General features: G+C 41.7%; 3 protein-coding genes across 18 annotated transcripts; 1 reads left to right on the forward strand and 2 right to left on the reverse strand.

Annotated features, from left to right (window-relative positions):
• Positions 1–27,199: 27,199 nt before the first annotated feature.
• Positions 27,200–35,174, reverse strand: LOC139408005 (zinc finger protein 180-like). Its single transcript, XM_071151849.1, has 3 exons — positions 35,114–35,174; positions 34,745–34,822; positions 27,200–28,915 (listed from the first exon to the last, which is right to left on the reverse strand). Exons 1-3 carry the CDS (start codon positions 35,172–35,174, stop codon positions 27,870–27,872), a joined length of 1,185 nt encoding a protein of 394 aa, XP_071007950.1. The 3' UTR covers positions 27,200–27,869.
• Positions 35,175–58,413: 23,239 nt separating this feature from the next.
• On the reverse strand, positions 58,414–59,303 carry LOC139406964 (rho-related GTP-binding protein RhoB). The gene has a single exon (XM_071150181.1). The coding sequence runs from the start codon at positions 59,122–59,124 to the stop codon at positions 58,534–58,536; it is 591 nt and encodes a 196-aa protein (XP_071006282.1). The 5' UTR covers positions 59,125–59,303; the 3' UTR covers positions 58,414–58,533.
• Positions 59,304–60,285: 982 nt separating this feature from the next.
• On the forward strand, positions 60,286–111,709 carry LOC139406957 (pumilio homolog 2-like). 16 transcript variants are annotated; one of them, XM_071150158.1, is made up of 23 exons: positions 60,286–60,428; positions 62,183–62,549; positions 72,511–72,579; positions 72,701–72,806; positions 73,957–74,144; positions 74,756–74,919; positions 75,175–75,484; positions 75,591–75,684; positions 75,921–76,028; positions 76,585–76,733; positions 76,903–77,020; positions 77,819–77,986; positions 78,302–78,577; positions 78,804–79,031; positions 79,807–80,074; positions 80,294–80,423; positions 82,358–82,492; positions 82,981–83,118; positions 83,653–83,778; positions 89,082–89,153; positions 94,854–94,975; positions 96,738–96,930; positions 109,136–111,709. In XM_071150158.1, exons 2-23 carry the CDS (start codon positions 62,196–62,198, stop codon positions 109,265–109,267), a joined length of 3,648 nt encoding a protein of 1,215 aa, XP_071006259.1. In that variant the 5' UTR covers positions 60,286–60,428; positions 62,183–62,195; the 3' UTR covers positions 109,268–111,709. The 16 variants fall into 16 exon arrangements, with proteins under 16 accessions (XP_071006259.1, XP_071006262.1, XP_071006265.1 ...); XM_071150161.1 differs by having other exon boundaries at positions 82,358–82,486; XM_071150164.1 differs by having other exon boundaries at positions 77,843–77,986.
• The last annotated feature ends 18,842 nt before the right edge of the window (positions 111,710–130,551 follow it).

Genomic DNA, 130,551 nt, shown 5'->3' on the forward strand with positions numbered 1-130,551 from the left:
TATCTGGCTGCAGAAACTCCTCCGTGCTAATGAGGAAACCGCTAGTTATGGATGTGGTGTATGTGGTTGCAGAAACTCTTCCCTGCTAACGAGTAAACCGCTAGCGACGGATGGTGTATATCTGGTTTTAGAAACTCCTCCCTGCTAACGAGGAAACCGCTAGCTCTGGATGTAGTGTATTTGGTTGCAGAAACTTCTCCATGCTCACAAGGAAACCGCTAGTTATGGATGAGGTATATCTGGTTGCAGAAACTCCTCCCTGCTAACGAGGAAACCATCAGCTATGGATGTGGAAAATCTGGTTGCAGAAACTCCTCTATGCTAACGATGAAACCGCAGGCTTTGGACGCGTTATATCTGGTTGGAGAAACTCCTCCCTGCTAATGAGGAAACCGCTAGTTATGGATGTGGTGTATATGTTTGCAGAAACTCCTCCCTTCTGACAAGGAAAGCACTAGTTATGGATTTAGTTTATCTGGTTGTAGAAACTCCTCCTTGCTAATGAGGAAACCTCTTGCATTGGATGTAGTATATATGGTTGTATAAACTCATCCTTGCTAATTAGGAAACAGCTAGCAATGGATGTATTATATCTGGTAGCAGAAACTCCTCGCTTTTAACCAGGAAACCGCTAGTGATGGATGTAGTATATCTGGTTTTAGAAACTCCTCACTGATAACGAGGAAACCGCTATTTATCTATGTTGTGTATCTGGCTGCAGAAACTCCTCTGTGCTAATGAGGAAACCGCTAGTTATGGATGTGGTGTATCTGGTTGCAGAAACTCCTCCCTGCTAACGAGTAAACCGCTAGCGACGGATGGTGTAAATCTGGTTTTAGAAACTCCTCCCTGCTAACGAGGAAACCGCTAGATCTGGATGTAGTGTATTTGGTTGCAGAAACTTCTCCATGCTAACAAGGAAACCGCTAGTTATGGATGAGGTATATCTGGTTGCAGAAACTCCTCGCTGCTAACGACGAAACCGCTATTTATGGATGTAGTGTATCTGGTTGCAGAAACTCCTCCTTGCTAATTAGGAAACAGCTAGCAATGGATGTATTATATCTGGTAGCAGAAACTCCTCGCTTTTAACCAGGAAACCGCTAGTGATGGATGTAGTATATCTGGTTTTAGAAACTCCTCACTGATAACGAGGAAACCGCTATTTATCTATGTTGTGTATCTGGCTGCAGAAACTCCTCTGTGCTAATGAGTAAACCGCTAGTTATGGATGTAGTACAGTCCTGGCCAAAAGAAGTGAGAATGACACAAATATTAATTTCCACAAAGTTTGATGCTTCGGTGTCTTTAGATATCTTTGTCAGATGTTACTATGGAATACTGAAGTATAATTACAAGCATTTCATAAGTGTCAAAGGCTTTTATTGACAGTTACATGAAATTGATGGAAAGAGTCAATATTTGCAGTGTTGACCTTCCTTTTTCAAGACCTCTGCAATCCGCCCTGGCATGCTGTCAATTAACTTCTGGGCCACATCCTTACTGGCGGCAGCCAATTCTTGCATAATCAATGCTTGGAGTTTGTCAGATTTTGTGTGTTTTTGTTTACCCGCCTCTTGAGGATTGACCACAAGTTCTCAATGGGATTAAGGTCTGGGGAGTTTCCTGGACAAAATATCGATGTTTTTTTCCCCCTGAGCTACTTAGTTATTACTTTTGACTCATGGCAAGGTGCTCCATCATGCTGGAAAAGGCATTATTCGTTACCAAACTGTTCCTGGATGGTTGGGAGAAGTTGAGGGTGTGTTGGTACCATTCTTTATTCATGGCTGTGTTCCGTTAAGTAATTTTGTAATCAATGTTCATAAATTCCAATTATCTTTATCTGTCTGATACCCAGAGGCTGTAAAGTTGTGGTCTTAAATAAAACAGACAGAATTCCCAGCTCACAATTGATCAGATCCCGATTTATTTGCGAGAGCTCTCCAGTTTACACAAATGCATTCCTTTTATACAATCCTAACCTACACACATACATACACACCAACATAGGGATTTTCTCATGAGTCTCACCACAGTTTATAACCACCAGTTTTCTACCCCTACATACATTCCTTTCTTCCTAGGTACATGCCATATAACCCCTTCCTAATGAACAAACATTATTTAACACTACAAGAAATACAGGGTAGAATTCTTGCCAGTTATAGTGCCGTATACCTCATTTAGTCATTATTCATAAAAAATCCCATAACAGTTCTTAGGCAAAATTGTGAGTGAGCCCACTCCCTTGGCTGAGAAGCAGCCCCACACATGAATGATCTCAGGATGCTTTACTGTTGGCATGACACAGGACTGATGGTTGCGCTCACCTAGTCTTCTCTGGACAAGCTTTTTTACGGATGCCTCAAACAATCGGAAAGGGGATTCATCAGAAAAAATGACTTTACCCCGGTCCTCAGCAGTCCAATCCCTGTACCGTTTGCAGAATATCAGTCTGTCCCTGATGTTTTTCCTGGTGAGAAGTGGTTTCTTTGCTGCCCTTCTTGAAACCAGGCCATCCTCCAAAAGTCTTCACCTCACTGTGCGTGCAGATGCACTCACACCTGCCTGCTGCCATTCCTGAGCAAGCTCTGTACTGGTGGTGCCCCGATCCCGCAGCTGAACAAACTTTACGAGATGGTCCTGGCGCTTGCTGGACTTTCTTGGATGCCCTGAAGCCTTCTTCACAACAATTGTACAGCTCTCCTTGAAGTTCTTGATTGTCCGATAAATGGTAGATTGAGGAGCAATCTTACTGGCAACAATATCCTTGCCTGTGAAGCCCTTTTTGGGGGCACGCGTTTCCTTGCAGGTATCCAATGGATGACAGCGGAAGAACAATGATTCCAAGCACCACCCTCCTTTTGAAGCTTCCAGTCTGTTATTCAAACTCAATCAGCATGACAGAGTGATCTCCAGCCTTGTCCTCGTCAACACTCACACCTGTGTAACGAGAGAATCACTGACATGATGTCAGCTGGTCCTTTTGTGGCAGGGCTGAAATGCAGTGGAAATGTTTTGGGGTATTCAGTTCATTTGCATGGCAAATAGGGACTTTGCAATTAATTGCAATTCATCTGATCACTCTTCATAACATTCTGGAGTATATGCAAATTGCCATCATACAAACCGGGGCAGCAGACATTGTGAAAATTAATGTTTGTGTCATTCTCAAAACTTTTGACCACGACTGTACATCTGGTTGCAGAAACTCCTCCCTGCTAATGAGGAAACCGCTAGATATGGATGAAGCATATCTGGTTGCGGAAACTCCTCCCTGCTAACGAGGAAACCGCTAGTTATGGATGAGTAATATCTGCCTGGAGCAAAAATGGTGAGTGAAGATTTTAGTTTTTCACAATGTTTTCTGAATATTACAGCGTAAGATCAGGAGTGCTACTCAAGGAAACTCACATTAAACCTCTTACAGCTAACCCCCTATTTTTTTCAATTTCCGCCTGAAGACATACCCAAATCTAACTGCCTGCAGTTCAGGCCCAGGACCAAGGATATGCATATTCTTGGTTTCATTTGAAAGAAAACACTCTGAAGTTTGTGTAAATGTGAATTGAATGTAGGAGAATATAACACAATAGATCTGGTTTAGATAATACAAGGAAAAAAACATACGTTTTTTCATTTTTATATCATCATCTTTAAAATGAACAAGACAAAACAAGCATTCAGATAGGATGATGGGGACAATTTCAGTGAAAAACATAAGAGGGCAACAGTACTTATGCAAAGTTTAAGAATGATAACTTCCAAAATGAGTGTCACCCAGGTGTCCCACACAAGTAGCCCAAATGTACCCAAGTGGCCAAATTGGTGATTTTGAATGGAATAACTATTTACAAAATACAAAAATGGTTTTCTAACACACATCCCAAAACATGGAGAAAAAACATGAAAAAAAATATATACATTTACAAAATAATACTTTCAATATTTGGAAGAACCTCAGTCCTCTACACAATATTGTGCTGCTGATGCCAGGTACCATAGCAGTCTCTTTCTGCTGTAAAGCAGAGGGTCACCAAGCATGTGGTGCAGGTGATGGGGGACTTCATTTTGCAAAGAACACAGCGACGCCTCCATGCTGTGCCCTTTTGGCCCTGAGGCACATCCATGCCTGCAGAAATACATTTGGGCAGATGAACACCACTTGTGGCAGGAGGGGGATGGACACCTTGGCACTGGGGGCTCCCATTCGAGGTCAGTGTCACTGTGAAAGAAAATGTTCAGTTAGAATAGTTTCACATATGAGCCCTGTATCAACAGGTATAATAAAGAGATTTACAGTGCCTTGCGAAAGTATTCGGCCCCCTTGAACTTTGCGACCTTTTGCCACATTTCAGGCTTCAAACATAAAGATATAAAACTGTATTTTTTTGTGAAGAATCAACAACAAGTGGGACACAATCATGAAGTGGAACGACATTTATTGGATATTTCAAACTTTTTTAACAAATCAAAAACTGAAAAATTGGGCGTGCAAAATTATTCAGCCCCCTTAAGTTAATACTTTGTAGCGCCACCTTTTGCTGCGATTACAGCTGTAAGTCGCTTGGGGTATGTCTCTATCAGTTCTGCACATCGAGAGACTGAAATTTTTTCCCATTCCTCCTTGCAAAACAGCTCGAGCTCTGAGGTTGGATGGAGAGCATTTGTGAACAGCAGTTTTCAGTTCTTTCCACAGATTCTCGATTGGATTCAGGTCTCGACTTTGACTTGGCCATTCTAACACCTGGATATGTTTATTTTTTAACCATTCCATTGTAGATTTTGCTTTATGTTTTGGATCATTGTCTTGTTGGAAGACAAATCTCCGTCCCAGTCTCAGGTCTTTTGCAGACTCCATCAGGTTTTCTTCCAGAATGGTCCTGTATTTGGCTCCATCCATCTTCCCATCAATTTTAACCATCTTCCCTGTCCCTGCTAAAGAAAATCAGGCTCAAACCATGATGCTGCCAGCACCATGTTTGACAGTGGGGATGGCGTGTTGCTTTTACGCCAAACATAACGTTTTGCATTGTTGCCAAAAAGTTCCATTTTGGTTTCATCTGACCAGAGCACCTTCTTCCACATGTTTGGTGTGTCTCCCAGGTGGCTTGTGGCAAACTTTAAACAACACTTTTTATGGATATCTTTAAGAAATGGCTTTCTTCTTGCCACTCTTCCATAAAGGCCAGATTTGTGCAATATACGACTGATTGTTGTCCTATGGACAGAGTCTCCCACCTCAGCTGTAGATCTCTGCAGTTCATCCAGAGTGATCATGGGCCTCTTGGCTGCATCTCTGATCAGTCTTCTCCTTGTATGAGCTGAAAGTTTAGAGGGACGGCCAGGTCTTGGTAGATTTGCAGTGGTCTGATACTCCTTCCATTTCAATATTATCGCTTGCACAGTGCTCCTTGGGATGTTTAAAGCTTGGGAAATCTTTTTGTATCCAAATCCGGCTTTAAACTTCTTCACAACAGTATCTCGGACCTGCCTGGTGTGTTCCTTGTTCTTCATGATGCTCTCTGCGCTTTTAACGGACCTCTGAGACTATCACAGTGCAGGTGCATTTATACAGAGACTTGATTACACACAGGTGGATTGTATTTATCATCATTAGTCATTTAGGTCAACATTGGATCATTCAGAGATCCTCACTGAACTTCTGGAGAGAGTTTGCTGCACTGAAAGTAAAGGGGCTGAATAATTTTGCACGCCCAATTTTTCAGTTTTTGATTTGTTAAAAAAGTTTGAAATATCCAATAAATGTCGTTCCACTTCATGATTGTGTCCCACTTGTTGTTGATTCTTCACAAAAAAATGCAGTTTTATATCTTTATGTTTGAAGCCTGAAATGTGGCAAAAGGTCGCAAAGTTCAAGGGGGCCGAATACTTTCGCAAGGCACTGTATATAGAGTACAGGGAACATAAGGTTGAATATATTATTATAGACCTGCTAGATCTACTGTCTATTTTATATTATGACATTTCAGCTAGATCTACTGTCTCTATTATATTATGACAGACCAGCTAGATCTACTGTCTTTATTATATTACAACAGACCAGCTGTATCTACTGTCTCCATTTCACTTTGGCCATTGTTGTGGGCCTGCCCTCCCCTCAACAGCCTCAAATAGGCTATTTCATGTGGGGGTGGGGTGGGGCGACAGACACACGCATCTCACATTTCGTTAGATTACATTTTTATATATTGCTACTAAAATGAAAATAAATCACAAATAACATTTTATATTATTAATTTCAAACAACGGCATTAGAATGAGAAGAACTTACCAGTCCAAAACGATGTCCTCTCCGTTCAAAAAATATTCCTCCATTTGGGAATCGCTAAATGAATCGTCCTCCAACAATCTCTGTCTCACTTTCCAGATCAATTTATTCTAAAATGTGTGTACATCTGTATATCTAGACTTAGATTTAGCTTTCCCTGACTTAGTCGCCATACTGATTGATATATAAACAGCTGAAGATGCGCTTTACCAAAACAATGCTGTGCGTAACATGCGTGGATCCTTCCAGTATGAATCTTCAATGGCGAATGACCCTCTTTACACCGGAGTTTACTACATGGGTCGGTCTTCCAACACATAAACATTACAAATTGCTGTTTACCTCAGCTCATTGGCTATCTACCCAGCTAGATTTCAAGACGATCAGTGGTCATTGGGTTAAAATGCAGTCAATTTTGCAATCCCAAGGGTCCCAGCTACACAATAAATGGTTGTTTTGTTCGATAAAGTCCCTCTTTTTCATCCCAAAAACTATTTTAAAAAAAATAATCCAAAAAGTGCCGATAAACTTCGGAAAAACAAGTCAAACAACATTTCTAATCAATCCTCAGGTACCCTAAAATGTAAATAAACTATCAAATTTAAGACGGAAAGTAGTATGTTCAATACCGGAGATAAATAAATAAGAGCGCTCCCTCAGTCAAGTGCGCCACAAGACTACAGTCTCTATGAGAGACACCTTGGAAAAACTACGACTACTTCTTCATTTTTCAAAAAACAAGCCTGAAACCTTTTAAAAAGACTGCTGACATACAGTGGAAGCCATAGATACTGCAATCTGGGAGCTCTTTGGCTGAAATTTCAATAGCAAAGCATAAGAATGGCCTCCCAAAAAATCAGAGTGGATTATCCTCGGGTATTCGCCTGCCATATCAGTTATGTTATGTCACAGACATTATTTTAACTGTTAACAGTTTTAGAAACTAGTCAAAGTGTTTTCTATCAAATAAAACCAATTATATGCATATCCTAGCTTCTGGGACTGAGTAAAAGGCAGTTTACTTTGGGCACGCCAGACTCTCCGAACTTCCGAACACTGCCCCCTAGCCTGAAGAAGGTAACAAATTGGCCCATAACTTCCCCAAACAATAACATAGACCTACTGTAGGACCCATAACTTCACGTAACAATAACATAGACCTATTGTAGGACCCATAAATTCACCCAACAATATTATAGACATAGGACTATAAATCATTTCATATTTCAGGTGAAAAATGGAAACTAAAACGTCTTTCATGACATTTCATAACCTGATCACCAGATAATTTTGTGAATAATCTCACTAGGCTACTCTGTAAAGTGTTGTCATTCTAAATGTCCTGAATAAAGGAAAATAGCTCTGTGTGTTGTATAATAGCCTATCCATCAAGGAACAGTTCTCTACACATTATGAGCTAAGTATCTCCGTGTGCAAACAGACTAACGAGACCCTACTGTAAATCAAGCAGATAATAATATTAATTTGTTAGGGATGTTCGATCCAACATGGAGCACGGCATAACTGTCTTTACCAACGTAATGCATGAAGAAGCACTTTGGTTGTTGTTGCATGTCGTGATGTTTGTCATTTTACCGTCATTCAGAAAATGATGATTTCCTGGATCAGCTGATGGTAGTTGGAACATGTGACTGTAACTAAACAGCTACAGTGTTAAGAATTATGTGTAATTATTGATCAACCGTTTTAATGACAGTATCGATTTGGGTGTTGTCAATAAAGTTAAGGTGACTCAGATCCATTGGATTTAGCAAACTCTGAAATTATCTAGGATGTCTGTGCCCATGAATACTGTTTTCCCAGCGTAACATAAGGAGACACTTAATGTTATGTAGTTAGAGTGCATTTCAGAGATCAACTTCAGTACAACATACTATGGGGAAATAAAATCATTCCTCAACCGAACCAAACGGATACTAAATTAAACGGCCCCTGGCAGACCACCCAGCCCTCACCCTACAAGATTGTGTCAATGTATTCATTGTCTTTTGTTTGAAACATTCCTGTCAATGTTAAGTAAGGACGCACAACTGATTACCCATATAGAAGTAATCTACCTGGCCTGCACACAAATGTAGGCCTATAAATGTGCCCATTTGGGGATGTCTGATAGTATTTCTCATTGTCTTAACGCTGCACCACTAATGAGTTGTGGAGCTTTTCAAAGTATATTTTTCTTCACCTCCAAACAGCAAGTAAACAAAGTCTAATCAAAATCAATTGCGAATGACAATAGTTCCTCAAAGTATTTTCGTAAAATATTTCCATCTCTCACCCTTTCGATAACCACTCGGCATAAAAGGGGAAAAATGTAATGCTCTGATCCAGTGGAAATGTCATAAAATAGCTGATTACTTCTTATCCTTTGCACAAATAGCCTACAGCTGTGTCTGTCCAGAACTCACTGGAGCAGGAAACAGAGGGCCTAGAATATTTTATACAATGTTGCAAGCTTGCTATCAGAGTTTCGCTGACCCAGTTGATAGTTGATACAATGTTTCAAGTTTGTTGTAGACAGGCCATGTGCAGCCAATGTGATTTCTAGGATATTTATTTTTATCAGGATATTTTCTACCTGCAGAATGCAATGTTTTTATTTGTTGGTTTTATGTAGGCTATTTTTTTTTACATAGTTGGCAATGGCAATAAAAGTTACTTTTAGATTTGTATAATTTTCATTTAGATTTAGATAGAATGTAGATTAATCACAGTCAATCATTTTGAGATACTATTATACATTAAATTAAACTGTTCGACAAAAATGTGCATATGAAAATCATAACTGACACACAGATTGGTAGAAATTAGAGCTTGACCGATTATGATTTTTCAACGCCGATACCGATACCGATTATTGGAGGACCAAAAAGGCAGATACCGATTTTTAAAATGTATTTGGAACAATGACAATTACAACAATACTGAATGAACACTTATTTTAACTTACTATAATACATCAATAAAATAAATTTAGCCTCAAATAATGAAACATGTTCAATTTGGTTTAAATAATGCAAAAACAAAGTGTTGGAGAAGAAAGTAAAAGTGCAATATGTGCTATGTAAAAAAGTTAAGTTCCTTGCTCAGAACAAGAGAACATATGAAAGCTGGTGGTTCCTTTTAACATGAGTCTTCAATATTCCCGGGTAAAAAGTTTTAGGTTGTAGTTATTATAGGAATTATAGGACTATTTCTCTCTATACATTTGTATTTCATATACAGTGGGGAGAACAAGTATTTGACACACTGCCGATTTTGCAGGTTTTCCTACTTACAAAGCATGTAGAGGTCTGTCATTTTTATCATAGGTACACTTCAACTGTGAGAGACGGAATCCTGAAAATCACATTGTATGAGTTTTAAGTAATTACTTTACATTTTATTGCATGACATAAGTATTTGATCACCTACCAACCAGTAAGAATTCCGGCTCTCACAGACATGTTAGTTTTTCTTTAAGAAGCCCTCCTGTTCTCCACTCATTACCTGTATTAACTGCTCCTGTTTGAACTCGTTACCTGTATAAAAGACACCTGTCCACACACTCAATCAAACAGACTCCAACCTCTCCATAATGGCCAAGACCAAGAGCTGTGTAAGGACATCAGGGATAAAATTGTAGACCTGCACAAGGCTGGGATGGGCTACAGGACAATAGGCAAGCAGTTTGGTGAGAAGGCAGCAACTGTTGGTGCAATTATTAGAAAATGGAAGATGTTCAAGATGACGGTCAATCACCCTCGGTCTGGGGCTCCATGCAAGATCTCACCTCGTGGGGCATCAATGATCATGAGGAAGGTGAGGGAACAGCCCAGAACTACACGGCAGGACCTGCTCAGTGACCTGAAGAGAGCTGGAACCACAGTCTCAAAGAAAACCATTAGTAACACACTACGCCGTCATGGATTAAAATCCTGCAGCGCACGCAAGGTCCCCCTGCTCAAGCCAGCGCATGTCCAGGCCTGTCTGAAGTTGCCAATGACCATCTGGATGATCCAGAGGAGGAATGGGAGAAGGTCATGTGGTCTGATGAGACAAAAATATAGATTTTTGGTCTAAACCCCACTCGCTGTGTTTGGAGGAAGAAGAAGGATGTGTACAACCCCAAGAACAACATCCTAACCGTGAAGCATGGAGGTGGAAACCTCATTCTTTGAGGATCCTTTTCTGCAAAGGGGACAGGACGACTGCACCGTATTGAGGGGAGGATGGATGGGGCCATGTATCGCAAGATCTTGGCCAACAACCTCCTTCCCCAGTAAGAGCATTGAAGATGGGTCGTGGCTGGGTCTTCCAGCATGACAACGACCCGAAACACACAGCCAGGGCAACTAAGGAGTGGCTCCGTAAGAAGCATCTCAAGGTCCTGGAGTGGTCTAGCCAGTCTCCAGACCTGAACCCAATAGAAAATCTTTGGAGGGAGCTGAAAGTCCGTATTGCCCATCGACAGCCCCGAAACCTGAAATATCTGGAGAAGGTCTGTATGGAGGAGTGGGCCAAAATCCCTTCTTCAGTGTGTGCAAACCTGGTCAAGAACTACAGGAAACGTAGGATCTGTGTAATTGCAAGGAAAGGTTTCTGTACCAAATATTAAGTTCTGCTTTTCTGATGTATCAAATATTTATGTCATGCAATAAAATGCAAATTAATTACTTAAAAATCATACAATGTGATTTTCTGGATTTTTGTTTTAGATTCCGTCTTTCACGGTTGAAGTGTACCTATGATAAAAATTACAGACCTCTACATGCTTTGTAAGTAGGAAAACCTGCAAAATCGGCAGTGTATCAAATACTTGTTCTCCCCACTGTACCTTTGACTATTGGATGTTCTTAATGGCACTTTAGTATTGCCAGTGTAACAGTATAGCTTCCGTCCCTCTCCTCACCCCTACCTGGGCTCGAACCAAGAACACATCGACAACAGACACCCTCGGAGCATCGTTACCCATCGCTCCACAAAAGCCGCGGCCCTTGCAGAGCAAAGGGAACAACTACTCAAAGAGCGAGTGAAGTCACCGATTGAAAAGCTATTAGCGCGCACCCCGCTAACTAGCTAGCCATTTCTCATTGGTTACACCAGCCTAATCTCGGGAGTTGATAGGCTTGAAGTCATAAACAGCTCAATGCTTGAAGCATAGCGAAGAGCTGCTGGCAAAATGCACCAAAGTGCTGTTTGAATGCATGCGTACGAGCCTGCTGCTGCCTAGCATCGCTCAGTCAGACTGCTCTATCAAATCATAGACTTAATTATAACATAATAATACACAGAAATATGAGCCTTTGGTCATTAATATGGTCGAATCCGGAAACTATTATTTCGAAAACAAAACGTTTATTCTTTCAGTGAAATACAGAACCGTTCTGTATTTTATCTAACGGGTAAGTCTAAATATTCCTGTTACATTGCACAACCTTCAATGTTATGTCATAATTACGTAAAATTCTGGCAAATTAGTTTGCAACGAGCCAGGCGGCCCAAACTGTTGCATATACCCTGACTCTGCGTGCAATGAACGCAAGAGAAGTGACACAATTTCACCTGGTTAATATTGCCTGCTAACCTGGATTTCTTTTAGCTAAATATGCAGGTTTAAAAATATATACTTCTGTGTATTGATTTAAAAAAAGGCATTGATGTTTATGGTTAGGTACACGTTGGAGCAACGACAGTTATTTTTCGTGAATGCGCACAGCTTCGATTATATGCAACGCAGGACACGCTAGATAAACTAGTAATATCATCAACCATGTGTAGTTAACTAGTGATTATGATAGATTGATTGTTTTTACCGGCTCCCTCTGGTCAGGTTACGTTGACGACTGGCTCCCTCTGGTCAGGTTATGTTGACGACCGGCTCCCTCTGGTCAGGTTATGTTGACGACCGGCTCCCTCTGGCCAGGTTACGTTGACGACCGGCTCCCTCTGGCCAGGTTACGTTGATGACCGGCTCCCTCTGGTTAGGTTATAGTGATGCCTGGCTCCCTCTAGTTATGACTTCAAGTCATTTGTGTGTCTTAATTATTTAATCAAACAAAATGTTTAAAGCATCAGACAAGTTCAGTACGTATAGTTGATTTTATAAAAAACACATGGGGCGATTGGTAGAAAGAACAGATGACAGACACTTGGTTGAACAATATGTATTTTAGTTGGGGACAGCACTAGAACATGATTTTGTGGCTCCCGAGTGGTGCAGCAGACACTGCATATAGAATATATTATACAGCCTCAAAATCTGTTTAAAACGATAATTTTGACCTCATGGATGGCAAGTCTTTGTATTCCTAGTGTAGTGAATTCAAAGGGTAGCCCTGAGCTGAACTCAAACCTGGGTCCAGCGACTCTCAAGCGAACACCTTATAACTGTTACGCCAAGATGTCTGAACTTCTTGACGAGGTCACTAGGTGTTGGGTTACGGTTGCTACAATAGTTTTCTCTATGAATTTGAGAGTGGTTACACTTCTCATTCCCCTATCCCTCAGCTGTTTACCAAACCAAGCCTCTGGGCAGCAATTTTGTTGCTGTTTATAAAACCCACACAACCCAGCAATCTGCAGTTCAAACAATAACAAATCTGTCATTCCACCACTATTTTGGTAATAAGATGATGATGGGGTTGGAGAAATGTAACTACTTTCAAAATTCAGAGACAGACCTATGGATGCAAGGACTGACCATCCATGATATCAATATTATAGTTTTAACCATGTTGAGGCTATACAGTGCTGATTTACATTGTTTCTAAACATTGGAGTAAAAAAAGCTTATTTGGAGTTCCGATGGGGTACAACAGTTGAACTAAGCTCATGGGGCATGTTATATTCTTCAAGAATCAATGGCTATAAATAAACATGTTTAAAATGTTTAAATATGGATGTAGCTATTGCATATTTCCCCTTTAACACCACACATCAGTTCAACAACTGCAGAGTTTGTGCCTCTGTTTTTAAGACAGTACTTACTAGTGTTAATCAGGGAACGGTTTCTCAAAACCATCTTATGGCTAAGTTCACCGTTAGAACCATCGGACACCTTAAGATGCGTTTGGGAAATCGAGCACAGATATTCAGTTTCCTCCTCTTCTTCCTCCTCCTTTTTCGATGTAACAGTCATCTCCCCCTCCTCTTTCACTCCATAAACTGCATCCTCCTCTCCTTTTACTGTAACATCCTCCTCCTCTTTCACTCTGAACGCGTCTTTTTCTTCTTTCACAGTAACGGCCTCACCCTCTACTTCTTGTTTTACTGTGATATCCTCCTCTTCTTTAGCAGGAGGAGAGTAGCTTAGTGACCGCATGGTCGGGAATGCTAGCTATCTAGGATAATGCTAATTTAACCAGTCCGCTAACTGACTAAAAACAACAACACCGTAAATATGAAATTAAATCTGAATAAATAGACGACAGAAGATGGTTGAAAATTCAGTGGCTAATATACATAAAAGTGTCTAAAGAGCTTTATTGGTTCGGCTATTTAGGGTAGCAAACTACCGAGGTGGCTAACTAACTGTTGCTGCTGTTGAAAGAAGCGTTCCGTCCACTAGATTATACGTCACACTAGCAGCATTGCCTTAAAGTCCCACATCTCCATCTGTTGACTGGAGTGGGTAACGCAGTTGAGTAAAATGTCTATTTTATCTTCAGACAACAAGTTAAAGTGTAGGAAGCATGAGTTTTTACTCACCAGTGTAACAATACAGAGTGGTTAAAGCCTTAGTAACCTAGTTGTATTCACCATCCTTGCAGTTGAGGGCGGGGCAGTTGCCTTACCAGGTGGTGATACAGCGCAACAGGATGCTCTCGACTGTGCATCTGTAAAAGTTTGTCAGGGTTTTACTTGACAAGCCAAATTTCTTCAGCCTCCTGAGGTTGAAGAAGGAATTTAAAACGTTCCACCTCAGTGATAAAGGTATGGGATTCTGGGTCATCCACAGCAGGTCTTGGAACTCTGGGGGCGGTATTTCATTTTTGGATAAAAAACGTTCCCATTTTAAACGGGATATTTTGTCATGACAAGATGCTCAACTATGCATATAATTGACAGCTATGGATAGAAAACACTCTAACGTTTCCAAAACTGCAAAGATATTGTCTGTGAGTATAACAGAACTGATGTTACAGGCGAAACCCAGATAAAAATCCAATCAGGAAGTGCCCCATATTTTGAAAGCCCTGCATGCCAATGACTCCTTATATGGCTGTGAATGGGCTACGAATGAGCTTACGCTTTCTACGTATTCCCCAAGGTGTCTACAGCATTGTGACGTTTTTTACGCATTTATGTTGAAGAATAGCCGTAAGGGACCACATTGAGCACGTGGTCACATGATGGCTCCCGCAGAAAATCTTGCGTAAAGTACAGAGGTAGCCATTATTGCAATCGCTTCTAATGAGAAACCAATTGTCCCGGTGGATATATTATCGAATAGATATGTGAGAAACACCTTGAGGATTGATTCTAAACAACGTTTGCCATGTTTCTGTCGATATTATGGAGCTAATTTTGAAAAAAGTTAGGAGTTGTAGTGACCGCATTTTCCGGTAGATTTCTCAGCCAAACGTGAAGAACAAACGGAGCTATTTTGCCTACAAAAAATAATATTTTGGGAAAAAAGGAACATTTGCTATCTAACTCGGAGTCTCCAGAGTGAAAACATCCGAAGTTCTTCAAAGGTAAATGATTTAATTTGATTGCTTTTCTTATTTTCATGAAAATGTTGCCTGCTGCTAGCAGGGCATAATGCTATGCTAGGCTATGATAAACTGACACAAATGCTTGTCTAGCGTTGGCTGTAAAGCATATTTTGAAAATCTGAGATGACAGTGTGATTAACAAAAGGCTAGGCTATGTCTCAATATATTTCATTTGTGATTTTCATGAATAGGAAGATTTTCTAGGAAGATGTATGTCTGTTGCGTTATGCTAATTAGTGTCAGGCGATGATTACGCTCCCGGATCCGGGTTTGAGAGTCACAAGAAGTTTTAATGGAGAATTGCTGTGGGTAAAATGAATGGTCCCGGGATAGAAATGTATAAAGTTGACATTAAATCATAAAATCCACCTTTTACATTGTACATTAGCAATTTATGTTTTAGTAACTACTGTTGTTGGTTTGGTGCCAAATAAGCCTCTCTTTATATGTTATTTGCAGAATCTCAGTTTTCCATATGGATGTTATATGCTAGCTAAAGTTTTCCATTCAAGTTGGAAACTAACTGGAAAATGCATCTTCTTTAGGAGTGCTATTTATATCCTGTTGACTACTGATCATTCATCCACACTGTGTGTCCTGTCATTGCATGTAATTTATGACAAATGTATAAAGTATATGTTTCTAAACTCATGAACGCCAGCCAGCGTATTATCCCAGTTTTGATAGCCATTGGTTTAGTAGATTACAGAAAGGCTACACTGCGCACACGCTACTGCGTATGGGACGTCATCTATACAAACGTGGCTGTTCTAAATTAGGTGTTTCTCAAAGCCTTGAGTAATGAACCTATTTTTGACACAATAGGCTGGAAAGCGACAATACTTTAAAAAGCTTTGTTTCCCCATCACTACTTTTCCGCATGTTCTCTGTGAAGTAGACTATGGGAGTTTTGTAACTTTTTCCACCTTGGCTTACTGCTAGCGTGCTAGCTGACTGACATCTGGAATGTATCCATTTTGGATGTTGGGGATTTTCCCTGCCACCATTCTGTTTGTCTCTGCTCTTCTGATCTGCAGTTTTGTTTAAGTTGGGTTTTGTTAGTTGGGTTCTAACTGGTCTCCATCACTTGGGCTCCAGCTCGATGACCATAGCTAGTTGGCTAAATAGCTAATGTTAGCTGGCTGGCTAAGATAACTGCATATAGCTAACATTCTTTGATATTTGGTTAGATGGCATTATGTATTTCCAAAACTTTGGTTTACTTTAATCACTCCACATGATGGCAAGAACAGCTCAAATAAGCAAAAATAAATGACAGTCCATCATTACTTTAAGACATGAAGGTCAGTCAATATGGAAACTTTCAAGAACTTTGAAAGATTCTTGAAGTGCATTTGCAAAGACCATCAATCGCTATGATGAAACTGGCTCTCGTGAGGATTGCCACAGGAAAGGAAGACCCAGAGTTACCTCTGCTGCAGAGGATTAGTTCATTAGAGTTCATTAACTGCAGCTCAGATTGCAGCACATATAAATGCTTCAGAGTTCAAGTTACAGACACATCTCAACATCAGACTGCTTGAATCAGGCCTTCATGGTCAAATTGCTGCAAAGAAACCACTACTAAAAGGACACCAAGTGGTGCAGTGGTCTAAGTCACTAGAGATCCTGGTTCGAGTCCAGGCCCTGTCGCAGCCGGCCGCCACTGGGAGACCAATGGGGTGGTGCACAATTGGCCCAGCGTCATCCGGGTCAGCGGAGTGTTTGGCTCGCAGGGATATTCTTGTCCCATCGCGCACTAGCGACTCCTGTGGCGGGGCAGGCGCAATGCACGCTGACATGGTTGCCAGGTGTACGGTGTTTCCTCCGACACATTGCTGCGGCTGGCTTCCGGGTTAAGCGGGCAGTGTGTCAAGAAGCACTGCGGCTTGGCTGGGTTGTGTTTCAGAGGACGCACGGCTCTCGACCTTCGCCTCTCCCGAGTCCGTACAGGAGTTGCAGCGATGGGACAGGACTCTAACTACCAATTGGATACCACGAAATTGGGGAGAAAAAGGGCTAAAAAATATATATATAAAAAATGGAATAAAAAATTCAATAAAGAAAGGACACAAATAACAAGAAAATACTTGCTTGGGCCTAGAAACAAGAGCAATGGACATTAGATCGGTGGAAATCTGACCTTTGGTCTGGTTCCAACCGCTGTGTCTTTGTGAACGGATGATCTCCTCATGCGCGGTTCCCACCGTGAAGCATGGAGTAGAAGGTTTGATGATGTGGGGGGTGCTTTGCTGGTGACACTGTCTGTAATTTATTTAGAATTCAAGGCATACTTAACCAGCATGGCTACCACATTATTCTGCAGCGATACGCCATCCCATCTGGTTTGTGCATAGTGGGACTATCATTTGTTTTTCAACAGGACAATGACCCAACACACCTCCAGGCTGTGTAAGGGCTATTTGAGCAAAAAGGAGAGTGATGGAGTGCTGCATCCAATGACCTGGCCTCCACAATCACCCGACCTCAATCCAATTGAGATGGTTTGGGATGAGTTGGACTGCAGAGTGACAGAAAAGCAGCCAACAAGTGCTCAGCATATGTGGGAAGTCTTTCAATACTGTTGGAAAATATATGTTTTACACTTTTTGGTTACTACATGTTTCCATGTGTGTTATTTCATAGTTTTGATGTCTTCACTATTATTCTACAATGTAGAAAATAGTAAAAATAAAGATGTTGCATGTTATTTTGGCTTTAATACGTGTCACATATCAGTTGGCAAACAATGTTAAAATATATGTATATTTGAATGGTAGTGTATATATTTGACTTAATAAAGCCGCATACAAACATGGACTCTTTTTGCTTTCTTGAGTAAGGGAGCTCCAAAATGCAGGTGTTTCAGCCTAGCTCAGTGCTTTCTGTGGTGGTGGGGCAGCCAGCGGAATATACGGAGCGTAGGTGTTGGTAATGCTCTCTAGTTGCGCCATGATTGGCTAAGTTTTCGTTCACTCATGAGGACACTACGTCACCGCCAAGCACCTTCGATGCTGCCATAGAGTTACATTTGAAGGGACCATCCAAGAAGGCTCAAGGTCATGGTTATTGCTATATTGTAATTATTTCGCCACCATGGCCTATTTATTGCCTTAACTCCCTTATCTTACCTCATTTGCACTCACTGTATATAGACTTTTCCCCCCTTTTTTTCTACTGTATTACTGACTGTATGTTTTGTTTATTCCATGTGTAACTGTGTTGTTGTATATGTCGAACTGCTATGCTTTATCTTGGCCTGGCCGCAGTTGCAAATGAGAACTTGTTCTCAACTAGCCTACCTGGTTAAATAAAGGTGAAATAAATCAAATAAAAGGTAATTGACCACAAATAAAATTATGTCAAATCACATATCTACAGTAGCTTTGATTGGACTGATCATGTCAACATCATACTTTCAAAATCTTAGCTAGCAGTTCTCATTATGAATGAAGTCCACAATCTACTTGTCATATGAAGAGAAATAATGAAGAGAAATTATACATAAAACGTATCGGTGCTCATCGGCCATTGCTATTCAGTGGAGTGGCTGTGTTGTCCCAAATCTGGGATTAAGGGTCTCTTTTCCAAGTTGATAATGATAAACATTCAACATTGTCCATTCTGTCAATGGAGCATGATTTGCAAAACTTGACTCCAGTGAGTTCAAGGCAACTGGAAACTCTGGAAAAAACAAGCTCCAACTGGGAAAAATACATTTTGAACAGTCATCCAACTGGGAATTGTAAAACCGGAACTCGGGCCTCTTTCTAGAGCTACGACCTGAAGATCACTGACATCATCAGGATTCAACCTTGTTTTTTCTGAGTTACCAGTTGTCTTGAAATCACCATAAATCCAGAGAACGACAGACTTTGATGGCAGAATTTGCCCAGGAAGGACAACTTCCTGTTCAAGAGAGCACAGAAAAAAAAGTGAGTCAAAAATATATTGTATGCTGCTACATAAATGCTGTAATATGCTAGGGAGATATGTATACTGTAGCTAAGAAAGTAATACTAATACTAAGCGTACTTTATTTTGGCAAGTCAGATAAAAACAAATTCTTATTTTCAATGACGGCCTAGGAACTGCCTTGTTCAGGGGCAGAAGGACAGATTTTTACCTTGTCAGCTCAGGGATTCGACCTTGCAACCGTTTGGTTACTAGTCCAACGCTCTAACCACTAGGCTACCTGCCACTCTGTATGTGGTGTCGTAAGATGTTAGTAGACCATGTTTCTCACCCTAATAATGTGGTCTATTTTCCCCTCTTAATTTCGCCTACTGTTCTGACTTGGTGGTGCACAGGTAACCAAAAACCTGTTTTAGATACATGTAATCATTGAATATTGTAAGAGCTTTCATTGCCTTTATTTATCCTACGGTTCTGACTTGGTATACAGTGAGGACACTGTAAGAACGGCCCATGTTCTGAATTCTGTCACTGTACATTTCTAAATATTGACTACGTCCGTCTTAGCTCGCTCATTAATGTCTTCATCTAAATGACTGATTGCCTCTTATCCTCGTCGTCCCCCTATGCCATAGTTTGTACATCTCAATTGTCATTAGAACCACATATGTTTAAGCATGTCAGCCAAATCAGCTATCAGCTTACCCCCAGCCAACCTAACTCTGTACATTTGTTAGTAAATTTACACTGGGAGCATCGGCCACATCTATAATTACCGTCCAGCACATTGTCTAGGAAGGTACTACATGGGACTGGTGGAAGATCAGACCTCACCACCATTTGACTGATGTTGGGGGCGTGTCTGAAGACAACCCTCTGGGGTTCTTTAAACGTCTTCTCCAGTTGTGGATCAGTGATCAAGATGTTCCAGTGTTTTTAATGATGTGGTCAAACTGTTTACCAAGTGGGGAGTACTGAAGGAAGCATTGAACGTGTTGGTCTGGAGGGAGGGGAGTTTTGGGGAGTACTGAAGGAAGCATTGAACGTGTTGGTCTGGAGGGAGGGGAGTACTGAAGGAAGCATTGAACATGTTGGTCTGGAGGGAGGGGAGGTTTGGGGAGTACTGAAGGAAGCATTGAACGTGTTCGTCTGGAGGACAGGGAGGTTTGGGCGTGAGGCTGTCATCCTGGGTCATATTTTTACAGTGGTGTAAAGTACTTAAGTAAAAATACTTTAAAGTACCACTTAAGTCGTTTTTGGGGGGTATCTGTACTTAACTATTTATATTTTTGACAACTTTTACTTCAATACATTCCTAGAGAAAATATTGTACTTTTTACTCTATATATTTTCCCTGTCAACCAAAAGTACTCGTTACATTTTGCATGCTTAGCAGGACAGGAAAATGGTCCAACACACGCATTATCAAGAGAACATCCCTGGTCATCCCTACTGCCTCTGATCTGGCTGACTCACTAAACATAAATGCATCGTTTGTAAAATATGTCTGAGTGTTGGGAGTGTGCGCCTGGCTATCCGTAAATAGTAAAAACAAGAAAATGGTGCCGTCTGGTTTGCTTAATATAAGGAATGTGAAATGATTCAAAGTATATTTTAGAAATTACATTTACTTTTGATACTTATTTTTAAAACCAAATACTTTTACTCAAGCAGTATATTACTGGGTGACTTTCACTTTTACTTGAGTAACATTCTATTCAGGTATCTATACTTTTACTCAAGCATGACAATTGGGTACTTTTTCCACCACTTTTATAACGATCCCTTGTGTCATGCAGCAATTCCTCTAGGTAACCACGCTGTCTGAAACGCTCATCCAGACAATCGGCTTGTTTGTCATAGTCACTATGTGTACTACAAATTCTACGTTTGCGACTGTATTGGCTGATGGGGAGGCTCTTTTTTAAGGGTGTAGGGTGGACGCTATCTCCGCGTAACAGCGAATTCCTGTCTATTATTCTAAAACAAACCCACAAATAGATTAGCATAATGAGATACTATTGCTTTTTATACTAAATGTACATACCATGCACTATTTTGACAGTGTAAGATTAATATATCTGCATTTATACTGTTTTTCATACTAAGATAAGTTGGTTTTGCAAGAGTCTGTTGATTGGTCAGTCATTGGATTAATTTGTTTTGCAATATGTTAAAATCAAATCAAGCTTTATTTATACAGCAAAATTCAGACATGGATGCAACAACGGCTTCACAGGAAAAAAATAATCAAAACCAATGAAAAAACAGAACTATTTAGTACACAAACATAAGAGGATAAAAAACAGAAGACTAACAACTGAAAGACTAATGAACATTGCCATTGATTAAAATATTAATTGGATGCAATATCCAACTCAAAATATTAGCTTGTTTTTTAGAAGAAAGACACTGGGTGTCCACTGAAAGTTGACTAGTAACAACAACTGGGACCTAAAAGACACCCACCATGAGACCCACTAAATTGCCCAAGAAGAGGAAAACAAAAGAAAAACCCACACCAAACTTAAAGACAGGAAGCAAACCAAAAAGGTGGTGGTTAAAATAATTTATTACAATCAATACCATTCATACTATTACAAAATCATAATTCTCATTCATTCTTAATTAATTATATTTACAAAAACATCAAACAAAAACAAACCTCAAGGGAGCATCGTCCCTCCCCGTCATACCTAACCAATACCTAACCCTTTCCCTATCTCCCCTTCCCTAATCTATCCCCTTACCAAACTCACTCTAACACTCCCAGCCCTAAACCCCCTTTCCACCTCTCCCGTGCCGCATGCTTCCCCCACTTCCTCTCCTCCCTCTTCATCTTCCCCCTCAAATCACCTTCCACCCTTCTCACTATCCCTTCCACCCCCCAATCTCTCCCTGTCTTGACTAAATTGTGCCTGGCTTCCCACAGTCCCTTTTTAAAGAGACTCATGAGAAGCCACAGCAGAAACCTGTCCCTATTCGTTCCCTTTGCTCTCCCTACGCCTCTCTCTAGCCTAGCCCATGTCAAAACAAAATCACTCCTAACCACACCTAGCATTACCCGTGCCCTAGCCCAGACTAGTCCGGCAAAGGCACAGTCCCAGAAGGCATGGCGCACAGTCTCCTCCCTGCCACAAGAGGATCTTGGACAGGTGGGGGATTGCACCAAACTATACCGGTACAAGATGGCACGTACCGGCAAGCACTTATGGAGGCCCAACCAATTCAGGTCCTTGAGCCTGTTGTCCAGGCCCCGCGCCTGCACTCCCTCCCAGACCACTGACGAGATGCCCGCTACAGGCGCAGGACTCCCTGCCTGCCTGACCTCCTCGTACAGGTGCCTGTGGTCTAAACCTACTCGGGCAACTTCAACCTCGGGGTGCGCACGCAGCCACTTGGCCGCATGGCCAAAATGCTACGGCAGCTGTTCCGCCCGAGGACCCGCGTTAGACCACACCATTACGCTTCTCGCCTTATACGAGAAGAACACCCGCAGGAGGTAACCGGACGGGTGTATAACCGGACGAGCAAGCTCCGTCAACAAGAAAGAAACAAAAATGGCATCCAGCTTGAGGGGGAAATGTGGTACCCCCCTACCTCCCTCCCCGATGGGACAGATCATGCGTGCCCTGGCGACCCACTCGCACCTGCCACTCCACATAAACTGAAACACAAGCCTCACTAGAGGCCTCCTCAGACAAGCCGGCAATGGATAGATGTATGCCACATACAAAAGAGACGGCAACACATCCACCTTTAGGACCAGGACTTTGCCCATAAAAGACAAATACCTAGCCTTCCACATTGCTAGCTTCCTCTGTACCACTGCGATACGCACGTTCCAGTTTAGCGTCGCTGAGCCGGAGGTCTCAAAATGAACCCTGAGAATCCTCAGGGCCCCTTCACAGAGAGATAACCCCCCAGGCACATCCGTTCTACCGCGCCATCTTCCGAAAAACTTGACGGAAGACTTTGCATGGTTCAGAACTGCTCCCGACGCTCGGGTGAAATCCCCAAAGATGGCAAGGGACCTTGTCAGGCACGAGTCCTTGCACAACAGCAAGGAAGTGTCGTCGGCGTACTGCGTCATCTTAACACGCAGCCCACCGCTTCCAGGGATCAACAAGCCTTCCACCCCTGTGTCTGCCCTAATGGCAGCCCCCAGAGGCTCCATGTACAGAACGAAGAGGAGAGCCGAGAGTGGGCATCCCTGCCTGACCCCAGACGAGAGGTCAAAAACGTCACCTAAGTGACTATTTACACTAACTCGACACCCCGCTCCGACATATAAAGTACGGATCCATCCTATAAACTTCTCCCCAAATCCTAATCTACCTAACACCCTGAATAGAAAATATCTATTCACGCGATCAAAAGCTTTCGCCTGATCTAGCGCTGCTACCATTAAAGGCAGCCCTCTATCTTCAACCCAAGCGATGGAATCCCTGATCAACTGTAGGTTCCATCTTATGGAGCGGCCCTCTACCCCGCACGTCTGATCCTCGTGGACGACGTAGGGAAGGGCTGTGCGCAACCGGTCTGCTAAAACCTTTGCAAGAATCTTGTAATCTACGCACAGCATGGTCAATGGCCGCCAGTTGCCAAGGTCAGTTGCTTCCCCCTTCTTATAAAGAAGTGACAGCACACCAACAGCCATTGATCCCCCCGGGACCCCCGTCTCAAGGATGGCCTTCAAGACTTCGAGAACCACTGGTCCAAGTATACCCCAAAACTTGAGGTAAAACTCAGCCGGCAGCCCATCCATCCCAGGCACCTTCCCTTTTCCCATCCTCCTAAGAGCGCTCTCAACCTCTTCTAGTGAGATCTGGGCCTCCATCACGTCTCTAATGTCCTCTGGCAACCGCCGGGACAAGTGTTCTAAAAACACGTTTCCCTGCTCTACATCTATTTCCCTTTCCTTAAATAAACCTTGGAAATGATCAGTTGTCACCCTGACCATTTCCTCTGGTTTACTTACCATACTACAATTTTCTTCCCTAACTCCCTTCATTACCTTCCTACTCTGTCTGGCCCTAACCGACTTAAAGAACATAGCGGAACAAGTCTCATTATGTTCTAGAAAGCCACTATGCGCACGCTCCAGGAAAGCTCGAGCCTTCTGCTCCTGCAGCTCCCTGAGCTGCGCCTTTAGGGCTGCGAATCTCTCCCAGTCAATCGACCCGCCGAGGTTGCCTGCCTCGTACTCGAGTTCAATTAACCTTTGGATACGATCCACCTCCCTCCTTTCCTCCCTTTTTTTCCCTTCTACAATATCCTATTATAAAAGCCCTTATCCTCCCCTTGACTAAATCCCACCACTCTAACACCCCCTCGCACATGGACCGGAGGCCGTCAAGCCTCCGAAAGAAACAAAAAAATGCGTCAACGAAAGCCTGCTCCTCCAGTATATCCCGATCTAACTTCCAGTACCCCCTACCGAAGAGGCAGACTGGCGACCCCACCTGCAGGAACACCCCGTCGTGATCCGTGAAGAAAACAGGCAACAGCCGCCCAGACAACTGACCCAAAGACCTGGATACAAAAATGTAGCCGAGCCTCCGCGCAACCCCCCTGGAGTTGCGCCATGTAGGACCGACCATTGCCGGAGTAGTGTGCAGGCCACCATAAACCAGACCATGGCAAGCCATTAGCCCAGAGATGGCACCTGCACTACTATCACCGCCTAACCCTAAATCTATATTAAAGTCTCCTCCTATCACCAAGTGCCTGTTTGTAACACACAGGGGCGCCAGACAGTCCACCATCTCCCTCCTGTCTGCCGCCACCTGTGGCCCATACACCCCAATTAACCTATATCTAGCTTCTCTAAACTTAACATCTATCCCCAAAACTCTACCCTGCATTATTACAAAAGTGTTCTCTATTTTAACCTCTCTATGCCCACACAAAATCCCAACTCCTGTTGAGTGCACCCCTCCTATGCCCCAAAAAGATTCCCCCTTATCCCACTCCCTCTTAAATCTACACACATCCCCACCATCCCTCAGGTGAGCCTCCTGTAAAAAACAGAAATCAAACCCCACACCCTCTAAATAACAAAAAACCGCCCTCCTTTTAACATTATCCCTTAACCCCCTAACATTTAGACTAAAAAAAGAAACAGAACTATTCATTTAATTATTTACAACAAATAAAAACCCCAAAACCCAAAGAAAAACCAGGAGACTCACCCGATGCTCCCCTGGTCCATCTCCACCGGCGGGGACGTCCTCTCCTCTCCTGACGCTCCCCCGTCCTCCATCCCAACCCATTATCCAGGCAGTGTGTTGGGTTCTCCCTCCCCACCCACCATCCCCCCCTCCCTGTTTGCCTCGGGGCTGCATATAGGGGACCCCATCTCCCCAAACAGGAGTTGGGATCCCTCTAGCAAACAACCCACCGACCCCTCACTGGAGTCATCCACTAAAATGCAAGGGGCTGAGGCAAACCGGGAGGACAAATTACCCTCCCCTCCTGCCACTCTCTTAACCCCCCCCTCCCCACCCCCCTCCCTCTCACTTCCTGCCAAGCTCCCCCTCTTTATCCCTTTCTTCTTTGGTGAAGGAGGTAGCGGGGAGACACAACGTCCCATCCCCGCTAACCCCTCCACCAAATCCCTCATTTCGACCTTGAGGAAGCCTGGCAGGCTGTCCCCCCACTCCTTCCCCCCATCCCCCCCTCCCCTCCCACATCCACTCCTCCCTCCCTCCTCCGTCACTGTCCCCCTTCCCTCTTCCACTCCTTCTCGTACCACTGTCCCCTTCTCCCTCTTCTCTGCTCCTCCACGTTCTTCCACCTTTTTAATCTCTCCTTCTTTTTCCTTCTTTCCATCTTCTCTCCTCTTTCTTTTCGCCTCTTCCTTCTTCCCTTCTTCGTCCTTCTCCGTCCTTTCCTCTGTGCCATCCGTACAATCCGCATGCGTCCTCTCTTTCCTCCCCCCATCCCCCGCTCCCCCCCAGCTGCATGAGCGTATGACCTGTGACAAGCGGGCAATCACGCCACAGGTGTGCTCTTGAGCCACACCCGTGGCAAGCCTTGGGCTCGTCACACTCCTTGGCCTCGTGCTCTTCCGACCCACAAAAACAACATTTCTTGGCGCTGCACGAGGCCAGGATATGGCTGTAGGCCATACAACGCCTGCAGAACGGGGGCTGACGTGCATAGTAGAGTGTTCCCCTGTCAGCCCCCAGGGAGAACATCGCCGGAGGATGGAGGTAGCCATCCACACTCTTCGGGGACTCCCTGAGTAACGCCTGGAACCCTCTCCTCCCGTTCCAGAAACCCAGGGAGTCCCTGAGGTACCTCGCTGAGGAGACATTGTCCATGTATCTCCCCAGAAAGGCCCTCACTTCTTCATCATTCACGTGCGGATTGTACATGTTTACGGTGACCACCCTGAAGTTGTTCTTTGCCAGGCTGGTCACCGCATAATGGCACAGGGGTCCTTTTCTTTCCGCTTCCTTTGCCATCTTCAATACATCATCATGTTTCTCTTGCTTGTGAAACGTCACATCAAAACCCTTTTCATTTGGGTTGCCTTGAAGGCAGAGTACTTCCTTCACCTCTATCCTGAGGCATCCCATCAATATGGTCCTTCCAAAAGTTTCCCTGCCCCAAGGTTCCATCTCCTTTTCAGTCCATGAAAATCATACGGTATTTGCTATACCAATCCCCGGAACCGACCAGGTTTGCTTGTTTGTATTCATTTTTCTTCTTCAAAAAAAAACTCTCTTCAGAAAGAAGCTTCAACCTGAAATAAAAACATCTTTAATCAAAAAGGTGGAGCAACTAAAGGTGTTGACTCTCCACATCTATCAAGACAACTGGAGCACTGGGCCAGACACTCTTAAATAGAACCTGGACCAACTCAGGTGAAACACCTTCCCACTAACGAGATGGACAAGCCAGCACAGGTGTAACACATACTGACTAAAGAGGTGACGCCAATCAGTGCGTCCCACGTGCTAACGAGCTATTTGTGCCTCAAAACGTAAATGGAAAAACCAAAGCCTGGAACACCTTCCCCCTTAAGACAACAAATAAATCCTATATTTTTGTTGGACAAGTTTGCTCACCACATACAGAAAAAACAACTTCCATTTCACATTATAATCAACTACAATGCTTCACCAATATAAACATGGTGTCTACTGGCTGTCAACAATTAAAAACTAGAAAAAACACTTCTAAATAACATAATAAAAGAATATATTTTCTCCTTTTTCTTTCTATAGAATCCTACAACTCACTAGCTTCTAGAACTAGCTCCTTAATATCTGTAGTAACTTTACCCCTCACTGCGGATCTTCTTTCTCTTTTCAGGGTTCACTCGATAGGCATGTTATAGGATCGGGGGCCCAGTCCCCAATGTCATGCTCTAGTACATTTGGGTTGGCACATCTGAGAATTATCCCTGATATTCTAAAAGCAGTGCAACAATGTCAATATAATTGTACCCAAAATAGTCAGTTGGTTGCATAATTAACTATGATTACTAACTGTTACAAGAAATGTAAATATATCAAAACCAAATGTACTACCCCTTTGTTAATATGTATTGGCAATAATTCACTTAATGGTGAGGCATGGAATAATAAAATATGTATCTTTTGTCAGGCTGAATGTTTGAAATATGAGGTGATTTGAGACATGCTTCTTCAGTAGTGGAATAAAGACAATTAGCATTTGAATGTTGTAAAGAAATACTGGAGTGATGTCAGATTGTTAATAAAATTGATTACAGACTAATTTATCATGCTGCAAGTACGTTGAAATTAAGTCGTTTTCAAGTCATTCAAAAAAAACACAGAAAATACATATTTTTAACTTTCAACTAAAACCGAACGCATTTTGGACTTCGGCCATAGTCTTCTTTTCAATGTCTTTTCAATTGCATTTTGCTAGGTGGGATATTTCATTGATTTCATGAAACAATTGCTTCATGTATGTATTTTCTGATGTTTGATCAGAAGTCTTTTATCTGAGAATTTCTTGTCACATTTATGACAGCTACAAAGTTTCCCCCCTGTGTGTGTTCTCTGGTGTATAGTCAGATACCCAGATGTACTAAAACTCTTCCCACATTGACCACAGCTATAAGGTTTCTCTCCTGTGTGTGTTCTCTGGTGCACTGTCAGATGGCCAGATTGAACAAAACTCTTCCCACATTGACCACAGCTGTAAGGTTTCTCTCCTGTGTGTGTTCTCTGGTGCACTGTCAGATCACTAGATTGACTAAAACTCTTCCCACATTGACTACAGCTAAAAGGTCTCTCTCCTGTGTGTGTTCGGTGGTGTACAATTAGATGGCTAGATGTACCAAACCTCTTCCCACATTGATGACAGCTAAAAGGTTTCTCTCCTGTGTGTGTTCTCTGGTGTACAATTAGATGGCTAGATGTCGTACAACTCTTCCCACATTGATAACATATATAAGGTTTCTCTCCTGTGTGTATTCTCTGGTGCACAATCAGGCTTTCTGGTTGAGTAAAACTCTTCCCACATTGACTACAGCTATAAGGTTTCTTTCCTGTGTGTATTCTCTGGTGCACCATCAAGGAGTTTGACACAGTAAATTTCTTCCCACATTGATCACAGCTAAAAGGTTTCTCTCCTGTGTGTGTTCTCTGGTGTACAATTAGATGGCTAGATGTAGTACAACTTTTCCCACATTGATAACAGCTATAGGATTTATCTCCTGTGTGTGTTTTCTGGTGTGATTTCAGGCTGCTTGAATCAGTAAATCTCTTCCCACATTGATCACAGCCAAAAGATTTCTCTCCAGTGTGAATTCTTTGATGTATTTTAAGGTCTCCTGAAGAGTTGAATCTCTTCCCACAGTCAGAGCAGCAATGACATTTCTTCCCGGTGGGTCTCTGTTGGTGTTTCTTGAGGTGTTCTGATTTGGAGAGACTCTGATCTGCCTTGTCAGCTTCATGATGTTGTTGAGACTCCCCAGAGGACCCGAGATAATCAAGTCTCTCTCCTGTGTGAACAACAAAGTCAAACAGATGGTTAGAAGCCCACAACAACAAAAAATCCACTGTTTATTTGAGGTAAAAGGTGATGCCCAGAGTATACCCATGAAGTTTTACAACAATTGACGTCTGTTAAATTATTTGACAATTAAGACAGTCAAGTCAGCAACAAGTCATTTTGTCTTGTTTTCACATTAGTGGTAACTAGAATTAAGTTAGTAAAGTTGTTGACATCCTAAGCAGTGCGCCAGATGACTTTTGGTCTCCAATATTGGCCACTTTCTGTTTGCTAAAATTGCGGCACGAGGGTGATGCGCACACAATTTGATTGCAGAAACGCCTCCCTGTTATTGAGCAAAATTGGTGAGCGGAGATTTTAGTTTTCACAATGTCTCAGGAGTGCTACTCAAGGAAACTCACATTAAGATCTGTGCCTATTCACTAATTCACCACTGTGTGGGAAAACTCAGGGGAGTTCTCATAGGCTGACAGCAAAAAATAGCCTCCATTTGCAGGTTGCTAATGAGTGCATTTCACATTACTGTTGGATTATAATTGTGAGGCTCGTTTGAATGTCCTGCTGAATATAATGTTTATGTTATTGTTGCAAATCAACTGGGGTAGGGGGCAGTATTGGGTAGCTTGGATGAAAAACGTGCCCAAATTAAGCTGCCTGCTACTCAGCCGTAAAAGCTAGAATATGCATATAATTAGTACATTTGGATAGAAAACTCTCTGAAGTTTCTAAAACTGTTTGAATGATGTCTGTGAGTATAACAGAACTCATATGGCAGGCAAAAACCTGAGAAAAAAATCCAACCAGGAAGTGGGAAATCTGAGGTTTGAAGTTTTTCAACTCAGCCCCTATTGAAGATACCATGGGATATTAGTTATGTTTCACTTCCCAAGGCTTCCACTAGATATCAACAGGATTTAGAAACAGTTTTGAGGATTCTACGGTAAAGGAGGGGCTCATAAGGGCTCTTTGAGTGAGTGGTCTGGCAGAGTGCCACAGCCTCGGTTTGGCGCGCTCACGTGAAAGGTAGCTACGTTCCACTTCATTTGTACAGACTGTAAACTCAGATTTTTTTATATAAATATTAACTTTATCAAACAAAACATACATGTATTGTGTAACATGAAGTCCTATGAGTGTCATCTGATGAAGATCATCAGAGGTTAGTGATTAATTTTATCTCTATTTCTGCTTTTTGTGATTCCTCTCTTTGGCTGGAAAAATGGCTGTGTTTTTCTGTGGCTTGGTGGAGACCTAACAATCGTTTGTGGTGCTTTCGCTGGTAAATCCTTTTTGAAATCAGACACTGTGGCTGGATTAATAAGAAATGTATCTTTAAAATGGTGTAAAATACTAGTATGCTTGAGGAATTGTAATTATGAGATTTTTGTTGTTTTGAATTTGGTGCCCTGCACTTTCACTGGCTGTTGCGGGGGTGGGGGGGGGGGGGGAGGGGGTTCGCTAGGGGAACGGGGTTCCCAGTCCTTGACAGGTTTTAATACTTAAAAAAAACACATAAAATGCTATTTGGCTAGCTTTGCCATCAGCCTGACAATGAGTGTTTGTCTACTAAGTGTTAGCCAAATTGGACCCATAACTTCACCTAACAACAACACAGACCTACTGTAGGAGCCATAACTTCACCTAATATTAACATAGACCTACTGTAGGACCCATAACTTCAACTAACAACAACATAGACCTACTGTAGGACCCATGACTTCACCTCACATTAACAAAGACCTACTGTAGGACCCACAATATACGACTGATTGTTGTCCCATGGACAGAGTCTCCCATCTCAGCTGTAGATCTCTGCAGTTCATCCAGAGTGATCATGGGCCTCTTGGCTGCATCTCTGATCAGTCTTCTCCTTGTATGAGCTGAAAGTTTAGAGGGACGGCCAGGTCTTGGTAGATTTGCAGTGGTCTGATACTCCTTCCATTTCAATATTATCGCTTGCACAGTGCTCCTTGGGATGTTTAAAGCTTGGGAAATCTTTTTGTATCCAAATCCGGCTTTAAACTTCTTCACAACAGTATCTCGGACCTGCCTGGTGTGTTCCTTGTTCTTCATGATGCTCTATGCGCTTTTAACGAACCTCTGAGACTATCACAGTGCAGGTGCATTTATACGGAGACTTGATTACACACAGGTGGCTTGTATTTATCATCATTAGTCATTTAGGTCAACATTGGATCATTCAGAGATCCTCACTGAACTTCTGGAGAGAGTTTGCTGCACTGAAAGTAAAGGGGCTGAATAATTTTGCACGCCCAATTTTTCAGTTTTTGATTTGTTAAAGTTTGAAATATCCAATAAATGTTGTTCCACTTCATGATTGTGTCCCACTTGTTGATTCTTCACAAAACAATAGTTTTATATCTATGTTTGAAGCCTGAAATGTGGCAAAAGGTCGCAAAGTTCAAGGGGGCCGAATACTTTCGCAAGGCACTGTACCTCATTAATTAAGCCTAAAGTAGAATTTGGTTATTACCATGCATGAGATTCCCATATTGTAGCCTGTACATTGATTTATATTCACCGATCATGTGGTCTTCCTTGGCAAATAAAGGTTGAGTCATACCTGAACTGGTCATATCAAATGCCATTATTTGCATGTATTACAATTTATATACTTCAAAAGCGTTTACTGCTCCTGGGATATCAATGATTATACATTAACTATACATACAGGAAAAGTACAGGATAGTATTTCAACCAGAGAATGTGGAACGCTTTATTGAAAGGTGTATTTTAATTGTAATATTATAAGAGTTCAATCTTGGATGGGCAGGTGGTTAGAGAGTTGGACTATTAACTGGACGGTTGCAAGATCGATCCTGAGCCGACAAGGTAAACATCTGTCCTGCCCCTGAACAAGGCAGTTCCCTAGGCAGTCATACTAATCTGACATGCCTAGTTTAAAAAAAAAAAAAAGTAGGCAAATCTGTACTTCAATGCACATATGGTGTGCGTTAGACTAGTTGGGGGGGGGGGGGGGGGGCATATGGGGGCGGGCATATGATTCATGAATGACAGTGCTACCCTAATAGCGCTGTCGTGACCGGATTCCTCAAAACACCTGCAGACGAGAGCACATGATTAAGCCTTTTTATTTTAACACTGTCAGTCATAAATCACGAGGTGACCTTGGATCATTAACTCCGGGATGTCAATGTAAAGCATCTATTTAATAATAGTTCCTGTTGACTCAACCAAGTGACATCTCACCTGTGATCAGGCCGTGCCCTCTGTCAGCAAGTTCAGATGTGGGAGGGGTTCAACCAAACAGCTGATATAACCTAGAGGGATGATGTGGACACCACACACACAAGTGGCTACAGAGTACTTTAAGCTGAAAAACAGACCCATGAGGACAAACGATAGATGGTGTCTGCGTCATATACAGTATCTTTCAAAGTGTACCTGAAACATTTAAATATAGAGGGCTGTGTTTCTCACCACTTGGTTATTGCAAGGCTAACCCATGACTTGGCAGCAACAGATAGTCCAGTTGAAATATTTGCTGTGTGCAGCTGACATCTTGTTTTTTTTAATTCATGAACGCGAGACAGATTCCACGGAGAAAAAGAACACAACAGTTTAATTACCTCTGGTTATGGACACTTTGTGCCAGCAATAAAGCTTCCACGGCCTGGTCCTCACACTGAACATCTGGCAATATCTAAATTTGACCCCCTTGGTCAGCTCGCTCTCTGAATGTAAAGAAAACAATAACTGAGATATGACCGTTCAATCTAAAGCAGCACGTGTCATTTTTTAGGATAAGTCAATACAGCCCAGTGCTGCTTACCTGAGATGCCATCTTCGTAGGTGTCTGCTTTGACTTTTGTTTGGGGAAAATAATTGCTTTCAGAACAATTTTTGATTTCGTCAAAAAGACGCATATAACAATTCGCCTGTGAATAACCACACCTTCATACAAACGTGCTACTGTATACAGAATTCTTGATGCGCACGCCCACAAGCGAGCCACTCGGGAGCAGAATGAAGACGCATGGAAGAGAGAAAGGAATGAGAGGGGAACAGCAGTTTGTTGCAAGTTGGGCTAATAGCTGAACAATAGACTATTCTTTAGTAAAGGTTGAATAGTCTAATAGCTGAGCTAGGTGTGACCCCCCCCCCCTCCCCTCTATCACAGACCAGATTTTCCTTAACGACCAATCATTACAAACAGTAATGACAAACAGTCATTACGACTGTTCAAATAAGTTACCTTCCAAGTTACGTTGCCTGACAATTTGTTAGCTACGCTGTCCTTACGAACCACATAACATATCATTACACAGCACTATGTACCAGTATGTTAGCTAGCTACCTAACGTTAGTAGTTGTACACCAAACTTTCCAGTATATTAACTATAGGCTAACTACCCAACTTTTATTGACTTGATTGTTCTTGTCATTCTTAGCTTAGCTAAATGGTATAGTTGTTATGCTTTCTCAATGGACTTTCGGGTGCTTTCATAAATTCGCTCTGGCTATCCACACCGATTTCAGAGTACTCTCATCTGAGTGTACCAGAGCACTTAACACCCGTTGAATATGGCCGGTGTCAGTAAATATCGATAATAAAGTGTAATTAAATTGTTTCCAGCAGCACAGTCACAGTCACCAATACCCTGGTTAACATAACTGCCTTACCAGCTCTGCTAGGGTGAATAAAATGGAATGGTCTCTTTTGTGTCTGGAAGTAGCTAGCAAGCTAGCCAATGTTAGCTTACATGCTTGACTGCCTTTTTAAGGCCAGAATGCTTAGATCAACCCTACTCCTCAGCCCGAACTGACAATCTGACAACGCTCTGAATTTATGAGCATCACGTTGTACAGCTCCATATTTTCTGTTCCATCCTAATGGAAACCCAGAGGGTTTTTAGTTTTTCATGGATTAGAAACACCTTAATATTAATCAAATGAACTAAACAAGTACCAGTCGAATGTTTGGACACACCTATTCATTCCAGGATTTTTCTAGATTTTACTATTTTCTACATTATAGAATAATAGTGAAGACATCACAACTGTAGCAGGTGTAGCCCATCATGCAAATGTTTACTATTAGCAGGACAATATACTTTTTATAACCCGGCTACTGTTGTGAAAATCCCTCAACTTGAAATGTATTTGATGCTTAAGTACAAAAAGTGTTACATTTCTAACTCAAAACAAAGGTACAGTATTTCTTCAACATCTTTATACTTTTGTTAATAAAATAAAGAGAAAAAATACATTCAAATGCGGATGTTAATATAAATTACATTTTAGTCGCACTTCCACCCAGCTCCATGACCACAGGTAAAATCATGCTGAGATGATCAATATATTTGTTGCATTGTTGTATCGTCAATTTCTATAGCCAAAACATCTTGATGGCCTTGACCAGTTAATCTTTGCTTGTAGGCTGGGCAGAGTAAAGGATGAATGTTTTCAGTTGATGCCAAACAAGTTTGATCGGATTTAAATCAGGAGACCTACATGTAGAGATTCATCAAATATTTGTAGAAATACTGTAGGCCTACCAAAGGTGTTGTAGGTCTTTTATTTATTTTTATTTAGCTTTATTTTACTACATAAAGTTCTACTTACTCTGCTGGCGTCTTGACCCAGTTTATCAACCTCATTTGCAATGCAAACCCGGGCGGCAGCGTGTTTTGGGTCATTGTCTGCAATTGGAGAAGAAAAAAATACATTTAACCTAACAATCAAAATTAGGTACAATAATAGAAATATACATGTAAATAGGCCTAAACATTACAAAATATTGCTATAATCCTATCTTGAAAGAAACGATGTGTACCCAGAAACACCTCTCTGACAGAGGGTCCAGCATATCTCGTGATGATTTCTTCCTCAAAGAAATCTCGAGCCATGATACCTGAAAAAGGAGGCAAGAGTGAATTATTGTGGAACACAATACAGTCCGTGAGGTGTTGGCTACAATATTTGATGTACCTTTTGCTTTGTAAATAACTAAACTTACCATCAAAAATCAAATATGGGCCTGGTATCTGGCGAGAAATTGCCTCCCCCCACAAATGGAGTTTGAGGGGATGCTTGGGACTCGGCTTGCTTGATCTTCTTCCTTTTTTTCTGTAGCAATTTTGAGCAAATTGCTCAAGGGCCATGGTTGATTCATCTGTGAAGATGACATTATTGAATGTCTCGCCAGCTTTGATCCATGCTTGGGCCTGCAGGACACGAAGTTCTTTGTTTGTCAGACGAATCATTGCGTCAACTAGAGAACAGCATAAAACAAGCGAACACACATGGTTAATGTTCTGATAATTAAAAAAATATATACATAAAACATTTCTTACCGAGCATTTACATAATTCCAAACAAGTTTCTACAGCTGTAATTAGAGCGATGTTGATGTCGTGCAGTGATGCCAGAAGATTACAGATTGCCTTTGCCGATCGCTCATCATCTTCATGAATAGAAGCAAGTGATGTCTGCTAAATAATCAAGTTCGTATTCTCCAGAAATATATATTTATAAATAACAAACTGCCTTTATTTACAAAGTAGTGAGAGTTTTATATTTTTTAACTATTCAAGTCAGTTAAGAACAAATTCTTATTTTCAATTATGGCCTAGGAACAGTGAGTTAACTGCCTGTTCAGGGACAGAACGACATCTTGTCAGCTCAGGGGTAACTAGTCCAACGCTCCAATGCTCTAACCACTAGGCTACCCTGCCGCCCCGATGTCTCACCCCATGTTCAAGAATGGCCTTTTTCTTGCTCACTCAAGGTTAAATGAAAACGAAATCTCCAAAATATCATTACTTTTTAAACAAAGTAATCATTATTATTATTAATTCATTTAGAATGATATAATAGCCCCTTAGAATCTGTGAGAATCTGTGAGAATATCTAACGGAAAATGCCCCTTAGAGGATTAGATGATTCTAAATGAATATCTAACTGTAATTATTGGCGGAGAGTCACATCATTGAAAAAAATATTTTTACATATACTGTAGGCCTACCATAGGCAAAATGAGTCTTACAAGTTTTGAGTAATGTGCTGTTAAAAATGGTGTAGGTCCTATTTATTTAAAGAGCATATTGAAGTTAGAAGCAAAAGCCTACAACCATTTTAGCACCGTTTCACGCAAATTCTTATTGAGGGTTTCGTTTTTAATATTTCTCTGAATAGAAACACCATAATATTAATCAAATTAACTAAGCCAAATTTCTTAAAATCAATCCCATATACCATGTTATTACAACAATGGTTTTAAATTCTCTGTTAATGCCAATACGGAGGACTATCAAATGCTTCTCAAAGATGTCCTCTGGTGGTCAAACTAGCACTAACTTGCATTAACAGAAAAAATGGCTGACAATTAGATAACGTGCCACAGAATACGCAACTTAAAGGAGGAACCACTGGCTCTGGTCAAAAGTAGTATGTAGAGAATAGGGTGGCATTTATGAGGCAACCTAAGAACCCTAAGCATAGAATGTTTGTAAGTGTCAGGTATACTCCCTCTCCGGCCTGATTTTCCTGCACACCTGTCACCATCATCTCGCGCACCTGCGCCTCTTGACACCCACCTTGATTATCTTCCATAAATCTGTCACTCCCCTTGGTTCTTTCTTCAGGTGTTATTGTTGGTGCGTTGTTTGTGTTTCGTGTTTATTGTTTTGTTTATTCATTAAAACACTCCCTGTACTTGCTTCCCGACTAAGTGTATTTTTATGCATTGGTTTATCTTCAGCTCCTCTTCTATACATACTCTTTTCCGCAATAACTTGTTGTAGACATACACAGAATTATGTCTGGCAGTCTCTTGTTGAAGAAAGGCACTGAGACAAGCATAGCCACCAGGTCAAATACAATGGTTGCAGGAACAAAAAACGACAATGTTCTTCTGTTTCTAAGTAGTCCATATCATCTGTCCCCATGCTCATTCAGATAATTAATTACTAATTACATTTATTTTCTGGCTGTAAGATTTATTTTGGGAAGTAAACGTGTTCAACAGTGTCTGCGATTGGTCTTATGGTTCGTGCCAATGGCGCCGTCCCCAGAACACATAATATACAAGTGTTGATGTGTGGTGGGGCACTTCTGACACACTCCTCTCCAACCTTTCCTGTCTCTCTCCAACTGTCTATGTATCCCATAAAATACATCAAATGGTCAAACAGAAGAAGTAATTGCCGTATGTTTTTAGCCAAATTATTTCAAGTTACACACCTTGATTAGGATGATAGAACTCCTAATAATTTTAAAAACTTATTTCTATATAGCCTACACTTTTCCGGCTGAACTTCTAACACAAGAGGGGCGGTGGCTTCATGATATTATCACAATGTTCAACAATTTGACAGATCCAACACAGTTCCACCTCAGACATCAAGAAAGGTCTATCTGCAGACCGTGTTTACTACATGCCACACCCACTACTTGCTGCATCCACTTCTCGTCGCTTACTACAGCTAGCTAGCTAGGACACTGGCACACAGTGTCCTTCACCCCCGCCAGCCAAACACTGCTTTCCTGCAGTTATTTTAACATTACAGCAAGGGTAATCACTACCCAGTAGTGCGCTAGTGCCACGCAAGTGTTTGTTTTTTTATTTACCTAGGCAAGTCCGTTAAGAACAAATTCTTATTTTCAACGACAGCCTAGGAACGGTGGGTTAACTGCCTTGTTCAGAGGCAGAATGACAGATATTTACCTTGTCAGCTTGGGGATTCAATCTTGCAACCTTTCGGTTACAAGTCCATCGCTCTAACCACTAGGCTACCTGCCGCCCCGTTGGCTACACTAGCTAGCTACTTCCCTCACTGTAACGTGAAAGGGGGGGCTGATCCATTAAACAAAGTTGAAGTCTTTTTCCCTACATGGCTCTGGTACTTTCAACCCATGCAAGTGTTTGTGTGCAGGTGGTTGACATGATTCAGTGTTTGAATTTCCGGTCGCTACCAAATGTATCTTTTATCCTTCATCTGAAAAGAGGCGAGAGCTGTTTTTCCACCACAATGCAGTTGTCATTTTGGCCCCAGGCTTACAAATCACTGTGGCACTGGAAAAGATACTCCATTAGGTTCCAACTCTGAGTAAAATCAATGCATGGGGCCAATGCATGGGGGGGCATCAATGCATGGGGGGGCCTATGATTTCTTAATCCGGCCCTGCGCTAGAGACATGATGTTGTCGTCATCATCTCACAAGTGTCAGATGCAGTGGCCTTGTGGTTAGAGTGTCCGCCCAGATATTGGAAGGTTGAGGTCTCTATCCCCAGCCGAGTTTGCCTGGCTACCCAGTCCCCTTGCTCTGGCCAAAGTCTTCGCCACACCTACGGACGTTAGTTTCTTCTCTGCAATGAGTCTGGATCTGAGTACAACCCAGACCTCCTTCACTGAATGCGAACACATTCAGGGCCGTCTGATTGGTCCAGAAACTGATGGGTCTAATATTAAATCTAACGTCACATCTAACCAAACCAACTGTGCTGAAAGATGTGAGCATTAGATCCAATACTACCCTCAACCGGTGGACCGGGACACTTACAATTGTCGACCACTCTTTTAAGACTATTGCTCCCTCTGCTGCTTAAATTGTGATATCACTTGATTTTACAAAAATGGCCTCATCTTTACTTAAATAAACAACATGATGAAATGATAACTACACAATTTTGACTATGTACTTATTTGTTTATTTGGGAATTATTCCAACAGGCATCACTTGGCACCATTGGAACCACGAAGTTACCAATTGTGTAAGGTCTTTGAGGTACAGTGCCTCCAGGAAGTATTCACTCTTGACTTGTTGCACATTTTGTCATGTTTTCAGCCTGAATTTAACATGGATTAAATTGAGATTTTGTGTCACTAACCTACACACAATACCCCATAATGTCAAAGTGGAATTATGTTTTTAGACATTTTTACAAATGAATAAATAATGAAAAAATGAAATGTCTTGAGTAAATAAGTATTCAACCCTTTGTTAAGGTATGCCTGAATAAGTTCAGGGGTAACATTTAAGTTGTATGGACTCACTCTGTGTGCAATAATAGTGTTTAACATGGTTTTTGAATGACTACTGATTTCTGTACCCCACACATACAATTATCTGAAAGGTCCCTCAGTCGAGCAGGGAATTTCAAACACAGATTCAACCACAAAGACCAGGGAGGTTTTTCCAATGCCTCACAAAGAAGGGCACCTATTGATAGATAGGACCATCTGTTTTTCCATGTATGAGTCTGTAATTCATTGTGTTTCCATGGGCTAATAGCAGTAAGGCCAACTTCAATGTTTCACCAAATAATTTTGTATATATATATATATATTTGTAATACCTAAACGGGTCCTAAATTAAATAGTTAAATGATCCTTGGTATGACCATCTTAAAACAATTCCAGGATGAGATTTTAGTATAAAAATACATGGAATTGTATTATATTTATTTTTTATTTAACCTTTATTTAATTAGGCAAGTCAGTTAATAAGAACAAATTCTTATTTACAATGATTGCCTACCACAGCCAAAGCCAAAACCAAACCCGGACGATGCTGGGCCAATGGTGTGCCGCCTAAAGGGTCTCCCGGTCACAGCCGGCTGTGACACAGCCTGGGATAGAACCCGGGTCTGTAGTGACGCCTCAAGCACTGCGATGCAGATTCACCTTTCAGCAGCACAATAACCTAAAACACAAGGCCAAATATGCACTGGAGTTGCTTACCAAGACAACATTGAATGTTACTGAGTGATTTAGTTCCAGTTTCGACTTAAATCGGCTTGAAAATCTATGGACATGAACATGTCTGTCTAGCAATAATCAACAACCAACTTAACGTTTTCAGAATTGTAAAAATAAAAATGTTTTATAAAATGGTATAATCCAGGTGTGCAAAGCTCTTAGACTTACCCAGAAAGACTAATAACTGTAATCCCTGACAAAGTTGACTAACATGTATTGACTGAGGGGTGTGAATACTTATGTACAGTGGATTCGGAAATTATTCAGACCCCTTGACTTTTTCCCCCCAAAAAATTACGTTACAGCCTTATTCTAAAATGTATTAAATATTTTTTTACTCAACAATTTACACACATGACAAAGCAAAAAAAGTATTTCTACATTTTTGAAAATGTATAAAAAACAGAAATACCTTATTTACATAAGTATTCAGACCCTTTGCTATGTGACTTGAAATTTAGCTCAGGTGCATCCTGTTTCCATTGATCATACTTGAAATGTTTCGACAGCGTGATTGGAGTCCACCTGTGTTAAATTCAATTGATTGGACATGATTTGGAAAGCCACACACATGTCTATATAAGGACCCACAGTTGACAGTGTATGTCAGAGCAAAAAACAAACCATGTGGTCAAAGAAATTGTCCGTAGAGCTCCGAGACAGGATTGTGTCGAGGCACAGATCTGGGGAAGGGTACCAAAACATTTCTGCAGCATTGAAGGTCCTCAAGAACACAGTGGCCTCAATCATTCTTAAATGGAAGAAGTTTGGACTCTTCCAAGAGCTGGCAGCACAGCCAAACTGAGCAATCGGGGCGGTAGGTAGCCTAGTGGTTAGAGCGTTGGGCTAGTTAACCAAAAGGTTGCTAGCTCAAATTCCTGAGCTGACAAGGTAAAAATCTGTCTTTCTGACCCTAAACAAGGCAGTTAACCCACTGTTCCTAGGCTGTCATTGTAAATAATCATTTGTTCTTAGAGGCAGTCTGACAAACGTCAAGTTGATTTCCAAACTGTATCAAAGGTTGATAGAGGCTTTTCCCGATGACACAAAACATGCAAACAAAAATGTGAGGAAGACCTGGGAGACACTATTGATGATGATGAATGGATACAGATATGTTTGAATGCCCAGTTATGTTCCCAAAGGGGGCTCCCGAGTGGCACAGCAGTCTAAGGCACCACATCTCAGTGCAAGAGGCATCACTACTGTCCCTGGTGCAATTCCAGGCTGCATCACATACTGCCGTGATTGGGAGTCCCATAGGGCGGCACGCAATTGGCCCAGCGTTGTTCGGGTTTGGCCGGGGTAGACTGTCATTGTAAATAACAACTTGTTCTTCACTGACTTGCCCATAGTTAAATAAAGGTTAAATAAAATGAAATAATAAAAAATATATATATAATCTCAGACATATTCAGTTTCACTGGCATATAGTATGTTCTAGGGATTATATTACTGCAGTTTAAGACCATCCATAGAATACTATATGCGAGTGAAACTGAATATCATGCAGTCTGAAATGTAGTTCCTCTGCTCAAGGTGTAAAACACAAAAGGGGACATATTTGCATGTTAGGATCTTGTGAAGGCTGGCTGAAATCAGGCATCGAGTATGTTCTTTTATCTCAGCATGTCTACAGATTCTCCCTGTTTTGTTTGCTTGGAAATGTTGATATTGGAGACTTATCAAAAGAAACTGTTTAACCTCTCTCATGCCATTTTGTGGGTATTCATTTTCATAAATTAATTGTGTGCATTGTTTGCTGTGTATCAATTCCCCATTGCATATCACAAGTAGTAGCCTACATTTGCTGTTAATTCACATAATGTCTAATCTGCAATGTTTGTTTCGTAACGGTAATTTCTGTTAATGCATTCAATATATTATCAGGGCCTAAAATTAACTTTTGGGTCCACCAGCCGCTGTGTCAGGTAGATAAAAAAAAATCGACCTGCTTTGTAATGTTTCTAAAACTACAAATGTATTACTAGTAAGAAGTAATGTGGTATATTGTTTTATTTTTTAATTTTTTTGTGGTCTTTTAACCAAAATATCACAGAATATCAGTCAAAAATGTTCACCTGCCCCTTTAAGGGTGGGGGTTACCGTGGTAACGCAACTCAAGAGTCATGTGCCTGTAAGATTGAGTCTGACTAATAGCTGAGTTGTCTAATCTTCCCTAGCAGTTTAAAAAAAGAACCTAGTTTGTGAACAAAACAATGTAAACAGGCAAGAAACACAAGGACAAAGTCTCTCTTCAGTAGACTTTCGTTTCAAGTAAATTGTGCACAGTGCTTCTAATAATGAATATTTCACGTGAACACGCACATCCACAAGCCAGGCAGAGCTGCAGCTCGAGGTGGGATAGGAAAAAAGATTTATAGTTATTCGACTTTGTGCGATTAATTTAACAGTTATGAAACAAAACGGTAGAGATACTTTGAAAACAGCTACTGCAGCTTTTACTTTGCTATGTAGTCATACTTTACTATTTGTATTCATAAATACAAGTGAAAGGCTCGCACTGTGGACCCCTGGCCAACAGCCAACGTAGCTGGTGAAATGGACATCTCTACCCGCCAATGCCAAAATCTACCAGCATTTGGCAGGTGTTAATTTTAGGACCTGTATTATTATTACAGTAATTTACAGTTCTCATTGTCAGAGTGGACATGTGTTTCGCTGGACTCACAACCTATGCTACACTTGTGAGAAACACATTTTTGTTTATTTCATTCCATTTATGAGTTTTGTCAATTTATCTGGTTTGAAACGTTCCTGTTAATATTGTGTAAGGACCCAGCACCTGATTATGCATATAGAAGTAGGACTAGTCTACATGGCTGTTACGGATACAGGTATCCTGTGTCTGTGTGTATCCTGTGTGTGTTTCTTTTCTCTCCTTCTCCCCTCACAGGTGAAAATCATTACTCCCCAATCAGTCAACAATCAACCCATCAATCAGAAGACACACCTCCTCCTGTTTCCTACCCTATCACAGTTCCTTCCCCATGGTTTAAAAACCCCATCATTTGTTTGTTCAAGAGCTCAATCTTTGTAATGCCATGTTGGTAGATAGCTGTTCTTGGTAGATTTCAGGAGAGCTCAATCTTTTTGTAATGCCATGTTGGTAGATCTCTGCTCTTGATAGATTTCAGTAGCACAATCTCTTTGTAAATGCCATGTATGTAGATCTCTCTCTTTGTGTATTAATTAACCTCTCTTTTGTTTGAGCACCTCCATAGCACTTTGTCATCACCTGTGAGTATTGTTTTGGTTATGGTGTTTGTTTGTTGCTGGTGGGAAAAGGGGGAAACCAAGACAAGTCGCCCATGGGCATACACTACCCGTAGGTAAACTTTGTTAACACACACTAGTTAGAACTGGGCGGACCACCCACTGTATTTTGGTTAGTTAGTTAGCTGTTGTTGAAATAGGCTAGTCTAGCTTAGGGGTGTTTTTGCATATTTGTTTCTTTCCTTGGGTCCAGCTCAGCCCCTTTTCCTGCTCCCCCCCATTACCGTGTGTTTTACAATAAACCCTGAGTTTGACGGTATAATTTCAATTGTCCTGGTTATTACGTTCACACTTTTACTTTGTCACAATTATAATTTACATGAGTTATGTTACGGGTCTCACTACCATCCCCCCTAGACTGTCGGGCCAAAAGGGATTCGTAACAATGGCCTGCGAATGTGCCCAACCATTTGATGATGTCTGATAATTAACACCACTAATGAGCTGTGGAGCTTCTCAAAAGTATTTTTTCTTTTACTCAAACAGCAAGTAAACAAAGTCTGTTTTTAGAATCAATTGAGAATGACAACATATCCTCAGTATTTGAACAATATTTCCAGCTTTCCAACAATATTTACATGTTTCCCTTTCATGCCGAGTGGCTATCGAAAGGGAGATAACCACTCGGCATGAAAGGGAAAAATGTAATGCTCTGATCCACTGCAAAATATCTGATTACTTCTTATCCCTTGCACAAATAACCTACGGGAAGTTCTGAGGGCCCAGAATATATTATACAATGTTTTAAGTTTGCTATTACGAAAGGCGTCCCAGTTGATAGTTGATACAATATTTAAAGTTTGTTGCAGACATGCCATGCCTAGTCAATGTGTCACGTTCGTTATAAAGATGAGACCAAGGCGCAGCGTGAGTTCCACATGTTTTTAATAAAACCGAAACTCAGCAAAACAAACAAGCACAAATGAAACGTGAAGATATACGAATAGTGCAGACAGGCAACTAAACATAGAACACAAAACATAGGATCACACCCTGACCAAACCAAAATAGAGACATAAAAAGGCTCTCTAAGGTCAGGGCGTGACACAATGTGATTTATAGGATATTTATTTTTTACCAAGATATTCTCTACATGCATGATGCAATGTTTTGTGTGTTGGCTTTATGTTGGCTATTTTTACATAGATGGCAATAAGTTAAGACGGTCGTGAAGAGGGCACGACAACACCTTTTCCCCCTGAAAAGATTTGACATGGGTCCCCAGATCCTCAAAAAGTTCTACAGCTGCACCTTCGAGAGCATCCTGACCGGTTGCATCACCGCCTGGTATGGCAACTGCTCGGCATCTGACCATAAGGCGCTACAGAAGGTAGTGCGTACAGCTCAGTACATCACGGGGGCCAAGCTTCCAGCCATCTAGGACCTATATAATAAGCGGTGTCAGAGGAAAGCCCAAAGAATTGTCAGGATCCAGTCACCCAAATCAAAGACTCTTTGTTTTCTCTGCTACCGCACGGGAAGCGGTACCGGAGCGCCAAATCTAGGACCAAAAGGTTCCTTAACAGCTTCTACCCCCAAGCCATAAGACTGCTGAACAATTAATACAATGGCCACCGGACTATTTACATTGACACCATTTGTTTTGTACGCTGATGCTTCTTGTTGTTGATTATCTATGCATAGTCACTTCACCCCTACCTACATGTACAAATTACCTTGACTAACCAGTACCCCTGCACATTGACTCTGTACCAGTACCCCCTGTATATAGCCTCGTTATTGTTTTTATTTTGATTTAACCTTTATTTAACCAGGAAGGGCTCAGTGAGATTTAAAATCTCTTTTTCAAGAGCGTCCTGGCCAAGATAGGCAGCACCAAGTCATTACAAAAATTACAGACACACAACATGAAAAACTTTTTAAAAATCTAGTAAAAACCATAGAATTCACAAGAGTATAACAAAAACATTGACAGGTCAGGGAATCCGTCTCAAGATCATTCATCAGTGATTTAAAAATACCAATCGGGACAAGTTCTTCCAGTTTAAAAGTATTTTTTAAGGTGTTCCAAGATGATGGAGCGGAGTACATAAAAGCCCTTTTACCAAATTCAGTTCGGTCATTTGAAACAGTTAGCAGGATAAAGTCCAGCGAACGAAGAGAGTACCCACCACATTTCTGAACAATAAAAATGCCCAAATAAAAAGGTAGTAAACCCAAAATGGCTTTGTAAATAAAAGTATACCAGTGCCTGAGCCTACGAGTGACTAGAGAAGGCCAGCCAACCTTGGTATAGAAAGTACAGTAGTGCGTAAGGGTTTTGCAGTTTATAATAAATCTCAAATTGCCATGGTAAAGGGGGTCAATTGATTTCAAACACTGAGCGGAAGCTTTCATATATAAAATACCCCCATAGTCTAGTAAAGGCATAAATGTAGCTGATACTAGCCTCCTTCTGGCTTCAAAAGAAAAACAGGCCTTATTCCTAAAATAAAATCCACATTTCAGCTTCAATATTTTTGTAAGTTGTTCAACATGCAATTGAAAAGAGAGGCCGTCATCAATTAAAATTCCAAGATATTTACATGAGGTTACAACCTCAACCTCCTTGCCTTGACGGGTAGTAATAGGTGAAAGGTTCAGAGGTCTATTTCTTGCTTTAGAAAACACCATTAGTTTAGTTTTGTCAGTATTGTGGATAAGCTTCAATTGATTCAAGGTATGTTGAATAGTATAAAAAGCCGTTTGCAAGTTCTGGAAAGCTTTTGTAAGAGTAAATAACAGTATCATCAGCATAAAAATGAAGTTGAGCATTTTGGACATTTTCGTCTAAATAATTTTTATATATATATATATGAATAAGAGAGGACCAAGTACAGAGCCTTGGGGCACACCATTAAAGACAGACAATTTAACAGACATAAGCCCATCAAATTGAGTGCACTGAGTTCTATCAGACAGACAGTTAGCAAACCAGGCAACTGCATGCTCTGAAAGACCTGCACTCAACAATCTCTGCCTTAGTATAGCTTGATCAACTGTATCAAAAGCCTTAGAGAGATCAATAAAAAGTGAGACACAGTGCTGCTTTTTGTCCTTTAAAACCTTCATGGCTGCTGTAATTGTGCTATGCTTCTTCCTGAAGCCTGATTGGTTCATTGATAAAATAGAGTTAGTAAATAAAAACTCTTTTAGCAGTTCACTCACAAGGGTTTCAAGTATATTCACCAGGGGTGACAGCTTTGAGATTGTCCTATAATTATTTAAACAAGTTGAATCTCCCCCTTTTAAAAGTGGTAGGACAAATGCTGATTTCCAGATTTTCTGAATTTCATTACATTCCAGGGTTAGATTGAACAGATATGTAAGTGGTTAAGCTATGAAATCAGCTGCCAGATTTAAAAAGCAGGGATCCAAAAGATCAGGACCTGCAGGCTTTCTCTGATCCAAGGATTTCAGGGCTTTCTGTATCTCCTGCACTGAGAATGGCAAAAAGCTAAACGTTTGACCAGCACTCACTGGTTCATCCACACAGGGTTGTACAGAGACAGAGGACACTGAATCAAACAGCCTACCAGATGATACAAAGTGCTTATTGAAACAATTCAGCATTTCAGTTTTGTCATATACTGCAACAGAGTCCTTCAAAACACATGACGGTAATTCATTAACATTACTGTTACCAGACATAGACTTAATGGCCTTCCAAAACTTTCTAGGGTCATTCAGGTTATCAGTGGTAACAGACGTAAAATATTCAGACTTGGCCTTCCCGAGAAGAAAAGAACACTTGTTTCGTAACTGCCTAAAAATAAGCCAATCAGCATCAGAACATGATTTCCTTGCTTTAGCTCAGGCTAGATTACGGTCATGAATAATAAAAGACAGCTCAGAAGAAAACCATGGATTATCCCGCCCTTTAACCCTGAACCTGCGGAATGGGACATGTTTGTTTACTATTTGGAAAAAAACATCATGAAAGAATTTCCAGGCAGTTTCCGCATCAGGGATAAGCTCAATCTTGCTCCAGTCAAAATAAAACTATGAAAGATAGCCTGCTCATTAAAACACTTTAATCTTTAATTTCTCTTACGAATAAAACGGGGGTTTGTATTAGGAACCTTAGTATTTCTAACAGCAACAACAGCACAATGGTCACTTAAATCATTACAAAAAACACCAACCGCAGAATATTTATGTGGAACATTTGTCAATATCAAATCAATCAGGGTGGATTTATCTGGGCATTTAAGATTTGCGTGAGTGGGTGAGTTAATCAACTGTGTAAGATTCATCAGACACCTGCTTTAACCAACACCAGTTGAGATCACCAATCAAGATCATTTCACTGTAAAGAAGTTTAGACATGAGGTGCGTCAAAGAAGAAAATGTATCACCGAGAGCAGAGGGGGGTCTATAACAGTCAATCACAGTTATAGAGAGACACTTTGAAACCTCAATATTCAAAGCAAGAAATTCCAACTGTTTACAAATAGTTTCAGACTTTGCCACACTTACAGGGAATTTAGTTTTTACATATATAGCCACACCCCCACCTTTCTTAACTCGATCAGTGCAATAAACATTGTAACCACTTATACAAATATCCTTATCAAAAACAGACTTGCTGAGCCAGGTTTCAGAAAACACAATTACATCAGCATAAGTTGATTTAGCCCAAATCCTAACCCCATCAATTTTTTGACAACAGGCTGCGTACATTTAAATTAAAAATACCAAAACCACATCTTGATTTAAAATCAGAGGGGGTTTGGAGACATTGCATATCAGGGCCAGGGTTAGGTTGCACGTTACCTGATATCAACAAAAGAAGAATAACTAGGCACCTCTGTTTAATAACCTTGCACGGCTTCTCTTTTTTAAAGATCTACTGCACCCAATGTCACAGGAAGGCCATAAAGATCATCAAGGACAACAACCACCCGAGCCACTGCCTGTTCACCCCACTATCATCCAGAAGGCAAGGTCAGTACAGGTGCATCAAAGCAGGGACCGAGAGACTGAAAAACAGTGTCTATCTCAAGGCCATCAGACTGTTAAACAGCCACCACTAACATTGAGTGGCTGCTGCCAACATACTGACTCAACTCCAGCCACTTTAATAGTGGAAAGATTGATGAAAAATGTATTGGTAAGTTAGTAAGCTGGTAAGTTAGATCTTTATGGCCTTCCTGTGACATCGGGTGGTGTAGGTGTCCTGGAGGGCAGGTAGTTTGCCCCCGGTGATGCGTTGTGCAGACCTCACTACCCTCTGGAGAGCCTTACGGTTGTGGGCAGTGCAATTGCCGTACCAGGCAGTGATACAGCCCGACAGGATGCTCTCAATTGTGCATCTGTAAAAGTTTGTGAGTGCTTTCGGTGACAAGCTGAATTTCTTCAGCCTCCTGAGGTTGAAGAGGCGTTGCTGCACATTCTTCACCATGCAGTCTGTGTGGGGGGACCAATTCAGTTTGTCCGTGTGTACGCTGAGGAACTTAGAACTTACTACCCTCTCCAGTACTGTCCCGTCGATGTGAATAGGGGGTGCTCCCTCTGCTGTTTCCTGAAGTCCACGATCATCTCCTTTGTTTTGTTGACGTTGAGTGTAAGGTTATTTTCCTGACACCACAATCCGAGGGCCCTCACCTCCTCCCTGTAGGCCATCTCGTCGTTGTTGGTAATCAAGCCTACCACTGTAGTGATTGAGTTGGAGGAGTGCATGGCCACGCAGTCGTGGATGAACAGGGAGTACAGGAGAAGGCTCAGAACGCACCCTTGTGGGGCCCCAGTGTTGAGGATCAGCGAGGTGGAGATGTTGTTACCTACCCTCACCACCTGGGGGCGGCCCGTCAGGAAGTACAGTACCCAGTTGCACAGGGCGGGGTCAAGACCCAGGGTCTCGAGCTTAAGGACGAGTTTGGAGGGTACTATGGTGTTAAATGCTGAGCTGTAGTCGATGAACAGCATTCTCACATAGGTATTCCTCTTGCCCAGATGGGTTAGGGCAGTGTGGTTGCGATTGCGTCGTGTGTGGACCTATTGGGGTGTTAAGCAAATTGGAGTGGGTCTAGGGTGTCAGGTAGGGTGGAGGTGATATGGTCCTTGACTAGTCTCTCAAAGCACTTCATGTTGGTAGTCGTTTAGCTCAGATACCTTAGCTTTCTTGGAAACAGAAACAATGTTGGCCCTCTTGATGCATGTGGGAACAGCAGACTGGGATAAGGATTGATTGAATATGCCTGTAAACACACCAGCCAGCTGGTCTGCGCATGCTCTGAGAACGCAGCTGGGGATGCCGTCTGGTCCTACAGCCTTGCGAGGGTTAACACGTTTAAATGTTTTACTCACGTCGGCTGCAGTGAAGAAGAGTCCGCAGGTTTTGGTAGCAGCTTTTCCAAAAGGGGGGCGGGGGAGGGCCTTATATGCGTCGCGGAAGTTAGAATAATAATGATCCATGGTTTTACCAGCCCTGGTAGCACAATCGATATGCTGATAGTATTTAGGGAGTCTTGTTTTCAGATTAGCCTTGTTAAAATCCCCAGCTACAATGAATGCAGCCTCAGGATATCTGGTTTCCAGTTTACATAGAGTCAAATGAAGTTTGTTCAGGGCCATCGATGTGTCTGCTTGGGGGGAATATATGCGGCTGTGATTATAATCGAAGAGAATTCTCTTGGTAGATAATGCGGTCGGCATTTGAATGTGAGGAATTCTAAGTCAGGTGAACAGGAGGACTTGAGTTCCTGTATGTTGTTAAGACCACACCACATATCGTTAATCATAAGGCATAACCCCCCCCCACCCCTCTTCTTACCAGAAAGATACTTGTTTCCTTCTGTGTGATGCGTGAAGGTCCCCAGTTCACTTCGAGAGTCTGGAGGGCGTTCATGGAACGTCTGGGGGTCTCGATCAGTCTCACCTCAGGTTTTCACCGCGAGAGTAATGGGCAGGTGGAAATAGTGAACCAGGATGTGGGCAGGTTTCTGCGGTCCTATTGCCAGGACCGGCCAGGGGATTGAGCGCCGTTCGTGCCCTGGGCAGAGATGGCGTAGAACTTGCTCCGCCACTCCTCCACTAACCTCTCCCCCTTTCAGTGTGTATTGGGGTACCATCCGGTTCTGGCACCGTGGCATCAGAGTCAGACCGAGGCTCCTGCAGTGGACGAATGGTTCAGGCACGCGGAGGAGACATGGGAAGCAGCCCATGGTCACCTCCAGCAGGCCGCGCTGCGCCAAAAGACCAGCGCGGACCATCACCTCAGTGAGGCCCCGGTGTTCGCACCTGGGGACCGGGTCTGGCTCTCGACCCGAAACCTGCCCTGCTGGAAGCTGGGTCCACAGTTTGTGGGGCCATTCAAAGTCCAGAGGAGAGTGAACAAAGTATGTTACAGGTTACAGCTGTAACATATTAACCCCTCATTCCATGTGTCTCTCCTCAGGCCGGTGGTGGTTGGTCCGCTCCAGGAGTCTGAGGTGCGGGAGGTTCCTCCACCCCCTCTGGTCATCGAGGGGGCCCCGGCATACTCCGTCCGCTCCATCCTGTATTCGAGGCGTCGGACGAGGGGCCTTCAGTACCTCGTGAAGTGGGAGGGGTACGGTCTGGAGGAGAGGTGCTGGGTTCCGGTGGCGGATATGTTGGACCCTAAACTGCTGCGGGCGTTCCACCGTCGCCGGCCGGATCGCCTTGCGCCTCACCCTCTGGGTCGTTCCCGAGGCTGGTGTCGGCACGCAGCTGGAGCCGCGCGTCAAGGGGGGGGTACTGTCACGACTTCCGTCACGCCGTCGGCCCCTTTCCTTGTTCGGACGGCGTTCGGCGGTCACCAGCTTTCTAGCCATCACCGCTCCATTTTTAATTTATCCATTTGTTTTGTATTTTTCCCTGCACACCTGGATTTCATTCCCCAATCACACTACATGTATTTATTCCTCTGTTCCCCCTCATGTCTTTGTGTGAAATTGTCAATTTTGTCAATTTTGACATGCTAGACTGGTGTTCGTTTATTCCGTGTTTTGTCACGAGGTATGGTTATTTGTTTGAACTTCATTATTGTGACTGTTTGCGCGTTTTGCACTTTTGCCTCTTGGCTGGAGGTTTCGACGCAGTGGCATCCGTCTGTTGGTTTCTCCTGCCTCAATAAAGTGTGCGCCTGTTCACAACTCCCTGCTCTCCTGCACCTGACTCTGCTCCCAGTACGCACACCATTGACACCACGCCGCTAGGTGACTAACTTACCAATCTAAAAAATGTTGGCTGACATGGGCTAATTGAGTGACTGCTGATGCACAACCAAATTTCTAAATTGCACCTTGTGTAGTCTATTATTCTAACTCTCAACGGTAAATTGAGAGTTCCCTTAAAAATATATATATATTTTGGGAGGGAAATTGGTCCGCTGGCACTTCAAAAGGGGATGCCAGTTGCCCATCCCTGTCCTATGCATATTTAACCCAATATACTTGAACATTATAAATATGGTATTGACACTGACCCTGGAACTATACAGTAGCTTACTTACGTTCTCGTGTTCATCTTTCTATTTATTGTGTGTTTTTGTTCTACTTGACTTTTTTATAAATGTTGTATAGTTCTACTGATATTGATTATTGCATTGTTGGGAAAGAGCAAGCAAGAAAGACATTTCACTGTACTTGTGTAGGTGACAATAAAAACTGGAAACTAGGTCTTCTGGGTGGCGCAGTGGTTAAGAGCGCTGTACTGCAGCGCCAGCTGTGACTCCTGTGGCGGGCCGGAAGCAGTGCGTGCTAACCAAGGTTGCCAGGTGCACAGTGTTTCCTCCGACACATTGGTGGCGCTGTGTTAAGAAGCAGTGCGGCTTGGTTGGGTTGTGTATCGGAAGACGCATGACTTTCAACCTTCGTCTCTCCCGAGCCCTATTTTATGTGGATACACTACTTGACCCCCAAGCATCATTTCACACATTACACATGTTGATATTAAGATTTTTTTTTTATTTCATATAGTTTCTTCCACATGTTTGGTGTGTCTCCCAGGTGGCTTGTGGCAAACTTTAAACAACACTTTTTATGGATATCTTTAAGAAATGGCTTTCTTCTTGCCACTCTTCCATAAAGGCCAGATTTGTGCAATATACGACTGATTGTTGTCCTATGGACAGAGTCTCCCACCTCAGCTGTAGATCTCTGCAGTTCATCCAGAGTGATCATGGGCCTCTTGGCTGCATCTCTGATCAGTCTTCTCCTTGTATGAGCTGAAAGTTTAGAGGGACGGCCAGGTCTTGGTAGATTTGCAGTGGTCTGATACTCCTTCCATTTCAATATTATCGCTTGCACAGTGCTCCTTGGGATGTTTAAAGCTTGGGAAATCTTTTTGTATCCAAATCCGGCTTTAAACTTCTTCACAACAGTATCTCGGACCTGCCTGGTGTGTTCCTTGTTCTTCATGATGCTCTCTGCGCTTTTAACGGACCTCTGAGACTATCACAGTGCAGGTGCATTTATACGGAGACTTTATTACACACAGGTGGATTGTATTTATCATCATTAGTCATTTAGGTCAACATTGGATCATTCAGAGATCCTCACTGAACTTCTGGAGAGAGTTTGCTGCACTGAAAGTAAAGGGGCTGAATAATTTTGCACGCCCAATTTTTCAGTTTTTGATTTGTTAAAAAAGTTTGAAATATCCAATAAATGTCGTTCCACTTCATGATTGTGTCCCACTTGTTGTTGATTCTTCACAAAAAAATACAGTTTTATATCTTTATGTTTGAAGCCTGAAATGTGGCAAAAGGTCGCAAAGTTCAAGGGGGCCGAATACTTTCGCAAGGCACTGTATGTACCGCTTGCCATGCGGTAATAGAGAGAACAGTCTATGTCTGGGGTGGCTGCGGTCGTTGACAATTTTTAGGACCTTCCTCTGACACAGCCTGGTGTAGAGGTCCTGGATGGCAGGCAGCTTAGCCCCAGTGATATACTGGGCCTTACGCACTACCCTCTGTAGTGCCTAGTGGTCAGAGGCCGAGCAATTGCTGTACCATGCAGTGATGCAACCAGTGTTGCTCTCGATGTTGCAGCTGTAGAACCTTTTGAGGATCTCAGGACCCATGCCAAATCTTTTCAGTTTCCTGAGGGGGAATAGGCTTTGTCGTGACCTCTTCACGACTGTCTTGGTGTGTTTGGACCATTCTAGTTTGTTGTTGATGTGGACACCAAGGAACTTGAAGCTCTCAACCTGCTCCACTACAGCCCCGTCGATGAGAATGGGGGTGTGCTCGGTCCTCCTTTTCCTGTAGTACACAATCATCTCCTTACTTTTGGTTACGTTGAGGGATAGGTTGTTTTTCTGGCACTACCGGGCCAGGTCTCTGACCTCCTCCCTATAGACTGTCTCGTCGTTGTCTGTGATCAGGCACTGTTGTGTCGTCTGCAAATTTAATGATGATGTTGGAGTCATGCCTGGCCATGCAGTCGTAGGTGAACAGGGAGTACAGGAGGGGACTTAGCACACACCCCTGTGGAGCTCCAGTGTTGAGAATCAGCATGGCAGATGTGTACCTACCCTCACCACCTGGGGGCAGCCCGTCAGGAAGTCCAGGATCCAGTTGTTGAGGGAGGTGTTTAGTCTCAGGATCTTTAGCTTAGTGATGAGCTTTGAGGGTACCATGGTGTTGAACGCTGAGCTGTAGTCAATGAATAGCATTGTCACATAAGTGTTCCTTTTGTCCAGGTGGGAAAGGGCAGTGTGGAGTGCAATAGAGATTGCAGCATCTGTGGATCTGTTTGGGCGGTATGCAAATTGGAGTGGGTCTAGGGTTTCTGGGAGAATGGTGTTGATGTGAGCCATTACCAACCTTTCAAAGCACTTCATGGCTACGGACGTGAGTGCTACGGGTCTGTAGTCATTTAGGCAGGTTGCCTTTGTGTTCTAGGGCACAGGGACTATGGTGGTCTGCTTGAAACATGCTGGTATTACAGACTCAATCAGGGACTTGTTAAAAATGTCAGTGAAAACACCTGCCAGTTAGTCAGCACATGTAATCAGTCTGGCCCCGCAGCCTTGTGTATGTTGACCTGTTTAAAGGTCTTACTCACGTCGGCTATGGAGTGCGTGATCACACAGTCGTCCGGAACAGCTGATGCTTTCATGCATGCCTCAGTGTTGCTTGCCTCGAAGCGACATTGAAGTGATTTAGCTCATCTGGTAGGCTCGTGTCACTGGGCAGCTTGCGAATGTGCTTCTCTTTGTAGTCTGTAGTAGTTTACAAGCCCTGCCACATAAGACGAGTGTCAGAGCCAGTGTAGTATGATTCAATCTTAGCCCTGTATTGACGCTTTGCCTGTTTGATGGTTCGTCGCAGGGCATAGCAGGATTTCTTGTAAGCTTCCGGGTTAGAGTCCCGCACCTTGAAAGCGGCAGCTCTTCCCTTTAGATCAGTGCGAATGTTGCCTGTAATCCATGGCTTCTGGTAAGGGTATGTACGTACAGTCACTGTGAGGATGACGTCCTTGATGCACTTATTGATAAAGCCAGTGACTGATGTGGTGTACTCCTCAATGCTATCGGAAGAATCCCGGAACATGTTCAGGTCTGTGATAGCAAAACAGTCCTGTAGTTTAGCATCTGCTTCATCTGACCACTTTTTTATAGACCAAGTCACTGGTGCTTCCTGCTTTCATTTTTGCTTGTAAGCAGGAATCAGGAGGATATAGTTGTGGTCGGATTTACCAAATGGAGGGCGAGGGAGAGCTTTGTACGCGTCTCTGTGTGTGGAGTACAGGTGATCTAGAATGTTTTTCCCTCTGGTTGCACATTTAACATGTTGATATAAATTTGGTAGAACTGATTTAAGTTTCCCTGCATTAAAGTCTCTGGCCACTAGGAGCGCCGCCTCTGGGTGAGTGGTTTCCTGTTTGCTTATTTCCTTATACAGCTGACTGAGTGCGGTCTTAGTGCCAGCATCTGTCTGTGGTGGTAAATAAACAGCCATGAAAAGTATAGCTGAAAACTCTCTAGGCAAGTAGTGTGGCCTGCAATTCATCACAATATACTCTACTTCAGGCGAGCAAATCTAGAGAATTCCTTAGATTTCGAGCACCAGCTGTTGTTTACAAATATACACAGACCCCCCCCCCCCCTCATCTTACTGGAGTGTGCTGTTCTATCTTGCTGGTGCAGCGTATATCCCGCTAGCTGAATATCCATGTCGTCATTCAGCCACGATTCCGTGAAATATAGGATATTACAGTTTTTGATGTCCCGTTGGTAGGATATTCGTGATCGTACCTCATCTAATTTATTGTCCAATGATTGCACATTGGCAAGTAGTATTGACAGTAACAGCAGCTTTCCCAGTCGCCTTCTCCGGGTCCTGACCAGGCACCCGGCTCTTTGTCCTCTGTACCTGCGTCGCTTTCTCTTGCAAATAACGGGGATCTCGGCCCTGTGGGGTGTTTGGAGAATGTCTTGTGCGTCGTCCTTGTTGTAGAAAAAATCTTTGTCAAATCCGAGGTGAGTGATTGCTGTCCTGATATCCAGAAGCTCTGTTTTGCTGTAAGCTACGGTTGCAGAAACATTATGTACAAAATAAGTTACAAATAAAGCGAAAACCCCCCACATTTTAGCACAATTGGTTGGGCGCCTGTTAAACTACTGCCATTTCTTCCGGTGCCATTTTTAGGTTTGTAGGCCTCCTTGCTCGCACACGCTTTTTCAGTTCTACCCACACATTTTCTATAGGATTGAGGTCAGGGCTTTGTGATGGCCACTCCAATACCTTGACTTTGTTGTCCTTAAGCCATTTTGCCACCACTTTGGAAGTATGCTTGGGGTCATTGTCCATTTGGAAGACCCATTTGCGACCAAGTTTTAACTTCCTGACAGATGTCTTGAGATGTTGCTTCAATATATCCACATAATTTTCCTGCCTCATGATGCCATCTATTTTGTGAAGTGCACCAGTCTCTCCTGTGGCAAAGCACAACCACAACATGATGATGCCACCCCCGTGCTTCACGGTTGGGATAGTGTTCTTCGGCTTGCAAGCCTCCCTCTTTTTCCTCCAAACATAACGATGGTTATTAGAGCCAAACAGTTCTATTTTTGTTTCATCAGACCAGAGGACATTTCTCCAAAAAGTACAATCTTTGTCCCCATGTGCAGTTGCTAACCATAGTCTGGCTTTTTTATGGCGGTTTTGGAGCAGTGGCTTCTTCCTTGCTGAGCAGCCTTTCAGATTATGTCGATATAGGACTCGTTTTACTGTGGATATGAATACTTTTGTACCTGTTTCCTCCAGCATCTTCACAAGGTCCATTGCTGTTGTTCTGGGATTGATTTCCACTTTTCGGACCAAAGTACATTCATCTATTGGACACAGAACGCGTCTCCGTCCTGAGCGGTATGGCGGCTGCATGGTCCCATGGTATTTATACTTGCGTACTATTGTTTGTTCAGATGAACGTGGTAACTTCAGGCGTTTGTAAATTGCTCCCAAGGATGAACCAGACTTGTGGAGGTCTACAATTTGTTTTCTGAGGTCTTGGCTGATTTCTTTTGATTTTCCAATGATGTCAAGCAAAGAGGCACTGAGTTTGAAGGGAGGCCTTGAAATACATCCACAGGTACACCTCCAATTGACTCAAATGATGTCAATTAGCCTATCAGAAGCTTCTAAAGCCACAACATCCTTTTCTGGAATTGTCCAAGCTGTTTAATGGCACAGTCAACTTAGTGTATGTAATCTTCTGACCCACTGGAATTGTGATACAGTGAATTATAAATGAAATAATCTGTCTGTAAACAATTGTTGGAAAAATTACTTGTGTCATGTACAAAATGGGTGTCCTAACCGACTTGCCAAAACTATAGTTTGTTAACAAGAAATTTGTGGAGTGGTTGAAAAATGATTTCTAGACAATGTATTGTAGTTTTACAATTATTGTGTAATATATCCTGACAGTTCTCTTGATAGAACCATCCCAAAACCATCCCCATTTTAGAAACAAAAACCGTCTATCTTATCTCCCTAGTTTAAACCAATAACGTACACAATACAATAGAAGTGGCAAGAATTGTGTCATTATTGTCTTAAACCACTAAGCTGACCACTAGCAGACCACCTTCACATTTAGTAGGCTTACCAGTGCTTCCAGTCGTTTCTATGTAGTTGGGGTGTAATGGAAAGCAGTCTCCCAGTCATCCTGTTTGCTCTGTCTTTATCTGTGTGCTCTGTCCTTTGAGCTCATTTCCTCTTATTGTGCTGTAATACTATTTCCAGTATTGTTTTTTTCTGTTTTATTTCTCCTCTTGCTTTTGATAGCTTTCCACACCACCTAACCCCTTCCTGCATCAGGGGTAGTTGGTCTTGTCCTGAATTGTGTTGCCATTTATCCTAAACAAGGCTGAAGTGAAAACATGCATGATGTGGGTGAGCTGCTGCCAGCAGTAAGCTATAATTGTATTACATAAGTTGATTGCTTTGTGACCCTGAGGAATACGAGACACATAGGTCAGGGTTGAAATATTTTTTTGGGGGGGATCTCTATATTGACCTTAAATTCCTGACTTCTGAGTTAATTCTTGCTATGATGATCCACTATGAAACTGTCCCTATCAATTATGGGACAGATAGTTATACACAAAAGTAAAATAATGAGGTTTTCCCATGTGCATTTACAGTTTACATCCCCAGCAGAGGCCAACCATATGGAATTCAACTGGCACTAGGTTATACATTATGATCATATCTTTATTTAAAAACAATATAAATAACTGTGACACAAACTTGAAGACATAAAAACATATTGCACTATTGGGGTCTTTTTGAAACTCCATATACAGTATGTGAAATAACTGCATTCATTCTTTACACAGTGCTGCAGACCCTGTTTTCTTAATGCAATGTCAACAATTTACACAAAAAAAAAACCCCACTGGAGGCAGGATGGACAGCCTTTTTGATCAGTTTGAGAGCAGCTTGGCCCCCAAAAAATGTAGTCTAAGGCTTACAATTCAAAACAATCATGTAGGCTCCAAAACTTTTGAGTAAGTAGAATCTTGGCTTGAAAACTGGACAATAACCTCTTTCACATTAATAATGCAATGTGACCATATAAGGGTATAAAGCCTTCACTAAAACTCGAGGTTGTACGTTGCTTTTCCCTTTTGAACACCACTTTCAGCTATAGGCCTATATTTCCCTCCACAGATTCCATAAATTGCCAAACACACTGGTTGCATATCAACAAGCCTTGGCCCCCGACACTCAAGTAGGCTACTTGGAACAAGATCCTCAAAGACTACAGCATAATTTCTTTCAGGCAGCATCTTGAATATTTGACAAACGTATTTCTTCAGTAAATTATAATCACAGTGTCCGTTGTACTTGTATTTGATTATATATTCGAGTCAAATAAGGTAAATTGGTCAGAATAGATCCAGATGATGATCCATAATCGGATTATCATTTATTTTGAACATTATGCTACTGGCTCGCAAGAAAGTCTTTAATGAGGCACGCATAGAGGTTTTTTTATTTTTTACTTTTCAAGCACAAGGACAACAGGTCTTGATGGTGTTGGCAGCCGTGGGCCTATATTATCGCTTACGTCAGCCGTTTATTCAATCACAACAACAGACAGCAGTTTACACAACCGTTGGAGGGTTTTGATCTCTTCTGTAAAGCTGCACGTGTCGCAGTGTCGAACACCTCCCGAATACCATCCTTTGTTTTAGCAGAACACTCCAAATAGTCATATGCACTAATGCGCACGGCCATGGCGCGCCCGTCCTCTGTTTTCACGGGTTCCTGTTTCATTCTGGACAGCTCGGTCCTAACAATCTCGTCGTTGCGCAAGTCTCTCTTGTTGGCGACTAAAATAATTGGCACGTTGGGACAAAAGTGCTTAACCTCTGGAACCCATTTCTCCGGGATGTTTTCGAGGGAGTCCGGGCTGTCCACGGAAAAGCACATCAGGATGACATCGGTGTCCGGATAGGACAGCGGGCGAAGGCGGTCGTAGTCCTCCTGTCCAGCCGTGTCCCATAGTGCTAGTTGGACTTGCTTGGTGTCCACTTCAATGTCCGCCACATAGTTATCAAATACAGTTGGCACATAGACCTCAGGAAACTCGTCTTTGCTGAATACAATCAGCAAGCAGGTTTTCCCACACGCGCCGTCACCGACGACGACCAGCTTTTTTCGTATCTCTGCCATTTGTTGCTTTTGACACTGATAGACCACTTTCCCTTGACTCTAGCTTTTAAACAAATATGACATTCGAAAATAATTATGTATCAGCTGTCTTTGTGTTAGCTAGCTACGAATTCTGGCTATGAGTCTTGTTAAACTTCCCTGAAGGTATGCTAGCGCGTTTAGCCGCTCGATTCTATAATTCGCAAATATGTATCCCTGTCTAACCACTGAAGCGCTGGCTTTATAAAGAGCACGGCGCTTTCCTAATATAGCAATCCAATCGTATCTACCGAGGTGATATCATCATTTCGAAAAAAGGAGGTGATTGGATCCCAGTCCTGCTTTGTCGGTAGGGGAGGGTAGTGTACCACGAGGATCATGTCTCGCCCAGATACCAACCTGGGATCAACTAATTTGGCAATGTCTTTGGCTTATTTCCTAAATTTTTTCCAATAAATGTTTCCTAATTCACAATCACATAACTTAATGTATGAATAGTCATTTGACATAGGCCTATATGCCACTATCCATATGACAAACACATAAGGCCTATACTAATGTAGAGCCAGCTCCAGGCCTACAAAAAAACATGTTTATATTTCAATAAATTGTGGGTCGCAGCTGGCCATCAAATAACAACATAACAATTCCCAATGCGATGTTTTTTCCAGGACCTACGCACGGGCAGGCCTATGTACCCCATGAAACAAAGATGATGAAATATTGCAAAATTGCTCAAACCAATAGGACTATTTGAAATTAGCTCATGTAGAGTAATGTTTCCTACTGCGCGTGCCATGATGTGTTCCCATTCACAATAATCATGTTGTCGTTCCAAAATGCCTAGCATATACATCATATTGTTGCGATTTAAGTACAATCGATTGAGATAGGAGCATATGAAGTTGAGTCTTAATTGGTTTTTGCTACACCTATGGAATTAGTCGTATTGATTAAACATCATGAACAATATTGATCAGCATTATTGAAATTTTACACTGGACTGACTCCCTAGTAGACTTTAATTGATACAGAGAAATCATGCATACTACATGTAAATTATTGAGAAATTATGAGTGGGTAATTTCATAGTCTATTTTATTATAATCGCAAATATTGGCTTGTTTGACATGTTAGTGCGCAGGTCTAATGTACAACATGCATATAGACTGCAGGGAGGGCACTAGCGTGATAGTCAAACTCCTTCATTGCACGTTCAATCGTAGCTAATCATTAAAACACCGATCTCCACGGAAACAAAACAATATACATTTCAACCACTGACATTTTGTACAAACATCCCTCTTCACTCTAAAAGACAGCGCGTGAGTATCTAAGTTTATATAATGCGATGTATTACGCATTCTCACTATTTTAAGTGTGGATTATTGCCTTGGTCGTTGAGTATATCCCCTTTTGTTTAGCGGGTAAGGCCCCTCTGGAACTTGGAGGGGGGCCATGTTGTTAGTGTAGCTAGTTACCCAGCAATGGTGTTTTGTTAATACAGCTCACCAGGCGGCATTTGTATGTTTCACTCGGTTATCAAGGTTTGCTTACTGTTCAACGGCGTGTGCACAACGAAGAGTTATGCCTTCATTGTATGCACTTATTAAACTGCACTAGTAATTTTACAGCGCTGATTTTATCAAACTGAAAAGGTAAGGGGCCTCCCTTACTCTGCCTAGCTAGCTAGGCTAGTAGCTAACAAACAAATTAAACGTTGACGCTAGATTTGTAAGTGAACTGGTAACGTTAGCTAGTTAACTTGGCTTCTGTCTACTGTTATTTTAACGAACAAATGTGATAGCCCGGTAGCTAGGCATTATAGCTAATGATCTAGTTATCTAAGTAGTTCACGAAGGGTTGTTTTGCTAGTCTGAACCAATGACTGGTCTGAACTATGAAGCCAGTTGTCATGAACAGGGAAATCGTGGACGTAGCTAGCTACTGTAGTTAACTGTTTTTCTGACGTCAGTTTCATGCTAAACTAACCGAGTCTGCAAGCTATACAGTAGACATAGTTTGTGGAGTTGGTTTAGCTAGCTAGTTAAAGTAGCCAGCTAGGTACATAACTACTCGTGGTATTCAACATTTTCGTGAAAGCAATAACCACACACCAACATTAACGTTCGCTAGCTAGTAATCTAGAGACTCTATGCGCCGAATTACCAGCTAACGTTAGCTAGCTAGCGAATGTTATCAATTTCGCGTAAAACGTGTTTGAATGACGTTACTACTAGCTAACGGTAGGTAGTTAAACTAACGTTAACGAACCATGTACAATATGTGGCTAACGTTAGCTAGCTACTAACTAGGTACACCGGCTTTCTACACTAATACAGTGTGTAATATTTAGCAAAACACACACCCGACAACGGCGACTTGAACACTCCAGCCAGACATTCATTGTTCGAAGGCTACGCTAACAAGTTAGCTAGCTAAGTAAGCTAGCAACGGTAGGCTAGCTTGCTATCCATCTATCTAACATTGTTTTGCTAGCTATATCCATGACGTTACATTGGTTTCTGTCTGTGATGTAGGTAGCGTATGTTCACGATTGATGTTAGTTAGTTAACTTTAGCTGTTTGGCTAAGAAGGCCAAAGCGCATATTACACGGACTTTAGGGACACTTCCGCAGCGTAATGGAGTTAGCTAGCTAACTTTTCATGGCTAATTTAGCTTAAAATACGTTAATGTTAGCAGTGTAATAAATACATTCTCTAGATAGCCAGGTAGCTAAATCAAACAAGGGGCATGTAACGTCCCCAGAGAAGATTATGTTGCTAGCGAGAGACGATGCTTATTTATGACGCTGACAGTGCTTCTGCTGCAGTTCTGCAGACATTTCAGCTAACTTATTAAACAACTAAAATAACGAAAACTGTCTTAACGTTAGGGACCAAAAAAAGTAGATATCGATATTTATTTTACTAGCTACAGTTGATACACGTGTATGTTTGGTTAGTTCAATAAGCTTACATTCAATATCAGAAACCTCAGCCTAATGTTTGACAAGTGCTATCCATAACCAATGTAAAGCAACCCTCTGACATGTTCTATTATTTCCCCCTTCCATAGGCTTCCCCGTGGAATGAGCATTCCATGCAGCATCCTAAGTATGAATGACGTGGCCTGGCAGGAGACACGGGGTGGGATGCTGCACACAAACGGTGCCCCTGAAGCTGGGGGCGTCAGAGTTCATGGAGGGGGTTCCCTGGCAGCTGTAGGGGGAGCAGGGCAGGGTCCCGGGGGGCCACACCCTCTGCAGGGCATGGATAGGGGCCCCAACCCCACCCCAGGCACCCCACAGCCTCCACTGAGTGGGCGCTCTCAGGACGATGCCACAGTTGGCTACTTCTTCCAGAGGCAACCTGGTGAGCAGTTGGGAGGTTGCACCCCTAGCAAGCACCGTTGGCCTACAGGAGATGGCAACCACATTGACCAGGTATGATTATTTTGCCTTGGCCAAACTGCTTTCTGTTTGAAAAAGGTACAATATTTGAATGAAGCAAACCTTAGACGTTTTAGAAACTACTTTACCACTGCAGAGACCTTATGCCGTTTCAGCCCCAAGCATGACAGAAATTTCACCGGTCATGCTTGTCTACAGGTTAATTTGCATAAATTAGTGCAATTAAGTTGGCACGTGTGCATCTTCGTTACTTTATCCTGTGTCTTATTTATCACACATGCACAGCGTTTAGAGCCTAGTTTGAGCAGAATAAAATCACCTGTCAGACAGCGAGAGCTGCTGCGTGAGTGGAACGTGCTCTTAGAAACCCAGTCATTGCGCTGCAAATTGTAAATGCAATCATGTGTTAACACTCTTGATGGCCACGGCTTTCTAATGCTAGTATTTTTTTATTTCTCAACTCCTAATTGAAGCCCGTGCTCCATTCGAGTGCCTAGGCAATGAATACGGTAGGTAGGCTACCAGCGTGTCACCAACCACCTTGCAATTGGAGTATGCATTGTTTGAAACCTGGATGTTTTTTATTTCATATTGTGAGGCATGTCTTACCTTGCTCCAAAGTAGATGAGGCGAAATCCCATGACAGAAACATGGAGTCAATTATTTTATAAAGACTCCCTCATTTGCCATTGAAACCAGTATTTATCTCCTGTTCTATTGGTTTTCATATCAACTTTCTTTCGTTGTCCGGAAGCCAAAGGCACAATTCTAGTTATTATTTTTATTGCATCTTTAGATTCCCCCTCTAATTTTAATCTCACATGGAACTGTTTGCATCAGGTGTGCTATTTACAGTGCCTTCAAAGTATTCACACCCTTGACTTTTTCCACATTTTGTTAAAGCCTGAATTTAAAATTGTTTCAATTTTCAAATTAAAAATGTGTATTTAGACCCCCCCCCCCCCCCCCCAAAAAAAATGAAAAGGTTCAATGTCTTGTCAATAAGTATTCAACCCTTTTTTGTTATGGCAAGCCTAAATAAGTTCAGGAGAGTAAATTTGCAATAATGGTGTTTAACATTACTTTTTAATGGCTACCTCATCTCTGTACCCCTGACATACAACAATCTGTAAGGACCCTCAGTCGAGCAGTACAGTTCAAAAACAGATTCAACCACAAAGACCAGGGAGGTTTTCCAATGCCTTGCAAAGCATGGCACCTGTTGGTAGGTTGACAAACAAGCAGACTTTGAATATCCCTTTGAGCATGGTGAAGTTAATAATTACAGCTTGGAGGGTGTATCAATACACCTAGTCACTACAAAGATCCAGGCGTGCTACCTAAAAAAAGCAAACAATGCTATTATCTGAGGATAGCACCTCGGTAAACAAAGAGAAACCATATTTCAACCCTGCAGGCGTGACGCAAAACACAGAAATAAAAATATAAATCATGCCTTAGATTTGACGAGCTTCTTTTGTTGGCACTCCAATATGTCCCATAAACATCACAAATGGTCCTTTTGTTCGATTAATTCCGTCGATATATGTTCATTTATTTGGCGCGTTTGATCCAGAAATACACCGGTTCCAACTTGCTCAACGTGACTACAAAATATCTCAAAAGTTACCTGTAAACTTTGCCAAAACACAACTTTAGGTGTTTTTTTGTACGTAAATAATCAATAAAATTTTAGACTGGATGATCTGTGTTCAATACAGGAAGAAAACAAACAGAAGCATGCCTTCTGGTCACGTGCCTCTAACTAACAGTACACTTGAAGTGACCCTCGTTCAAGATGGCCGTACTTCTTCGTTACACAAAGGAATAACCTCAACCAATTTCTAAAGACTGTTGACATCCAGTGTAAGCGATAGGACCTGCAAGAAGGTCCCTTGGAAATCTTGATTCCCAATGAAAACCCATTGAAAAGTGACCCCCCCCCCAAAAGAAATCTGAATGGTTTGTCCTTGGGGGTGTATCTGCTAAATAAGTTCTGATATACTCACATACATGATTCAAACAGTTTTAGAAACTTCAGTGTTTTCTATCCAAATCTACTAATAATATGCATGTCTTATCTTCTGGGGATGAGAAGCAGGTCGTTGAATTTGGGCATGCATTTCATCCGGATATGAAAATACTGTCACCAAGAAGTTAACCTTTTGTCCTGAATACAAAGTGTTATTTTTGAGGCAAATCCAATACAACCGCGCTCTACATTTCCAAGCATAGTGGTGGATGCATCATGTTATGGGTATGCTTGTAATCGTTAAGGACTGTAGAGCTTTTCAGGAACAAAAAGGAAACTGAATGGAGCTACGCACAGGCAAAATCCTAGAGAAAAGCCTGCTTCAGTCTGCTTTCCACCAGGCATTGGGAAATTAATTCACATTTCAGCGGGACAATAACCTAAAACACAAGGCCACATCTACACTGGAGTTGCTTACCAAGAAGAAAGGAAAGGAAATGTTCCTGAGCGGCCTAGTTGCAGTTTTGACTTAAGTCTGCTTGGAAATCTATGGAAATACTTAAATGGTTGTCTAGCAATGATCAACAACCTATTTGACAGAGCTTGAAGAATTTTGAAAAGAATCATGTGCAAATATTGTACAATCAGGTGTGCAAAGCATTTAGACTTACCCAGAAAGACTCACAGCCGTAATCACTGCCAAAGGTGATTCTAACACACACTACAAGTCAAAAGTTTGGACACCTACTCATTCAAGGGGTTTTCTTTATTTGTACTATTTTCTGCATTGTCAAATAATAGTGATGACATCAAAAACTATGAAATAACACATGGAATCATACAGTGACCCAAAAAGTGTTAAACAAATCAAAATATATTTTAGATTCTTCAAAGTAGCCACCCTTTGCCTTGATGTTTCTTTGCACACTCTTGGCATTCTCTCAACCAGCTTCATGAGGTGGTCATTTGGAATCCAGAAGCCAAAGGCACAGTTGTAGTTATTATTTTTGTTGCATCTTTAGATTCTCCCTCTAATTTTAATCTCACATGGAATGCATTTCAATTAACAGGTGTGCCTTGTTAGTTTGTGGCATTTCTTTCCTCAAAGTGTTTGAACCAATCAGTTGTTGTGACATGGTATGGGTGCTATACAAAATATAGCCCTATTTGGTAAATGACCAAGACCATATTATGGCAAGAACAGCTCAAATAAGCAAAGAGAAACAACAGTCCTTTACTTTCAGACATGGTCAGTCAATCCGGAAAATGTCAAGAACTTTTAAAGTTTCTTCAAGTGTGCAGTCGCAAAAACCATCGAGCGCTATGATGACACTGGCTCTCATGAGGACCGCCACAGGAAAGGAAGACCCAGAGTTACCTCTCCTGTAGAGGATAAGTTCATTAGTTACCAGCCTCAGAAATTGCAGGCCAAATAAATGCTTCAGAGTTCAAGTAACACACATCTCGACATCAACGGGTCAGAGGAGACTTCGTGAATCTGGCCTTCATGGTCAAATTGCTGCAAAGAAACCACTAGAGGACAATAATAAGAAACTTGCTTGGGCCTAGAAACGCAAGCAATGGACATTAAACCGGTGGAAATTTGTCCTTTGGTTTGATTCCAAGTTTTTCATTTTGGTTCCAACCGCCCTGTCTTTGATGCAGAGTAGGTGAACGGATGATCTCTGCATATGTGGTTCTCACCGTGAAACGAGGAGGTGTGGGGGTGCTTTGCTGGTGACACTGTCTGTGATTTATTTATAATTCAAGGCACATTTAACCAGCATGGCTAACACAGCATTCTGCAGCGATACGCCATCCCACCTGGTTTACGCTTAGTAGGACTTTCATTTGTTTTTCAACAGGACAATGACCCAACAGACCTCCAGGCTGTGTAAGGGCTATTTCACCAAGAAGGAGAGTAACGGAGTGCTGCATCATATGACCTGGCCTCCACAATCACCCGACTTTCACCCATTTTGAGATGGTTTCGGATGAGTTAGACCACAGAGTGAAGGAAAAGCAGCGAACAGGTGCTCAGCATATGTGGGAACTCCTTCAAGACTGTTGGAAATGCCTTCCAGGTGAAGCTGGTTGAGACGATGTGTGTGCAATGCTGTCATCAAGGCAAAGGGTGTCTACTTTGAAGAATCTCAATTACAAAATATAGTAAAAATAAAGATACCGTTGAATGAGTAGAAGTGTCTGAACTTTTGACTGGTGCTGCAGTATATAAACTCGGGTGTGAATACTTATGTAAATGAGATTTGTTTAATTTTCAGTATAGTTGCAAACATTTCTAAACAGGTTTTCACTTTGTTATTGTGTGTGTAGAGGGGAGATCAACTTGAATCAATTTTGATTTCGGTCTGTAACACGTGGAATAAGTCAAGGGGAATGATTACCTTCTGAAGGCACTGTATAGAAAAGTATTTTCCTGCGAATTGCATTGGCAAATGTTTGAAATGATCTTTTTACATTTGTTGCTTCATTACAGTAGTTGTATGTTCCATAATAAATCCTTTTGGCTGTGAGATGATTGGCTTTCCACTGCATGTTTCAATTAACCTCTGAAAATGTTAAATTCCTTGTATGTATGTATGCATAGTGTTTTCAATTGGTCACATTATTTTACTCTTTGCTAAAAAATGACCTGTTACCGGTTAACAAGGTTAGGTTAGTCAGCAGAAAAATTGACTGAAATTTGCATCCTAGTTAAAATCTTTTTCAAAGTTGAGTGCAAGTTTTTTTTAAAGTTTAGGTTCCATTCCCAGGAAACACCCAGCTTGTAGACAACAGACTTGGGTTTGTGTGTAAAAGGGGGGAGTCTCAGTCAGTGATATCTCGCACAAGGGTATAGACTTGGCTTATATCTAACACGGAACCCAAACCGGCTTTGCGCGTGCGCAAACTTATTTTGTCCCCCACAAAACGCGATCACGACACGCAGGTTAAAATATCAAAACAAACTCTGAACCAATAGGGTATGTGGGACGCTAGCGTCCCATCTGGCAAACATCCAGTGAGATTGCAGAGCGCCAAATTCAAATACAGAAATGCTCATTATAAAAATTCAAAAACAAAAAAATATTTTACAATCTTTAAACCTAATTTCTTGTTAATCCAACCACGGTGTCAGATTTATAAAATGCTTTTCGGCGAGAACATACCTAGCCCAGAACATACCTAGCCCAGAACATAACCCAGTTGACAAATTATTACAAACAGTAACCAGCCAAGCAGAAGCGTTACAAAACTCAGAAATAGAGAAAATTAATCCCGTACCTTTGATCTTCATATGGTGGCACTCAGAAGACATTCATTCACTCAATAAATGTTACTTTTGTTTGATAAAGTGTCTATCCAAAAACCTCCGTTTTTGTTTGTTCGTTTTCTTTAGTAATCCACAGGCTCAAACGCAGTCAAAACAGGCAGACAAAAAATCAAAATTGTATCCGTAAAGTTCATAGAAACATGTCAAACAATGTTTATATTCAATCCTCAGGTTGTTTTTAGCCTAATCTATAATATTTCAACCGGACAATAACGTCGTCAATATAAAAGGTAAACAAGAAATGCACTCTCTCGGGATTGCGCATGAAGAATCTCTGCGACACGGTAGGGTCCACTCATTCAGACTGGTCTTACTCCCTCATAAGAATACAAGCCTGAAACAATTTCTAAAGACCGTTGACATCTAATGGAAGGCATAGGAACTGCAAATTGAGGTCTAAGACAATGGATACTGTAATGTCATTGAAAGGAAAACTACAAAACCAACAAACAAAAAACTACTTACTGAATGGATTTTTCTCATGTTTTCGCCTGCCAAATCAGTTCTGTTATACTCCGACACTATTAACAGTTTTGGACACTTTAGAGTGTTGTCTATCCAAATCTACCGTATCATATCTTCTGGGCCAGAGTAGCAGGTTGTTTAATTTGGGCATGCAGTTCATCCAAAATTCCAAATGCTGCCACCTACCCTAGAGAGGTTAAACATGTATGGCAATTTAGGTAGTTAGTTTGCACTTGCTAGCTAATTTGTCCTGGGATATAAACATTGAGTTATTTTACCAGAAATGCACAAGGTCCTCTACTCTGACAATTAATCCACATACAAAACGGTCAACCGAATCGTTTCTAGTCATCTCTCCTCCTAGGCTTTTTCATCTTTGAATTTATATGGTGATTGGCATCTACACTTTCATAGTATTACCACAACAACTGGCAAAACAGTTTGGTTATACCCACATGGGTTATTGAAAGACAATGAGGAAATGGTACGGGGGTACCAATGAGATGGGAGAGGCAGGACTTGCAGCGCGATCTGCGTCAGAAATAGGAATGACTTCTATTTTAGCCCTAGGCAACACAGACGCTCGTTGGCGCAATAATTGAATAACATATTTTCCTAAACTTATTTTGCAACGCGAACGGTTTAGTCAGGGTATAACGTCAATGACTTACAAAGGGGAAAATAACATCTATTGTGTCTAGGGATCTTAACCGCTTATCGGTCTATAGTTTAATTTGCACAATTTAATGGAATTAATTTGCCTCGTTGTTTTCATTAGTCATCATGCATTTTATCACGCGCACAGCATATAGAACCTAGTTTGAGGAGGGGGATGGCTTATCACTTGTTTTGACAGAATGAGAGCATCCTCAAAGCTAGTACGGGAGTGAGATGTGCTTCTAGAAGCCCATTCATTGCACAACAAATAACAAATCCCAATGGAATCGCATTATGTTTTTAAAGCTTATTTCTCAACTCGTAGTTAAAGCATGTTTCCCATTCGCCATTTGAGTGCATAGGCTACTGCTGACTATCAGCACGTCACCCACCACTTTACAATGTGAGATTGAGGCATTATAATTGTTTGAACTGATAAAAAAAAATACATGTATTAAAAATAAAAAATTCCTTCAGATATTGAGCCTTGCCTTGTTTCAAAGTAGCGTAGCCAAAATCCAACCATTAAAAATGTGAAGGAAAGTCCGTCTCTCGCTTTATTTGAATTGAATCTTATGGAGGCTTTGTGAAGCCTTTATTAAGGCTTAAGAACTAAAGATTCCTCACAAATCATCTAACTGTATATTATGCTCTAAAGAGTAACAATATGACACAACCAATTTATTTGTTCACATTTATTAATATTTTATAGAGCATGAAGTACGGTTATAGATTTGACCTATTTATGCAGTGCTTTATCTCAAATATTTTTCATTGTGCTCCTTATTTGTGTGCGCAGAGCCCTGCTTGAATAATGCAACGCGGCATGTAGAAATGTTGCAACTGTTTGCAAAAGTAGATTCATTACAGGCTTTAACACTTTACAATGCAAGAAAAAAAATCAGCAGCCTAAATAAAAAAAATATACAAAATAAAATAAAATCTGAATGTACACTTTTGGAATTACAGTAACACTTTTGGAATTACAGTAACACTTTTGGAAGTACAGTTCCAGTTTTATAGTCTTACCTACCTAAGTTGGTTTCAGCTGAAGCCATCATCAATTCATTACCCTAGTACTTTGTTTGATAATATACATAATTCAAAATATGGTGATTTCAAAGCTGATTGTCATTGCAACTAACTTTATTCATTCACTTTGTATCCCTCAAGTCCTTCACAGTGAGAGAGAAGTGACATCATTAGGTCTTAATGAGACAAACACTTTATTTATTTTTTATAAAACATGCGGTTGCTTCATATGAAGAAATGTTGATCAGTACAATAAGTCCCATTAGGAAGGGGAACATCTGTAGCCCCATGAAATCAGCCAAAACAAGCAAAATAACTTGATGCATGCACACTTGTATTGAATATGCATTCCACGGTATTGTGAATTGGCTAAGCTTCATCTTGATTTACCCAGTTTATCAATACAGATTTACCATTCAATATTAATGTACTTTGTTTATACAAACAATTTGACGTTGGTTAAAAAAACTGACACCGGTCATGTCCTTGTTGGTGTGACCAAATCATGTGCTGGTGCCATCAACTGAAAGTTGGTAGCACCAGTGGAAAAAGTTTGTCTTAGAACACTGGTAAGTGATTTCTATATTACTTTTCAATGAACAGGTTAATTTATTTTAGACTCTTAATGTTGACTCATGTTGACCAATAAAATGTCAATGTGTGACGTTTTATAGGAACCTTGCAAGTGCTACAGGAGTTGGCATCCATTTGCTTTCTTCCAATTTTGTTATGTTGTCCTACATACGGGACATGAGTGGCATTTCCATGTTATGATTGATTAAGGATCTCCATATTGCAGACGTCCGCGGGAGTTATTAAAATAGGCCGACGGCCTCAGGTTGTCCCCCAGGCTCCGGTCTTCTGGGAAGTCGTCAAATAGTCACTACGTCATTTAGTTTCTGCATTACACATTTCTGTATTTTGACATTTTTCTGCTGTACTGGAAAAGGCTGTATATTGCAAATGGACATGGCCGTTTTCTCAAACGGAAAAGACTTTGAAGACAACTTGGTGAGCACAGGTTAGGCCAAATGTACTTTTAGCCCAGAAACAAGATGGAGGCGGTCTCAATGCTCTGAGTTAATCACATTTTCCAAAATCCCAGAATCACACGGCTAGGTGCATTGAAACCGCCTCACCCCAATAGACGACCATAAAGTTTCTGTCCGATAGCTCTTTCAGGGACCCCGAAGCAACGCCTGGGGAAAAAGTGAATTTTCAGCACTAAGTAAGGTCGCTGCTTGGGCTCCGAATTACCTATTGACCCGAAACTCCGGATTCGGGGTTGACTCAGCTAGGCCTACACACAATGTCAGAACTGGACCCGCAGCTCGAAAATAAATAACTTTGAAGTTTTTTTAAAATGGTTTTAACAGAAGGTGCTATGAATTGTGGGCCGGCTCTGAACTCGAAAAGAGTTGGACAAAGTGAGTTTGGTGTCAGTATGTCTTATTGACTGATGGCTGACTTGATGGCAGTATATGTTGGCATTGTACATTTTTATAATCCAAATGGACAGTGTACAGTTCCAATGTTTTTAATGAGTGATTTACCATCACTAAATGGACTGGCTGAAATCAACACCCAACAAGCGATGGAGAGGAATCACTATCACTACTAGGCCACCCCGAGTTCAACGTGCCAGTCAATTGGGCATTTCTGCAGTATATTAGAGCATGTCCAATTCGTGTTGATAAATGCCCATTGTAAGACATTGCAAATGGACAGTTTACATTTGTCCATTTCCAATGTATTTAATGAGGTATTTTCCATCACCAAATGGACAGGCTGAAATCAACACCAACGAGCGATTGGACAGTGTCCATTACACACATGCTATATTGTCAGTGTGAACATGCTCTTCTACAAGTTGACTGTGCCCATTGCCAATAGATATCCATAAGGAGTTCCCATTACAAAATGGACATGCTGAGTCAACATCAACAAGAAATTCTTACTTCCTATGATCAAACATGACAAGTTGACCTTCTAGGGTGATTCAGGGCTTAACTTATATGCCATTTGGACATGGTTCATTTACTTTTGGATTCGGAAGCTGACTTCCTATGATCATATATGGCAAATGGACAAACTCAATAAAATAAGAGCTGTCCATACGGTTACTACATTTGTATAATTTAGCAAAAAAAATCGGTCCCAAACAGTTTTTATGAGGGTTTAAAATTGTGAAAATAAATTATTTTTCAAAATGTCACCCTTAGGGCCTGACTTTGACCATTTCCCATATGAAATCCTATGGTTGAGTGCTCTCTCCACCTTTGGGATTTTTGGAGTATGACATTTGCCATGTTGCGCTTGCAATATGTTTTTGATCAACTGCCGTCCATTTGAGTGGTATTTGCAATTGTGTATATGGTTCACCCAATGCCAATAAGATGCCATTCATTTTTGTCCATTTCATGGGGGTCTTACCAAAACTAGCCTATTACGAATAAGGATACCATATTCACCGGGTCGAAGTGTGTGTGTGTGTGCTGTAACTGTCTAAAGGAAAATATTTGTTCCTATCTCAGGTTCGCACTGTGGATGAGATGAACTATGGTTTTCAAGCCCTTGCTTTGGAGTCCAGGGGCATGGGTGAGGTAGGTTGAGATCTGCCACATTGCAAGTTTCTTCCCCGTAACTTAGGATAGGTTTTGTGCTACATCTTTCATTGAAGTCTTCCTGAATGTTCAAGTTTCCTTTTTTGCCTTCTCTTTACAGATGCTGCCAGCAAAGAAACTGTGGGATTCGGATGAATTGTCCAAGGATGGAAGGAAAGGGATGCTCCTTGGAGAGGAGTGGAGGGTGAATGCCTGGGGATCTTCTCGTGAGTAGTTTTCTGTGCCTCTGCTGGTCTGTTTGTTTTACCCTCAGGTTTTTAGAGAACCGCAATGACGAAGTCTGTCGATCTGCTAGCAGATAACCACAGATTTGAAGTCATTGTGCTAACGCTAGTTAGCATTGGCTCGCAAAACTGCATAACATTCTTCATACTGGACACAGAGACATAAACATGGTATCTATGAGTTCATCTGACTCAGGGGCAGTACCAAAATTGCAAATTCAACCCAAAATCAAAATGTCCTATGCATAAATAAATAGTAGGCTTGGCCCGTATCCAGCTTATCATACCTTCATTACCGACCTTGTGCCGTCCCGGGATATCCTGAAATACCGGCACTAAACACAAGTGCCGCTGTTTACAATCTGCACTGTCTGTAGATTTTCAATACCTTGCTGGCTTATGTGCTACGCCACTGTTTATTATAATAATAATATTTATTATTATTATGTGTTAAATCATATCCAGCTCAGGGTTCCAGATATGCATTTGAAGGTCTCTATGCTGACCTTTTTTACAAGGAACATGCGTGCGCCTAAGTACATTTTTTTTATTTTTTTATTCCATACTTCTAACTAGATCACCTGGTGCATGCTGCACAACCATGAGTGACTCACAAGACTCTGGTCTTGCATCGTTGTGTGCTCGTAAACAAAACGTGACTGGGGACCACTGGCAAACTTCAGAATAAAAAATTGTGACCAGTGAAATTAACACTATCCACTTTATCTCCTAATGTATTCCATGAGTTGACTGCAAGTATTTACTTAAGTAGCAAAAAAAATTCAAAAGATTTAAATAAAATAATTTTAAAAAACTTTTTTTTTTTCAAAGAAATAGTTTCAACGGTATTGATGATATGGAAAAACCATCCCATGTCTATTTCCAAATACCCCGGTACACTGCCCAAGCCTAACAAATAGCCTTAGTTTAGTGCTTGAAATTAAAGTACTGCATTTACTACTCAGTTCAACTGGTACCATCAAGACCATGCAGATAGCTTTTTCAAGAAACGTGCTGAAACTCTAAGTCTTCTTTTGTGGAATGCTTGGTCAACGCTATCTTCCTATTATGATCATGTCTCAGTCCTTGATGTCTCTATTCTTTGCTCCACCCCCATTCCTCTGATGAGCAGATCACTCAGTGTCCCAGCCTATCATGGTGCAGCGGCGACCCGGGCATGGTTTCCATGGGAACGGAGATGCTAGCTCTGTGCTGTCCCCTCGCTCTGAGGGAGGAGGCCTGGGAGTGAGCATGGTGGAGTACGTCCTGAGCTCCTCCCCCGGTGACAAGATGGATGGCCGCTACAGGAACGGTGGCTATGTAAGTCTTTCTGCCAAGGTCTCTTTTGCTCTTTCCTTTTCGCCGATCCACACAGAACCAAGAGAATACCTACATCAGGCTCAATAGATGTGTTTGCTGACTGTCACAAATTATGTACTTGCTTTAATGGGGCAGAAGTCTGTGTGTTATGATTATGCATGACCACATGGCTAGCAACAAGGACAAGTGGGAAATCGTAGGTGGCTTGTTTCTGCTAGTTTTTTGATACCATCTTGTTCTTGATACCATGTCTTGTTTTCAGGTGTTTTGACGGTCACATTTATGCTAATATGGCCCAAAATTTGCTAGCTAACGATGTATTTGAGACAATGTGTGCATGTTATTTTGTTTTCAATAAACATTGGATTCGAAATATACTTTAAATGTTGTCAACAATCTAAGCCAACCTCATCTGTGTTTCCCCCATAGTTGTGCACTTGTCGGTTTTGTGCCTAACCAGTCCATAGTGATACAAAAATTGTTTAGTTATTCCAGGAATGCAACTTCAAATGAAGCTTCAAATGATCTTATTGCTTAGTGTTGGTGTTGGTCTCCAATGGAGTATTGTGTCACTTTGGAGAAACAAGCCTGAATTTTGGGGGGTTTTGCAGGGCGGAGTGGACGTTGACACGGACAGAAGGGAGAAGGGCGACGCGCAAGACAAGACGTCTCCGTTCGAAGAGGACAAGAGCCCTGAAATGAAAGTGGGAGAGGAAAATGATGCCAATGGGAGAGGCCTGCTCAACGGCATGGACAGAGACTGCAAAGACTTCAAGTACAGTTCCCTGTTAATAGTTATTTGGGAGGTCATGAAAGAATCATTATAAGATGTATTTACCAATCCTTCACTGCACTTGTAGTTTCCTCTGGAAAATGAAATCTATTTTAATTGAATTATGCAGATAAGACATTCAAGTCACTTCCAAGCTGTATTAGATGTATGTATTTATTTTTGGTTCAGGCAGTCAATGTCATTGAGACAGTTGTGAACAAAGCCTCTAAGGCCATATTGTCACATGTACTTCTCTAGCCCCACCCCAGGAAGTCGCCAGGCCTCCCCGATTGAGGCGGTGGAGAGGATGGGTCCCGGCCAGGCCGGGCTGGAGATAATGACTCAGCACCAGCACCACGCACAGCACCATGCCATGCAGCCCCAGAATCCAGCCCAGAACAAGCCCCAGCAGCAGGAGGACTTCCAAAGCCAAGAAACTCAGAACATAGGTAGCATGGATCAGCAGCAGGGTGTGGAGTCCCTCCAGTTCGACTACGCTGGCAACCAGATCCAGTTGGACTCCTCAGGCACCCCCGTCGGCCTGTTTGACTACAACTCCCAGCAGCAGGTGGGTTGAGCCAGTGACCAGATTTCTTATCAATGCATAGATAAACCTGCTTGAGAGGAGTGGAAACTGCCGTAGAACAAGTTACACACTTGAATGTGTTTTCCAGTTGTTCCAGCGGTCCAACCATCTGACTGTCCAGCAGCTCACTGCTGCCCAGCAGCAACAGTATGCCCTGGCTGCTGCCCAGCAACAACACCTTGGTAAGTTGTAGCTTTATTACTATAGACAGTGTATGTACTGTGGATTTATTTATACATATACCTGGCTCCAAACGGTACACGTACATAAAAGGATTAGAGCATGTTTGTGCAAGATTTGGTAGTCATTGTTAGAATTTTGTGTAAGTGAAACATTTACAGAATGCCATACTAGTTTGAGTTTGACGGCCGTTTGATGTGTTATTCAATATGCACGCATGGCTAACTGTATTCTCCAGCCGGCCTTGCTCCCGCGTTCGTGCCTAACCCATACATCATCAACGCTGGACCCCCCGGAGCCGACCCCTACACCGCTGCAGGACTTGCCGCAGCAGCTACACTTGCCGGTTAGCAATCCACACACACATACAGTGGTGGGAAAAGTTCCCAATTGTTATACTTGAGTAAAAGTAAAGATGCCTTCATACAAAATGACTCCAGTGAAAGTCACCCAGTAAAATCTTACTTGGGTAAAAGTTTTAGTTTTAAATATACTTAAGTATCAAAGTACAAGTATAAATAATTTAAAATGCCTTATATTAAGCAAAGCAGACTGCCACATTTTCTATTTTATTTACAATAATTTTCCTGTCCTGCTAAGCATTCAAAATGTAATGTACTTTTGGGTGTCAGGGAAAATGGAGCAAAAAGTACATAATATTGTTTAGGAATGTGGTAAAGTAACAGTTGTCAAATATAAATACTCCCCCTTCCCTCCCAAAAAATACTTAAGTAAAAATATTTGAAAGTACTTAAGTATTTTACATTCACTCATTGTGTACCGTTAATAGCTTCTTGATCCACACTAACGTAACAATCTTCTACTTTAATGAATGTAACAATTTTATCAAACTGTTCATGCCACAGGTTTGGTAGTAGTAACTGAGGACTCCCTTCCCTTAGGGCCTACAGTGGTTCCCCCCCAGTACTATGGTGTTCCTTGGGGCGTGTACCCTGCCAACCTCTTCCAGCAACAGGCGGCGGCTGCGGCTGCCAGTCACAACGCTAACCAGCAGGCATCCAATCAGGGACCAGGGCCGGGACAGCAACAGGTAAGCATTTCACCAACTAACAGCAGGTAACTGGAGAATTTAAGTATCAGAGTTATGATGGAGAATTTAAAGGGATAATGCTTGTATTTGGCGCATGTGACAAATAGTTTGATTTGATCTTGTCATTGAAGTCATTTTTTTAATGAGTTTGGGGTGCTCTTCTTTCCAGGTGATGCGTGCCGGGAACAACCAACGCCCCCTCACCCCTGGTCAGGGCCAGCAAAGCCAGCAGGACTCCCTGGCAGCAGCCGCCGCCAACCCGGCCCTCGCTTATGCTGGTATGCCAGGTCGGTGACACTACACAGAGTAGCGTTAGTTTAAGAGCAGACATAAGGGCTTTTAACACTGCCAAACCAAGCTATACTGAGCAGGCCTGGTTAAGCATCTACTTAGGCCGTGTATAGACTTGACAGTTCAGGCAGCTTTATTATTCTGATAGAGTTCTGATCACGGAATTCCCAAAGCCTCATGCTCCTACACCTACATTTTAAATGTGTTTACGATGTGTCCGGATTCCCTTTCCCCACGCTATATTCAAATTCCAGTATGCATTCTACAAAAGGTGGAATAGGCTAAATATGATAATAACACAACTACTGATGGCAGTAGCGAACTACTCTAGCTTACTAGCCAGCTAACCTCTAAAGCTAGACAGCAAGTTAGCAAGCAGCAATTAAAGGGATTGCAAATAGGTTAGAATAACTAGCCCAAAACGTTTTTATTCTCTAAATATTATCTAACTGGCTTGCATTTATGAGGTCAGCAAACACATTCCTCACATGCTAGGAACATGTTTCTTCCGTTATAATGAAAGGTGCCTCTCGGTCCCTAAACAGGTTTTCTGGAGACTTGTGGGATGAGTTCTGATGACGTCGCCCACTGTATTCGCTTTCGGTAGCCTGTTTGCTTCCAGACTGAGAATATTCATTCATACTGTTGGAATACCTTTTGTGTGCATACTCCTTCAACCTGCCTTTCTCTTGCTTATGATTATGGTGCAATAAGATAGCTCCCCTTCAGTGCCCTCACGCTCCCTCTCGTAGATCACACACCTGGCTGGTTTTCATAAGTGCGTTTCCCCTCAGTGTGTCTGTCTCCTGCCCACCCAGGTTACCAGATGCTGGCCCCCGCCGCCTACTACGATCAGAACGGAACCCTGGTGATGGCCTCCGGAGCCCGTGGCGGTCTGGGAGGGCCTGTCCGCCTGGTCCAAACCCCGCTTCTCATCAACCCTCAGGCCGCAGCGCAGGCTGGTGAGTACCTAGTGTTGTCTGGCCCTGTGCTTTCATAATGTTGCAGTGTTGGAAATGGTGTCTTTTTAAAGGAGGCTTAGAAGCCAGTGGAATGAGTGCCACATTTAGTGTGAACACACTGTGCTTGTGAAAATTTGTCAGGATTTTATCATCTCCAGACACACTTGCAATGACGTGAAATAATTGCTAATGCTGATGGTGCTGTCCCACAGATTTATGGCACTAACCCACCTCCTGTCCTCTCCCAATGGGCACCACACTGAGCCGTGTTGACCTAGTTTTGATCTCTTTTCATCCCTCTCTCCCTCTATTTAGCCGCTTCAGCGTCCGGCTCGGGCAACAACATGTCGGGCCCTCAGCCCAACGGCCTGTACCGCTCCATGCCGCAACAGCAGCCCCCGCCCCAGAACCAGGGACTGCCCTCCAGCTCCTTCTATGGCACTGCGTCGGTGCCGGCCAGCTCCCAGAGCAGCTCCCTGTTCTCCCACACATCCCAGGCCCCGCCGCCCACCTCCTCCCTGGGCTTTAGTGGCACCGGTGGCTCCCTGGGCGTGGGCCTGGGCTCGGCGCTCGGAGGCTTCGGATCATCAGGTAAGTGGAGAAGGAACTTGCAGCTTCAGGTTAATCATTGTACATATACAAAAAGCATGCAAAACATGTAATGCCATGCACCACAAAAAAGTATACTTTTCTCTTGGCAATTCACTGAGTTTTTCAATCTGTACCCCCACTTTGTTATTTTTCTCTACTCCCTCTTAAAATAATTAAAATAATCCCCCTCCTAATTTCAGTCTTTGTCTCTCTCTCCCTCCCGTAGTGTCAAGCTCTACCAGCAGCAGCGTCTCTCGCCGGGACTCCCTACTGGCAAGCTCTGACCTGTACAAGCGTGGCGGCAGCAGCCTCACCCCCATTGGCCAGCCCTTCTACAACAGCCTAGGCTATTCTTCCTCGCCCAGTCCCATTGGCCTAACTCCGGGCCACTCCCCACTCACACCCCCACCCTCTCTGCCATCCTCTCACGGATCCTCCTCCAGCCTTCACCTGGGTAAGGCCGCAAGGAGTTTTATTTTTTTCAATATTTTTTATTTGAGCATATACAGTTGCGGCCAAATTATATTGGCACCCCTGCACTTAAATAATTCACTATTTCTTCTCAAATAAGTTGAAATATGAAGAAACTTTTGGTTTCCTGTCCTCTCCCATTGGCACCCTGGAAGTAGTGCACCCCAGAGGGGAGCACAGCCTTGGGCCAAAATAACGGCAAACAAGCACTACTTGTCGCTATCCATGACCTAGCTACACCTTTCTACTGGCAATTTGGTCTACTCTTCAACAGCAGTAAACAGTGCCCTCAACCAACTGCTGTTTTCAGATCTTGCCATAGAGTTTTGCTGGCCATTTCAGAACAGTCCATTTGTTTCTTGAACCAATCCTGGATGCTTTTTGATGTGTGTTTGGTGTCCATAGAACATTTTCCCGGGATTTAAGCTTTAGGTAGGTTTTTGAGAAGTTCTTGTCTCCTTCAGCAGTGGGGTTTACCAAATGAAGCATTCAAAGAAAACACTCACTGCTTTGGTAACTTATTTGAGAAATATGGAATTATTTAAGAAAAGTGCAAGGGTACCGATATATTTTGCAGTAAACTATACATGAACTTCACTCAACCAATACTCTGCGTAACTGTGCTGCTGTCCATGCAACATCTGTAGAAATGGGACTAGAGTGGGATTTCAAGTTAACGTAGTGAGGGTTGAACATTTTTATTTCTATGGCAACACCCATTCATTATTTTGTTCCGCCCTGGCATCCCCAACCCCCAGGCGGCCTGACGAACGGCAGTGGGCGCTACATCTCGGCAGCGCCGGGTGCGGAGGCAAAGTATCGCAGCGCAGGAGCCACCTCCAGCCTGTTCAGCTCCAGCAGCCAGCTGTTCCCGCCATCGCGGCCCCGCTACAGCCGCTCGGACGTCATGCCCAGCGGGCGAAGCCGCCTGCTGGAGGACTTCCGCAACAACCGCTTCCCCAACCTGCAGCTGCGTGACTTGCCCGGCCACATGGTGGAGTTCTCCCAGGACCAACACGGCTCCAGGTGGGCGATAGATATACGGATCAACGGACACACACACACACACACACAGAGTGATACACAAACACATCCGTTGCTGCATATTACGCCCTCATATCATGCTCTTGAGACACTTCCTTATCCCTATATGATATCCATATCCTTCCATATCCTTATGATGATTGTGTTGCCACTAAAATTCCCTTCCCATGTCCCTCCTTCCTCTTCCCTGTCTGTCTCCAGGTTCATCCAGCAGAAGCTGGAGAGGGCCACCCCCGCCGAGAGGCAGATGGTGTTTGGGGAGATCCTGCAGGCGGCCTATCAGCTGATGACCGACGTGTTTGGCAACTACGTCATCCAGAAGTTCTTTGAGGTGGGGACCGTTGTCACAGTTGTAGGGTTACATTTGATGGTACTTGGGATATTTGTGTCATCATTGATTCATAACCATACCAACTTTTAATGTGCCTTCAATACAGTATGTGTCTGATTTTAGCTTTTTACTAACGCTGATTTAAAAAAATATATATATATATTTTAATTTTTTTATAAATATATATATCAAAGAAGGTTAATCATGACATGGTTGTCTGAATGACTTGGGATGCACCTATTGTAATTTAATTTGGGTAAGAGCATTGCTTTAAAATGTATGCAGTACCAGTCAAAGGTTTGGACACCTACTCATTCAAGGGGTTTTCTTTATTTTCACTATTTTCTACATTGTAGAATAATAGTGCACACATCAAAACTATTAAATAACACATGGAATCATGTAATAACCAAAAAGTGTTGAACAAATCAAAATATATTTGAGATTCTTCAAAGTAGCTACCCTTTGCCATGATGAAAGCTTTGCACACTCTTGGCATTCTCTGAACCAGCTTCACCTGGAATGCTTTTCCAACAGTCTTGAAGGAGTTCCCACATGTTTAGCTCTTGTTTGCTGCTTTCCCTTCACTCTGCTGTTCAACTCATCCTAAACCATCTCAACTGAGTTATGTTCGGGTGATTGTGGAGGCCAGGTCATCTGATGCAGCTCTCCATCACTCTCCTTCTTGGTCAGATAGCTCTTACACAGCTTGGAGGTGTGTTTTGGGTCATTGTTCTGTTGAAAAACAAATGATAGCCCCACTAAGTGTAAACCAGCTGGGATGGTGTATCACTGCAGAATGCTGTGGTAGTCATGCTGGTGTCTTAAATTATAAATAAATCACTGACAGTGTCACCAGCAAAGCACCCCCACACATCACACCTCCTCCGAACCACACATGCTGAGATCATCCGTTCACCTACTCCGCATCTCACAAAGACGTGGCGGTTGGAACCGGTCTGATGTTCATTGCTCGGATTTCTTGGCTCAAGCAAGTCTCTTATTGGTGTCCTTTTTAGTAGTGGTTTCTTTAATAGTGGTTTCATTTCTGAGGCTGGTACCTAATTAACTTATCTTCTGAAGCAGAGCTAACTCTGAGTCTTCCTTTCCAGTGGCGGTTCTCATGAGAGCCAACTTCGTCATAGTGCTTGATGGATTGTGACTGCACTTGAAGAAACTTTAAAAGTTCTTAATTTTCCGTATCGACTGACCTTCATGTCTGAAAGTAATGATGGACTGTCGTTTCTCTTTGTTTATTTGAGCTGGTCATGCCATAATACGGACTTGGTCTTTTACCAAATAGGGCGGTCTTCTGAATACCACCCTAATGGGTTCTGACTCCTAAACTTGAAATATTGTTAATTATCAGGTCTCCTATGGAAATGAGTGCCATTGTCTAGTTTCTACACCAGAAGTTAATGGTTATCTGTAGGAGGAATGTATACGGTGGAGACAATTAAGCTTGCAATGCACTGAGTAAAGGCAATCACATGGTTGCCGTCACTGATAAGGGGGGTGAATGGGGGACGAGGTTAGGTCAAGTCACTAAGGGAGAAGGAACAGTTTATTGCCCGGAACACTTAACTTTCTGCCCTTTGGGTGAATACAACACTAACCTGTGTGTTGTAATGTGTTATTTCGTAGTTTTGATGTCTTCACTATTCTACAATGTAGAAAATAGTAAAAATAAAGAACCCCTTGAATGAGTAGGTGTCAAATTGACCTACTGTATATTCAGCAAACACTTATCAATAATATATGCCATTAACCAGACTTAAACATGATTTTATAAATCCAAAGTGACTTAATCATGCTTTAATACATTTTCGTGAATCAAACCCACATTGTGGCGTTGCAAGCACCATGCTCTACCAACTGAGCCAGAGAGAACAGGTCGTCATATTTTTGCATCATCATTGAAATGTTCTCTGCAGTTTGGCAGTGCAGATCAGAAGTTGGCTCTTGCCACCCGAATCCGCGGCCACGTGCTGCCCCTGGCCTTGCAGATGTACGGCTGCCGAGTGATCCAGAAGGCCCTGGAGTCCATATCCTCCGACCAGCAGGTAATTGTAAGTGGATCTTAACTTCTCTTCCGATTATAGATGGAGTTTTTTTGGGGGGGGGGGGGGGGGGGGGGGGCTTCTAGGAAGAGTCCCAAATGACACCCTATTCCCTATATACGATGCACTACTTTTGACCAGAACTCCATGGGTCCTGGTCAAAAGTTGTGCACTATAAAAGGAATAGGGTGCCGTTTGAGACATTGCCCTGGTGTTGTTGTTAACTGTGTTTCTGAGTGTGGTGAACTCTCCAGTAAGCATGGGGGATGGATACCTATGTAGTATGGTCCTGTTGTCGTCCTCTTTGAATTGCCCTTTACATTGTCTGTCACCCAAAGTCCTCAATCTATTATCAACGAGCCATTAGAAGGTAAATGGAGGTGTAATGACTTGGTCATTCTATTTCCATGGGATTAACATAGATGGGTTGAAAATGTTCAGAAGATCTATGGAGGGAGAGCTGGATGAATTACTCCACTCTCTTTCCCCTTCCTCAGAGTGACATAGTGCGGGAGCTAGACGGCCACGTGCTAAAGTGTGTGAAGGATCAGAACGGAAACCATGTGGTGCAGAAGTGTATCGAGTGTGTCCAGCCCCAGGCCCTGCAGTTCATCATTGATGCCTTCCAGGGCCAGGTGAGAGCCAATTCATTTGGTCATACAATGGAAAACTGTTTGTAACAGTAAAGGAGAATGTGTTTCTGATAGGAGAATTTCATGTTGACCCTTCCTGTTACGTAGTTTTTTGTTTTTTCTATGTTTAGTGCTTAATGTACACGACCCAGAAAACATCAACACAACCTCCAGTCACATTGTGTTCAGCAGGTCACACTGCATCAAAACATTATCCAACGGGGAAACAATAATATATGTTTTCATTGGACTAGTTCCAATAGCTATACCTGCCCCTTTCTGAATGCTTTTCACCTACTGAAAACGACCCAGACACGCACATGTTATTCAGCTTCCCCACAGTATTCAATGTATGGACCATCTGATTTGGGCCCTTTTCAAGTGTTAAAAAATGAATTAAAAATGTACAAACATTTCCTAACATCCACATATTCCTGTTATTTAATTAATCTTCCTAAATGCTTTACTTTATGTCCCACTTATTTAGGCTCAAGGGGGCCTGTAACACATTTTGTTGACGTGTCGTCTCCCCTGCAGGTGTTTGTGCTGTCCACCCACCCTTACGGCTGCAGGGTGATCCAGAGGATCCTGGAGCACTGCACCCAGGAGCAGACCCTGCCCATCCTGGAGGAGCTGCACCAGCACTCTGAGCAGCTTGGCCAGGTAACTGCAGCCAGGCGAGCCGTAGTCTCAACTCCTAACTAGACCCCAGTCGCTCACACATGGCCAACGCTTTGCACGGTTTTTACTGGATCAAAAAGGGGCTTAGGTGGTGGGTATAGCATGGGCCGTGGCTGTATTTTAGAGGCCCACATCTTGGCCGTGTAAATGTTTTCATATTTAAGCCAATTTCCTGCAATTCTACCTATTTCTCCATGGAGCTGAGAGAGTTTCAGTTTTCAGCTAGTTACTTGAAATTCTACAAACTTCGTCATCTGGCTGAGCGAGAGAAAAATCAGGAGAAATCAGCAGTTGCTATGTCCACTTTTGGACGTATAAATTAATGATATGTACCCATTGACTATTAAAGAATATAACTTATAAATGCCTCGAACTTAGTTCAACTGTCATACCCAATCAGAATCCAAAATATTAACTTGTTTTACACCAATGTTTGTAAACGTACACCAGTGGAGGCTGCTGAGGGGAAGACGGCTCATAGTAATGGCTGGAACAGAGTGAATGGAATGGAATAAAACACATGGAAACCATGTTTGTATTTGATACCATTCCGCTTCAGCCATTACCACAAAACCGTCCTCCCAAATTAAGGTGCCACCAACCTCCTTGACATACACGACATAGACCCCATACTCAACAGGCAGAACACTGACCGGACCCAGAACAGGGTCCAGAGGGGAGGGAATGAAATGTAAAATCTACTTTTTATTTGGTCGGACTTTGACCCCTGGTATCATATAAACACACAACACATGGAAGAATACATAGAGTTGCAGGAAATTAAAACGGCAACATATTTTCTATCTGCCAACAAAAGGGGTGTGAACAGTTAGGGTTGCATGGGTTGTGAGGTGGGGGTTTGTTACTACGCTGATAAATTACATTATCTATCCGGACCTTTGCCACCTAGGAAATTTGTGTGAACGGACTTTCACAAATAGTACTTGAGTACCCCAGCTATATAGCCTCAAAACATAGTTAAAACTATAATCGATATATATATAGTTTTGCGATTGCTTATGCTGGGTTCTTATTCCTGGGTTCTTATGCTATCTGGGTAACTCAAATATAACAATCAGTGGTGGCTTGATGACATTTTAGATTCTCACTGTCTAGTTTTTACTTTAGTCATTGTTAGTTCTCAAATATTATTATAATTTACAGTACTAGTCAAGTTTGGACACTTACTCATTCCAGGGTTTTTCTTTTAATTTTACATTTATCCTACAATGTAGAAAATAGTAAGACATCAGCTGTGAAATAACACAACCTTTGCCTTGATGACAGCTTTGCACACTCTTGGCATTCTCTCAACCAGCTTCATGAGGTGGTCACCTGGAATGCATTTCAATTAACTTCTTATGGTTGAGATCCCGTTACCGGGAGCGATATAACAGCCAGTGAAAGTGCGGGGCGGCATATTAAAAAAAACAAATCTCATAATTAAAATTCCTCAAACATACATGTATTTTATATTGTTTTCAAGGTAGTCTTGTTGATAATCCCACCACAGTGTCCAATTTCAAATAGGATTTACGGGGAAAGCACCACAAACGATTGTTAGGTCACCAACAACTCACTAAAATACACAGCCAATTTTATCAGCCAATGAGAGAGAAAAATCACAGAGAAAATTAATCACTAACCTTTGATAATCTTCATCAGATGACACTCAAACTTCATGTTACACATGCATGTTTTGTTTGATGAAGTTCATATTTATATCAGAAAATCTGAGTTTAAATTGGCGCGTTAGATTCACTAGTTCCAAAAACATCCAGTGGTTTTGCATAGCCACATCATTCAACAGAAATACTCATAATAAATGTAGATGATAATACAAGTTATACACATGGAATTATATATACCTCTCCTTAATGCAACCGCTGTGTCAGATTTCAAAAAAACTTTACGGAAAAAGAAACCCACGCAATAATCTGAGACGGCGCTCAGAAGTAAAAACACCACAGCCGCAAAGATGGCGTCAACATTTTATTTTAATTTTATTTTTTAATTTTACCCCTTTTCTCCCCAATTTCGTGGTATCCAATTGTTGTAGTAGCTACTATCTAGTCTCATCGCTACAACTCCCGTACGGGCTCGGGAGAGACGAAGGTCCTCCGATACACAACCCAACCAAGACTGCTTCTTAACACAGCGCACATCCAACCCGGAAGCCAGCCGCACCAATGCGCCGGAGGAAACACCGTGCACCTGGCCACCTTGGCTAGCGTACACTGCGCCCAGCCCGCCACAGGAGTCGCTGGTGCGCGATGAGACAAGGACACCCCTACCGACCAAGCCCTCCCTAACCCGGGCAACGCTAGGCCAATTGTGCGTCGCCCCACGGACCTCCCGGTCGCGGCCGGTTACGACAGAGCCCGGGCGCGAACCCAGGGACTCTGATGGCACAGCTGGCGCTGCAGTACAGCGCCCTTAACCACTGCGCCACCCGGGAGGCCCCTAAGATGGCGTCAACATTAACAAGAAATTACATGATAAATATTCCCTTACCTTTGATCTACATCAGAAAGCACTCCAGGAATCCCAGGTCCACAAATGTTTGTTTTTTGTTCGAAAATGTCCGTTATTTATGTCCAAATACCTTCTTTTGTTAGCGCGTTTGGTATACATATCCAAACGCTAATTCTGGTCAGCGTTATATCGGACAAAAACTTGAAAGTGATATTACCGGTCGAAGAAACATTTCAAACTAAGTACAGAATCAATCATTGGGATGTTTTTAACATATATCTTCAATAAAGTTCCAACCGGAGTACTCCTTGTCTTCGTGAGCAATGGAACACAAGTGACTACCACGAGGAATAAACATGATCAGAAAATGGCTGACTGCCAGACACCTGACTGATTCTGCTATCATTCACTCCCACAACATCATAGAAGTCTCATTATAATTTATATTGATGGTTGACATCTAGTGGAACCCCTAGGCAGTGCAACATATCTCAAGGGGATTTCATTGGACTCTGGTGAATACATACAAAGCTCAGATTTCTGACTTCCTGTTTTGATTTCAACTCAGGATTTTGCCTGCCATATGAGTTCTGTTATACTCAGACATCATTCAAACAGTTTTAGAAACATGAGTTTTCTATCCAATAATAATAATAATAATAATAATAATAATAATAAAATGCATAGATTAGAAACTGAGACTGAGGAGCAGGCCGTTTACTTTAGGCACCTTATTCATCCAAGCTACTCAATACTGCCCCCCCCCCCCCAGCCATAAAAAGTTAACAGGTGTGCCTTGTTTGTGGAATTTCTTTCCTCAATGTGTTTGACCCAATTAGTAGGGGGGGGTATACAGAAGATAGCCCTATTTGGTAAAAGACCAAGTCCATATCATGGCAAGAACAGCTCAAATAAGCAAAGAGAAAGGACATTCCATAATTACTTTAAGACATGAAGGTCAGTCAATATGGAGAATGTGAAGAACTTTGAAAGTTTCTTAAAGTGCAGTCGCAAAAACCATCAAGCGCTATGATGAAACTGGCTCTCATGAGGGCCGCCACAGGAAATTAAGTCCCAAAGTTATCTCTGCTGCAGAGGATAAGTTCATTAGATGTACCAGCCTCATAAATTGCAGCCCAAATAAATGCTTCAGAGTTCAAGTAACGGACACATCTCAACATCAACATTTCAGATGAGACGGTGTGAATCAGGCCTTCATGGTCGATTTACTGCAAAGAAACCACTACTAAAGGACACCAATAAGAAGAGACTTGCTTGGGGCAAGAAATACGAGCAATGGATATTAGATCGGTGGAAATCTGTCCTTTTGGTCTGAGTCCAAATTTGAGATTTGTTTCAAACTGCCGTTTCTTTGTGAGACGCAGAGTAGGTGAACGGATTATCTCAGCATGTGTGGTTCCCACTGTAAAGCATGGAGGTGTGGGGGTGCTTTGCTGGTGACACCGTCAGTGATTTATTTAGATTAAGGCACACTTAACCAGCATGGCTACCACTGTATTCTGCAGCGATACGCCATCCCATCTGTTTTGCGCAATGACCAAACACACCTCCAGTCTGTGTAAGGGCAATTTGACCAAGAAGGAGAGTAATGTAGTGCTGCATCAAATGACCTGGCCTCGACCCAATTGAGATGGTTTTGGATGAGTTTGACTGCATAGTGAAGGAAAAGCAGCCAGCAAGTGCTAAGCATATGTGGGAACTCATTCAAGACTATTGGAAATGCATTCCAGGTGAAGCTGATTGAGACGATCTGGGTGCAATGAGTGTGCAAATCTGTCAAGGCAAAGGGTGTCTACTTTGAAGAATCTAAAATATATTTTGATATGTTTAATACTCTTTGGGTTACTATATGATTCCATATGTGTTATTTCATAGTTTTGATGTCGTCACTATTCTACACGGTGGAAAATAGTAAAAATAAACGCTTGAATGAGTAGGCGTGCCTAAACTTAGGACTGGTACGGTTGTGTGTACAGTACCGTTTGAATGTTAGAAATATCCATGTTTTATAAAGAAAAGCACATGTATTTTTAAAATAACATCAGTGTGGACATTAATGTTGTAAATTACTATTGTAGCTGGAAACAAGGATAGATTGGCGAGTTTCAGAAGAAAGTTCTGTTTCTGGCCATTTTGAGCCTGTAATCGAACCCACAAATGCTGACGCTCTAGATACTCAACGAGTCTAAAGAAGGCCAGTTTCATTGCTTCTTTAATTAGAACAACAGTTTTCAGCTGTGCTAACCTGATTGCAAAAGGGTTTTCTGATGATCAATTAGCCTTTTAAAATGAGAAACTTTGATTAGCTAACACAACGTGCCATTGGAACACAGAAGTGATGGTTGCTGATAACCGTTTCCAGCTACAATAGTCATTTACAACATTTAACAATGTCTACACTGTGTTTCTGATCAATTTGATGTGATTTGAATTGACAAATATGCTTTTCTTTCAAAAATGAACATTTCTAAGTGACCCCAAACTTCTGAATGTGTGTGTGCGCATGTTTTGTTCTTGTGATGTTTTAATTTGTTAATGTGGCTGTGCAGCATGTCGTGTTCATTAGGGCACGAAAGGGAAGAAAAAAAATGTGCCATTTTCATTGAACAAGTCAGGACAGCCCCTTCCTGTTTCAGTACATTTTCTTCCCTATGGTGCCTAACGAACATGACCATGCGCAGTGTCCATTTTTATCCTACGGTTAATAATACATGTATTTATTTATGCTGTCAATGACTTCTACCTATGATGTTAATTTAACCCCCCCGCCCCCCACTTATTCCATCTAGAAATATCAAGGCGTTTCATTGGAGATGACACCCAAAACATATTATACAGTGTCCAGCGATGCACTGTTCAAGGTCAGCAATTCGCCTCCCACGTGGACGTCCTCCTCGTGTCGCCTCCCTCACTCCTCCTCCATATTTCTCTTTCTCAATAACCAGTCTGCTTTAACACCGTAGAGGCCTTTTACCTTCAAACTCTCTATCCCTCTTTTCAGACCGCCTCCCTCCTCCTAAACTCAGAGCACGCCTCTTCCTCCTTTCGCTGCCTCCCTCCCTCCTCCTTTTTCTTGTTCCTTTGTTTAGATTAAATATTTCTGTCCTGTCACGTAGAGGATTCGCAACATCCCGCTTCTCCGCTCTGTTTGGATAATCCCTCTGGTCACAGACACCTCCTGATTCTAAGTCTTTTTTTTTCCCCCACCTCTCTCCTGCCTGCCTATTCTGATTTTAATTATCAATACTTGCTAGAAAGACTCCCCTAGTCAAGCTTTTTTTTAACCACAATTTGGACCCCCAACATTGACATATTGTCCCATATGTTTTGAACTTACCGTGGTTTCTTGGATTTTAGGGTTAAAGTCCATCAGACCATGTTGAGCAATGAAGCAAAATGGTTTGGCAAAGTTTGTAAATCAAATCATGTAATTTGCTTCAAATCAAATAAGTGGGAGGGGGACAACTGTACTATAACAAGGCATGCTACTAATTTCAGGCAAGTCAAATGTTGTTGAGTCACTATTGATATCTGGTCAGGTGAGTTTGTTTGTTTTCCTGCAAAGCTTTAGGTATATTAAGTTATTTTTTCCCTTAAAACCACACCCATAACAGTCTTATCACCTATCCCTGAAGGGGCAAATATGCTGCTGGTTCCACATGGACCTGAATAGCCTGTGTCTAATGCAAATCAGAAGCTTGCGTCTTGTCGTTTGACCTACAGCAATCTGCGGTGACTGCAGTGATATTTAATAGTTTGTTGACATTTCAATAGTGCTTTTCATAAGATTCTCAAAGCTTGTCAAAAACAGAAAAACAATTCATCATGAGTAGCCTAGCAGTAGTTGGGTCAACCAATAGAGGCCAAGTCTGAGTGCATCCTCCCAAAGATGGAGGGGGACAGTTCATGTCTTGATCAGAGGAAGATGGTCAGGTAGAGGATGGATGAAGAGTCTGGTGAGGATTTTGTTGAGGTCTACTCGGGAAACCAGCCTGGAGTTGTGTAGTTACTGGACTTCTCCTCCTTCACAATGTGTAACACCCACTTGGGTGATGTCTCAGCAGCTCTGGGCCCCAGAAGCTCACTACACACAGTTCAGAGTAGTAGCCAGTCATCCTCACGATGAGCCCCCTGCCTCCATACTGCATTCCTTTTACTGCATCTCCCATGCCTCTTAAGCTTCAGGTGTCTCTTCAATTGAATTGTTGGTCAGGAACTAGCAGGCAGAGGAAACAAAGCTGGTACCGTGTCCAGATGCATCATTCAAACAAAAACAATTAGCTAGCCAAGCCAGAGTGTTGACCTGCCAGTCAATCTGCACATTCTGGCAAACAAAAACCAGAAATATTATAATAAATAAAATGGCTGATAAACATTTACCAGTAATTAAATGTGGACACCTGCTAGTATGAAGTAAAAGGATCTGAATACTTATGCAAGTATTTTTTTTATTGATTTAAAAAAAAAAATTGTTTTAATTTAACCTTTCTATTTAACGAGGCAAGTCTGTCAAGAACATTCTTATTTACAATGACGGCCTAGGAACAGTGGGTTAACTCATGTTCAGGGGCAGAATGACAGATTTTTACCTGGTCAGCTTGGGATTCGATCTAGCAACCTTTCGGTCACTGGTCCAACACTCTAAACACTAGGCTACCTGCCGCACCATATAAATGTCCAAGCATTTCTAAAAACTGTGTTCTCTTTGTCATTATGGGGTATTGTGTTTAGATCGAGTATCCTTTTTTGTATTTAATCCATTTTAGAATAAAGCTTTAATGTAACAATGTGGAAAAGGTCTGAATACTTTCCGCATGCACTGTATGTGACCCGTCACCTGGATTCGGTCCAATGTAGCAAAATGTGATTTTACTTTAAAAAATATATATATATATATATATATATATATATATTGATAAAAGTAGACTTAGTGCTAGAAATGGTATCATACACTACAGTTGAGGAAAAATTGGGAAGTAATTCTGCTTTGAAAGTTGATAAATTTGTGACCCCACTTTTGAGAAAAATGGCCCTTGAATGTTTTGGTATATCTACTGAAGACCTCTTCGTCTACACCCATTCAGCATCCTTCACGCCCTCATAAGCTTTAGCCCCACCCATCTCTTTAAGGATTCACATGAGGCCATGTGCCAAACCGAGTTGAGTAGTGTAGTAAAAGCCCAAAGATTTCAAGACTAAAAGTAGTAGTCTACAATAAGGAAACTCCAGATAATTTATTTTTTATCTTGGCCTATATCCTAATCTGACTTTGGTGCAGGTCATGTTCTTCCCATTACCTCATTAGTCTCTGGGAAACACACCCCATATCAAGGTTTATTTGTCACATGCACTGGATACAGAAGGTTACTTGCATAGTAGCAATATCAAAAAACAAAGTGTCCAGATGCAAATATTTTATAATTATTAGATGTTGCTTACCCTACACACGTGTAAATTGTACACATGTTACTTAAATAATGGCCATACACACCTGTCTAACTTGATGGGTCATCTGGAATCTTGCTAGCTACAATGAACAGGCATAATCCCAACTCCCTACCAATAAACATTTTCATAGCTGTAGTATGACTCTGCAAGTAGCTGAACCGAGCCAACTAAACTCAGCACAAAAAAAAATCCCTTTTTCAGGACCCTGACTTTACAAAATATATTTTACAAATTATCTTTGAAAGGGTTTAAACACTGTTTCCCATGCTTGTTCAATGAACCATAAACAATTAATGAACATACATCTGTGGAACGGTCGTTAACTTGTTACGGCTGAAATGCCATTAACGGGATCGATTTGACAACAGCCAGTGAAAGTGCAGGGCGCCAAATTCAAACAACAGAAATCTCATAATTAAAATTCCTCAAACATACAAGTATTTTACACCATTTTAAAGATCAACTTGTTGTTAATCCCACCACAGTGTCCGATTTCAAAAAGGCTTTACAGCGAAAGCACACCAAACGATTGTTAGGTTACCGCCTAGTCACAGAAAAACACAGCCATTTTTCCAGCCAAAGAGAGGAGTCGCAAAAAGCAGAAATTGAAAAAATTCATCACTAACCTTTGATCTTCATCAGATGACACTCCTAGGACTTCATGTTCATGTTACACAATACATGTATGTTTAAATAAAGTTCATATTTATATCCAAAAATCTCAGTTTACATTGGCGTGTTATGTTCAGTATCGTAAAACATCCAGTGATTTTGCAGAGAGCCACATCAATTTACAGAAATACTTACAATAAACATTGATAAAAGATACAACTGTTATGCATGGAATTTTAGATCCACTTCTCCTTAATGCAACCGCTGTGTCAGATTTTTAAAAAAAACTTTGCTGAAAAAGCACACCATGCAATAATCTGAGTACAGCGCTCAGACAAAACAACCCAAACAGATACCCGCCATGTTGTGGAGTCAACATAGCATTATAAATATTCACTTACCTTTGATCTTCATCAGGATGCACTCCCAGGAATCCCAGTTCCACAAATGTTTGTTTTGTTTGATAAAGTCCATAATTTATGTCCAAAAATCCAAAAAAATCCATACTCGCGAGGTGCGGGCAAGTCCAGGCGAAAGTACAGACAAAAGTCATATTACAGTTCGTAGAAACATGTCAAACGATGTGTAGAATCAATCTTTAGGATGTTTTTAACATAAATCTTCAATAATGTTCCAAACGGAGAATTCCTTTGTCTGTAGAAATGCAATGGAATGCAGCTAACTCACGTGAGCGCGTGTGATCAGCTCATGGCACTCTGCCAGACCCCTGACTCAATCAGCTCTCATTCCCCCCTCCTTCACAGTAGAAGCCTCAAACAAAGCTCTAAAGACGGTTAACATCTAGTGGAAGCCGTAGGAAGGACAATTTGACCCCATAGACACTGTATATTGGATAGGTAAAGACTTGAAAACCTATAAACCTCAGATTTCCCACTTTCTGGTTGGATTTTTTTCTCAGGTTTTTGCCTGCCATATGAGTTCTGTTATACTCAGACATCATTCAAACAGTTGTAGAAATGTCAGTGTTTTCTATCTAAATATACTAATTATATGCATATCTTAGCTTCTGGGCCTGAGTAGCAGACAGTTAACTCTGGGCATGCTTTTCATCCAAGCTACTCAATACTGCCCCCCAGCCATAAGAAGTTAAGATACTAACAGCTTACAGCAGGTAGGCAATTAAGGTGACTGTTAGGCCTCTAGTCTCCTAAATTTTCATTTCTACTGACTCTGGAAAAACACCAAAAGAAAGATGCCCAGGGTCCCTGCTCATCTGCATGAACGTGCCTTAGGCATGCTGCAAGGAGGCATGAGGACTGCAGATGTTGCCAGGGTAATAAATTGCAATATCTGTACTGTGAGACGCCTAAGACCGAGCTACAGGGAGATAGGATGGACAGCTGATTGTCCTCGCAGTGGTAGAGCACGTGTAACACCTGCACAGGATCGGTAAATCCGAACGTCACACCTCCGGGGCAGGTACGGGATGGCAACAACTGCCCGAGTTACACCAGGAACGTACAATCCCTCCATCGGTGCTCAGATTGTCCGCAATAGGCTGAGGCTGGACTGAGGGCTTGTAGGCCTGTTGTCTGGTGAGGACCTGCCTTACGTCACCGTCAACAACGTTGCCTATGGGCACAAACCCACCATTGCTGGTCCAGACGGGACTGGCAAAAAGTACTCTTCACTGGCGCGTTGCTGTTTTGTCTCACCAGGGGTGATGGTCGGATTCACGTTTATTGTCGACGGTTGTAGCTACATCTTGTTTGGCCAGCATTGTCAAATCACTCCGGTTCACACCGACTGTGGTGTGTGTGTGTGCGCGCGATAAATAGCCCATCACAACTTCCAACTGATCTGTTGATGGCGCCTGCTAAGTTCAGGCCATCAATGTTAAGAAAAGTAGCAACATTTTTGCTGTTCTCGATGGCTAAAGTTATATCTTTCAAAAACCCTGCAATAGAAAGGACTGTCAACACATGCTGAGCAGCTCACGTTATAGACAGAAGCATGCTATATGGCAGACCTATCCAAATTCATATTCTGTCATGTCCAGCCCATCCATTATCTCAGCCAATCATAGCTAGTGGGAAGGTTTTTGTATTTTTCCATGGCTAAACCAACTTGGCTTGTAGTTAAAGAAAATATTCGTATTTATGGATGGAATACAAGTTTGTTATTAAGGCACACGAGGGTTCACATGCATTTTGATAAGTATAAAACATCATCTAATGCTTATCCTGTGAAGTAATGATGTGCGACAGGCCCAGCTTCCTGAGACGGGTCACATATTTACAGGAGCTCTCGTCTTAGGTTGCTACTAAGGTGCCTTGGCCACCTAATAATTAGGGCTATTGCTACTATGGGGTGTCATTTATGTCTGTGTCAAAGGAAAATCTCAACTATCTGAACATTATTGAATCCGTAGTGCGTGTTATCTAAATGATATTACAAGATGGTGAAATTTACTATTTTCCTTTTGGTGTGAAAGGGAAATGTGATCCCACACTGTCTTTTGCTTCCATCGCCCCCTGCAGGATCAGTACGGCAACTACGTCATCCAGCACGTCCTGGAGCACGGCAGACCAGAAGACAAGAGCAAGATCGTGGCAGAGGTCCGCGGGAAGGTGCTCCTCCTGAGCCAGCACAAATTTGCGAGGTATGGCAACACAAATCCACCCCTTTTTTTTTCTCTTTTTTTTTTTTAGAGCTGGTGAGAGTGAGACATGTGAAGACGTGCTTTCCAGTTATACCATTCAAATGAGGCCCACCTCCAATTTTAAAGTGACCCTAGCCGAATTACGTTCATGGGTGGTTTTCCAATGAAGATTTTCCCCGGACTTTCAATGGAGATGCTCCATTGAGTTAAGCCGGGCGGACATTACAAGTTTTCTTTTTTTGCCCGATCTACGGGCTTCCGATCAGCTCCCGGCGCATTTTTTTTAGAATCGGAGCAAACCCGACGTAAAACTTGACACAACCCATAAAGTGTAGCACTTACCCGATTTTGCGGTTGATGGCTGGATCCGGGCGTCCTGATGATTTTCAAACATATTGAATATATTCGGCCATTATTGCCAAGTGTGAGCAGTGCTCAGAGCAGATGCGAGCATGTCTCACCGTCAGCCAATCAGCTACTCAGAACTAATATAAAGATTCTGGCCGATGCTATAAGGTCCCCCACATGTTAGCCGAATAGGTATAAGCATTTATTTTTTCCCATGTCCAACATATAACCTAAACAGCAATAAGTAAAGCTGTGCCGTGTTCGTACTCCACTGACAGAATAAGGGAATATGCTAAGTGTTATGTATGTGGCTATATGAGAAGTGTATGACAAGGGTAACGTGCAATGCGTTATGTTGATTGTCTTTTGTGTACAGCAGTACTGTGTGTCTAAGACAATTTTTCCCATGGAACATTGAAGTTCATCCTACCTCAAGTTAATCTCTCACTCACAAAAAAAAGATGGGCTAGGTTACAAGTCGCATTTAAACCTGTTCTTACCTCAAACTCTTTCTGCAAAATCGTTAATCCATATTGTCCTCTTTTCCAGTAGCAGTCACGTTCCCAAATTTGCGGCTTTCTTGCTTTTGTATTTTGCTTTTTCTGAGCAACACAATCAGTGATGTAGTGCTATATTTTTAAGGACAGAACTGCATTTTTATTTCAAATGTATTGTCATTTTTCAATTAAAGTTGTTACCAAAATGTAAACTATTGAACTATGTAATTTTACAATATACATTGCCTGCAATGTATCACCAAAATATAATAACTGCCTATTCCTACACATGGCTCATGGCTACATTGTTCTATTTTTAAAATCCTCAAACACCAAATTAGGCCTACCTTTATAAAAAATGATATACTGTCAATCATGAATGATAATTCTTCACATTTAACAGGTGCAGCGTCCATGCTGCAACTGCATGCTGACTATTTGATCCCAATCAGTTTCATGGGAATTTGCATTTCTATCTAATTCTTGAATGATGTAGGCCAAAATTTTGCTTAGCGCCCCCAAAAGGCTAGGGCCGGCTCTGACTGCATGGGTCTGTATACACTCATCTCAGCCAATCATGGCTAGCGGGAAGGTTGCTGTCTTTTTCCGTGGCTAAACCAACTAGGCTCGTAATTTAACAATTTTATTCATATTTACAGATGGCATACACGTTTGTTATTAAGGCACATGAAAGTTCACGTTCCAAAAGGCATTTCAGCCAACAAATCCATTTAGATGTTTTTTTTTAATGGTTCAAATGGCTTTCCTGTGAAGTAGTGATGCTCGACATAAACCTAGTTTCCTGAAAATAGTCACGTTCCAGCCTTTAGCTTTTTAATTAAGGACTAGGCTGACTTTGTGTTCAGGACACCGTCCCGTATAGTTTGTTTTTAACTGAGCCCACGTCTCTCCCTAAGTAACGTGGTGGAGAAGTGTGTGATCCACTCATCCCGTGCCGAGCGGGCCCTGCTGATTGACGAGGTGTGCTGCCAGAAGGACGGCCCCCACAGCGCCCTCTACACAATGATGAAGGATCAGTACGCCAACTACGTGGTGCAGAGGATGATCGACATGGCCGAGCCCGCCCAGCGCAAAATCATCATGCACAAGGTGGGTTGACATATACCATCTAGTGATTTCACTGTAAACATTTTGCTACATTAACAGCTATTTCTCATTGGAGAAGTTCAGGTTAGTCCCTCCCTGTTTCGGCCTGTTTGGTTCCTTCTGAGTACACCCCACGTTTCCCATTGTTTGTTAATTCAGATCAGTTTAATTTAGGCCAGGTTCATGTATTGCCATAAAGCCAAAGGTTGGTGGTACTTTTGGTACAGTATTTCTAGTTATCCAAATTCTAATTGTTACCCATGGCAGTCTCCTTTCCATGTGGTGTGAAAAGTATTTTACACTGAACAAAAATATAAATGCAACATGCAATTATTTTACTGAGTTACAGTTCATATAAGGAAACCAGTCAATTGAAGTAAATTCATTAGGCCTTAATCTATGGATTTCACATGACTGGGAATAGAGATGTACAGTTGAAGTAGGAAGATTGCATACACTTAGGTTGGTGTTATTAAAACTCGTTTTTCAACCACTCCACAAATTTCTTGTTAACAAACTATAGTTTTGGCAACTCGGCGAGGACATCTACTTTGTGCATGACACATTATTTTTCCAACAATTGTTTACAGATTATTTAACTTATAATTCACTATCACAATTCCAGTGGGTTAGAAGTTTACATACACTAAGTTGACTGTGCCTTTAAACAGCTTGCATCAGAAGCTTCTAAAGCCAATTGATGTCAATTGGCAGTGTACCTGTAGATGTATTTCAATGCCTACCTTCAAACTCAGTGCCTCTGTCTGACATCTTGGGGAAATCAAAAGAAATCAACCAATACCTCAGAATTTCTTTTAGACCTCCAAGTCTGGTTCATTCTTGGGACCAATTTCCAAATGCCTGAAGGTGCCATGTTCATCTGTACAAACAATAGTATGCAAGTATAAACACCATGGGACCACGCAGCCATCATACTGCTCTGGAAGGAGACACGTTCTGTCTCCTTGAGATGAACATACTTTAGTGCGAAAAGTGGAAATCAATCCCAGAACAACAGCAAAGGACCTTGTGAAGATGCTGGAGGAAACGGGTACAAAAGCATCTATATCCACAGTAAAACGAGTCCTATATGGACATAACCTGAGGCCGCTCAACAAGGAAGGAGTCACTGCTCCAAAACCACCACAAAAAGCCAGACTACTGTTTGCAACTGCACAAAGATAATTTTTGGAGAGATGTCCTATGGTCTGATGAAACAGAAATAGAGCTGTTTGGCCATAATGACCATCGTTATGTTTGGAGGAAAAATGGGGAGGCTTGCGAGCTGAAGAACTCCATCCCAACTGTGAAGCACGGGGGTGGCAGCATGTTGTGGGGGTGCTTTGCTGCAGGAGGGGCTGGTGCACTTCACAAAATAGATGATGGCATCATGAGGCAGGAAGATTGTGGATATATTGAAGCAACATCTCCAGACGTCAGTCAGGAAGTTAAAGCTTGGTTGCAAATGTGTCTTCCAAATGGACAATGACCCCAAGCATACTTCCAAATGTGTGGCAAAATGGCTTAAGGACAACAAAGTCAAGGTATTGGAGTGGCCATCACAAAGCCCTGACCTCAATCCCATAGAACATTTGTGGGCAGAACTGAAAAGGCGTGTGCGAGCAAGGAGGCCTTAAAACCTGAGTGTTACATCAGCTCTGTCAGGCGGAATGGGCCAAAATTCACCCAACTTATTGTGTGAAGCTTGTGAAAGGCTACCAGAAACGTTTGCCCCAAGTTAATAAATTTAATGGCAATGCTACCAAATACTAATTGAGTGCATGTGAACTTTTTACCCACTGGGAATGTTATGAAACAAATAAAAGCCTAAATAAATCTTAAAATAGTGGTGATACTGACCCAAGACTGGGAATCTTTACTAGGATTAAATGTCAGGAATTATGAAACTTTAAATGTATTTGGCTAAGGTGCATGTAAACTTCTGACTTCAACTGTACATCTGGTCACAGATACTTTTGGTCATGTAGTGTATGTGGACACCTGCTCGTCGAACATTTAATTCCAAAATCATAGATATTAATATGGAGTTGCCCCCCCCCCCCCCCTCCCTGCTGCTGTAACAGCCTCCACTCTTCTGGGACAGCTTTCCACTAGATGTTGGAACGTTGCTGTGGGGACTTGCTTCCATTCAGCCACAGGCATTAATGAGTTTGGTACTGATATTGGGCGATTTACGCCTGGCTCGCATTCGAATTCATCCCAAAGGTGTGGTGTGGGGTTGAGGTCAAAGCTCTGTGCAGGCCAGACAAGTTCTTCGACACCAATCTCAAAAACACTTCCCCAAACTGTTGACACAAAGATGGAAGCACAGAATTGTCTAGAATGTAATTTATTGTATGTTGTCACGTTAAGATTTTCCTTCACTGGAACTAAGGGGCTTAGCCCGTACCATGAAAAACAGCCCCAAACCATTATTCTTCATCCACCAAACTTTACAGTTGGCACTATGCATTCGGACAGGTAGCGTTCTCCTGGCATCCGCCAAACCCAGATGTTTGTCGGACTGGCAGATGGTGATGTGTGATTCATTACTCCAGAGAACGCGTTTCCAGAGTTCAATGGCGACAAGCTTTATCCAACTACAGCTGCCGCTTGTCATTGCACGTGGTGATTTTAGGCTTGTGTTCAGCAATTGAACCCCATTTCATGAAGCCCCTAACAAACCAGTTATTGTGCTGACATTGCTTCCAGAGGCAGTTTGGAGTGTTGTAACCAAGGACAGACGGTCCCGTTCTGTGAGCTTGTGTGGCCTACCACTTCTCGGCTGACATGTTGCTCCTAGACTTTTTCACTTCACAATAACAGTACTTAGTTGATCAGGGCAGAAATTTTACTAACTGACTTGTTGGAAAGGTGGCATCCTATGATGGTGACACGTTGGAATTTGACTGTGCTCTTCAGTAAGGCCAATGTTTGTCTATGGAGATAAAAAATCAGGCAGACAGCCATGTTATACACCTGTAGGGCAACGGGTGTGGCTGAAATGGCAGAATACACTAATTTAAGGGGTGTCCACATACTTTTGTGTTTATAGTGTACCTTTAATTTAACAAAATGGAAAGGGCGTAGATCAGAACCAGTCAATATCTGATGTGACCATTTGCCTCATGCAGCATGACCTCTCCTATGCATAGAATTGTTCAGGCTGTTGATTGTGGAATGTTATCCCACTCTTCAATGGCTGTGCGAAGTTGCTGGATGTTGGCGGGAACTGGAACACTCTGTCGTACATGTCGATCAAGAGCATCCCAAGCAAGCTCAATATTACACGTCTGAGTATGCAGGCCATGGAAGAACTGGGACACGTCATCAGAGTGCACAGCTGAACACTGTATGCTGGAGAACACTTGGTATTTTTTAGTTAAAACAAACCGCTTAGCATTAAATATGAATACCAAACTTTGTGTGTGGATTTACGTGATGTTAGCTTTTAACAGCTAGGAAACACCACTAACCAAACAGTGCTAGGTGGCTGTACCTCAAAGACACCGGTTGTCATCGTGGGAAAGACGCGCTACCTTTTGAAAAACAACTGGTTGCAGTAAAGAGCCAACCTGGATACTAAGGACATCCTGAGGGAAATCAATGAGTATCAACAGCTTTACGCTCTGGAGGAACAACCTACTCCATCATTGAAAGAACTGGCTACCTCGCAAAAGAATCCAACAAAAAAAAGAGATGAATCGACAGACAATTTACTTACCATTGAAGTAGAGGCTAGTGCTCTTGCTGGAATCCATGCAACCCTGAAAGTTGTGTGAGGAGGTAGCAGGGGGGAGTTTTGCTAAACTCTAGAGTGAAATTCTCATGCCCCAAGGAGGGAACAAGGCACTCGCAGCCGAGGTAAAAAATTCACGATTCCAAAATGGATTGTCTCCTCACGGAAAACAGGGTGATGAGGGAGTTGCTACTAGACATACAAAGTCGTAGCATGCGTGAAAATCTCATATTTTCTGGGATTCCTGAGGACGCATCCAATAATCCAGAGGGCGCGGTCAGAGAATTCATGCATCCGCCTTGAAACTTCCTCTAGAGACTTAACAAGACCAAGGGTCCCCGACCGATCATCTCAACATTTGAACAATACCAACAAAAGGAGCTGATCAAAAACAGGGGAAGGGAGCTTAAATGGACCAAATTCAGTCTCAATTACCAATTTCCACGAGATGAACGAACTTCATAAGAGGCTGTATCCTGTACAGAGGCAAGAGGGTGAGGGGTAAGCGTGCCTTTCTCATTGTGGATAAACTCTTTTTATAGATCGACAGCTCCATAACACCATGGCTGTACTAAATTCTACATGGACTTCAGGTTACGAAAAAAATAAAGTATGGGAACTAAAAATATCTGAACACTATGAAGTGGATATGAACGCACGTACTCCATTACATGCTCGCTTACACATACTGACTTACACATACATGCTTGATCTCGCTCTCTCGTCTTCTCGCCCTCTCTAGTCGAACTGTTCTGTAATTGAATGTTTCTTGTTGGTTTATGTCTGTCTACATGTTTGTTTACAACAAGCAAGGGGAAGATATCAGAATAGGGACATTGGGGAATAATAACATTGTACGAGATACGTTTGTATTGTAGTGAAGCCGTCTCTATAGTAATGCAAGGTCTCATTCATGATCATGTGAAACGTCAATTGCTATGGAAATGCTGGGATGTGTTTTTCGATGATAAAGGTAATTATGATGCAACTATGATGGTGATATAGATTACAATTATCATCATGAATATTAAGGCTATACGCACTACATGTTACACACAGCCACTCAACCATGCAAATTGGCAGTGTTATTTATTTGGACATCACACATTAGTCTTACTCTTATACAGACATTGTACACACACTGACTAAATCACATCCAATGTCATACTCAACCTACTCAGATTTACTACACACATAATATCTTGTCTAAATGTTCGAACATCTGTGGCATTGGCTCACAGACGAGAATAAAACAAATATTGCTAAATTCTATATCTTGAATTCTAAATATCAGACATTTGAAAGCTCTAATTTTGACCTCTGATGGCAGTATTTTTACAAGCACTAATTATGGTCAATTTAGACTGAGAATAGTATCTAGTTATGGTAAGGGGTGAAATAAGTATAGCCAGTTATAATTGTAATGGTTTAGCAGATTATTAAAAAAATGGCTAAAAGGAATATAACATATACTGTTTACAGGAAACTCGCTCTACACCCTTAGATGAAGTTTCATGGAAAAGGGAATGGGGTGGTGAAATAATTTTGTCATGGACAAAAGAACTCAAAAGGTGTGATTATTAATGAACAAAAATGTTGATCTGAATGATTTGTGAGGAAGGTGGACCTTTTTGAATATGAAAGTGGACGAAAAATATTTGGCCCATCTATATGGTCCAAATCAGGATGATCCATACCAATTTTTTTAATATAATTTACAGGCAACAAATGATCAAATCCTTATGGTGGGAGACTAAGTGTTAAGTACCTCAATGGACTGATTTATTTTAATCTACAAACTATCGTACACTGCCCTTAAAGAAATTAAAAAATATTATGGACACATTAGAAGTAATGGATATTTGGATACTAAAAAACCCTGACCTAGTGATCTATACATGGAGACTTAATCAAGCTAGTTGTTTTGACTACTTTCTTGTCTCTCACTCTTGCATCAGAGGTTAAAGTTTTAATAGGAGACCGAATGCGATCGGATCATCTAATTGGCCTTTACATAACTCCTATAGAATTTCCACGTGGACAGGGATATTGGAAATGTATTCAAAGCTTACTGGAGGACAACTTAGTTAAAAATAAGAAAATAATTTAACTTAATTTTTCTAGTATGATATAGATTCAGCAAATCCTCTTATTGTTTGAAGGTACATTTAAAGGTATCCCAGAGGTCATTCAATATTCATCAATAATAAGGCTGTTTCTGGCTAAAGAGACAGACCGGACTAACAATGGAAATGCATAAACTAATAGTACAGGTAGATACAAAATAAGAGGAAAAACAAAGCACCTGAGGGACATATTGAAGACCGATCGAATGTAATCTATTACAAAAATAAAGCAAGCTGGATGGAATATGGAGAAATACACTCCATTCTTCCTGAGTCTGCAACACAGGAACGCTAACGCAAATAATTTGCAGAAACTTGTGGCGAAATCTGCACGGAGCCTTCACCGTGCACTGCCACTTTAAGAGAGCATGAGCAGTAAGGAGGGAGGAAATAAAGAGGGCTCATTCAGCTCTTTGGGGAGGAGCTCTTTGGTGGCGCGACAGTTTGATTGTGTGTGCTGTGCTGCAGAAGTTTTGTTTGTTTTCAGCGTGTGTAGTTTATAAAGTATTTAACTCAATCATCGGTGTAATCGCTCTAGGTCGTGGTTGTTTTACATTACCCTGCAGTTTACCTATAAAATGGGCTGACGTTGAAGTAGACAAACTTTGTCTTCATATCACAAAGATATAAATAAGCTCTCCACAATGAATTTGAATAGAATATTTGTAAAAATAGACAAGATCCTGCAACCAAGGAGAGGGAAATGCCTGTCTACTTATGGAAAGAATTCCCTGAATATCTCCGTTTGCTCACTGATGGCGCTGCCTACTCCTGATGTTTTTTGTTTTTCAAATCATATGAGCAAAAAATGTTGTTTTATCTGGGACGCTAAACTAGACAAAATAAAGCGTGCCTATCTATAAAATTAATATGAATTGGGTGGGTTGAGACCTCTCTAAAAGCTTCACTTATTCAAAAGTTTTACTTGATCCTTAAATGGTTCTCAAGTAGATTACTAAAAGCTCATCCTTTGTGCAGATTGCCATGTCTCATTTACAATTAATGAAAATGATACTTTTTTTCAAACAAGCATTGCAGAGCTGGCTACAATTTCAATTTCATCTCCCTGAAAAGAGAACATGTATTACAACATATTATGGCATATCTCAAATGTGCTGGTTGATAAAATACATGTAATTATGGGAAAGATGTTTGAAAAGGGTATTTTGTTCTTAACTCCAACATTGCAATATAATTTATCAGAATTGTACTGAAAGGTCTGGTCAATCCAAGAGCACAACGAGTTGATTACAGCATTACCCCAAAAATGGAGGAGATAGGGAACTGGTCTGTCTGCTCAATATAAAGGAATAAAAAAATAGCATAAATAGAAAAGTTTAACAGTTTAATTTGAGGACCAGGATGTTGACAACTGTGCCACACAGATTGCAAAATGGTTGGGAAGAGATGTTTTGATGTACCTATTCCATGGCATCGAGTGTGTGAGCTGATATATAAAACGATGCAAGATTCAAGTCTTTGTGCTTTTCAGCTAAAAGTATTATATAGAATTCTTGCCACAAACAAAATGCTTAATATTTGGGACATACAATCATTGAAGCTCTGCAGATTTTGTGAGGATACAGAATCAATAGACCATTTTATTTTGGTATTGCCTTCAGGTAGCCTGTTTCTGTTCCCAGGTTCAGGAATGGCTGAAAATACATAACATGTATCTAAAATTGACCCTAGAAATAATACTGTTAGGAGATCTGGAGAGACCGGGTCAGTCATACTAATACTCGTAGTAAAAATATTTATCTTCAACTCAATCTGTGGATTCTATTCGATGGATCGAAATTGTACGTTAAACATCACAGCATAGTTGAAAGTTATATGTTGCGTATAAATCCGAAGAGGGTGGGCATCAGCGATAGGTGGGATGGGCTGAGGGTTAGGATGTGGAATTGGATACACGTGGGATTGGAGTTGCTGTGCGGGAGAGACTGATGATCAAGATAAAAGTATAAAAAGTCAGTTTGAATGGCACTGAGGTAAAGTGTTTTTTTTTTAACTGCTAGTGCAGGTTTGCCTGAGGCTGATGCCGTTCGAGTGCTTATACTCATGCAAATACACACACACACACACACACACACACACACACACACACACACACACGTAGATAGTGCTAGACATGCACTCAAACATATACAGTTGAAAATACCAATACTTCTATTTGGTTGGCGCGTTATGTTCAGAAATCCACAGGCTCGAGTGGTCACGACGGGGCAGACATTCCAAATAGTATCCGTAAAGTTCGTAGAAACATGTCAAACGTTTTTTATAATCAATCCTCAGGTTGTTTTTACAATAAATAATCTATAATATTTCAACCGGACAGTAGCATTTTCAATAGGAGAGCGAGACAAAATGTCTCCTCCAAGCTGCTCGCGCATGCAAAACGCTGCTGGCACCCAGCCATCCACTGATGCGATGTGATCTTTCTCGCTCATTTTTCAGACTGTTCAGACCATGTGGAAGCCATAGGAAAAGGAATCTGGTTGATATCCCTTTGAATGGAGAGAAGGCATGCAATGGAACAGGGAACTTTCAAAATAGAAGGCACTTCCTCTTTGGATTTTCCTCAGGTTTTCGCCTGCAATATCAGTTCTGTTATACTCTCAGACAATATTTTGACAGTTTTGGAAACTTTAGTGTTTTCTATCCTGACAATTATATGCATATTCTAGATTCTGGGCCTGAGAAATAGGCAGTTTCATTTGGGTACGTTTTTCAACCAAATATCAAAATACTGCCCCCTACACTCAAGAGGTTAATGGAATTAATGTTATTTTTTAATTGCGTGGGATGGGTCACAGATGTTTGAGGGGCAGCTATTGGGGAACTGGGGTGGGGGGGAGGGGGTTCTTGGAGTGTCCCTGTTTTTGGCCTCAACATGCCCTTGAGCAGGGCATTCACCCTGCATACTTCTTTGTCGCTCTGAATGAGAGTCTGTTGGATGAGTGGTGTAGTTGTTGGATGAGTGGTGTAGTTGTTGGATGAGTGGTGTAGTTGTTGGATGAGTGGTGTAGTTGTTGAGTGGCTTCACTGCAAGTATATTTTATGTTTTGGCAAAAAAATGTAATTACAAAAAGAACTGGCATTTTCAGCTTCCAGGAATTGTTTACAGATAGATCCCTTGCGACATGGGGCTGTGCATTATTAGATGATGGAGGCGGATGAATGGCACGACAATGGGCTTCAGGATTTATCACGGTATCTCTGTGCATTCAAATTGCCATTCATAAAATGCAATTGTTTTTGTTGTCCACAACTTATGCCTGCCCATAACATAACCACACCGCCACCATGGGGCACTCTGTTCACCACGTTGACGTCAACAAACCGCTTTGCCTGTACATTTGAAACCAAGATTCAGACGTGACGAGCACACTTCTCCAATGGCCGTCGAAGTTGAGCATTTTCCCACTGAAATCTGTTACAACACCGAACTGCAGTCAGGTCAAGACCCTGGTGAGGACGACTAGCACACAGATCAGCTTCCCTGAGATTGTCTGTGTAAACGGTCAAACATTCTTCAGTTGTGCAAACCCAGTTTCATCAGCTGTCTGGGTGGCTGGTCTCAGACGATCCCGCAGGTGAATAAGCCCGATGGGAAGGTCCTGGGCTGGTGTATAAACGCAACGTGTAAAGTGTGGGTCCCATGTTTCATGAGCTGAAATATTGGATCCCATCAATTTTCCGTTGGCATAAAAAGCTTCTTTCTCTAAAATTGTGTACAAATTTGTTTACATCTCTTTTAGTGAGCATTTCTCTTTTGTCAAGATAATCCACCCACCTGACAGGTGTCATATCAAGAAGCTGATTAAAACCTCTCTGGGATATGTGGGACAGTAGCGTCCCACCTCGCCAAAAACCAGTGAAATTGCATGGCGCCAAATTCAAAACAACAAATCTCATAATTACAATTCCTCAAACATACAAGTATTATACACCATTTTAAAGAGACACTTCTTGTAAATCCAGCCACAGTGTCCGATTTCAAATAGGCAAATAAGCACACCAAACAATTTATTTAAGCACCTAGTCACAGAAAACCATACAGCCATTTTCCAGCCAAGGAGAGGGCTCACAAAAATCAGAAATAAAGATTAACTTAATCACTAACCTTTGATCTTCATCAGATGGCACTCACAGGACTTCATGTTACACAGTAAATGTGTGTTTTGTTCAATGAAGTTGATCTTTATGGCCAAAAACCTCTTGAAATGGGTATGTTATGATCAGAAATGCATTGTCTCAAACAAACATCCGGTGAAAGTGCAGAGAGCCACATCAAATAACATAAATACTCATAATAAACATTGATAAAAGATACAAATGTTATGCATGGAAATGTAGATAAACTTCTTAATGCAACCGCCGTGTCAGATTTCAAAAAGGCTTTACGGTGAAAGCGCACCTTACGATTGTTTGGTCAGTGCTAGTCACAGAAAAACATCCAGCCATTTTCCAAAGAAGGAGAGGTGTCAGAAATAGCGTTGTAAATATTCACTTACCTTTGATGATCTTGATCGGAATGCACTCCCAGGAATCCCAGTTCCACAAATTTTTGTTTGATAAAGTCCATTTATGTCCAAATACCTCCTTTTTGTTCACGTTTAGCCCAGTAAACCAAATGCAAAATGCGCGATCACTTGTTCAGACGAAATGTCAAAAAAGTTATATTACAGTTCGTAGAAACATGTCAAACAATGTATAGAATCAATCTTTAGGATATTTTTATCATAAATCTTCAATGATGTTCCAACCGGAGAATTCCATTGTCTTTAGAAATGCAATGGAACGCAGCTACCTCTCACAGGCACACGCATGATCAGCTCATGGCATTCTGCCAGACACCTTAGTCAAACAGCTCTCATTCTCTCCTTAACAGTGGAAGCCTGAAACAAGGTTCTAAAGACTGTTGACATCTAGTAGAAGCCTTTAGGAAGTGCAATATGACCCCATAGACACTATATTCGATAGGCAATGACTTGAAAAGGTCATTTCTCAGGTTTTTGCATTTCTCAGGTCATCGCTACTTGTATTTGTGAGGTATTGACATGTTGAATGCACTGAGTTGTCTGTCTGCACTACTGGCATACAACTCGACACGCCCATGCATACCCCACAAGACATGTCACGAGGTCTCTTCACAGTCCCCAAGTCCAGAACAGACAATGGGAGGCGAACGGTACTACACAGAGCCATGACTACATGTAACTCTATTCCACATCAAGTAACTGATTCAAGCAGTACAAATAGATAAAAAAAATCTGAATGCACCTTATGTAACAATGGGGACTGAAACACACACATGCATACATACGCACTACACGCACATATACATGGATTTTGTATTGTAGATATGTGGTATTGCTTGAGTAGGGGCATGAGGGCACACTGCGTTGTAATGCGTTAATTTTGCTGGACCCTATGAATAGTAGGCAGCAGCTAATGGCTGCGCCCCGGCCCAGTCAGTTGAAATCTGTAGATTACGGCCTAATTTATTTAAATTGACTGAGTTCCTTGTGAACTGTAACTAAAAAAAAAAAAATTGCATGTTGCATTTATATTTTTATGTATACACAACCTTTTGCTGTTGTAAAGCACTGAGTCGAATCAATACAAATGTTGACACGGACATCGGGTGGCGACATTACGAACTGCTTTTCACTGCAAAGTTTGACTTTGAACTGTACAGTTTCAGATTGAGACAGTTTTAATTCCTTCAGCCTATGTTTATTAGTGTACTTGTGGTGCTTCAGCACAAACACTTCTGCATTCTTAACCACCGACATAGATAGCCTTCTTAGATTTGTCTAACTGAACAAGTGTTTTGTATTTTGGTGTTAATTGTGTAAACCACAAGTTTACACATAATTTAGTGTCTGATTCTTTAAGCACAATACGTTTGTTTTTTATATTCCACAAAAAAATATATATTGGTGTGTGTAGTAACTGGTGACTTTTGCCTCCCTAAAATCTGTAACAGACCTAAAAGTCCCACATCGGTTGGTTTAGTCCTAACACAAAACATTTGCTCCATTAATAAATTACAATTTCACGTACAAATGTACATTGATCCTTCATTACAATACTCCATTGATAAGAATGTGTATCCACAGTCTGTTTTGTCCTGTTACGTGGATTGTTGGCGAGATTGACTTTTGCTGTCCAATCACTTTTTAATCTCTTAGAATCCTTCAAGGACAATGTTTAAGTGGGAGGCAGGTGGCTTAGTTCTTTAAAATCAAAACAAGAAGCACTTCTTTAAACCTGATTTGGCCAGTACCACTATAAATGTTAATGATTTCATCTTTGTTCTTCTCTACCCCAGATCCGACCCCACATCGCCACCCTGCGCAAATATACCTACGGCAAGCACATCCTGGCCAAGCTGGAGAAGTACTACATGAAGAGTGGCTCTGACCTGGGGCCCATTGGCGGGCCCACCAACGGCCTCATGTAGACCTATCCTCCCTCTCGTGTCCCTTGACTAAAGAGCAGAGTAGGAGCCCCCCCCCCACCCCCTTTTTTCTAGTTCTATAAAGAGGCGCTCCATCAGAGCTGACCTTTGACATACCCTTTGTGTCCCCCATTTGGGGGGAATTACCCATAAAAAAATATTCAACTTCACCTAAGAAATGCTGTGACATCTGGGGGCAGGCAGACAGACTGACTGACTGTCTTGCAGGCAATCTCTTGCGGGTAAAGCACAACCCGCCCCCATTGTTTATGATGTAATAGATATAACTGGCTGGTTTTTGGTATATAATGTTGTACATTTGTTTTTTTACTTTGTAAATCCCTCTGTAGGGGAAAAAGGAGAACCGCATTTGCTGAAAATGTACAATTCTTACAATTACACCAGCAAGTGACTTTATAAGGCCAAATTTGAGTGATCCTTTTAAACAATTTTCCATTTGTTTTTGTACCCAGACTTACTATCAGCTGCTCTAATTAAAAGCCATGTGTTTAAATATAATATACAAAATTCTTTCTACTACCACACAATGATCCCAATGCAAAAAGCAGCTGATGGATCCATTTCTACTTATAGCACTGCATAGTATGGATAGATTATGAAACCCATCTTTCCCACCGGTTACTATGTCTTTTGTGCCAATGAGTTAGTCACCCATTGGTCTGTATTGGACCAACTAAAGTACTTCGCTTTGGAGAGCTCTGTACTTACATTTTTGGGGGGGTGTCATCCAGTTGGTTGCTCGTGATTGTCTCGATTTTGTTGCCTCTGTTTTTCCGCAGACCGGGGTGTAACGCCTACTCTCCGTCTCGCGCTGTTGGCGAACAGCTTGCAGTTGGCTTGATTTGATTAGTCGGCTCCAGGTGATGACTGGCATCGTTACTAAACGGTGTACTTTGAGAAATGAGAACATGCGCTGTTGCAGCCGTAGGCAGTGATTCCACTATACTCCACCTATACTGTCTTAAGCAACAACAAAAACATGTTTTGCCGCCCACTTAATGGCTACTTGGGGGCTACACCGGACACTGCTACGTAAGACGTTTATTCTTTTTCAGAAGCAAAGCATGAGGTCAAGTTGTATAGTAAAAGTTTAACCTGGTTGTAATATTTACATGAAATGAACGTAGTGGGGCTTTTTTTGGGGGGGGGGGGGGCAGGTTAAGCATAGGCATGCTGTGACAGGTTTTTATAACTTGGAATGATTTTTCTTTATCATGTTATGTGGGACATCTTATCGGTCTTGTAGTTTGAGATGAACACTGCCCTAGAAAAGGTATCTTTATGTACTGAATATTCATCTCTTGCATTGAAGTAGCTTAGCAAAAATGTATAGCATCTTTGTGTATGAGTAAATATTAAATTGTTGCTTTTTTTGGGTAGGGGGCTTTGGCCTAATGAGGGCACCCTCACCACCTGCAGTTCAGAGCAGTAGGAAGACTTTATTATTATTTTTAAGTGGCTCATTCCATGTGTGTGAAGCGGAGAATAGATTTGGGGATGAGCTGAGAAAAGGATCCTTGTTTATAGGATTGTGAGACCGTCATAGAGGTGGTTTTAATTTTGTTCATCTTTCTTTTTTTTTTGCAGTCTGAATATGCAAACGATTTGGGTAGTCTAAAAAGCTATACAACTCATCTGTAATACTAGTAGTATTGGCTTTTGTTTTTTGCTTCATATGAATAATTGTAGAATACATGTAGTATATGTGCAGTTAAGTGTAAGTTTATTAGTTGACAAAAAAAAATTATAGTTGTGATGTTTGACAGGCCTTGCTAAATTGGTAGTGATGCTTTTATTTCGTCTGTACAGTTGTACATTTGTAAACGTTGATGCTGTAAATGGGATGTCTTTTACACTTTGGGGGGGGAAAAATTGCAAAAATGTGCATTTTGATGTGTGTATATTCATCACTCCTTTCCCCTAAAATATAATGTATACAGTTTTATTTGATCAATCGTTATTTTAAAACTATTTTTATGGCTTCACAATCTGACTTGGTTTTTGTTTTTAATCTGTTATGAAAAAGGTTGGCCTTGTTTTGTATGCGGAGCTGTATAACATCTCCTGTTGATATTGTCTTTCTGACATGTGACAGTTTAAAGGAACACCAATGCTCTGTACTTAAAATGAGGCTGCTTCTGGTCCTCTCTGCTACCATGGAAAACTTCACAGGATATGACAGAATTATTTTTGTACAGAAGAGGGCTGTATTTTGGAACAGCTACTACCTTGTAAGTGAAAGAAATGTAAGATATTGTCAATTATATAAATATGAACATATGAGTTTTGTCACACTGTCAAAGTCATGTACATTTTCAGGTGGCCTTATGTACATTTCCAGATGTTAGATGAAGAAAAAATACTCATTTTTTGGGGGGGGAGCAGAATTGTGACTATGTATGATTAAACCGTTCTAACATTTGATAACTTCGTTCTGTGCCTTTCATTTCCATATCTTGTTTAGGAAGTTGTTGTGCAAACTTGCAGTACATGAATTGGACTTGAAGTTGTTTTGAAATGAACCTGTTTTGAGCAGCAAATGCTGTTTGTCAGTCACCATTTAGCCTACTTCATTATCAATTGTTTTTATAAAGGAGTCTTAACAGGTTGCTGAGCGTTCACATTCGCCAGAACAGACTATTTTTAATTTATAGCCTATATCTACAAGGAAGAATAGTTGTCTGACTCTCACCCTGTGTCTATAACGGTGACATGATCACTGTACTACAGCGATTTTTTTTATTTATTTAACCGTTGAACTAGGCAAGTCAGTGAAGAACAAATTCTTATTTTCAATGACTGCCTAGGAACAGTGGGTTAACTGCCTTGTTCAGGGGCAGAATGACAGATTTTGACCTTGTCAGGTCGGAGATTTGATTTTGCAACCTTTCGGTTACTAGGCCAATGCTCTAACCACTAGGCTACCTGCTGCCCCAAAATGGGGGTGGACCCCTTAATAGGGCTTTGGGCCACCACAGCTTCAATGCTCCTTGGCATAGATTCTACAAGTGTCTGGAATTGTTTTGGGGGGGACACGATACCTTTGTTCCATGATAAATTCCTTCATTTGGCATTTTGTTGATGCACTCATTTGACTGGTAAGGCGAAAGCAACCAATGTTGACAAGTTGGGGGAGGTGCATCTGCGACAGTCTTGACACTGATGTGGTTTTCCAACAGCAAGGCTCGATACCCCCCCCCCCCCATAACAAACTGAAAATAAACTGTATGTATAAATGTTCTACAATCAGTTGGTGAGAGACTGCCTCAAATCATGTTAATTTGTAAATATACTCTATACACTAATTGCGGCAAAGTTGGTTCCTGTTTCAGTCACGTCTTCGGTCACGCTCGTGTGGGTCAAACGAACACCCAAATGATTGGTTGACAATAGAGCTGCACACAATGCAGGCGATGGCTGCAGGATGAAGTTGACGAGCTTCTGCAGAAACTTGCAGTCAATACTTTATGACCTTGGATCACATGATTTTTGTAAAGTTCATGCAGTTGACATGTAGGTGAAGGTCAGACAATTTTTATTCCCATAATGCAACACACTTTGAAAGTAGGACTGGGAATTGCCAAGGACCTCACAATAAAATATCACAATACTTATGTGCCGATATGTATTGCGATTCTATATGTATACTGTGATTTTATTGCGATTCATTGTCCCAAACGTATTGCTAACCATATGTCTTCTATAAAGGGACAAGAGAGCATGAGGACATTAATTTTGATCAGTCATGGAAATAAAAGTGCTGTACACAAATTGTCTCCCTACTTTAAAAAGATGGGAAACAAGCTATGAAGGAAAAATTGTCGTTTTGGTGCAGGTACAGCCAACTAATGCACAAATAATATTGTGATATTAAAACGATAGTCAAAAATAATATCCCGCTTTATGGAACTATTTTTTTTTTCCCCCATCACTATTTGAAAGGTGGTGTGCCAACGATGGTCACCGATTTGACAAAAGTGTTCCGCTCAAACACAGCAACTGTCCAGAATCTTTAAGTGTTCAATTGGGTTGAGACGGCCATGGCATATGGTTTACATTGTTTTCATGCTCATCAAACCATTCAATGACCACTGGTGCCCTGTGGATGTGGGTGTTGTCATCTATCGGTGCATAGCAGAGGGAAGACTGCCCCCTCTCATTGAAGCCACAGAAGTTCAATGCTGACCGCAGTACTGCAGGTGTTGTTTCCAGAAAACATCCCCCATTATAGTGAATGGAAAAATGTCAATCTATGTGTAAATAAATCAATAAAAAATTTGAAGACAATCATTGTACCAATAATTGCTTCTAATACACCAGCTCTATGTCCTTGAACCGGTTATTTTAAAATCACACACGGAAGTAATTATAAGAAATTTAGTTGCTAATGGCAGCCTGCAGTATCCCGGTCGACCTTCAACTTGAGTTACTCAATGGGAGGGGGGAGTGTCACTGAGCTAGCCTGCAAACGTCACTTCCTGGAGTAGCTCAAACTGCATATTATGTCTCCATGAGATGCAATCTTACTTCAATGCCCCATAGACCCACAATGGAGGTGTCATAATACCCGTAAAATCTAGTCAAAAACGTACATGGTTCCAATTGTTTTTCCACCATTAATTTTTCCCATTGAGGATTTTAGAAGGGTGTTTCGTGTAGGCTAGCCCTGCTGTGACATTTTGATAACCATGTAAATCTCTCTTGGACAAGGTGATTTTTGTCAATATATTCGGCTATATTTACTCTCAGATTCGAAAATGCTAACTAGCATCAAGTAAACATGCAAAACTACAAATCTCTGCCAGCTCCTGCACGTCATCTCTAGCTGACACCTTTGCTAACAGGTTTTGTGTCAATTAAAAACTTGCACAAGACAGTTCACAGAATTGTCCAGTTAAAGAAATGTAACCAATTTATTCATTATTACATTTAGTTAATATTAGATTGTTCATCCAGAGATTCTTACCTTTGCTTCGATTCGGCAGTTTCGTCCAGATCATGGCATTTTATCGTTTTTTATGATAAACACATTAGCAGTTAATTAGCATTTCCTTTTTGGTGGGTAAATACAGGAAAATATATTGATAAAAGTCACCTTGTCCTAGAGCGATTTACACGGTTATCAAAATGGCACTGAATAATTTTGCACGCCCAATTTTTCAGTTTTTGATTTGTTAAAAAAGTTTGAAATATCCAATAAATGTCGTTCCACTTCATGATTGTGTCCCACTTGTTGTTGATTCTTCACAAAAAAATACAGTTTTATATCTTTATGTTTGAAGCCTGAAATGTGGCAAAAGGTCGCAAAGTTCAAGGGGGCCGAATACTTTCGCAAGGCACTGTATATATATATATGTGTGTGTGTAGTTCTGTCCTTGAGCTGTTCTTGTCTATGAATGTTCAGAATGTTCTGTATTATGTCACGTTTTGTGTTGACCCAAGGAAGAGTAGCTACTGCTGTTGCAAACGCTAATGGGGATCCTAATAGATGACCAAATACCAAAAAATTGTGTATTCAAAGTAGCCTACCAAGGCCTCAAAGGTAATTAAACACCTAAACACACATCCTAATAACTGCAGGCAGGGCAGAGATAGTGTGCACTTAAACACATATCTCACCTTATTTTGTGTGTGTATGCGTATGTGTGTAAGGATTGGGGGGGAGGGGTCAAAATTTACTGGTGGGGAAGTGGTGGTCCAAAATAGGAGAGGGTTGTCATGAAACAAAAATAGAACTGTTTGGCCATAATGACCATTGTTATGTTTGGAGGAAAATGGTCTGGTCTTTGGAGTCCTTCAATGTCATCTGAAGTCTTACTTTAGAGCACTTGTACTCCTCCGTTAGACTTGTAAGAGGTAGTTCAAGGACCCCTTTGCCATAGAGGCCGATGTTACTCAGGCATCGTGGGACACCCAGCCATTTCTTCACGTATGAGGTAATGGTTCGCTCCATCTTCTCCATTGTTGTTATTGGGACCTCATAGACGGTGAGTGGCCACATTACCCAGGGGAGAAGTCCAAACTGTAGGCACCAAAGCTTGAGCCTCCCAGGCAGTAGGGTCTTGTTGATGTTCTCAAGACCGTCGGCGATGTCCTGCCTTACTTGCTGCACTTGATCTTTATCCCGGATGCTTTCGTTGTACCATCTACCCAGGCTCTTGATGGGTTGCTCAGACACCGTTGGTATCGGGTAATCTCCAATGCAGAACCTCACATCTTTAAGCTGTCCCTTGACTATGGAGATGCTTCGAGATTTGCTTGGCTTGATTTTCATCCGGGCCCACTTGATGTTATCCTGCAGTTTTGCAAGTAGCCGCCTGGTGCATGCTGCAGTGGTGGTCAGTGTTGTCATGTCATCCATGTATGCTCGGATAGGTGGGAGACGGAGGCCTTCCTTAGTTCTCTCACCACGGCCGACCACCCATCTCAATGCCCTGATGATGACTTCCATGGCCATAGTGAAGGCCAGAGGAGAAATTGTACAGCCTGCCATTATGCCTACTTCCAAGTGCTGCCATGTTGTTGTGAAGTCAGGTGTTGTGAAACACAATTGCAGGTCTTGGAAATAGGCCTTTACCAGTGTAGTGATGAGTTCTGGTATGTGGAAAATGTTGAAGGATTCCCAGAGGAGTTTATGGGGAACTGAGCCAAAGGCATTGGCCAGGTCGAGGAAGATGACAGAGGTCTCTCTTGTCCTTCTTAGCTGTTTGGATCTGGTGCCAAATCATACTAGTATGTTCCAGGTAACCAGAGAAACCAGGAATGCCTGCTTTCTGTACAGATGTATCAATGTACTTGTTCCTTTCCAGATAAGTGGACAGCCTCTGTGCTATTATACGAAGATCTTCCCTTCGACGTTGAGAAGGGAGATTGGTCGGAATTGACTGATGTCTGTCGCATCCTTCTCTTTCGTGATTAGCACACCACCAGCCCTTCGCCATGCCTTTGGTATTATTTCCTTCTGCCACACTATCCTCATGAGCCTCCAAAGAAAGCGTAGAACATCCGGGGCGTTCTTGTAGAGCTTGTATGGTACTCCATTAGGCCCAGGAGCCGAGGCCGCTCTTGCTCTTCGGACAATGTTCTCTACTTCCCCCATTTTGGAGGGTCAGTGTCCAGATTGAATTCTGGTGGTTGAATAGGTGGGATGTCATGTGGGATGATTATCTGCTCATGCCTTTTCATGTCCTGGTGGACTTTTTCCAGATGTTCTTCCAGTTCAGGCTTTGGAGTTTTTAGGATTCCGCACTTTTCCTTTGCGAAGAGATCTTTGACAAACTTAAAGGGGTTTTTATAGAACCGTGTTCTTGAGTGTTCCTTCTTCCTACGAAGTTTCCTTAAGTTTTCAGCTCTTCGCAAGGTTGCCAGCCGACATTTAATGTCTGCTTGGAGTAGCATGAGACCTTCTCTCTCTGCATCAGAGGCCTTCTTCCACTGCTTCCTCAGCTGCCTTCTCTCTCTGACAAGTATCTCGATCTCCTGCTGCCTCCTAGATTTGTCTTGCCACTTCTCCTTTCGTTTACTCCAAAGCGCTCTTCTCCGTCGTAGTAGATAATGTCTCCCATCCTTTCAAGATTTTTCTCTGCTGTTCCTACCTGTTGTTCCAAGATTTTTGTCAGGCCGTTGTTGATTGTTTCCCACTCTCTCTTTTCAACAGCTTTGGGCCACTTCACACTCGGTCTGTGCCCTTTGATGAGTGAGTGAGTTCATCCACTGGCATTTCTGTGCTTGTGTTATCCTCCTCGGTTACAGGGGTGCTGATGCTCTGCGAACTTTGGTTTGCATCCAGTCGCTGTGCTTCATTCGACTGATTTGACTGGCTGCTTCGTAAGAAGTACTGGTCAATGCGAGGTCCCTGTCTCTGCTCTCCCAAGCACCTTTTCCTCCCTTGATGGATCCTTAACCCCCTTGTCGATGTTACTCTCTCCCAACCACAGCTGCACACCTGAAGTGTGTTTCCTGCTGCTGTTATGGTTGTCTCATGTGCTGTGTTCCTACTCGTAGTCGTTTCCGTTCCTGGGTCCGTAACCGTGTGATCAGTCGTTGAGCCATCTTGCGCCCCAGCTCTCGCAGGCTCTAGGGGTATGTTCCTTTGTTGACTTTCAGTAGCACTTAGCGGGTGTCTCCAACATACTGAAACAGCGTCGGAGACTGCCAACATGGGTAGCTAGCTCATTACAGCCCCAGTGGGGTCTATTCCCTCCGGTCAGCTGTCTCTCCAAGCTGTCACACAGACTTTCCTATGTTGGTCAGACTTTCCTATGTATGTCAGCTGTCCTTTCACAGCAGTCACTGGACTGGTCCAGATGATCAGAATCATAAAACACGGGACGAGATGTTAAAAACTGTCCATTGTGCCAATAGATGGAATGCACTCGCATGAGATTTGCCGTGATGTTGACAGAGTGGCATGGGAGGTTTATTTCTTAGACTGGGTTAAGATGTCAATTTTGGGACACATCCTCAGTAGTGTGCCTTCAAATCAGTGGGTGTTTCGGCCTTTAATCACTAAACACCCTCATCAAAGGTGTAATACGATGCTACTGGCGGCAGAGAAGTCAGGCGCAGGAGAGCGGAAACTGATTTACAACGGTTGTGGTTAATAACCATAAACCACCGTCAACAGAATAATACAATAAATGGGTCAAACAAAACTCTGTAAATACCAGCATATCGTGCAAAAGCACTACAACAAACAATTACGGACAAGGACATGGGGGGGAAACAGAGGGTTAAATACACAACATGTAATTGATGGAATTGGAACCAGGTGTGATGGAAGAAAAGACAAAACCAATGGAAAATGAAAAGTGGATCGGCGATGGCTAGAAGGTCGGTGACGTAGACCGCCGAACGCCGCCCAAACAAGGAGATGGACCAACTTCGGCGGAAGTCTTGACAAAGGCATACCAGTGGAAGTATACCAACCTTTTTTGATATACTCAGAGGACCAGTATTAGCATGTTTTAACCACTCCTATATATTGTAAATGGTAGATTATCGGACACGCAACAAGAATGTCTGATTTCATTATTACTGAAACAGGATCCAAGTGGTATATATAAAGTTCCAGTCCATTTAAAAAAAAATACACTTCAGTGTTGTGATGGAAAAATTCAAGCTAAATGCTTGACACATAGAATTAAAAAGGTATTGTCAGATATTCTTAATCAGACAGGTTTTTTACATGGATGACCGTGACTGCTATCAACCCACTGTGCTAACATGCAATGTAACATAAACAATAACCCACAAACCACAATACAAAACAGGCTACCTAAATATGGTTCCCAATCAGAGACAACGACAAACACCTGCCACTGATTGAGAACCATATCAGGCCAAAACACATAGAAACAGACTAACTAGACATGCAACATAGAATGCCCACTCATATCCCACCCTGACCAAACAAAACATAGAAACAAACAACGCAAATAATGGTCAGAGTGTGACACATAGAGGTTCTAAATACTTTTGCTAACCTCTCTGGATTAAAACCAATTTATGATAAGTACATTATATATTGAATCACAAAAAAATGCAACTTTTACATTACCGTGTAGTTTACCAATAAAATGGTCTGATGGGGATGTGTACATACTCGGTATACAAATCCCGAAAGAAAGAAATTATCTCACTCCAATACATTTTTATAGAAAGTTTGCAAAAATAGATAAGATCTTGCTACAATGGAAAGGAAAATACCTGTCTATTTGTGGAAAAATCACCCTGATTAACTCTTTAGTCATATCACAGTTTACCTATTTGCTTATGGTTTTTGCCTACACCTGCTTTTTAAATGATATGAACAAAAAATATTCAATTGTATTTGGAATGGCAAGACAGACAAAATTAAAAGGGCCTATTTATATAATGAATATGAATTCAGAGGGCAGACATTATTACATATTAAAACATTAGACCTCTCACTAAAGGCATCAGTCATACAAAAATTATACTTATATCCAAAATGGTTCTCTAGTAAATTAGTAAGGAAGTCTCACCCCATGTTCAAGAATGGCCTTTTTCCCTTTATTCAGATTACAACTGCTCACTTTCGGTTATTAGAAAATTAAATCATCTCCAAAATATAGTTATTTTTTAAAACAAGACTTAGAAAGTTGGTTGCAATTTCAGTTTAATCCACCTGAAAAGACAAAACAAATACTACAACAAATATTGTGGTTAAACTCAAATATATTGAATGATTAAAAAAACATATTTTTCAATAACATTTAAAAAAAAAGTATGATTTTTGTATATCATAAATAGGACTGGTGGAGTTATATCACACATGCAGCTAACACAGACATGTGGTAATGTCTGCTCTACCCAAAATGGAAGAGGCATGTAAGAAGGGGGAAAAAGTAAGGAACTTGTCTGTCAGCCCTGCATTAAAGACCATAAATGATTAAAGAAAATTGTGATAAATAAAAACATATACCAATTTAATTTAAGGAGCAAAAAATTGACAGCTGTGCCATTTAAATGGCAAAATAGTTGTGAAGAGATTTTCGATGTACCGATTCCATGGCACACGGTTTATGAATTGACACGCAAAACAACGCCGGAGTCAAAACTTCACATTTTTCAATGTAAATTATACAAAATTCTTGCACCAATAGAATGTTATATAAATGGGGGATACAATCTTCCCAGCTCTGCAGATTCTGCTGCGAGGAGGTAAAGTCATTAGATCAGTTATTTTGGTACTGTCCATAAGTAGCTCATTTTTGGTCACAGGTCCAGGAATGGCTGAAGAATTGGAACATTTACCTAGAACTAACGCTGCATATAGCAATACTTCTTGATTTGAAAAGTCATAGTCAATCAATCAATAACATAATAATAATTTAACAAAACATTTTATCTTTAATTTACAATCTGTGGAAGCTACGAGAATAGAAAGGTTCAGTACTTTTGTGAAACATCACAGCACAATTGAAAAATATATGGCAAATAGAAATCCAAAATGGATGGTGTTGAGAGATAGATGGGAGGGGTTGAATGGAGCTGAAAGGTGGGACTAATAACAACAAGATAACCAATGTAAAACATACGGGGTTTGTAAAAAGTATATAGGTTCAGAAGAAGGACTAAAAACAAACAAAATATAACTATTATAAAATAGATTGTCTGTAAAATGTGTATAATATGTATAAACTGAAGGTAGAAGCCTACCTGTTATTGTTTATTAGTTTACACCATTTGGGGGAGGGGTGGTAGGGTTTTTCGGCGAATAATAAAGGTGTATATTTTTTAAAGTTTGTATATGTATATATATATATATGTATGTTTATGTATGTAGATATGTGTATATGTACGAATGCTTATGTATACATATATATGGGTGTTTATGTATGTTTATGGATATATATATATACCCCAAAAATATGTGGGGTATTGGAAATTATGCAATTACATTGATGGAAGCAACAATCTATCCGCAATATTAAAGCTGATCTGACCCTTAAAAAATATATATATACGCAGGGCTCTATTTTCGGCTGGGGTTAACGCGGTGCTAGTGTCAAACGCATGCTCTTTAGCAATTTCGAATTGTAAAAGCCAGTGCTCTGCTGTTGGTAATTTACCTGTTCTATATCAGCTCACTTGCTCTGAGGGGGAAGGGTGGAAATATTTCCTTAAAAATGTGCATCAATGTGCCAATGTCAAGCAACGCTACTGGTGATATTAAAGACACATGTAAAGCTGGTCTTAACGGTAATGCAATTGGGGTTATGGCATTGATTTTGCCAGTGGAGGCACACGCTTGTAGGGCTGGGACGATACCAGTATTTTAGGAAGGAAACAAAATACGAAGTGGATTTACTTCTTTAGGAAAACAAACTTAATGTTAGAAACAAACATCATTATGTTGTCATCCACAGTCATATTTATTTATGTCCAAGTGAAAGCACATAATATTTTACATACAGCAGGTTTTTAAAGGACCAAAGTATTTGCTCTGCTTCGGGTTATCATTTTTGCCATGCGAATACAATGTGTGTTTTCATTTTTCGAAATGCGAACAGAATGTGGGAAGACTAATATTTCCATGTTGAAGTTAGAATTTGATTAGAATTATGCTCTGTCTTTTTAGGCCTTGTTATTGGCCTAGTGAATTTAATCTTGCTTATTGACTACATTTGGCATGTCCATGTCCAGACTGCAATTAGGCATAGAGTAGGCATAGACCCTATATCAGTGTGAATGCTACAGCCTATGTTTAACAATGTATTACCATATTGAAGCAATGCAATTAAGACAGTGTAGACCACAAACATGTTCAACATATTTAGCAAATATGGGGCAGGCTATTTAATGAACTAGGCTATAACGGACTAACATTTGAATTGGAGTTGATGACAACAAAATGCATAAAAGACCGCAAATACACAACTTGAAGCAACCCAATATTTAGCCATGGAGCACTTTCTGATTGGCCAGTGAGGTGTCAAGCCTCGACACACCCACAACTTGTTTATTCATCTAAACCCAGCCCTTTTGCACCATCGCCAGTTACTGCACCCAGTTGTGAAAGCTACCACCAGCGCTAAGATTTCCTGTTGCGTTAAGCTTGTTAAAATAGAGCCCACAATCTTATCTCTGCTCAATCACATTCACATTTTTGGTGAAAAATGACAAGATAAGATTCCGCTCTGAAAAGTACATATCAGTGTCATTTTTCTTCTCAATATGCAGGATTACAGTTGCATCTTAAAAAGATGTGCACTCATGTGTGATGATAGTGTTCATGTGTGATAATGACAGTGTCATGGACACAACTAAGTGCATATCACTCACCATTATTGTGAAGAGATTAATTTCACAGATCTATTAATTTCACAGGGCATGAAGAGTCAAATCTATTATTTCTTCTCAGTATCACCATGATACTGACATAATATTATGGCCTAATTCTATGTCTTTGAATTAGTGAAAGAATATCATAACAAATGAGAAATTAAACTATTATTTTATTTTACAAATTTGTATTTTTATTTATTTCACCTTTATTTAACCGGGTAGGCAAGTTGAGAACAAGTTCTCATTTACAATTGCGACCTGGCCAAGATAAAGCAAAGGAGTTTGACACATACAACGACACAGAGTTACACATGGAGTAAAACAAACATACAGTCAATAATACAGTAGAAAAATAAGTCTGTATACAATGTGAGCAAATGAGGTGAGATAAGGGATGTAAAGGCAAAAAAAGGCCATGGTGGTGAAGTAAATACAATATAGCAAGTAAAACACTGGAATGGTAGATTTGCAGTAGAAGAATGTGCAAAGTAGAAATAGAAATAATGGGGTGCAAAGGAGCAAAATAAATGAATACAGTAGGGGAAGAGGTAGTTGGATGGGCTAAATTATAGATGGGCTATGTACGGGTGCAGTAATCTGTGAGCTGCTCTGACAGCTTGTTCTTAAAGCTAGTGAGGGAGTTTCAGAGATTTTTGTAGTTTGTTCCAGTCATTGGCAGCAGAGAACTGGAAGGAGAGGCGGCCAAAGGAGGAATTGGCTTTGGGGGTGATCAGAGAGATATACCTGCTGAAGCGCGTGCTACAGGTGGGTGCTGCTATGGTGACCAGCGCGCTGAGATAAGGGGGGACTTTACCTAACAGGGTCTTGTAGATGACCTGGAGCTAGTGGGTTTGGCAACAAGTATGAAGCGAGGGCCAGCCAACGAGAGCGTACAGGTCGCAGTGGTGGGTAGTATATGGGGCTTTGGTGAAAAAACGGATGGCACTGTGATAGACTGCATCCAATTTATTGAGTAGGGTATTGGAGGCTATTTTGTAAATGACATCGCCGAAGTCGAGGATTGGTATGATGGTCAGTTTTACTTGGGTATGTTTGGCAGCATGAGTGAAGGATGCTTTGTTGCGAACAGGAAGCCAATTCTAGATTTAACTTTGGATTGGAGATGTTTGATGTGAGTCTGGAAGGAGAGTTTACAGTCTAACCAGGCACCTAGGTATTTGTAGTTGTCCACATATTCTAAGTCAGAACCGTCCAGAGTAGTGATGGACGGGCGGGCAGGTGCAGGCAGCGATGGGTTGAAGAGCATGCATTTAGTTTTACTTGTATTTAAGAGCAGTTGGAGGCCATGGAAGGAGAGTTGTATGGCATTGAAGCTCGCCTGGAGGGTCGTTAACACAGTGTCCAAAGAAGGGCCAGAAGTATACAGAAAGGTGTCGTCTGCGTAGAGGTGGATCAGAGACTCACCAGCAGCAAGAGCGACATCATGGATGTATACAGAGAAGAGAGTCGGCCCAAGAATTGAACCCTGTGGCACTCCCATAGAGACTGCCAGAGGCCCGGACAACAGGCCCTCCGATTTGACACACTGAACTCTCTCAGAGAAGTAGTTGGTGAACCAGGCGAGGCAACCATTTGAGAAACCAAGGCAATCGAGTCTGCCGATGAGGATGTGGTGATTGACAGAGTCGAAAGCCTTGGCCAGGTCAATGAATAAGGCTGCACAGTATTGTTTCTTATCGATGGAGGTTAAGATATCGTTTAGGACCTTGAGCGTGGCTGAGGTGCACCCGTGACCAGCTCTGAAACCAGATTGCATAGCGGAGAAAGTGCGGTGGGACTTGAAATGGTTGGTAAACTGTTTGTTGACTTGGCTTTCGAAGACCTTAGAAAGGCAGAGTAGGATAGATATAGGTCTGTACCAGTTTGGGTCAAGAGTGTCTCCCCCTTTGAAGAGGGGGATGACCGCAGCTGCTTTCCAATCTTTGGGAATCTCAGACGACACGAAAGAGAGGTTGAACAGGCTTGTAATAGGGATTGCAACAATTTCGGCAGATCATTTTAGAAAGAAAGGGTCCAGATTGTCTAGCCCGACTGATTTGTAGGGGTCCAGATTTTACAGCTCTTTCAGAACATCAGCTGACTGGATTTGGGAGAAGGAGAAATGGGGAAGGCTTGGGCGAGTTGTTGTGGGGGGTGCAGTGCTGTTGACCGGGGTAGGGGTAGCCAGGTGGAAAGCATGGCCAGCCGTAGAAAAATGCTTATTGAAATTCTCAATTATAGTGGATTTATCTGTGGTGACAGAGTCTCCTATCCTCAGTGCAGTGGGAAACTGGGAGGAGGTGCTCTTACTCTCCATGGACTTTACAGTGTCCCAGAACATTTTTAGTTTGTGTTGCAGGAAGCAAATTTCTGCTTGAAAAAGCTAGCCTTGGCTTTTCTAACTGCCTGTGTATATTGGTTTCTAACTTCCCTGAAATGTTGCATATCACGGGGGCTGTTTGATGCTAATGCAGAACGCCACAGGATGTTTTTGTGTTGGTTAAGAGCAGTCGGGTCTGAAGAGAACCAAGGGCTATATCTGTTCCTGGTTCTAAATTTCTTGAATGGGGCATGCTTATTTAAGATGGTGAGGATGCATTTAAAAAAAAAACAGGCATCCTCTACTGACGGGATGAGATCAAGATCCTTTCAGGATACCCGGGCCAGGTTGATTAGAAAGACCTGCTCGCTGAAGTGTTTCAGGGAGCGTTTGACAGTGATGAGTGGAGGTCGTTTGACCACTGACCCATTACGGATGCAGGCAATGAGGCAGTGATCGCTGAGATCTTGGTTGAAAACAGCAGAGGTGTATTTAGAGGGCAAGTTGGTTAGGATGATATCTATGAGGTTGGCAGAGTGTGCTAAAGCAGTGAATAAAACAAACTTAGAGAGGAGGCTTCTAATGTTAACATGCATGAAACCAAGGCCATTACGGTTACAGAAGTCATCAAAAGAGAGTGCCTGGGGAATAGGAGTGGAGCTAGGCACTGCAGAGCCTGGATTCACCTCTACATCACCAGAGGAACAGAGGAGGAGTAGGATAAGGGTATGACTAAAAGATATGAGAATTGGTCGTCTAGGACGTCCGGAACAGAGAGTAAAAGGAGCAGGTTTCTGGGGGCGATAAAATAGCTTCAAAGTATAATCTACAGACAAAGTTATGATAGGATGTGAATACAGTGGAGGTAAACCTAGGCATTGAGTGATGAGGAGAGAGATATTGTCTCTAGAAACATCATTGAAACCAGGTGATGTCATCGCATGTGTGGGTGGTGGAACTGAAAGTTTGGATAAGGTATAATGAGCAGGGCTAGAGGCTCTACAGTGAAATAAGCCAATAAACACTAACCAGAACAGCAATGGACAAGGCATATTGACATTAAGGAGAGGCATGCTTCACCGAGTGTTCATAAGGGTCCAGTGAGTAGGGAGGTTGGTTGGGGTCACGGCGATTCAGACAGCTAGCCGGGCCATGGGTAGCAAGCTGGCAGAGGATGGAGGTCTGTTTTTAGCCACCTCGTGCGTTTCTGTCGGTAGATTAGTGGGGTTCTGTGTGGTAGAGGGGACCAATCCAATTGGCAAAATAGATATAGTTATATTGGCCCAAGAAAACTGTCCGATAGACCTAATCAGATAGCAGCCGATAAGACAGCTAATGATTAGCGGGCCGCAATTGGGCGTTCAGGTTACGTCGCGACGAAGGGGCCAGTTGGATAACTCCCTCGGGCAGATAACGTCGGTAGTGCAGATAACGTCGGTAGTCCAGTCGTGAAGGCCCGGTGGGGGCTCCGCATCGGGAGTAAAACGGGTCTGGATAGGTGATTGTAGCCCAGGAGTGGCTGATGGAACTCTTCAGCTGGCTAGCTCCGGAATAATTTATGTTTGCTCCGGGACCGACGTTAGCCAATAGTCATTCGGATAGCAGCTATCTAGCTGCAAGATCCAGGTGTAAATGTCCAGAGCTTGCGGTAGAAATCCAGGGATATGGAGAGAAAATAGGTCTGGTATGCTCTGGTCTGAGTCGCGTTGTACAAACCTGGCAATAGCTTTTCAAGCTAAAGGATAGCTGATGACCGCCAACCGTGGTTAGCTGAATACTAACGTTAGCCAGCTAACTTCTGGCTAACATCTGGCTAGCTTCTGTTGTGGATTTCAGATTTGAGGTGAATAATACTTTAAAAAATATATATATATATTGGTGAGGCGGGTTGCAGGAGAGTGTTTTGAAGTTGAGTTTTTAGAAAAAAAATATATGAAAAGATAAGCAAAGAAAATATGTTTATTTATATATACACGGGACACGACAAGACTAGAACAAAAGACGTCTGACTGCTATGCCAACTTGGAAAATGGATGAGGTCTTATATTGTTGTTGAGGTCTTTGTTGTTGAGGTCATAAATTCTAGGCTCTAGCCCCTCACTGGATTCTGTCCGACACCTCATGAGCATTTCTGTTGTGAATCACACTTCTACCAACCAGTTCCTTATGGCAGACAAAATATCCAGTGTTCGGTTTGTTATCCCTTACTGGGTTAGTCTGTAAGTGTATTGACACTCACACACTTTGTAGAATCCAGACAATGCTATTGTCCCCCCAGGTTTTTTTTGTAGGACAATGACAGCTTGCCGGCAGTGCCTCATCTTGAGTCATTATCTATCAGCCATGTTGTGTTGTGAAGGGAGGAAATGGCCTGTGTTGCTGGTGTGGTGACGATACTGCTGGCGTAGCACTTGACTTTGGAACACATGATTCACTGGTTGACTCACAGAATAATGTTGAGAATAATGTTGTTCTAGTCTTTTCTTTTGTAGTCCTTAAAGCTACTCAAGTATGTTGTAGCTAAAAGGGTTACATGAAAGTTAACCCTGTAAATACTATAATTAATTCACTAAATCACTAAACTACCATTAACATTTTAGAAATACTCTGTTATTTTCTGTTTCTGTTTCAATCGGTTACAATTTCTGTTTCTATAGAGAGATAGGTATTAGTACAGAGGTGCAGACAGTTATTGGCTTGTATGGGCAATGGCCTAATGACCTCTTGGGTAATTTCTACACTGAAGTTGTCCTTGTGTCTGTATGTCCTGTAAGCAGTATTATATACCTCGAGAAGTCTTGTATGGATCTGGAAATCATCTAGATGTTTCTGGCTCTGGCTTAGGCTCTGGGCCTGGCTCAGGCTCTGGAGAGTGGGCGGAAGGTAATCCTGTTCATTTTATGTCTGGGTGTGTATGTGCGTCTGTCTGTGTCTGAGTTTTTTTTTTTACATTTCTCAGTACCAAACATCTCTGACCAAACATACTTCCACTCCTTTCAGTGTCCAAAGGCAGCAGCAGTTCAAATGACCATGGCACAGTGAGGTTTACCACAATCTCAACATTTACATTGACAATGAGTCAAGATGACTCCTTGTTCAATGCCATCGACGAAGAGGATAAAAGTGTTCCAATTATAAGGAGAGACAACACCATAATAAAATAACTGTTTTTTTAGGATTTACTATGAGCTAAATATGTTCTCAAGAAAAAAACTGTGGAGTGTGAGTATCCCCTCTTTTTAGTCTTTAGTGTGACTCCGACCTGACCTTTGACATAAGGCCTAAGATAGGAGATGTTTCTGGATCTGTCACGCCCTGATCTGTTTCACCTGTCCTTGTGATTGTCTCCACCCCCCTCCAGGTGTCGCCCATCTTCCTCATTATCCCCTGTGTATTTATACCTGTGTTCTCTGTTTGTCCATTGCCTGTTCGTCAAGTCAACCATCATTTTTGTTCTCAGCACCTGCTTTTCCCAGTATCTCCTTTTTCTCACCCTCTTGGTTTTGACCCTTGCCTGTCCTGACTCTGAGCCCGCCTGCCTGACCACTCTGCCTGCCCCTGAGCTTGCCTGCCGACCTGTACCTTTTACCCACCTCTGGATTGTTGACCCCTGCCTGCCTTGACCTATCTATTGCCTGCCCCTGTTGGAATATTAAACCATTGTCAATTTGATGTGTCTGCATCTGGGTCTTACCTTGATTCCTGATAGGATCCGCCATTGGCAACGTGGCAAAGAGCGAGGTTCATCTAGCAAACAAAAAAACTCTTGCAGGTAACGTCTGACTTATTTACTATAACTTATCTAGTGTATTATACAGTATATTACTGGAGGCTGGTGGGAGCAGCTCTAATAGGATGGGCTCATTGTAATGGCTGAAATGGAATCCGTGGAACGGAGTCAAACGTGGTTTCCATATGTTTGTGTTTTATATCATTCCATTTATTCTATTCCAGCCATTACAATGAGTCCGTCCTCCTATAGCTCCTCCCACCAGCCTCTGTTTGCTCTGTGGTACTTTTAGTCCAACCTTCTTATTAGATTATTCCTCTTTGCAGCTATTATTGCTGGACTGGTGGGGAGATTGCTATTGGCTGTGGCTCTGTTAATTAACACTCATGATCTATAACATGAAGAAGAAGAAAGACTACACTGTCAACCAGCAGAATACTTTGAACGGAGGATATCAGAAACCTAAGACAAAGGAGTTTATTGCGTAACTTCCTTATGCATGCATGACTGTAAGTCGCTTTGAATGAAAGCGTCTACTAAATGACATTTATTATTATATAAAGAAGAATGTATACATCAATGATGTCATTCTTGCTGCTGGTGATTCTCTGATCCACCTCTACGCAGATGACACCTTTCTGTATACTTCTGGCCCTTCTTTGGACACTGTGTTAACTAACCTCCAGACGCGCTTCAGTGTAATACAACTCTCCTACCGTGGCCTCCAACTGCTCTTAAATGCAAGTAAAACTAAATGCATGCTCTTCAACCGATCTCTGCCCGCACCTGCCCGCCCGTCCAGCATCACTACTCTGGACGGTTCTGACTTAGAATATGTGGACAACTACAAATACCTAGGTGTCTGGTTACACTATAAACTCTCCTTCCAGACTCATATTAAGCATCTCCAATACAAAATTAAATCTAGAATCGGCTTCCTGTTCGCAACAAAGCATCCTTCACTCATGCTGCCAAACATACCCTCGTAAAACTGACTATCCTACCAATCCTCGACTTCGGCGGTGTCATTTACAAAATAGCCCCTGACACTCTACTCAGCAAATTGGATGCAGTCTATCACAGTGCCATCCGCTTTGTCACCAAAGCCCCATATACTACCCACCACTGCGACCTGTATGCTCTCGTTGGCTGGCCCTCGCTTCATATTCGTCGGCAAACCCACTAGCTCCAGGTCATCTATAAGTCTTTGCTAGGTAAAGCTCCGCCTTATCTCAGCTCACTGGTCACATTAGCAGCACCCCCCGTAGCACGCGCTCCAGCAGGTATATATCACTGGTCACCCCCAAAGCCAATTCCTCATTTGGCCGCCTTTCCTTCCAGTTCTCTGCTGCCAATGACTGGAACGAATTGCAAAAATCACTGAAGCTGGAGACTCATATCTCCCTCACTAACTTTAAGCATCAGCTGTCAGAGCAGCTCACAGATCACTGCACCTGTACATAGCCCATCCAACTACCTCATCCCCATACTGTTTTTTTTCTTTCTCCTTTGCACCCCAGTATCTCTACTTGCCATTCATCTTCTGCACATCTATCACTCCAGTGTTTAAATTGCTAAATTGTAATTATTTTGCCACTATAGCCTATTTATTGCCTTAACTTCCTTATCTTACCTCATTTGCACACACTACATATACTTTTTTTTATATTGTGTTGTTGACTGTATGTTTGTTTATTCCATGTGTAACTCTGTGTTTGTGTCGCACTGCTTTGCTTTATCTTGGCCAGGTCGCAGTTGTAAATGAGAACTTGTTCTCAACTAGCCTACCTTGTAAAATAAAAAATGATTCAAACCTGCAGATATCCACTTACAGTAAATTAAGATACTTTTAATTTATAAAGGGTTGGTCACCACTGAGATCAAGGGAGCCCTGTGAACATGAACGCACACAATTTAATGCACATAATGTAAGATAATAAAATCAATATAACAAGATTAATCAAAACAAATGTAATGAATATTGGGTTTCTAACTCAATCCAGGTGTGTGTGTGTGTATGTAGCTTAGGTACATGATGAAGTGAAAGGGCTGGCATGCTTTTTGTCTCCAAAAAATACAATACATATAGTGATTGTTATTGGTGTGAAAATACTATATCTTTTGATTTAGTTTTGTCATGTGTAGTTTCCTAACAGAAATGTTTCTATTTATTAGAACTTTTTGACCGCCTCTCGCTTTTGTAACCATAATGTACATTATATGTAATTTTAACTAAAAAAATTCCATATTTTTATTATGATCTGTAAAATGTGTTAATTTTGGATGTTACACACACCTTGATGAAATGGACACTGTACATACAACTGTGTTGCATGTAATTAATGTAGTGAGTCTAAAGTGTACCTTGTAATCATTTGATGTTATGTACCATCACTCATTATT

This window comes from Oncorhynchus clarkii, chromosome 4 (genome assembly GCF_045791955.1).
Source record: "Oncorhynchus clarkii lewisi isolate Uvic-CL-2024 chromosome 4, UVic_Ocla_1.0, whole genome shotgun sequence".
Taxonomy (NCBI): domain Eukaryota; kingdom Metazoa; phylum Chordata; class Actinopteri; order Salmoniformes; family Salmonidae; genus Oncorhynchus; species Oncorhynchus clarkii.

Bases quoted from the DNA above. Each gene is read 5' to 3' on its own strand.
- LOC139406964 (XM_071150181.1), bottom strand. From the start codon at position 59,124: ATGGCAGAGATACGAAAAAAGCTGGTCGTCGTCGGTGACGGCGCGTGT.
- LOC139408005 (XM_071151849.1), bottom strand. From the start codon at position 35,174: ATGATTCGTCTGACAAACAAAGAACTTCGTGTCCTGCAGGCCCAAGCA. The intron at 34,823-35,113 runs GCGAGACATTCA...CTCCTTTTTCAG, and splicing joins CCAAGCATGGATCAAAGCTG to GTATCATGGCTCGAGATTTC. The intron at 28,916-34,744 runs GTACACATCGTT...TTGTTCACACAG, and splicing joins TGTCAGAGAGGTGTTTCTGG to GAGAGAGACTTGATTATCTC.
- LOC139406957 (XM_071150158.1), top strand. From the start codon at position 62,196: ATGAGCATTCCATGCAGCATCCTAAGTATGAATGACGTGGCCTGGCAG. The intron at 79,032-79,806 runs GTAAGGCCGCAA...CCCAACCCCCAG, and splicing joins CTCCTCCAGCCTTCACCTGG to GCGGCCTGACGAACGGCAGT. The intron at 83,119-83,652 runs GTGAGAGCCAAT...TCTCCCCTGCAG, and splicing joins TTGATGCCTTCCAGGGCCAG to GTGTTTGTGCTGTCCACCCA.